Raw genomic sequence first — 111213 nt, forward strand, 5'->3', positions numbered from 1 at the left:
ATCCCTTTATTGATATCTGATATTTGCGATTGGGACCCAGAGGAAATCAGGCTCATGTAAATGAGCACATTAATCCTGGAAGTTCCACGATCAATCAGGTTCATTCACATGTGAGCACTGGAATATGACTTGATGAGTCTCCATCAGGGACAACAACAATGTCCACTCCCTTTGTACCGGTAGTCCCTTTACAATGTAGCAAGACTGCAAAAGTAAACAAACAAAGGGATATTTCAGACATGGGCAACCTTTGGGTTGTTTCTCCTCTCTATATGCTCTGAGTCATCATACGATGACATGTTTCAAACTTTTGTTCCAAGAGAGAGCAAACACTAACACCGATGTTTGGGTGTATTATTGTGTTTCATTAAGGACTGCAGTGAGATACGTTTACTTGAGAACCATCCTCTTGTCCGTAGAAGTTGTACTAGAAGTTCCTTTATTCAGTGGTCAACTATTGACCCACAGCATAAACTGTATAGCTTTTATGTGCTTCATGTTTTGGCTACTCGCAATGTTTTTTATCTTGTTGTTATTATCAGTGACCTATGCACTTTGTAAAGCTTTCTCTTGGAAGTCGCTTTGGATAAAAGCGTCTGCTAAATGAATAAATGTAAATGTAAATGTATAGAGCCCGAATAATTAATTACCTTATTAAAATATCAACCTAATTTTCTACCTAATATAACCCCACCACACAGCTAGAAATAGATCGCTGAGATTAACAGTGGAGTCGTCATTTGAGCATATCGATTATTTATCTGGTGGTCGATTGTTCATCTTGATCCATTCAAACCGCTTCCTACTCAGTTGCGTCATTAAAGGAAACGTAAATTTGTTTCAAATGCAACGTTTCAAAGTCTTCACTCTAGTAGAGTGACTACCAGTGTTAGTAATGGAGGACTCCTGTGGGGCTGGGAGAGTTGACTGGCTTCATGAGGAGGCTGAACGTCAGAATGGTCCAGCCCACCAAGGAGAGGCATTATAGGGCCCAGTCAAAATGGAAAATGGAAACCGAGAGAGAGTAGAGGGTAGAGGATGGCCCCAAGGGGTGAGAGGCTGTGGTCTCTCTACCCCACCCCTCTCTCTCTCGCTCTCTCTCTCTCTCTCTCTCTCAGGGGACAGTCATCTTTATCAGGGAGGGGTATTCACTAATTGCTGTCATATATTTCTCTCCATTCTGTGTATGTCTGCCTGGGAGCTGATCTCCAGTCCTCATTATCTGACAGTATTTAATCCCGGGTCTTTTCTCCCTTGGATCATTAGAAAATAATGGCCTTTCAGAGAGCCAAGCTCAGACTTCTGAGACGTTCTAGAATGACTTCATTCAAAAAAAAAATATTTTCAAGTAAAATATTGCCTTCCGCACTGGGTACTGGGTTTGGTGTCGTACAGTAAAGGGTTATAGTATGAATTAGTGGTGAACTTCTAAGTTGCACACCCCCTCAATACTGTTCCTATTTTACATGGTGTGTATTGTCACACTATGTGTGACAAGATCCTAATGTCCTCAAAGCCCTCCACCCTTCCTGAGCGTCATTCAGCTGTCCTAGCAGGCCAAGCCTCATCACACAGTCACCACTGCTGACCATGCACTATAGTGACTAGGGTGGCGACCTCTCCCCCTCTCCCCCTCAGTGCAAAAAAGCAATAATTCACAGGGAAAAAAACAATAACAGAACTGACAGAGGGGTGAAGATTGGACCTGAAATATTCATCCAGACAGGCGATCTTATATCCATACAGTATGTGCTGATGAAACCATGTCTGTAGTGATGGGGAGGGAACGACCGGACTCAGCAGGGTTATAAAAGAATAGAGCAGAAGAGAATATAACCTTTTTAAAGTATGCAAGAACACCACATTGAGACTTAATTCAAAGGCAAAATCAAATCAAATCAAATGTATTTGTATAGCCCTTTTTACACGCAAGCATGTCACAGAGGGCTTCACATACGCCCATAGAACTGCCCCTCAACCAACCTAAACCCTCAAGGAAGACAAGGAAAAACTCCCAGAAAAACTCTCAACAGGAGAAAAAATGGAAGAAACCTTGGGAGGAGCAATTCAGAGAGGGATCCCCTGCAAAAGGGACCATCTAAACAACAACAATGTACCCTCTCGCAAGTAGACCCACAGCCATGCTCATCAACCAGTCAAATCCCCATCAGACACAGTCCTGATGGAGAAAGGGCTGAGAGTGTCACAGCTAATTGGTTATGATTAGAAGCTTTGCTTTACCGTACCTCTCTGTAATTCAATGTAATTCAATTCAATGTTTGCCCTCTATTCCTCAACACGATTACTGTCTCTTAAGAACTAATCAAAGAGAAACCCCAACATTTATACAGAGAGGAAGGGAGGATGAGAGACAGAGAGAGAGAGGGAGAGAGAGAGAGACCGAGAGACCGAGAAAGAGAGAGACCGAGAAAGAGAGATCAAGAGACCGAGAGAGAATGAGAGAGAGCGAAAGAGCGAAAGAGCGAAAGAGCGAAAGAGAGAGAGACCACAGCCTCTCACCCCTGGGTCCACCCTCTACTCTCCACCCGCTCTAGGTTTCCATTTTCCATTATGACTGGCCCCTACAATGACTCTCCTTGGTGGACTTGACAACTCTGACATTCAGTTCCCCAGCATCACAAGAGAAATGATATACAACCTTCCAAAAGTTCCCTCCAATTATAAATGAAAGTCAGCAAGTACTGTAGATACGCAAAGAAACAAGTTTCAAATTGAAAAGCCAATTACACACAAGCTCCAAGAGAGGGGCACCGGAATGCATCCGTGTCCCACTATGTGCTTGAGTGTGTCATGTGGTAAAACAGATAGACACTTTTTAATGTGCAACGTAACATTCGCCCTGAATATGTGTCCAAAAATATTTCCCACTGTGAACCAATTTATTATGTCTGTGTATGCATCATTGCCCTCACTGTCTGTGCCTACACACAACTGGACAATAGCCGTAATGAGTGCTGATTCCACACACCTGTTGAAAGTGTTTAAGTGCCAGATAATTGGTTGGTGGCACAAATACAGTATGAAAATGTTATATTGATTTGCTTGTAAAACACACTGCTAATCTACAGCTTTCCTCCACTAAACTAGACCACACGCTATCATCAGAACTGGGTGCAATTACTTTTCAGAATCATTTAACATTATACACTTATCAGAGCATTGGCTCGTTTTCACATGGAAATCAACAACTAGCAGAGCTCTGTGTAAATATTTGTTTAAATAGAAAGGTTAGCCTGCTGAGACCAAAAACCAAACAAATCACAACTTTGTATCATGTAGATAACATGCAACAATGGTCTGAATAGAGCTGGAATAAAACTAGTTAAGTATTAAATAAGGTACTGTCTTCTCCACAGTGGCGAGAGTATTCCAGGCTATACTATATGCGTTGGGCTTAAGGCTTCTCCTTCAGCAAGGTTGTCCAATCCACAGGAGAGAGCCCATCGACTGAGGAGCTCCGTAAATGGACACTGTATATCTGCAGCAGGACTCTGAGGCACAAACTACATTTGCCTTGAGAAGTGCAAACACATTAATTCCCATGTTGGATTGATTCACTGAGGTTGATGCCTCGAGGTCGCTGCTTCCTGGGCTGTCAGGGGGACTCCGTCCTTCATCCTCACAGCTTCTACATATCCTGGTATAGTGAGGACAAGCACCTGGAAGAACGAATTGGCTTGGAATTCTTGTCACTGTATTATTTCTCACTGTACGCTCATGTCACTGTATAAGCTGTGTCGGGTACAATAGAAGTAGCCATATTGTTTGCAAAAAAGAGCTGACAATCAGCAGAAACAAAGAGAAGTCATTGGGTCACTGTGGAGATGTGTTTCTGTCTCTAGAATACATTAAAACCAGCCACATATTTCTAATGGGTTGATTTATGACACAGGTGGGAGGATGGGTAACCAGAACAATAGGAGCCAAATACAATGTGCATCGTGATGGCTTGAAGGACGATTACTCACAATGCCACTTAAATCCCTGGGGTAACCACTGGATTTGCAAATGTTTCATAAGAGGCAGTAACACAATGTCCTCGATCTGTTTGGAGGGGAGTCGTGGGTGGATGCGAAACGTACAGAGATGAAAAACGTGTAGACTGGACTGTGTCTGCACCAGTTGAACCAGTGTCAATTACAGCAATGTGCATTCGATATGTATGGTATAGGAGAGTGTCATATTTGGGAAATTGTGTTTCTAGGCTGTCTAGTTCCTTCAGTGGAAAAGTCTGTGGCCGAGAATACAGTCAGTTAAACAGACAGGTCTGTTGGTGGAGTCAGGAGGTGGGGGGATTCCTTGTGACAGGACAGTTAGGTAGATAGTCCAGTTATATAAAGCAGAGGGGAGAGATCCTCCCTCCATTCCATTATATATTGTTAGTACGGTAAGTACACCACAGGAACTTTACTTGTAAATCAGGACACTCATTAGTAATAATATCAGCAACACATTCAATTCAGATATAGAACCACTTATGAATATGACTTAACTTAGACTGCTAGGAAATAGTTAAGAGGTGCAAGACCAATTGCAATGTATCTCTACTTTTGTACTTGTTGCAAATAAACAAATACAAATAAACCAGAGGGCTTTGATGATGAAAAGGAGCTAACAAGACTATAGGATGAAGCTCTGTTCGTGTATGTGAGTGCATGTCTGTCCACTCGCCTGTGTGTGTGTGTGTGTGTGTGTGTGTGTGTGTGCACTGTGAGAAAACATCAGTGTTCCAACACAGCGGGGGACACAAGGCCTATCAAGCCATCACATGAAAAACGATAACTCTATCCTATACAATATCTCTTAATATGTCTCTCTCTCTATGTGTGTGTTGAAACCTCTAGAACCAGGCAGCAAATATAGAGGAAATAGCACACCACAATTTCCTGTGTTAAACTCCCTCTTAACAGACTTGAACATTTTCTTTCAAAAAAGGAGAGTTGCTAACATCAAGATTCATACCATCTTTGGTATAGAGGGAGATCTCCACTTTCCTCTCCTCGGCTCCCAGCAGAGCCTTAGCCATCTGGGCCACAGCCGGCCTCTTGGTGTGCAGCCCATACAGGAAGCTGCAGGTGCATGGCTTCTGCATAACCTCGGCACGCGTGTAGCCGCACATGCCACAGAAGGCGTCGTTGCAGAAAATAATGGCACAGTTTTCCACACGTGCATTGGCGATGATGAACTTACGGTCTGGGGAGAGAGTGAGGAAAGTAGAGGAGAGATGGTGAGGAAGGAAGAGAGAGAGGACAGGGTTAACTCAAATATTTGTTTTAAGGATGTTTAAGATCTAGCCTAGAGCCTGTGGGATTGCTCTCACTGGGTTGGGTGTAAGTGGATCCCGTAAATATAAATAACGTTTTAGAAAGCAATTGTAAACAGTTTAAACAAATTAATTGGATGAAAGTCGGTATTGTCTGACTCGATCCAGACTCCAGAACAGGGATATAGGTTTGACTTGAGTGGGGTGTAAGACCCAAGATCACATAGTGTGACTGTTAATTCAATCGAACACACAAGATTCTGAACATATATGAGGACTTTGACTGTAAATTGGCTTAGTCTATGCTATTACCCAAGGAAAAGAGAATCATGCTTGGCAGTAAAGGATAGGTTATTTTATATCTTCTTATCCGACTTAGATACAGCCAATGATTTGTGATCCTTCACAGGAATCTGTGAAATCTCATTCAAAACAACACAGTGGAACTACTACAAGCCAGTACAGTGCTATTCACTTCAAAAATTACTTTACTTGAATTCTATGGAATGTTTTTTTCAGACACATTGGCTTTCTTTATAGTGTAGGCCTATAGCAGAAAACTAGAACTCGATTAATAATATATTTTACTTAAAATAAATCCTAAAGTATAATATCAAGGACGACTAATAATAATATAGCGGATTATCTATTTATTGTGATTTGCTTATATCGTATCATATTTAGACAAGACAACTTGAAATTTGTCTGAGGAAACAGATAATGTTAATTTGATAAACGCCCAAGAGTTTACCAGGGATAAAAAGGAAAAGAAACTATCTTACTTACTTTGTCCTTCAAATTTCCGTATTATCGTATCCAAAAAGGTGTTCTGAGGAGCGACGTGTCCTCGTCTGACAGGCATGTTGGTAGACTCTTCCCTGCGCTTATGAAAGTTGGACTGACTGACCTGTCAGTCGCAGGTGTCTGCGCTCAGCGCCACTAACTGGTTTTCTCCAAATCAGTCCTGCGTGGGTAAAGGTGCTAATATTCTGTTATTTTCCTTTCGCAGAAGTTGACTAATGCTATTTATAAAGGATATGTAACCTATATTTAGATAGGCTATTTATATAAACATGTCCAATGATATTTAGGCTACTTGCGCTCATCCAAGTCGTTGCTTACCACGCTCCAAAGCACCGTCTCATGTTTTAAAGGGTGCTGCAATTCTCGGTTCTATTGGTTTACATAGTTGACATGCGTAGGGCTGGATAGGCTAGGGCTGGTGCTGATGCTGCTGTGGGGGTTGGAAGACCATAACAGAATAACAGACCAAGATCCAAACACAATACCAAACCCATATTGTATAATATCCAATGTATCAATATGATGTCCTGATATGGGCTACATGAAAACAGAACCCCAAATGATCTTGTTCAAGAGCCACAGAAGGGTGTCTTGTTCAAGAGATACCACAAGTTGTGTTCAAATTGTGATGTATATTACAACAGAATTTAGACTGGTTGTGATTAGAGGAGAGAGCACTTGAAGATTTTCACAAAACTCTTGTTTTCACACGATGATGAACAACCCAAAAATGTCCCGACCGCTCTAAGGTAGGCCTACATTCAGACCGATCTAAGGGACTAGATTGGCACATTCTTTACCCGTGATATATTTGATATAAGTTTACATGGAAGTAGTGAGACTGTCACTGTTTGCATTGCCATTATGGTTATGGATATTGCGTTAGATATCTGGATGCATCAATTAAATATCCTGTAAAGCAAATTCCATGATTTGCTTCTCAGTACATTATATAGCACGTGTGAAATGAGTTCCTGAAAGCATGTGCAAAGCGCGAAAACTTTTCGCACTGAAATATAGAGTTAGACTATGAGTTAGACCGTTGAACAGTTTCCCTTCCGTTTTCAGCTCAGGTTTTGTATAGGCGGAGCCAAAACCCGACCGATCTACGTCACAGCGACCTTTTTTTTTCATTCGAATTTGGATGGATAGTTAACACTCTTCTGTGGTGTGATGAACTTAAAACTCATTTTCAATTCCTCTTTACAGGATCTTTAAAAGGTCTCTCTCTCTCTGTAGTGTTAGCTTATTTTTTTCAATGTTTCATGGCATTGAAATGAAGAGCACAGGGACATCTGGTGGTTTGCAGAAACCATAGCATCCATTGTCATCGAGACTGTAGATAAAATGTATTTTATAGCCTACACAAAGTTGATGATGTAGCAGTTTAGACAATAATTTACTATTAAATGAAGCCTGAAAGACAACTTGCTCTAACCAAAGTAGCAACAGTAGTTAAAATATAGATGCAAACCATATAGCTTGGTGACTGGAATTGTGCCTTTTTGCTCGCCTTAGCTAATTTCGTACATCAACGTACTCTGCGATCACGTAGAATTGTAGTGCGGAAGCAGTCCTAATCAGGCTGTAAAAACATAACAGTGCTGTTGCTTCGTAGCCTCCAGTTTTTTGATATTAGGAACGCACTGTGTACCACTAAAACACAGCTGCTTCAGTTTGCTTTTATTTTCATACAAGGCGTATTGTTAAATTCAATCGGAGAGTCTCTGACCAAAAGCCTATAATGGCGAATTTTTTGCCTTTTCACACGCAGGTCACCTCGATTATGGGGGTCTTTGTAGACGCGGCCGTGGCACAGATTTGTGAACTTGTTGACGAAGGATATGCAGTTTTACGCTTGGAAATATCCAGAAGTCAAAAGGAAAACGAAGAGCTAAAGGAGAAATTGGTGAGAATGGAGATGGGTAATATGCTAGGACTTGGAAACGTCGCGCCTGCGGTGCACGAGCGCACCCCATTCTATGCGATATCAGGTATTCGACTTACAAATTTGGCTACACACTAGTTAGTTAGTTTTTTCATTCTATTCACTATTGTGAGTCAACAAATGCTCTTGTCTGTGTTTCATTAATTACATGTGCTATTCCCAAGAGGAGGATCGATGTTCTAACAGGAGATCTGCCTTGGAGCCAGAGTTTGATGGCTTGTGTGTCAGTGGAGAACAACCAAGCCTAGATGGGGATCAATTACTGACTAACACAAAGGTCACAAGAAATTAATACTGTTTTTCAGGGAAAGTCATGAAATAGATCAATAAGAAATTAGTTTCCTGTATAATGTTACACTTATTCTCTCAGTAATAATAATAATAATATCAACACAAAACATCCATCTAAGCCCCATGTTTTTGTTTTGTATTTGAAGTGTTACTAAAATGTGATTATTTTGCAGTCTGTGGAGAAATTCCCCATCCTAATCAAGGAAGAAGTACCCGAGGATGACTTTGATATGTCCTGGACGCAAAAAGAACTAGAAATCGATAGACAGAGTAAGTAACGGGGCAAGTCAGCCACAATTCCATGATATACATTGTATAATGTCTACACAGACCACATATTGTATCAATCGTTTCACTTGCAAGTGAGAAACTACACTTGTTGTAGTTGCTGTGACATATCATAACGGTAAGTTCTGATGATTTGATGTTTTAAAGTGTCAAATTTTTTAATGGTTTATTGTTCTGCACTTTTGATAGGCAGCTGTGCTGATGAAGAAGGGAATATTGACAAAATGGGGCTGAATCGGACAAACCATGTTTCTAAAGAGTGCACTCTGGTTATCAAAGCAGACCCGGAGGAACAAACACTTGAACAAATGGAGGACATGTCTGTTGAACAGAGAAACACAGGATTTGCTACACATTTGACTAAGAGTCTGTTTCCAAGTACTGAAACTGATTCTGAAGACCCAGCTTGTTCTAATGCTGCTGATATCATCCCCTCATACTTCTCAGGCAGCCCTGGGACACATATGTCATTAGATGAGACAAGTACTACTAGGGGACAGTTGTCAAATGTCAAATTTCACACGGTTAAACCGAAAGTTGTAATGCTGGATCCTGAAGCCCACAATGACCATTATAAATCTAATAGAAATACACTACAGTTTCAAATGCAGAAAGGTACGTCTGGTCCTGGTGGCTGTGGTAACTTAAGCGAGAGGCATTTCTTGAGTCGTCGAAAGAGCCAAAGAGACAACAGAGCTAGGTTTAAACTGCCTACTGCCCAACGAATCATACCAAACACAGAACATGACATACATGAAGAGGGCAGTCAAGAGAAGCAGTTCATATGTGGGTTTTGCGGGAAGAGTTTCACTGGTCAAAGATATCTCCAGGCTCACCAACGAGTTCACACAGGAGAGAAACCATATAGCTGTTCTCATTGTGGGAAAAGATTTGGCCAAGCAAGTTATCTTAGGAAACATCAGACAATTCACACAGGGGTAAAACCATATGGTTGTCCACTATGTGGAAAGCGGTTTGCAGATTCCAGTAATCTCATCAGACACAAAGGTGTTCATACAGGAGAAAGACCATTCATCTGCATCCACTGTGGCTTACGATTTGCTGTAAAACACAACCTTAGAATTCACTTGCAGAAGAACCATCCTCATTCTTCTGGAACTCGAATTGGAGATATACATTGAAAACCTTTTTATGACATCTTACATTCACTCTACTGTTTATTACATACTGTATACATACATGGAATAAAATTGAAGCCATATGTTAATGTTTGATTTAATTTACTTTCTCGAGCAATCCGAAAACACATAATTTACTTTATTTTGGCTTGCTCCTGCATTACGATATGCATTTTATAACTGAACAATATTTTCCATTACATGCAAATCACCAGAAGAGGACGGAAAAGAACGCTTGTTTTTCTTTCATGTGTAGTTTTGGATAGGCAGGTTCGCCATTACAAGTAGCCCACCCCACAGATCTCTATTGCCCAATCGAGTAATATTTAAGACGTAATTGCAACTGTAGTAGTATGCCACAATGAATATTCTGTTCAATACATTAATGATGTAGCAACATTAATAAATTAATGATATTGCATAATTAGTGTTCCATTGACAAAGATGCTGAGCCTGAACAATGAACATGTATGGGCACTGGGCAGAGGCCACATAGTTGGGATTTAAAGTACGCGTGCGCGGTAGGAAAAAAACGTGTCTTAAGTACTTCCTGGTCAGCATCAGCTCCCTATTTACATTGTGATGAGAAAAGAAAACAAGTCGTTATTGTTCGTTTAGCATCCACACACGGTCTCTTTTTTACAGATACTCTTTCTAAAGGCAACAGATCGACACATACGATGTCAAATTCAGTTACATTTCAAACGCAGCTAGCCTCCATTATGGAGGTACTGGCAAATGCGGCCGTGGCTGAAATATGCGAACTCGTTGACAATGGCTATGCCGTACTGCATTTAGAAATAACGCGAAGTCAGAAGGAGAATGAGGTATTAAAAAGAAAAATGCGTCTGATGGAGCTTAAAGTTGCCCGTGCGTCTGCACTAAGAACAGCGGGAATAGGAAGCTCAATTTTTGCAAGCAGTCGAGCTCGAGCAAATCTTGTGAATGATTCGAAAAGGACTCCAAGCTGTAAGTTTCTACTTCACGTTGACTAATTTAGACACGTTTTGTAAAGCAGTAGATTTTAGGCGTCTTCACGTTTACAGCATAATGTGTGTCTCGATTTGTTCTAGTAGAGGCACAATTTCGGAGAAACGCTGATTCCCATTTTGCCTCCCCTGGCACCAGTTGTATGGATGATGACCCTTCTGATGACGGGCAGACCGCCAAACAAAAAAAGGTGGATAACTTTCTTCAAATTTACATTTAACATTGTTTAAACACCCTTACATTGTGTGTAGGCTGTGCTTTTATTACTGCCTTTTGACGTCTGTATTATATCACCCTTGACTCTAGGGGGTCTCAATCACCCAATCTGCGGCACTAACTGGGGTGAAGCCCAAACCACTAGTCATAAAAGTGGAGAGGACTGATGATATCTGGGAGAACTCTGACCAACCGGAAAGAGAGAGTAAGTATATAGTATGGTAAGACAGTGCTGTGAAATGCACTTTGTCAAGACAGTATGCCAGATAAAGCAGTTTTAAGCAGTTACGAAAATTGATATGTGCATGATATTATTTCAAGTGTTTTATGCTGTTTCTTTTCATGGGGCTACAGGTCATGGCACTGTTGGAGGACCAATAGATTCCATAGTACACTCGGAAGCTGCTCAGGCAATCAGCAAACTGGAAATAATGGGGCAAAGTAGTGCAAGCTCTTGCGTTTGGTCGAGTGGTGACACGAAGAAAACGCTATTTTCTGAACCTAAAAACCTAAATGCCAACAAAAGGTCTCAAAGCGCAGACTTGGAAACTGGTGATGGTCTACCGATAATAGATCCAGTTCCTTTTGACTGTATGTTATATGAGCCCCACAGTCAACATGGGTCCCATAGTACACATACATTGACTGAGGATCCAGGGTGCTCGTATTCTTTAAAAATGAGTGTGAATTCCGGAACGGCTCACTCTGATTCGAGCAACGATTTCCATTTTGCTGTCGATGAGGTAAGTCGCTCTATAGCTGAGCACCAACAGCCTGCAAGTTACAGAGACAACAGACAGAGGGAGCCCTTGTCTGCAGAAGAAACCCAGATGACCGTCAGAGATGACATGGACACTGGACCCAGTGCCTTCATGGTCGACGATGACTGGGTTTCCCATAACAGTTCTAGCAGTGTCCCTAATTACAACAGTGACGGCTTGGAAAAGCTGTTCATTTGTAGTTTCTGCGGAAAGACTCTGGCTTGTCTCAAGAACCTGAAAACTCACATGCGGGTTCACACAGGAGAGAAGCCGTTCAGCTGCACGCAGTGCGGGAAACGCTTCTCGGACTCCAGCAACCTCAAGCGTCACCAGAGCGTTCATACGGGAGAGAGACGCTATGGTTGCATGCACTGTGGGAAACGTTTTGCACAGTCGGGTTCCCTCAAAGTACATATGAGCGTACATACAGGCTGTAAGCAGTTCAAGTGCCCGCACTGCGGCAAGACTTTCATTTCTGCCAATCATCTCAGGAGACATGTCACTGTCCATGAAGGGGAAAAACATTTGCCAACCACTTTTCAGTGACATTTACATTACATTTATGCATTTAGCAGACGCTTTTATCCAAAGCGACTTCCAAGAGAGAGTTTTACAAAAGTGCATAGGTCACTGATCATAACAACGAGATAGCCCCAAACATTTCATAACCTTGTCACCATTGAAACTCGTTAGGTCAACAATGCCCAAAGCACATCAACTTCTAACCACTTGCCAAACAAGTGGTTAGAAGTTGAAAATCCAGATGAAAATCATAACCATGTCAACCCAGCATCCACACAGACCCAATCTGCCTTAAAATCAAAATACCAATTTGGTTTTATGGTTCTTGGCAACCTCCAATGATCCCCAAGGTTTTAATTTTACATGATAAAGTTAGTGTGTATTGGGTTCAAGAGGTTTACTAAGTGAAAATAGTACTGTGGCATGGTTTCATTTGGCAGTTCCAATCTTAACCCTTGTGTTATCTTCGGGTCATTCTGACCCATCAGTCATTGTGACCCACCGTTGTATTGCGACAACTTTACCGCATTTAAAAACAAAGTGAAGCATTTTCTTTTAACCGGTGGGCTGTCTCAGACCCCCCACATTGCGAAGGTTAAAAGAAAATTATTTTAATTTGTTTTTGTATTGGGTAAAATTGAGTAAACACAACGATGGTTCGTTATGAACCTTTGGGTCATGTGACCCGAAGGCAGCACAAGGGTTAACTCTGAAGGTTGTTTGTGGTGTGTTTGTGTCAAAATATTCAACACATTTGAGGTGTTAGTTTGTAAAATAAAGCTCATTGTCTCAATCTGGTTTTTATTATCCAGTGATCTTATTTGTTTTCAGTGATTACTCAAATGATAATGTTGAACATTTTTCATTTCTTAACCCTCGTGCTGCCTTCGGGTCACATGACCCAAAGGTTCATAACGAACCATCGTTGTGTTTACCCAATTTTACCCAATACAAAAACAAATAAAAAATAATTTTCTTTTAACCTTCGCAATGTGGGGGGTCTGAGACAGCCCAACGGTTAAAAGAAAATGCTTCACTTTGTTTTTGTATGCGGTAAAGTTGTCGCAATACGACGGTGGGTCACAATGACTGATGGGTCAGAACGACCCGAAGATAACACAAGGGTTAAAGAAACATTAACTCATGTTACACAAATCAAGATAAGAAGTTGCATTTATATAACTCACTGATGAATATTTGGTATGTTGTGTCTGAGTTGAAATGTTGCAGATGTTGAAATGACAGAAAACACCTTTGGTCACAAGGTTTTTGCTAGTTAAAAACGTTTTTATTAAAAAGTCCACAATTACTGTATAGGCAACATGTTACTTATCACAAATGTATTTGTAAGCTTGCAGACATATGCTGCAATCGTTAAATATTATTGGCCCACTTTTATTGACTGCTGTGCTCTTAATTTTACAGGAAGGATATGTGCCATCCGATTGAACTCAATTTGCCAAGTATCTAAACATTTAAGGTTTAGTTGCATAGTGCTGGATAGCACTTACTAAGAGCAATCGTTGAGCTTAACAACAATTCTGAAGACATTGCTAACATTTACATCTACACAACCAAATGTGTGAACATCAATGTATAAGGTGTCATTTATAAGTGCAAAAACATGTATACTTAACATATTAAGTACAACATAAATCCATCTTTGGAAAACATGATTGATGACCCAAGTGGTCCTATTAACAGAAATATTGCTTTCTAACAGCTAGTGATAGCACTTCTATAAAGCAATTAGGGAACAGACGTAATACCACCTTGTATAGGTACATTCTGCCAAATGCTATATTTTGTCATTGTAATCAAAAGCATGGACATCAAAAGTCAATTTCCTGTCATGTAACATCTATGAACATATTTTACCATTGGTGTTTACAATAAACATCCAACATTCCAATTGGCAAAAATAAACAATCATATTTAATATTTTTGGTTCATCGATAGAGTATTGATTTACCATTCGTCATTAGATCAGATTTGTCACTTAATATGAGTAAATAAAACAATACTTCTCAAGACACTTATGTCCTTTGCAAGGACAATACCTAGAAATAGATGATGCAAACACTGACACAAACAACTGCTATACCTTAATATTACTCAGAAAAGGGTTGATTTCTGCCAATCAAGCACAATTCATCCCTTATAGTTTTATTTTGATTATCTAAAAAGCTTGGCATAGTTTGAGGCCCAAACATGACCATATCATACAAAACTTTATAAAGTCAAACTTTATAAAGGAGTACAGTACATACTGTACAGTACAGTGTGTACCTGTGCCACACTTCTTTTCCTGATTAAAAACATGAAATCCTTCTGACTGGACTAAGAACCAAATCATATTCATATATCAATTCAAGTATGATTTTCTTTACTGCTAAGCATTGTGCCAACTGTGAATGAAACAGAGAAGCTATTTAGTCATTTGATTTTGATTTGAAGAATAGTCACATAATCTCCAAATAAGGATAAGGGGTAAATAACAAGGCAGATCAAAGTTACAAATATCCCTTGCACCTGCGATTCTTACCAGCAAAATTGACCCTGAACCAAGCCCAGAGCATTCAAATGTAAGTATTCACATCGACATGCCCCTGTATTATAGCTGCTTATTGCGCTTTCAGATTCAAGTCCCACTCTGTTTACATTTAGTAATTTTTTAGAAGACGCTCTTATCCAGAGCGACTTACAGTAAGTTTATAGGCACGACATTGGCATCTAAGGGTTAGCAGTCCTCACGTGTTCTTAGGGTTAGCAGTCCCCACGTGTTCTTAGCTGAGACGAAGAAGGCACTTATCATGTATAATTTCCTCAGGAAAATTGGCACTTTGATCATTGGAATTCCAGGTAGATAAGGTTTAGCACATTTGGTTCAATTTAGATTTTGTCACAGCTCTCTTTACATTAACAAATGTAAGGTACTTAATTTTCCCTTGCATGTATATGCTACTTAATTTACAACCTGAAATTGTACTGGAAATACAGTACTGGAAGCTACAAAATCGGTCACGTTGGACAGCCCAAAAAAGCCAAGATCTATTAACAATATAAAGTACAACATCTGGAATACATTTAAAAATGTGATATACATAATGATAGCATAAATATACTTAAATAAGGTTATCTTCTAAACTCACTTTCAGTTCAGTTCCTTGTGTGCAACCTACATGCAATTTTATAATAAAATGTGAAATATTTACTCGAGGTTTCATCCCATCCCCTTCATCAGTCCATTTTTTTTCCTTTTGTCAACTTCCATACCTTTTCCTATCAGCGCAATTCACCTCTATGAATAAACATTTCATGAATAGGCTAACCGGTGTGTGAAAAAGAGAAAGAGAGGGACTTCTTCTTTTCTCTCTATTCATTTCTTGATGTAATATCCTACAAGGAAAAAGTTAAAAAAAAATATTTGACCATCTAAATAGTTTGACAGTTAACTATAATACAACATATTACAATGTTGAAGTAAAATGACTCACCTCCGTCTTAGCTTTTCTCCACTTGCCCATTGGTCCAGACTTTGTGAAGACTGTAAAGAATAGCACAGTTTTGTAAACTTTGACAACACTATTGAAAAACAATTGAAAACACAAATTCAGAAGCCATAGTGTACTTACACAGAGTTGTCATTATCAGCAGGAAGGTTATAAATGCCATTGTCAGCCCCCTCAACAGGCACCTGGGTAAAAGTGTTTTACATAGAGGTTAGGATTAGGAACATGGTTCTTTGCACAAACTAATGTCTATCATTTTTAGACCTATAGCCAGAAAGCTTTGAGAAATCCAGATTCTGTGCACAGACTTGTTCTGCATTTGAAATCACAGTGAATAACAATTGGAACTCTTGTTTCATTCAGATTTAGACTTTCTAACAACTTACCCTGAAAATATGGCAGTGAAGACAAATACAGTGAAGATGAGAAGGAAGAGGGCTTTCATTGTAGGACAGTCTGAAACACAGAGCTTTGATTAATTCTACAAGTCACATGTCTTGCCTTGTACAAAAAATTACCCATCCAAATTGAACCCACCAACAAATAGCTATAAGTGCTACATTTTAATGGAAGTAATTTCTCAAAACAATTACATCATTTTACTGCATCTCACCTGCTGGTTGGGACTCTGGAAGACAGCAACTATGGGAGTGGAATGTGGAGGGAGGCGGGACATCCAAGAGACCCCCCAGTGATTGGGTGAACTGCTCTTGTGAGTAGCAGGTCTCAGAGCAAATCTCCTCCTGGATCACAGGCTCCTGAGCCAACTTCTCTGGTGGGGCTGTGATGTCACTGTGGTCTATGGTTTGGCGGAGATGGCACAAGTGAAGTCAGGGAACATTAGCCTGTTAATATTCACATGGCCACCCAGCCTGTGCCATATACATGGGATATCAGAATCAGATCCTCTCTGCAAGCAAATCTTTAATCGTGTCATACTGAATAACAAATCCACTCTTGTGTATTTGTTAGCATTTGTAAATGCTCCAGTTCACTAAAGTTGCCACGACAACATAAATGAAAATGTAATGTTAATTAAACCATTGAAAGAATATTAGTACAATAAATCCATGCTCATTGTTATTGTGAGCTCCAGGTATGGAAGCCAAAAGACTTTTCCTCTACAAAGGTAGCCCCTAAAAAAGCATCCCAAGCAGTCCTCATGGGCCTCACCATATGTGAAGCTGCAGCTGGTGTCCAGTGTGGTGGTGCTGTCCTCTACCCAGGATGACTCTGCCAGTGGTGCAAAACGCTTCCCTCCAAACACCTTCTCATCCAGCCAAGACTGACACGTCTCAGTCATGTCACTCAACAGACTGGCCAGGGACCTTCGTGCTTTCCGTCTGCGCCGGAACACTCTTTACACGGTCAGACATATGCAGACTGAGCATGAGATTCATATTCCTAGTTGTTTTTCATTCTATTCACTATTATTCAAATATTCTTGTGAATGAGAAGCTTGACATGACAGTGATTATGTATGTATGTTCTTGCCAAGCGAGGTACAAAATGTAATTAGCTCTCTTTCAACCAAGCCTTTCCTTCCAGGCAATCTTTTTTTCAGAGCACAAAAGAGCCCTTTATGTTGATTAGGAACTGCTTGACACCATAAGAAATATCGTAGCAACAGAACAAGATGACATAATTTAACAGGCCTCAACCCAGCCAGATGTAAGGCACAAAGAATTTATAGGACTCTGGAACTCGACTAACACGTTCTGTGTAGCTCTCTCCTATAGACTACAGCACATTACCTCATTCCTACAAACATGGCTAGTGTTTGAACACTCGTGTTTGACGTGCATGGTTACCCAGTCACCTATCTGGCGACACTCTTGAGAGTTGCATATCGACTCTGAGGATATTTGTAGTTTGAAACACAAAAGCAACAACCTTTGCTTGTTGCTGAGGTCATCTCATGCTAAATATCTAACATCTTACCTCACTAGATTCTCCTTGTAGGAAACGTTGATTTTTGAGGGAGTGAGGGACACGTTGCCTTCATCGTCCCAGGCGTAGCTGTCCTCCGTGAGGACGTAGTAACCGTTGGAGAGGAGGCGGGGGCTGCGTCGGCAGCAGCAGGGGGAGCCTGTCACAGGGTTGACGGAATAACATTCGTAAGACGAGTCTGGTGACAGGAGGGACAGTCCAAGGCTACAGGGAAATATAGACACACAGATATTAAGAAATACATTTGAATATTTACATTGTACAATTGATAATTGTATGTTGTACAATTTATATATATATGGTAATTTACATAAAAATACTTGATACTGTATTGGAAGAGAGAGAAGCAGTGCATCACCTCTGACATGACTGATCAGCCACTGGTTGTCTCTTTCTTAAAGGTGAACCTGACACAAGGGGAACAATGCATTGTTGATATGCACTGTTGTTGATTACTCACTTTGTTTTCCTATTTCTATTCAAATCATCTCACTGAAAGACTGTAATACGAAATAACTTTGTTAATTAATTTTTACTTTTTAACTTTCCTCTCCAAAACTGAAATGTATAAAGCAATAACTAGTCACTCTAGTTGAAAGAAGCTACAAGGCTAGGTTTTTGAAACTAGCTGAATGTGATTAAACAACATTGTAGTAAACACACTGCAGACATGCAGGTTGGCTAACGATATCCTCATTTATACAAGAATGTACATTTCTTAAAGGAGATATTTTGGTGTGTAGGGTTTCCTGGTAGATGTATGCCCCAACAAATAATTTTAGTTTCGAAGTGATCAAAAAATCTGTAGAAACAGCTGTAGGAAATATATAACATACTTGTAACAGCCCTACTGAAGAGCAGAGCCATGGCTGGCTGCACACACCACACTGTCTGAGGGAACGGAGCACGTGTGATGACAGCTTGGTCTCAATCTGGAAAACACATTAAAAAGGTCTGTTAGAGAATACAAAACCAAAAGGGAGAGCAAGTTCTGCGACTGTTGACGCTCAGCAGGATTGGAATTTCTGGGAAAACAACTGAGGATTCCTTCGTCAGAGATATAAAATACCTCACCAGAAACTATACATTTTTACATTAGAGAATATCTTGGAACCAGTAAAACCGGTAAATGTACACAAGAAGCAAAGCAAACATATGAGCAGATTACAGAGGAAAGACATGCAAGTACCCCTCGTGTTAAAAGAACATAAGCCTTGCTTTATCTCCTTCCATTACTTCTTCCCCCTTAAGTCAGCAAATTACTACCATGGTAGCGTTATCTGCCTCTTGAGGTCTAAGACTGACCCTTCTTTAGATTATCTGTGTGCTGTCAGGGATTTTTTAAATCCTCCATTAGGTATCTATAGCTCATTTTGTTCTAATGGAAATTTGCAAAACTGACATTCCAAACTCATACTGGAGACTTTTATTTATGACACGCAATCTTACCCATATAATTGTTCTTTAGTTCCGATTATTTTTAAACTTTAAACAGTTTATTTGCCATTAAGTTATCTTAAATACAGCACTACACATCTCTACTCTGTTGGGAAGCATCTTTTCTCCCGTTGTCCGACATATTTACTATGTGAAGCCCTGAGAAAAACAGCCTGAAAAATCTGTGGGAAGAAAAGGAAAACAAAGTTCCCTTACAGTGAGGTCGCTTTTCCTGTTAACTCTATCATGACTGCAAGCTCCTCACTAAGGCTTACTGCATGTGTCTAGTTATCGTTTCTGTCTGAGTACTGTAGACAACATACAACAATGTCCCAAAATCCAATCCAATGACCACAATGGTAAGAGAGTAAGATTTCCCTCGGCTCAGAAAGATATTTTATTCCAAAAACCTGAATTTACCTTGTTTATTGGCAACCCCAATAAATTAATAATCTGTGTTCGCTTGTGTAGTGAGGAGCCAAACATCTTATGAAAAGAATTATGGACAAGCTCTATGACTCCTGGCTCATTATATTATGTGGGTCAGACCTCAGTTTCTAACGGTCTTTTGGTCTGGTGACACAGGAAACAAGAGATACTGACTGAATGAACAGAGGCCTTCAGTGTCCTATCACAGTGGTGTCCTAAGGGGAAGTTACTTTCCACAACGGTGTGTATGAAGTGGGCTTAGAGACCATCTTTTCTAGGCAAGTTTTCGGGGAGACTTTTAAGATGTTCCTTTTGTATTATTAACCATACTTTTGCCAAAATTTGACTTGAATTTCAATAAAAAATATATTTGAATCCCTGATTCGGCAACTCCACTGCCATTGTTAGGTATGTGACGCCAGCAGACCAGCATGTGTCGTGCCCCACCCTGTATCAGTTAAGCCACTGCTCCACTGGTCTTCAAACATTGAGTCAAACCTGTCCTAAGTTACCCAAGTATGGACCTCATGCTAAGAGTTCCATATCTCCCTGTACTAAAATAGGCAGTGCGTTCAGATAGCCGACAAGCAGTCTAGTAATGTGAACCCAGAGGACTGGGCTGTTGAGTTTAATATAATGTACGTTAACAACTAAAGCTTGCAGTCTTGTTGCCCAGGGTGTATTTGTTTGTAAGATTATCTAAAGCTTATGTACCGTAAACCATCTAAATATATAACCCAGGAAGTGTCAGAGGCAACTAACTTCCTGTGTCTTGGAAGTGTGAGAAGAGGCGATAAAATACTGCTGCTTGCATATCATCTGTCAAAGTTCTTAATAAGAATTAACATAATATGTAATAATATAAGCTAACACATAATGCTAAACACAGTAGACAATCTATTACAAACAATCCGACTTAATCTACCAACAAAGGCCCATCATATAATATAACCATTACTATCATGGCCATAATAGATTGATACAGCGCTTAGATCTTAGATCTGTACTTGTATGTCCATTATTGTCAAAGAAAGCAATAGAAGGTGATATTTGTGTGGAATTATTAAACAAATTAGCTATATCTTCTAGGCGATGATGGTAAACATGTAGAATTGATTTAAATCTAAATATTTTATCATAAATTATAACGAGGAAATAATTAAGTAGCATTACATTTACAAACTGTCAACATGTTCCTCAATAGCAGTCAAGGGGATAGATCCTAAACTACTAGGCCGCAACCCGGCATCACTGGTGATGATGCTGGAAGAAACACCGTCACAGACTACTGTAAGGCTCGATGATGCCATTGGTGAAGAAAATGGGGTACTGCAGTGATAGTCGTCCTACAGTAGTAACAGTCATCGTAGGCTAATCATATTGTTCTTTAAAAAATTATATAGGTTAGTCAACCCTCAGTTCTTCTGTGTATGAATCATGCTGAGCATCTCCGTGATGTTTTTGTTTTAAACTCTTATGTGTGAGAACTTAGGTGTAATGCACAGAAAGAACATATTCGAACAGTTTATACATTGCAGTGTAGCCAAGTCACATTCGCCTATTTTTATAAAATAATATATATGAATATATTGAAATACATTTACCAAACGTTATTTAAAGTCGAGGAAATAGGACAGCAAGAACAAAGGGGGATCCCCATAAAGCGATATAGATCGGTCTACTTACCAGCTCTCGTTTTTCAAATCCGTTATTCGACCTCATACATTAGTAAATGTGCGTTAAGTTTAACAGTTATTTTGGATTTGAGATATTGCCGCAAAGAAACATGAACTTGAACTGAATTGTCTTCCTGCTTGACAGCACACCCGCAGCCCGCAAAGCCTCGCTTACAGTGGTGAAATACCACAAGTTGTAGTGTGGAGGCGGGTGATCTTAGCTTGCCCAACTCAAAATACAGAAATTAATTCTGCAAATAATCCAAAATACCTGGATATTCTCAAACACATTTCGATTTGGTTTGCATTTATAGCTACTTCAACTCAAGAATAAATATAACGTGCTCAGTGAAAGTTCACTTTTTATATTAATTCTCATTTCCTCCCTCAAATATTGCAAAACAAATCTCAGCAGATCTTATGATGACAATGAATACCAGACATGGACAAGGATGAGCACTGTACTTTACGATTAGCCACTTCAGTCATGATCTGCTATTGAAAACAAGATGCAGACAAATTGCTTTTATTATGCTGCATGTCAATAGTGTGACACTAATTTGTTTTGACAACATTTACTTATTTTGCATAATATACTGTATAGTTCATATTTGTAAAATGCATGGATGGGTTTGTCATCCTCACGTGACATATGACCTGGCTATGCAGCAGTGTCATCTAGTGGTTATGAGTTACTGAACGTTCATTGAATAAAAAATGAATTGGATTAATCATTTAAAATTATTTAACCAAAACTCTGTCATATTCATGCACCACACATATCAAGTTAATATAATGTATTTTATTTTTTTCTATAAATATGTACAGATAACCAAAATCATGTTTACAGTAACCAATTATACTTAAAATAGAACAGAGCTTCAGAACATCCTCAGCTACCATATATAAACACCCATCTTCTCAACACTGCTTGTGTCATCTTAATCACATTGATGGTAACTAGTAAACTGCAAAACAAAAACTGGTTATAAATGGCTATTTCAGATGTCTGATAATAGACAGGTAAATGCATTTGAGCGACCTGGTTTGTTTGAGTGGTATCATCAGTATGCACCAATGGCAGGCTCTGGAATGTTGGTGGCATGCATGTCCCTGGTCATGTTTGACTTCTCCTTAAGCTTGGCTTGAAGCAGTGTGTGCTCAACCACTCCAATGCGAATGTCCATCTGAACGATCTCTTGCTTCAGCTTTGTCAGACTCTGTTTGATCTTGACCACAGGGGCTGCAAAAGAAAATGTAAAAGATGGAAGATGCAAAGGTTGATGAAGCTGTGTATATATAATAATAGTATATAAGAAACAATCTTAACTTATGTCTTAATTCGTTCTATGTCGTTATAAGTTTACAAATGTAACAAACATATTTTTCTAATGTTTTTCAATTACTCAATGACCCCCCCCCCCCCCAAAAAAAAAAAAAAAAAACAGGATAGGTTATTACTTCATATTACTTGCATCCTGGACAGGTTAAGGATACTTTGAACAAATAACTCGTCATAACTTTCCACTAGAAGTCATTCCAACTAGACATAGTGGTGGACAGTCCAGGAGTCTCACCTCCATCTGACATACTGCTGCCCTTCTCCTCCATCTCCTGTTTCACTTTATCCAGCTCCTCTGTAATCTGGAAAACAGGCATCACAACCATCGATTTAGAATTCTAATGTGGGAAAGGATACTACCTCCAAGTGGTTAATCTTGAAATGTATACTGTTAGGGGTGAATATACTGGTGTTTTGTCTATAGTGAGACACATAAAACTAGAGAGGGTACAATTTCTGGGGAAATTGTAGGTTGTGCTTGCTTGCGTCGGTTGCAGATGGGTCCGTCCCCTTAAGTTTTTCCCTTTTAGTGATATTTTCAAGCATTTAGCCTACTCATATTGCATAATTCATTAAGAACCCCCTTTGAAACAAGCTGAACCCCCTTTGAAACAAGCTATTGTAACAACGTTGAAAGTATGCCCACAAAAACGTAAATAAGCTTGACATTTATTTAGGGGGAAATGGCCAAAGCGCCGGAAATGAGAATGTTTCTTTTGACATAAAGTTTAGGCTGTGGCATTGAAGACAGCGACGCACCACAAAAGCTTGAGTTTAAATACATTATTTAATGTGACATTACTTACTGTACATGCAAGTCTTGATTTGCTTAATTTCAGCCTAAACCGTGCAACGGAACGTAAATCCCAATAGAAGCAACGCAATCGTGACCAAGACGAACATTTTGACCCCAAATTTGTCTATGTAGTCTAAATATTGAGGGATCCTTAGGGCTGGGAAAATAAATAAAAATAAGAAATAATATACATGTGACAGAACAAAGGTTGTGCTCGCCGAAGGTTTGAGCACACCCAACTAGTATGACAGACGCTGGGTTTCGTCCCTGGTGATGCTCTGCCAGGCCTCTACTGCAACTGTCTTCAGTTCCTGCTTGTTCTTGGGGCATTTTCCCTTCAGTTTTGTTTTTAGCAAGTGAAATGCATGCTCAATTGGATTTAGGTCAGGTGATTGACTTGGCCATTGCAGAACATTCCACTTCTTTGCCTTAAAAAACTCTTTGGTTGCTTTCGCAGTATGCTTCGGTCCATTGTCCATCTGCACTGTGAAGCGCCGTCCTATGAGTTCTGAAGCATTTGGCTGAATCTGAGCAGATAATATTGCCCGAAACACTTCAGAATTCATCCTACTGCTTTTGTCAGCAGTCACATCATCGATAAATACAAGGGAACCAGTTCCATTGGCAGCCATACATGCCCACGCCATAACACTACCTCCACCATGCTTCATTGATGAGGTGGTATGCTTTGGATCATGAGCAGTTCCTTCCCTTATCCATACTCTTCTCTTCCCATCATTCTGGTACAAGTTGATCTTGGTCTCATCTGTCCATAGGATGTTGTTCCAGAACTGTACAGGCTCTTGTGGTGGCTGGCTTTCTAGCCGAACAGGTGCGAAAGGCCGACACAGGGAGTCGGCCTTTCGTGTTCAGTGCTACTTGCCCTTGTGGTCAAGGATATGTGTTTTCAAGCTATAATAAAATGCTACCCGTATAACTGCTTCTTTACTCCTTATTTCCCCCACAGACCAATACACAGTCTAATATTCCTTAATGCCTTTATGAGGCTAGTACATAAAATCCAGTATCTTAAACTTCTTTGCTAAAACCAGTTCCAAAAACTGACTGACCCTCCACTACCCTCACAAGGTCCAAATAACCTTGTGTATGAGCACAGAGGATTCCGTCCATTGTTCACAACCTTCCAACAGTCGTAGGTCGAGATTCTGGATTAAAACTCCCCCAGGCCCCAGGCCCTTTTTTGGAGGAGAAACCATGAATCAAAACATATAATTAATACACACAAGCAATGCTTTGAAAGGGCAATCCTTCCAAAATTTACAACAATTTGTATGTTCCAAAGAAAATCTCTTAAAATTTAAACAAAATAAATCAACACTGAAAAATCTAAACAAAATAAATCAAAAACTCTTTAAAAATTTCTTAGCCAACAAATTAACAAGTTATTCTTATCGTAGTGACTTTCCTCCGAGACCGGGTATAGCATGGCCTAGAGTCAAGCTTATTCGTGGTGGTCCTCTCCCGCGTCCCATTCAGGTATTGGATACAAGTCCGGACCGGGGAGTCCTTCTGCAAGCAAAAGAGAGGTTGGCATGTTTCTCTTTGCGCGTACAACCGCCATAGGGGAGGCAAGGCTAGAAACACCTAGAGACCGGAGAATTGGCACGCGACAGCTTATGACACTAGCTAAGATTATGATAGTCAGGAGGATAGTTATTCCCATTTTTGCAAAACCAAAACCCCAGTTTCCCATTTGTAATTTCAAAAATCCAAACCAATCGGTCCCCTGTCCCGCATGTGTTTGCACCTCCTCCCTCAGGGACTTTAGGTCAGCCATGGCCTGGGAAAACCTTCCTGCTGGGGCAGTGTTATTTGGGATGAACGTACAACATACATCACCAATTTTAGCACAAACCCCTCCATCCTCAGCCAGGAGCCAATCCAGCACCTGTCGGTTCTGCCAGGTGATGGCTGAGGTGGAAGACAGTTGCTCTCCCAGAGCCGCGAGTGCAGTCTCAGTGTAATTGATAAACCTTTGCTGATTATAATAAATATAATTGATCCACTCAGTGTTTTTGTTAGTAGTTATCCATGGTGAAATAGATTCAAACCCTGACGCTACCTCATGTCTGGCTTTGAATTCATTGGGCACCCCCCTTGGCTGACCGATGGCGTCGATGGTAACATTGGAAGAGTAGGCCCGTTTAGAGCGGACCCGGTTCTCCCCTTTGTCTGCCTCTGAGGGCATCGAAAGTAGACCACGTGAGTGACCCCGTGGACTCTAGCGCATCTCCCGTTCCAATCGATGGGCAGTGTCGACCTTAGACATTTTGCATAATCACAGAGCCAAAACACATCAGCCACAATTTGAGTTTGAAAATGATAAGGGCAGGCCGGGGGAATTGGACGCCTTGGCTGAGCTCCCTTAATCTGTCTTGCTTGCCCATCGATCAGTTTGGTGCATTGCCCACTTACTTCCCAGATGTAACTACAGTCCTGAGCTGGTACGGTCCCTACATCTATATTGCCCGTTTTCTGATAACACTCGAAAGATTTCTCTAGCGTTAGAGTTACCCCTTTCGGAATGGCCACCTCCTCCTCCAAACGTGGCAACATTCCTTCTAGGTATTGGCAGTTAAGCTTAATGTCTCTTTGGACCGGTTCTTCCGGGTCCCCTTGGACACTAAGAGTATACTCACGAGATCCTAGATATGCGAGGCATGCTGCTTCGCACGTGGGGACATTCTGTTTTATCATGTTCTCAGGTACGGTCAGCCACCGGTTGGTTTTCTCCTCGCACTCTTCCCAACCTAGGTGTGTTAGAAGTGACATACAACTCCTCGGTCCTGGCCTTAGAGCATACATAAGTCTGACAACTCGTTAGCCTGTGCTGTGAAATCAGTCCACAGATACCTTGAAGAGGGCTGGAGCAATATTTATTTCAACCTCGAATCTTTCCATAGTTCTAACTGCTGGCATTGCCTGAGCCAGTACTTGGGCTACACATTTTACGTTAAAGTCATTGCTGTACATGCCTTCCCCTAAAACATCTCTAGAGTTCAGCCTTACCTTACCCCCCTTCACTGAGCAACTTGCTCAGTGAAAGGTTTTGCGGTGCCAGTGTGGGATCTGCCTGGGGCGCCTTGTCCTCGCTTGGCCTCCTGGTTTGGAGGCTGCTTGCGTAGTGACGCTGTCAGGTTGTTTGGCGGGTTTGGCTTTGGTTCGGGAACCTCGGTTTCCGGCCTCCCTTGGGATCCTTACCCTGGCACGTCCCTTGGATCTGGTTCACTTTCTCCCTCCTGGAATTGGATACACGCCAGGAACAGGATAGCTTTGGTGACCAGAAAAACGCCAATTAGTTAGATGATCTTGGTGCATTCGTTTGCACTCTGTCATCATAGTGGAGGTGAGTTTATAGAAACCGGGACAGGGAGATAGGTATGCAGCACTAGTAACTTAGCCCTCCAATCCAGAGTTTTCAGTTTAGTGATAGCTTTTGTGAAACTTTATCAGGAACAATAGTGGGTGTTGGTCCTGCTTGTTCTGCCAACCGGCAGTCGGTTCTCCGTGCCACGACAGTAGTAGCTGGGAGTTTGTTAACTCAGAGCCAACAGAACATTGTTATAGTCATCAACAAACCCCTGGTTCTATCACCTTAACCACCAAGGCATATTTGTTAATAATTACTTTGGTTTCACATTTCGAATGTCAAAATTGCTGTGCATCCTTCTCTCCCCCGTGTCTCCCTGCGTTTCACTCACCCCCCTTCTTCCCAGTTGGAACACAACCAGGGAAGGGATTGTTTGTTGTCCTGGCGGTTGAGTTTCATTTTCTGATCCCTTTCTTGGGAGCAGGTTTGAGTGACTGTTCGCCGTTGTCCAGGGTGGCTTGGTAAGACTTTCAAGCCCTGGATATGGTCCTTGGTCTTAAGCAACGACCACGCCCAGTCCTAGGACTGAGATTAAACAACGTTATTTGTGTGCTTTGCTTTAGGACAGCACAGTCCTGTACTGTCACAGGGAGATCAGAGTCAATAGGTGTTATCAAGTCTGATCCGAGGTTTTTAACAGTGATTCTAGATGAAATCACACGGTTGACCTTTGACACTGTACTGTTAGTCACAGTCGCTTGTGTCCCTGTGCACAGTTTCTACGCGGAGTGTTCCACTTTCTCCGGTAGATTTTAAGAAGGACCCGGTCACCAGGCTGGATAGTGACTGGCTTTGGAGGTTTCTCCTCTCTCTCCCTCTCCCTCTCCCTCTCCCTTGGGATACGCCCTGGATGGATCCTGGACACTCCTACACAACATCTTCAACAAAAGCTTCGGCATTGTTAAATCAGTATCCAGTATATTGGGATACAGTTCTGCTAGACTTTGTACAGTTCATTTGTTTAGTGTCCGCAAAGAAATTGTAAATGCTTTTGTTAAGGTCTGTCCCTTAAACTAGCCGAATTCAAACAACAAGTCTATAATTTAGCCGTATTTAGATTTGGCAAATTAGCCTAAATACGCACGCATTTTCATGAATAACATTCAAATCCTATGCGGTTTACTGTTACTCCGTTTCTTATATTATTGCTCCACTCGGTAACAAAAGTTTATTTGAAATAATCCTCCCTGCGTCTATTTCAACTAAGATTTTACGTTTTAGGGATTTTTAGGGACAAAATGTGCGTCCAACGTAATCCCCCACGTCACAACGCTGCTTCGACAAGACACTTGTCTCCGCGATAGTAGAAAGCTTAGCACATATTTACTCATCATTCATTCGGGTTTTTGACGTACATGGGGTTTTGACAAGACAAATTCTGCTTGATGCAACATTGCTTACGTTTTTGCATCTGAAAACATGAGACTTTGCGCCTTCTGTCCACACACGCCACTAACTACATTTTTTATAAGTGATTCTCTTACCTTATCGAAGATGTAGGTTTGTGGATCACGTCGGGGTCACCAATTGTGGTGGCTGGCTTTCTAGCCGAACTGGTGCGAAAGGACGACACAGGGAGTCAATCCAAGTTTTCAGATGCAAACTCACGTTTATTGATCAAGTCAGAAAGGCAACATACACTAGGTCTCTCCGAACACAAGATTGAGAGCCTACTTAATAATTGAATACAGACAGTTTATATAGTGCACAGAACGCCCCTGATCTCCATGGCAGTTATCCTGCCATGGTGTGATTATCTTCTAAACCCCAAAATGTCAGTTTGCCCTGCCCTCTGTTCTTCGTACAAGGTCTGAGCTCTCGTTATCTCTTGTAAGCGTTTGGTAAATATGTGATGTTCTCTCAGTCTTCTGCTGAGAGACAGAAATGTCAAGACAACCCTACATCATGGTGTTTCCCCTTAGTTTTAACCTGAGGTGTCTTATATCCAGTTTTCGGCCCACAACACTCTTTTAGATGTTTTTTGGCAAACTCTAATCTGGTCTTCCTGTTTTTGAGACTCACCAATGGTTTACATATTGTGGTGAACCCTCTGTATTTACTCTGGTGAAGTCTTCTCTTAATTGTTGACTTTGACACAGATACGCCTACCTCCTGGAGAGTGTTCTTGATCTGGCCAACTGTTGTGAAGGGGTTTTTCTTCACCAGGGAAATAATTCTTCTGTCATCCACCACAGTTGTTTTCCGTGGTCTTCCGGGTCTTTTGGTGTTGCTGAGCTCACCAGTGCGTTCTATCTTTTTAAGAATGTACCCAACAGTTGATTTGGCCACACCTAATGTTTTTGCTATCTCTCTGATAGGTTTGTTTTGATTTTTCAGCCCAACGATGGCTTGCTTCACTGATGGTGACAGCTCTTTGGACTTCATACTTGTAACAGCCCTACTGAAGAGCAGAGCCATGGCTGGCTGCACACACCACACTGTCTGAGGGAACGGAGCACGTGTGATGACAGCTTGGTCTCAATCTGGAAAACACATTAAAAAGGTCTGTTAGAGAATACAAAACCAAAAGGGAGAGCAAGTTCTGCGACTGTTGACGCTCAGCAGGATTGGAATTTCTGGGAAAACAACTGAGGATTCCTTCGTCAGAGATATAAAATACCTCACCAGAAACTATACATTTTTACATTAGAGAATATCTTGGAACCAGTAAAACCGGTAAATGTACACAAGAAGCAAAGCAAACATATGAGCAGATTACAGAGGAAAGACATGCAAGTACCCCTCGTGTTAAAAGAACATAAGCCTTGCTTTATCTCCTTCCATTACTTCTTCCCCCTTAAGTCAGCAAATTACTACCATGGTAGCGTTATCTGCCTCTTGAGGTCTAAGACTGACCCTTCTTTAGATTATCTGTGTGCTGTCAGGGATTTTTTTAATCCTCCATTAGGTATCTATAACTCATTTTGTTCTAATGGAAATTTGCAAAACTGACATTCCAAACTCATACTGGAGACTTTTATTTATGACACGCAATCTTACCCATATAATTGTTCTTTAGTTCCGATTATTTTTAAACTTTAAACAGTTTATTTGCCATTAAGTTATCTTAAATACAGCACTACACAACTATACTCTGTTGGGCAGCATATTTTCTCCCGTTGTCCGACATATTTACTATGTGAAGCCTTGAGAAAAACAGCCTGAAAAATCTGTGGGAAGAAAAGGAAAACAAAGTTCCCTTATAGTGAGTTTCCTGTTAACTCTATCATGACTGTAAGCTCCTCACTAAGGCTTACTGCATGTGTCTGGTTATCGTTTCTCTTTTGTATTATTAACCATACTTTTGCCAAAATTTGACTTGAATTTCAGTAAAAAATATATTTGAATCCCTGATTCGGCAACTCCACTGCCATTGTTAGGTATGTGACGCCAGCAGACCAGCATGTGTCGTGCCCCACCCTGTATCAGTTAAGCCACTGCTCCACTGGTCTTCAAACATTGAGTCAAACCTGTCCTAAGTTACCCAAGCATGCTAAGAGTTCCATATCTCCCTGTACTAAAATAGGCAGTGCGTTCAGATAGCCGACAAGCAGTCTAGTAATGTGAACCCAGAGGACTGGGCTGTTGAGTTTAATATAATGTACGTTAACAACTAAAGCTTGCAGTCTTGTTGCCCAGGGTGTATTTGTTTGTAAGATTATCTAAAGCTTATGTACCGTAAACCATCTAAATATATAACCCAGGAAGTGTCAGAGGCAACTAACTTCCTGTGTCTTGGAAGTGTGAGAAGAGGCGATAAAATACTGCTGCTTGCATATCATCTGTCAAAGTTCTTAATAAGAATTAACATAATATGTAATAATATAAGCTAACACATAATGCTAAACACAGTAGACAATCTATTACAAACAATCCGACTTAATCTACCAACAAAGGCCCATCATATAATATAACCATTACTATCATGGCCATAATAGATTGATACAGCGCTTAGATCTTAGATCTGTACTTGTATGTCCATTATTGTCAAAGAAAGCAATAGAAGGTGATATTTGTGTGGAATTATTAAACAAATTAGCTATATCTTCTAGGCGATGATGGTAAACATGTAGAATTGATTTAAATCTAAATATTTTATCATAAATTATAACGAGGAAATAATTAAGTAGCATTACATTTACAAACTGTCAACATGTTCCTCAATAGCAGTCAAGGGGATAGATCCTAAACTACTAGGCCGCAACCCGGCATCACTGGTGATGCTGGAAGAAACACCGTCACAGACTACTGTAAGGCTCGATGATGCCATTGGTGAAGAAAATGGGGTACTGCAGTGATAGTCGTCCTACAGTAGTAACAGTCATCGTAGGCTAATCATATTGTTCTTTAAAAAATTATATAGGTTAGTCAACCCTCAGTTCTTCTGTGTATGAATCATGCTGAGCATCTCCGTGATGTTTTTGTTTTAAACTCTTATGTGTGAGAACTTAGGTGTAATGCACAGAAAGAACATATTCGAACAGTTTATACATTGCAGTGTAGCCAAGTCACATTCGCCTATTTTTATAAAATAATATATATGAATATATTGAAATACATTTACCAAACGTTATTTAAAGTCGAGGAAATAGGACAGCAAGAACAAAGGGGGATCCCCATAAAGCGATATAGATCGGTCTACTTACCAGCTCTCGTTTTTCAAATCCGTTATTCGACCTCATACATTAGTAAATGTGCGTTAAGTTTAACAGTTATTTTGGATTTGAGATATTGCCGCAAAGAAACATGAACTTGAACTGAATTGTCTTCCTGCTTGACAGCACACCCGCAGCCCGCAAAGCCTCGCTTACAGTGGTGAAATACCACAAGTTGTAGTGTGGAGGCGGGTGATCTTAGCTTGCCCAACTCAAAATACAGAAATTAATTCTGCAAATAATCCAAAATACCTGGATATTCTCAAACACATTTCGATTTGGTTTGCATTTATAGCTACTTCAACTCAAGAATAAATATAACGTGCTCAGTGAAAGTTCACTTTTTATATTAATTCTCATTTCCTCCCTCAAATATTGCAAAACAAATCTCAGCAGATCTTATGATGACAATGAATACCAGACATGGACAAGGATGAGCACTGTACTTTACGATTAGCCACTTCAGTCATGATCTGCTATTGAAAACAAGATGCAGACAAATTGCTTTTATTATGCTGCATGTCAATAGTGTGACACTAATTTGTTTTGACAACATTTACTTATTTTGCATAATATACTGTATAGTTCATATTTGTAAAATGCATGGATGGGTTTGTCATCCTCACGTGACATATGACCTGGCTATGCAGCAGTGTCATCTAGTGGTTATGAGTTACTGAACGTTCATTGAATAAAAAATGAATTGGATTAATCATTTAAAATTATTTAACCAAAACTCTGTCATATTCATGCACCACACATATCAAGTTAATATAATGTATTTTATTTTTTTCTATAAATATGTACAGATAACCAAAATCATGTTTACAGTAACCAATTATACTTAAAATAGAACAGAGCTTCAGAACATCCTCAGCTACCATATATAAACACCCATCTTCTCAACACTGCTTGTGTCATCTTAATCACATTGATGGTAACTAGTAAACTGCAAAACAAAAACTGGTTATAAATGGCTATTTCAGATGTCTGATAATAGACAGGTAAATGCATTTGAGCGACCTGGTTTGTTTGAGTGGTATCATCAGTATGCACCAATGGCAGGCTCTGGAATGTTGGTGGCATGCATGTCCCTGGTCATGTTGGACTTCTCCTTAAGCTTGGCTTGAAGCAGTGTGTGCTCAACCACTCCAATGCGAATGTCCATCTGAACGATCTCTTGCTTCAGCTTTGTCAGACTCTGTTTGATCTTGACCACAGGGGCTGCAAAAGAAAATGTAAAAAATGGAAGATGCAAAGGTTGATGAAGCTGTGTATATATAATAATAGTATATAAGAAACAATCTTACCTTATGTCTTAATTCGTTCTATGTCGTTATAAGTTTACAAATGTAACAAACATATTTTTCTAATGTTTTTCAATTACTCAATGACCCCCCCCCCCCAAAAAAAATAAATAACCAGGATAGGTTATTACTTCATATTACTTGCATCCTGGACAGGTTAAGGATACTTTTAACAAATAACTCGTCATAACTTTCCACTAGAAGTCATTCCAACTAGACATAGTGGTGGACAGTCCAGGAGTCTCACCTCCATCTGACATACTGCTGCCCTTCTCCTCCATCTCCTGTTTCACTTTATCCAGCTCCTCTGTAATCTGGAAAACAGGCATCACAACCATCGATTTAGAATTCTAATGTGGGAAAGGATACTACCTCCAAGTGGTTAATCTTGAAATGTATACTGTTAGGGGTGAATATACTGGTGTTTTGTCTATAGTGAGACACATAAAACTAGAGAGGGTACAATTTCTGGGGAAATTGTAGGGTGTGCTTGCTTGCGTCGGTTGCAGATGGGTCCGTCCCCTTAAGTTTTTCCCTTTTAGTGATATTTTCAAGCATTTAGCCTACTCATATTGCATAATTCATTAAGAACCCCCTTTGAAACAAGCTGAACCCCCTTTGAAACAAGCTATTGTAACAACGTTGAAAGTATGCCCCCAAAAACGTAAATAAGCTTAACATTTATTTAGGGGGAAATGGCCAAAGCGCCGGAAATGAGAATGTTTCTTTTGACATAAAGTTTAGGCTGTGGCATTGAAGACAGCGACGCACCACAAAAGCTTGAGTTTAAATACATTATTTAATGTGACATTACTTACTGTACATGCAAGTCTTGATTTGCTTAATTTCAGCCTAAACCATGCAACGGAACGTAAATCCCAATAGAAGCAACGCAATCGTGACCAAGACGAACATTTTGACCCCAAATGTGTCTATGTAGTCTAAATATTGAGGGATCCTTAGGGCTGGGAAAATAAATAAAAATAAGAAATAATATACATGTGAGAGAACAAAGGTTGTGCTCGCCGAAGGCTTGAGCACACCCAACTAGTATGACAGGTTTCAATTGAAAATTTAAGAGAGTGAGCAAGCCACTGTACTTTATGTAAAATGATGTAATACTAGCATTAACAGAAACTGCCAACGTATATTAACATGTTCTCCAACCTCTGCCAGCACTCTGGTTCTCGCAGTTACTCCACCACTTCCCTGCTGATAGCGCTCCTTAGCCTGGGAAGAAAAACACATCTTAGACACAATGCCTGTCTGAACCTATATGTAAGATCAGAGAGTAGATATTACCCCTGTCTATTTCTAGGTTAGCCATCACTAACAGGAAGAGATCCTGGGTGTTTACCTCACTAAGTTTAGACTGAGCACTGCGGTACTCCTGAATGAGGTGCTCCAGCTGGTTGTTGATGTATTTCTCTCTGCTGCCCACCTTCTCCAATGTCTTCCCTATCTCCTCCTGCAGCTTGTCCAGGTAGCCCTGGGAAACATTAAAGGGTCAGTTGTGGTAGGCATGACAGACGTTGTGCCACCTCACTGAAAAAAAGGATTACTGGCTTGTCCAATTATCATTAGTCCATCTTTGAAATTATATAAAGACGAGTTGCTCAACTAAAAGCAATGGAACAATCTAACTTCAGGCCACCTGGGTCTCCTTCAGTGAGGATTTAATTCCATCTCTGTGTTGATGCATTTGGTCCACATGGATCCTCCAGTCCTGGTAAAAAAAGAATGAATGAAAAATGAATACAAAAAAATACTGAAATACTGTTATATATATATATATTGTTGTTGTTGCCAATTCATCCTACTTTGACTTTTACCCAAAATATGTTTGGAAGCAGTAACAGTCCTAACCTTGTTGTCTGTTCTGATGGTAACTTTCAGCTGTGGTAGGACCCTTTCCACCTCCAAGTTCCACTCTGCAGCATCTGTGTTGGACTCTAATATGTCATCAGGCTTTGAAGACAGGCTAGCTACCTGTAACAATACAAATGAAAAGATAATAGGTGAAAAAATAATTCATTTTAATTAATTTACTAGATAGCGGCATTGTATTTTAATCCATTCACTGACACAACTTAATACAACCGGTTCTGAAAAGCACTCACACTCGGATTGGTCCTTGATTTCAGCGCCTCGAGGTCCATAACGTTATCTTCTTCAAAGTCATCTGGTTCATCCTGAGTAGAGAATTTGTTTTAATTGAGCATGACGGATTAAAAATATATATTTTAAACCGGACTGCATTCATTTAGAAAAAGTGCCAAGGAAAAGAAGCTGTGGAACCGAGAAAGTAAGAAGGGGATACCTACTGTCATCTCCTCTTCCACCTTGCTGAGCGTTAGTTCAGCATCATCCTCCATCACTGACTCTTCCTCCATCTCCTCTGTGGGGTAGTTTGGTCTGAGGAAATGATACAACCTCAGAGTAAAGAAAAGTTTCAAGTCTGACTGAACAATTGAGATAAGGATGGCAGACACAGGGATGGCAGTACATAAATCTGATCAATTATTCTTCAACATACCTTTTCCAGACAAAGCCCCTCTTCTTCAAAACCTCCTCTATTAACCGGTCCAGTACATAACAGACATGTTCCCCTGAACCTGCTTTGAGTTTTGATGGAGGGAAGTCCACCAGACCACCCTGCGATAGCAAGAGGAACATTATGAATGCAAATCTGACATGTCCAGAAACCTCAGCCATGCCTAAAACCATGACGTGAAAAAAGGTGGTAAATACAAATGTGGGAGTTGTAGACTACTTACAAATGCTCTCAACTCTGATAGAATATTGGACACTGTGGCGTTGGGGTCATCGTATTCTTGCGGCTGTTCGAATGGTCTTCCAGCTTCATTGATGAGCCAAGAGGCGATGATGGTAAACATGTAGAATTGCTCGCCTGGATTGGAGGGCGTGTAGGCATATGATGCAAAGTAATGTCTGCGGTAGGGAACACATACAGTAACAATAAACGTTAATGCTTAACAATAAACGCTAAATGCTTTAGCTTAATGTAAAGCTGAAGTTGGACCGTACAGTACGAGTGAACGGGAAAAGTGACTACTGTTTTGGTCACTTGTTCCACAACGCACGAAACACAAGTGCGTGGCTCTACTAACCTCGAGAGCGCTTTCATGTTGTGCTTTGAAAGTACTTCCTCCTCGTAATCCAATAGTTTTAATTTGTCCAGCAAGTCCTCCATGACCATGAACATCTGATAAACTGCTCCAGGACCCCTTTCATCGTCATCTCCTCGTCTACTGTCGTCTGCCATCTGTCCGCTTAGCGTTGTAGCTTGCTAACAAGCAAATCAGTGACAATTAACCCAAGTCCAAATATTCTTTAGGATTTAGTAAAGTAGCGTTAAATGTTGATACTGATCAGCAAAGCTGTCACCAAACCAAACAACCTAACGTTAGCTAGCCAGCTAGCTGCTAGTGCTAGCTGGTCTTGTGTATGTTTACCTTCCGTCGTTGTCAAGCAAACCAGTTGGAAGTAGATAATGTTAGCTAGCTAGCTAGCATTAATGTTTTAAGATAAGTTGAATTGTTGGTAGAAGCAGTTAGTAACTAGCTCCCTCGGTAGGTAGAAACAAAGTAATTTTGAAGCAGGGGTACTTAACATTACGTATTAAGACGATAGCTACCTACTCTGCCACTACTAGTGGCACTAGTTAGCTAAATCCGATGGAAGAACTGTGTTCCTCACCTCAGCATCCCTTTGACAGCGACCAACTATTTGTTTATCTCTTTCTGCACCATGTAGCTATTCGTGGATTGCATTCAAATTATCGCCACCTACAGTACTGGAGAGGAGTCAGATACGTTTTTAATTTAAGATACCTTGACCAGCTTGAAATTATATTTTGCTTTATATAAAATGTTTTTGGCAGGTGAGAGAGTTATCAGCTTGAAGCCAATTCATATCAATTTGTACCAAGAGGTGCTCTGTTTAGTTGAAAGAAATATGGCACGAACCCCATGCTCTAATGCATGTTTACAGTTTCTCAGTGTAGGCTAATTGGCCAATGCTTTTACATAAATCATTTGGAGATGCATCAAGTGCAAGATTTCCCACATCCCACATACTCAAAGTGATGTAAATTGTCTGTAATTCTGGAATGAATAATTGCAGTGCTACCCACATAGAATACCGTTTTTTTCTACAAAATGAGAGGTAATACAGTTTTTAATAAAGTCCTTCAGGGAAACAGCTGCTTGTCCTCCCCCTTTCTGCCTCAAATTATGTCACCTCGAAAGCAGTGTCTCTGCTTATTTCTTCTCCTCTCTTTGGTTGTCCTGTCCTGTTGTTTATCCAGTTTTTCCTTGTGATCAATATTCCCTTTTTAAAACTCAGATGTCACTGTCTTTGTAGTATTTTTTTTTTGTTAATAGGCATAGCATGCTGTTGGAAATGACGATCAACGTAAATTAACCTTGCTTACTTTCTTGCTTATCCTCTGAGTATTCAGCTGGAAGCACCTGTTCACACGTACGACTAGAGTAGTTGAGTTGATGAATGAATTTGAACAGTTTGATGGTGATGGCCATATATTTTTGTAGGAGAAAATTAATTCAATGTTTCTTTAAATCAAATTAAAAACAAGCATTCTTTGGTTGAGGTTACCATGATTATTTGCTGTCCCAATAAAAGTGTCTCACAAGAGATTTTGAATGTTGGTTCTCTCTCTGGATTCTCTCTTGCTCTTTTGCTGTCTTGGTCTCAAATTATTTCTCCTGTTTCTCTCTCTTTATTTATCTGTCTTTCTCTCTCTCTCGCAGTCTCTTTCTCTCTCTCAGATGGACATATCCAGTGGAGCACAGCTGCACGCATGACTGCACATGGCATTATAGAGGCATGCAATTTCACCGGTACCTTAGTACACTAGACCTTGTGCACTTTTCCATCCATCGAATAACCCAAACAAACACACACACACAAGCATGCACACTCTCAACCTATATGATATGTCAAAGCCAGACTCTGAAGGGCTAGGATGTGTTTCTGCCGGTTAATAATTCATGTTGGAGCACACTCCTGCTGTTAAGCAGGGCTTGCCGGATGAGGAGATGGGAGGAGGGACGGGTGTGTGTGCTTGATCTGCATGCTGGTCCATGTCGGTATACACACACAGGTGCTCCCCTGGTGACTGATGTTTGAGGACTTGCGTGCATGGTTGGCAGACAGCTTGCTGTGTGCAGACTTGTGGGCTGACTGCGTCTATATACGTGGACGAGCAAAATAAAAGCTTTGTTAGAGATGCAATTGAATTGTTATGCCGGCTCAGCAAATAGGTATATAAAGATTTTCATTTCCAGCCATATGGGTCAGTGAGAAACCGTTTATTTTTTATTTTTATACAAGATAATTACTATTGCACACGTGCAACAACTCTGCGTCATTGTAGACAATATCAGTATGTGAATAACATATTAAAATCAGTCCAGTAATTGTGCCATGAATACTGAATGAAGGATGAATCAGACGTGTTGTAGAACCACTGTTGCATTTAGAAGCATTAACTAGGATCAGGATGGAGAGGGACACACATCTCACACACATCTCACACAACATCCATCTCTAAAGCCGGTAGCTACTCACGTATTTCCGCTAAATGAAGCATCAGATTATCAGGTCCATACTGGAGTCAACTCACTACATTGTGTCTGTGCAAACACAGTGGGTGGAAGTCTCTAAACACACTAGTGTCTACCACATACGAGCATCTCTTTTTCAGCAGCATTAAACACACTGAAGATATTGGAAACCTGGCCACTTTCTCTCAGCACTCTGATTACAGGCTCTTGCCTGCCAGAAAACATGTCAATTTCAAGACTATTCCCTCTAGAGTCTGACAGTATTGTGTGGGGCGTTCGATACAGAGGTAATTGGAAGGACAGACAGGTGGATGCACAGCTCAACCTGACTGACACTGTAATGAGCGCCCTGTTCTAAGCTGCCTTCCCGCAGGGGCGTGAGGGAGGATGTGGAGGGATGAATAACAAACAGGAACAGCTTTCATTTGCTGCTTGAACCCTTGTTCTGAAGATAATGGACCTTTTTGTTCAAGTAGGATTTCCTGATCCTTCTCAACACAGACTTGTGTGTCGCCTCTTATTTTAAACATTCCCTTTCCTTGCTTTAATCACCACCGAATGGCCTTCATTTGTTGAGTTATTTTTGAGCACCCGGTATTTCACTGTATACCTCTTGGATATGTTGAGTTCAAATTGAGGGGGTCTCGGTCCTCTGTAAAGAGTTCACTGTCTGGAGGCATGAACCACATCTGGCAGTAGAAACTCCATTTTAATTGAAATTGTGATTGGAACCCTGAGCTGAAACTCCTACACATGAAAACAACAACTGACACTGGGGTTACTTATAGCCTCAAATGCCTCAATCAATGAGCTGCTAAAAGCAGAATGAAAGTTCTCCTTATTCCCAGTTGACCCCACTGTATTCCAGTGGCTCTAATCCTCCTTGCAAAAATTGTTTCATAGCTTGCCTCAAATCCTGCCACTGGTGCAGTAGAGAATGTTTGTTTGGTAGGTTTAATACAAATATTTTACCAAGACAGTTTAGAAATCATAATTGTACTGTATGTCGGATGGAACACAGCTAAGGTGGTTAGACACTGACACACAAATTATCAGTCCATCAGTAAATCTAGTAAAGACCTATAGAATATAAAATATTATGGTGTTTGACATTAATCTGATATATCACATATTGGGGAGGAACAAAGACAGGGATTGCAAGTAACATAATTAATTATTTAGTTTATGCAGAGAAGATCTAGTGTTCACAATGCCACATGAATCGAGAGGCCCACTCATTTTGACAGGACACTTGAATTAGCCAGGAGCTAATTTCCTTTCCACAGATTGCTGGAGGGCCTGAAATCTGGGACTGTAGGTTAATGCAAACTAAATAGATTAAGATAAATGCAATCACTCTGAAAGTAGTTGCTCTTCCCCATCATAAGTATTGTATTCAGGTGATTTATAGCTTCTGTTTTGAAGGTGCCATACAGTAGCATATACAACTAGGTGTGGTTGAAAATGTCACTCCCACAAAGAAGTTCAGAGGATTGTTGCATTTTATAACTGTCCTTATCTTTGATTTTTTTTGATGATATTGGTTGCTTGACAACCTGGAACCTGTGAAGCACAAGTGTACATATTTATGCAATCGTTTGTACAGTAGGAGTGAAGAGGTACAGGCGGCGGTGGTTTCACCTTTCCAAGATTGCAGGAGCTATAAAAAGAGTCCCTGAAATTAGACCCAACAGCTGACAACCCACACAGAGCTTGAATTAATGTCCTTAAACCTCTTCCAGGCTCCACTGAACATGCAGGATATGTGGCATGTCTGATCCAGCAAACCAATTGTGTTGAAGCTATTGTTGAGAGCCTTAAGGAACAGAAGCACAGAAAGTGACTTTCTGATAGAATTGCATGGCTGTTAGTTTTTAACATTAATGCCAATAATGATGATTAAGCTTGAATGCACTGGATTCCATATAAATCTTTTTAATGCTTAAATTGCAGATTCTATAATGATTCGAATGGATTGAAGATTTTTGTGGAATTCATTAGCACAGACGCTGTGACAGGAAATAGGAGAGTATTTGCTTCAGGGCAATATTTATACTGACAAACTGCCACTTTGACCTCTCTGCTTAATATGGACTTGCACAGTAAATTCCCCTCCAAGTCGCAGAATGACTGGCATTTCATTTCCATCTTAATACAAAAGCGAATCTTGAGGACACTGCTGACTCAGTTGACGGTTCTTGCTTTGCTCCAATCTACATCAAGTTTGTGATTTTAATTTAAACCATAGATGAGACTGGCAGGCTGTTATGAAAATGCACAAGCAAGTCATCTGGGACCTCGGTTCAGTCTGTCACTAGACATTTGCAAAGATTATTATTTAATAGGCTTGCAGTTGATTAGTTACATTTGCAAAGATTGTGAAGAGAAGCTTTTATAATAATTCCCATGAGAGTTGACTACTGCATTTTACGTTTATTTATACAAAAACAAAGCCATAATGAACCGTCAGATCTGCTTGTACAGTGCACATCAATGGCAGTTCTTGCTTGTTGTCATTAAAGCATACACAAAATCACAAACATACAATACCATTGATCCATCATATAGTATGCCCTATAGAATCAAAACTAGCAAGCAGGACATTTCATTCCACATCATCTTGAAGGAAAAACTAATGTTATGTTACAGTACACCTCAAACCAGCCCAAGATTTTACATCAAATTTGCACATTTACAGTTCATACATATAAATGTGCATTTTATTATAAAAGTCTGTATATTCTTGCGTAGCCATGAAAGAAAAGATCTTCCCAATGGACATAAAACATGTGACAATAGAAAGTATTGTAATAATAGAACAGTTCCTACAGTGTTTTCATGTTGATTTAAATAAAAATTTAACAATAGTTGGAGAAGGTTATTAGGGCTTGCTAAAACTAAAACTAAAAGTTATAATAAGAGAAAGGAAGTATTTTGTCAAATTAAATGCTTATCTAGTGGTACAGACCAATGACTCTTTGCATCTCCCTGACAATGTTTATGGACCGAATAAATCCAAACTACATGGCAAGATCTAAACATTTGGGTAAGAACATTCTTTTCTGTGGTCGCCAATGCACATCACAGTTCCCAAGTACAGTAGATGTTTACAGAATAAGACACATTTGCTTGGGAGAAGTAGTTTGTTAACATCTATCTGGTATAGTACTGCATAATATTTTGTAGATCAACAGTCGAGGCCCTTTTGAATAACACTTTATGATTAATTATTTCAATTGTTGATTACATTGTATTCACTGTGGAGTTGCGTTGCCATAGTAACTTTAGTAATGAAGGGGATGATGTAAACACACTGTAAACGCTGTCAAATGAGAACCGTCTGTAAAATCAGTAAATATTAGTATATTCATTCAACAACATTGATTAAAATGGCCAATAATTTATTGAACAAGTCTTAGTGCCAGAAACAGAACAATAACCATTAATCATTCCCTTTGTACTTTCCTAAAATAACGCAATAACACTATCGATAAAACATGCATTTCAGGATTATCTGCACATATTACGTGAATCTATACTCTTAAACTGTGCATACTTTCTTGGACAACTTCAATAACTTGTTCTCAACTCAAACTTAACCAGCTCTCCATGGGATTTCAGACCTACAGTTACAATACATGCAATTCTAACACTTTCTTAATCCAAGTGTTTGCTATTGTAGAAAGTTTTTAGATATTTTAAATCAACCTAATGTTATACTGTTTTGTGGCTTCCATTTAACCACATATCAACCACAGCAATTTATTATACTAATTCACTAATCTACCACTGATACCTGGTGAATCAATGAATTTTAAACATACAGAGCCCAGTCTGTTGTTTATTTAACTTAATATAGCCTTACTTTTCCAGACTCTTCAGAGACCAGCTGAGATCTGTCTTGATGATTACATGATTATGGTTTTGCTATGTACAACATTTTACATTCTGATTTAAGATTGATATCATACAAAACTTTCCTTGACATTCAGAATCCTCAATAAAATCGCAAGCTGTGTAGCTTTTTTCCCCTTTAGTTAATAATTTTCTTTCTCTTTCCAGCCAACTTGTTTAAAATACATTCCAACTTGCCGATGCTTGTTTGAACATTCATCACAAAGAAACCTCTTTACACCAGTCACACATCTTGGTATTTGGCTTCCTGACTTAAATTCATCTTAAATGAATTCTTAATTAAGTAGCGTCTCTCTATTTCTAATGAACACTTGCTAGGTACTGCAGGTAATTTATTCCATGAAAAAAACTGTTTTTGAAAGTCTTCATGTGACCCATAATGTAAATAATAAGATACATGTAAAAGCTCACTAATAATACTATCTTTAACTACTGTACCAGTTATATTCACTGACCAAGTTACAAAAAGGATAGCCCCTTCAAAGGATGCTCAAAATCTATATCCAAGCACCTTTTTGTTTCAAATAGTTATGAAGTGAAATGTCTGTCTTTGATCGCAGACCCTCTGACTTGCAATTCACTGCAAGCTCAACTTTTATTTCCACCTTTATGTTGAGTGACTTGAGTGTGTTGGAGCCACATCCCAGGCAGACTTCTACTTCCTCTCATACTCATCCTCCTTCCCCTCATCAACTGCCTCCACACTGAAATTTCCTTCCTCTCCTATCCGGATAGCGGCAGGCTCCTCCACAGGGCCTTCCCTCTTGGTTTCTGTCACCACCTCGGTGTAGGTGACTCCTGGGCTTTTCCTTCCCTTGGTTGGCGTCACCGCCTCTGCCTCCTCAGCACCCTCGGCTCCCTCCTGGCCCTCCGCCACAGTCCTTTCCTTCTTTAGCTTGATCCGGAAGGACTCCTTGGTAGGGGCCTTCTTGGCGATGTTCTCCTTCAGCCTCTCCCCGGACTGTTTGAGGCGTTCGCCAGCCTGGTGCATTTTCTCCCTCTTTTCGGGTGGCACCACCTTCTCGCCCAGGTTATGAAATTTGGTGCCCAGGTTGTCCTTGGTCTTGGTCATGCCCTCCTTGGAGAAGGCAGCCTTGATGCTCTCAATGCCCTTCATACCGGACTTTTTCAGGCGTGTAGCCCTTGTCGAGTCGGCCTCCTCCACCACCATGTACTCCTCATCCGAGGAGATGTCGGCGGGGATGTCGTAGGTGTCCGGTTCAATCTCCAGGGCCTCCATCCCAATGGCTCCCTTGGGAGTCTTTGTCACTGCTACCGAGGGGATCTCATGCTGCCCCTAGAGAAAGGCAAATACATTTGGTAAAGCAACCGTTACCTGCTGTTTTGAGTGTTTTATTTTATGTTGTTTTATTTAATTTTACAGAAACATTCAGAACTGGCGCCTCACTGAATTAACAGTGGATATCTCAGGTTGTAAAATGTGTTTTTTAGCCTGGAATAAGGGTGGCATTGGGAGTCACAGCCAATGTGAACAATATGAAGGGGTCAGAGGTCAGAACCGTCTTTCTCTACTGATCCGTTGCAGTGGTTAAATGATTGACCTATAAAGTCTCAAATGTGATGGAAAAACAGGAGACGCTGGGGTTGTGTAAGTGATATCTTCAAAGATGGGAGCCCCATTGTTATTGCATTCTGTATGTTGCCAGGTTTTATCATTTTCTCATGAGAGTGCCATGAAATCTTTAATGTTACGCTCTTTACAAGCCTGTGTTAGTTTTTTGTTTTTTGTCCTTTCCACTGATCGTTTTCTGTTCTTTTGAATGCCTAAAATGTCTTCGAGTTTGTCCTTGCAGCGTAGAAAGTTTGCAACAGTATAGGTTCTGCTGTGCTATATATGTCATGCCATTAACCAGGCCATACCATGAGTGGTATCAAGCATCCACTCTCTGTGGGGATATCTGTTTCTCAACACAGACCACAAGATATCATGACTGTCAGCAGCCACATCAAATCTATGAATGGATGTTCTCTGTGACTTACTCGACATGGATGGCAAAGAGAGAAACTTGTAAAGAAAATGTAATTGATTCTTCTAATTATAACAAGCCAAAATGACTTCCTTTGCATTATGAAATGTCACCTGCAAACATACAGTACAGAACTGTACTGTATGTTTGCATTCACAGTGTCAGATGATAAGACAGTCTCAGGATATGTTTTTTATGGCAAATTGAATTCTTGATTAAGTAGCGTCTATTTCTAATGAACACTTGCTAGGTACTGCAGGTGACTTTGAATCTGAGACCCAATTAATCCTAATTAAGACCCAGACACCAGCCAGGATCACGGTCATTAATCAAGAGGAGTACTCGTCGGTCCATGCCCAGACTCTGTGGATGACACAATAATTACACCACCAGGGAACATGGACCAGGATGTGTATTCATTTCATTACTTGATTATCACTAATGTTTTATAATAGTAAAGCCCTATTTATGTTGATCGATCAGTGCAACAGTCCTTCTGATGAAAGAACCTTCAACAGAAGGCTCAAGGAGGTTGACTTTGTTGTTTCCTCCGTTGGCATGGTTACATGAACTCAAGTATAGGCACATTCAATTATTCCTCTATATTCGGCTGAAGGATTTTTGTGTCTTAAAGTTCTTTTGATAGTGTGCATCATTTCTTTTCATGCATGGCTTTTCAGTTTTTTTTAATGGTGGGTAAAAAGAGCTGTCTTTAAGGGTTTATTCATGTAACCCCACATTTCTGTTGTTCACGTTCAACAACACGCTCAACGCGATTTATAATTAAACATGATTTATCACATTATTAGACTTTTTTGTTTATCTTGCCGCAACATTTGTTCTGGTCGTAAGTGTGTCAGTCTCATTATAAATCACTATAAAACAAGTCATTTATCTCTTTCCTATTACTTCCTGGTTCATGCAGGGTGAATGTTGATTGCTGTATCCTCTTATTCATCCTTAACCATGCTTTTCCAATGCTTCTGACCATGGATCAGTGAACAGTCATTGCTTCTTAACTAACGGAACCAATAGAGCCATTGCTGTGTCATAGGCTAAAGCACTATATTAGGAGATGTATGCCCAGCAAGACGGGCCCTCGGAATAACTGACAGCAAATTAGTCATGTTGAAATCCTACACTAAGTCTGTCTCTCTTTCAGGCAAGATGAGATTCGCTGTACTGTTCAACTCTCTAAATGATCACTAGGCTTGTAATTCCAACTGTATGTAGACTATTTGTGGTAATATAGGGCTACTATTGTAATTAGCTCCAAAAAATTATCCCTTACAAAAGCTAACCTACAGCCTTAAACTTTAGTCAAGCTTCATGGTTTTCCATCAAACTAATGGTGTTACTAAATGACTAGACCTATCTCTAACATAAAAGGCCCAGAGGCACATTAAGAAGATCAAATGACATCAAATGTTACAGACCACATTTTGTAATAGAGACCAATTGTGCCCCATTCATTTCCATGGTATGGGATCATACCGTGGAATTAGCTATTTGCCAGCCCACATTATTCATTATTTCACAATGAATTAATATTACTTTTGGGAACTGTTCCTTAATGGTGGAATAGCCCTCTCCATTGCCTACTGAGAGACTGACCCATTGGCGGGTCACAGATGTTGGCTGGTGTCATCTCTTCACATCAGAAGGGCACGGCAGAACCTTATTTTCGATGCCAGTTTATCGTGTCCCCACTGGTAGTGAGTAGCATGCCATGTCTCCCAGAATAGGCCACTCTGTCAGGGACACACAGCAGCTGCTTCCAGGGGAAAGCACAGAGTGCTCTCATTACTATTATAAAGTCAGGAAGTCTTTTAAATAAGAGCTCGATCTCTTATTTTTACTTCAGACCAGAGGGTTTGTCTATGGCACCTTTCTATTCAACGACTGTAACGAAACCAATGCTTTAGGAGTGTCGTGTCTGGTGTTTTAGATGTATTCTATATGTGCAGAGGTTAATGTTTTGTAGTCAGTCAGTTGACTTGATGGCACTCTGCAATCTGGGTAACCATCAGTCCGAACTTTCAGACTCTCAGACCAGAAACCAGAAGTGAAACCAGTCATTTGAAGAGACAGGCTCTCAAGTGGTGTCCAGTTCTCAAACAAAAGAAGTCAGCTCTGACTAATGGAAGTCCCCCACAATGAATAACTCTGATAAAGATAGCTTGAGTCCTATGGGCATGAGGTGAATCTCCTGCTTCTGACCCCCTAGAACCAAGTCACTACACCTTCCCTAAATTGCGTTACTCAACAAAGAAGGGGTTGCTACTTGGGGTCACATATGAACTCCATGAGAATACGATTTTTACAACTTGAGAATTTGTGTTTATTCTCGAAATGTCGTTGCAAGTTTTTGACAACTGTTAGCTTGCCTGTCATTTTTGTTGTTGTTGCATGAGTGCCATATTATTCAAACCCACTGGCAGAAAAGTTACCTGATAGATGACGACGCGGAACTTGTTGCGAGTCAGGAGTTCCTCCTGTGTGACCTCTACCTTCTTGACGCGGGAATTCTGCTTCTCCACGCGTGTGCGCACCTCCTTAACGTTGGCGCTGACCTTGCGTGTCTTCTGCAGCAGCTTCTCCACCGTGCCGCTGGTGGAGCCGTGCTCCTTGGCCAGCTTCAGCACGTCGCCCTGGATGGCCTTGATGTTGGTCTCCAGGTCCAACTGGCGTTCCTCCATGCGCTGCTGGCCAGACTGGACGTTGTCGATGATGCCCGCCACCCGCTCCAGCAGGGACAGGATGGTGAGGGCACTGATGGGGTTTCCGGCCTCGTCCTCCACCCCCAGAACCTCCAGCTTGTGATCCATTGAAGCGTCTCGGAAGAAAAGCAAAACGTCTCGGAAGAAATGTTAAAGGGTCTCTCGAAAGGTTGGGAGCGGTTCAGTCGGTGTGTCGCAGAAAGTACAACTTCTCACAGGGGCTGTGCCAAGAAGTTGATGGTCTTGGATTTTATTATAATGAGCACGGAGGGCTGCTGCACCATGGGGGTTGCTGGTTCAGACACCAGAGAGAGGCGACTCCTTTCCACAGTAACCCAACTCAGGTCTAGAGCACAGGATCAAGAGTGGACCTGTTCCCAGCAATCAGACCTGGGGGCGGGGGGCTGGAGAGAGAAAGGGGTGCAGCAATGCCAGTACACACCATGCAGATATAAATACTCATTTGGTAAGTTGACACTTACGACATTTTGGGAAGATGCAAAGAAGGGGGATGATAGAAACTCCCTTCCTGCCCACTCGGTGAGACTCAGAATAATTCATAATTTTCTATTCAACAAGTGGTGCTATCGCCTTTAGATATATGTGTATGCAGCTGCGTGTTATGTATGTCAGCAGCAACTTTAGTGTCCATCTGAAGTGTGCTAATGACAGACGGAAGGACAGTGCTGTGGTTGCCAGCCATGGTTACACACATTGCTGAAATGATAGCAGGATTAAACGTTGTAGTGTCGGCCTTTTTACATTCCCCAGGGCAGCAGAGTCCACACATGGGATGAGAGTGAGATCAGAGCCCCTTTCTGTTGTCCACTCACTACCTTCTACTACAGTGGTATCAAAGTATTAAAGTGGCGCCATTTCATTGACATCACTAAACAGCTGTTTGTTCAAAGTGCTCATTGTGGGCAGATTTACAATAAGTCACTTCTAACACTTTCAATTGAAACTTAAATTCCCATTGTGCTCAAACCATTTCTAATATTACAAGCACACAACTTCAATAAAAAATGCACTCAACCTTTTTACTTAAATATGTATCAGTCATCTGATAATTCCTTGAACTGTAAATTCACTACTTGTGTTCCAGACAGGAACAGTTTCAGTCAAATAAATCAGAACAATAATGAATTGTTTCAAGTCCTGTTCTGCCTCCAAACCATCTCATCGTTCTACTGTTCCTTTACCTTCCACTTGTTATAGGCTCACATCCCCCTGCCTTTACCTTCCACTTGTTATAGGCTCACATCCCCCTGCCTTTACCTTCCACTTGTTATAGGCTCACATCCCCCTGCCTTTACCTTCCACTTGTTATAGGCTCACATCCCCCTGCCTTGCCCAGAGGTCCTATCTCCATTGATTTCCTCACAGTCAAAAGGTCAGAAAGCGAGGGCCCCACCACCTCCCCCTGAAACTAGTGGCTTGAGACTGCCTTGAGGACGAACCTCCGCCCCCCAACCTCACCTTACAGCCCCCCTTCCTCATGCATTATAGCACCCTCCCCCAATCAGAGAGCAAGTTCCTGTTCCTCACCCATCCCTCAAGAGGGGAATAGCCTCAACTGAAGCCAGCAGCTGCCTCAGCGCCTAACCCCCCCCCCCCTCCCCTCCTCCTTCATGCCACACCCGTCTATAATTACACTGGAGCTGTGTCTGAGCCTACACACCCCCCCCCACTCACCAGACCCCAATAAAAAACATATCTTTATAGTCCTCCCACCTCACACACCTTTCCAGTCACCACAACACAGCCTCACTTTGGTCTATTTTCATAATGAGTGCTCAGACATTTTGACCCCATTCATACTTCCAGCATCCAGTAGTTTTAATTATATATGAGTGCCAATTAATGATCAAACTCCTCTCTTCCTGTGGTTTGAACCGGGAAGGGGGGAGTGAGGGAATTTGTGGGGGGTTCCGATTATATTGCTATATAGGCCATGTTTATCCTTGGGTGTCACAATTTGATACAGACACAATTATTGTGTAGTAATGTTTCTGAATGGGGAAGGGGATGGGGTGGGATTGAGATGAACTAGGATGATATACTTGTATGGGACCAGACAGATGAACTAGGATGATGTACCTGTGTGGGACCAGACAGATGAACTAGGATGATGTACCTGTGTGGGACCAGACAGATGAACTAGGATGCTGTACCTGTGTGGGACCAGACAGATGCCGCAGTGTTTAGAACGTATCTCTCTTTACTGGAAAAACAGCAGATAAGCCATTTTCCATTTTTTGCAGAGTGGAAGGAAGCGTCTCTGGTGGCCAGTCCCATTGGTGGAGAGAAGGTCATCTCATTCATCTCTGTCACTGCGGACATACGACAAACACGCTCCAGTCATACACACAAACGCACACCGAATACACACCATATTGGCTATACACGTTGGTTAGATATGAAGACAAAAAACATCCTGTGTGGTTTAACTTTGAAGGTAAAATGCAGCATGTAGTAGAAATGACCAGTAAATAATATGTACTTGTTGGTTAAGAAATCATGGTTGAATGCAACAGCATATATGAGACATATACATGACATGAAAAAAACACTTCTGTTTTATTTTTTTGGGGGACAAAAATGGCAGATAAAGTCCTACATGCAGAATAACAACAACATGTCAAACACATTCTAGTCACATTTATAGTCACAGCTGGGATGGTCAACAACAAGTACAAACACTTTGCTCAAAGACTTAAGACCAGAAGAACGCAGACTAAGACAGTTACATGAAGGCCCCAAAATGGAATTACAGAACACAAACACACTCAACTTGATGGTTAAGCATGACACATTTCAACCTCGGAAGTCTTCAATTCCCTTTTTTTTATTTATTCTGCCATAAAAAATTCATTGGTGTTGTGAATGTTACATTTGATCTGTTTCGGAATACATTTTGAGAGGGGGAATTAAGAACTGTGACAATAGAACTCACGTGTCCTCACATTCAGAAAAAAGCCTTGCTTGCATCCATTATCCAGCAACCTACAAGGTCTTTTACAACATAAAATCTACCATAAAGGGATGATGTACCTCAATGTGCAGTCCTTCAATTCCTTTACATGAACTAACATTGCTCCATCCAAGCCAACATATCCTCCATTACAATTCTGTGATAAGAAGATTAAATACCAAGACAGGTAAAATGCTGCCTTGTCACTTTACAATCCATTTTCATGTCTCACCAGTAAAACTTGAGCAGTAAGGTACTTTGAAGTTAACGAGAGATGATGTCTACAACTGTGGTTTGAAGAGACAGGAGACTCATTTTAAGCATTACACATTCCATTTTTCTCACTGGCAAATTGTCCAATACTCTTCGCATCTCTGCTACCGACAAACCGAAATAGACCCATATCTACATGGGAAGACAACTATAATGTGCTGGAATAATCGGATCGGTAGCTTCAGGATGGAGGCTTTAGGACTGTCAGCTTTTCTTTAAGTTAAATCTACATCACAGAAAACAGTTTCACAAGTCATGCGATTTACAGTAACTAGAATTTGAAAAAGAATCTTCTAAATATTAATAATAAAAAAAGAACATAAGCATTAAGTAAAAAACAAAATTATATATTATTAGCTTGTTAAACACAGTGTATTCTTTAAAATTTAATTACATATCATAGAATACTTGTAAACATCCATCTGGCTGGCTGACCCCTCACTCATGAAATAAAAACTGCATTTGGTGATCAGCTGCACATCATTTGTAAAAAGAGATAAAAAGAGAACAATGGGGAGTGGGAGGGGCTCAGAAAGAATTGTTTTCAATAAATATCACATTCCAAAGAGGCATACGTTTCCATGTAATCATATGTGTATTTGTCAATGGAACCATAATCTGAAGAAAAAAAATCATTCAAAGTAATTAAAAAAGAGTAATAAAAAGAAGGGAAATGTTGAAGGTAAAGAACCAAGCAGTCTTGTCACCAGTTTCCTCGTACCGGTAGGCTGCTGTACTGGCCTGTCACAACAGTGCAACAAGATAAGCTACAGTGCACATCCATCAGAGAAAATGAAAAGTAAGGCCCCTGAAAAAAATATCCTCTTTCTTCTTTTTTGTTATCCAGAAAAAAAATAATAATAAAATGACACATCTTACATAAAAATGGTATTCCACACTGTAAGAAAAAAACTGTCAAAAACATGAGCTATACCATCCTGGAATTAGTGTCTGATGAGAAATGTCCAATGTTTTGTTTTTGTCGACGGCCCCTGTTGTTTTTTGGGCATTTCCTGCAAAACAAAGCAACAGTCAAATTACATAGACTGCTCTGTAAAAAATGGACATTGCAGGGACGCTTGGTTTAAATGTGTGTTTGGATGGATGATTTTCACCATGGATGTCAGTGTTTTACTCAATGTTCTATTGTATTCTTAGACCACATTAAAGCGCATGGCAACACTTTACCTTAAGGTTACATGAACTAACATGAAACTACAATTCAATAGCTATAGTAACAACATTGTAGTTACATAGGAACTTCTATGTAGTTACACTTCATCATGATTAAGTGGTACAAGTTATTTCACAATTGAAACTGTGTAGGGTAGGTTTGTCTGTAGAATACACATGTTACCCAAACATGTATTTGTCACAGTTTAACGCATCACGCCTTTGGCCTCATACTAGTAACATTATTTAGCTTCCATTTTATCCCACAAGAATGTGAAAGATTAAAATATGAGGCCTCAAAGGGAGACATAAGCTGCCATGCCACCTACCTCGTAATGCACATCACCACGGCAACAATGATGGCGATCTGCACGGCTCCGATGATGGCGGCGATGAGGACGTAGTGGAGCTTCTGTCCGCTAGGCACAACGTACAGGATGTTGAAGTCCTGGGGCTCTTCACATTGGACGCCCTTGTATCCGGAGTCACATCTATGCCACATTCACAAGAAAAACAGTGGATTTAACATGAGAGCTTGAGATGAGGGTACTGACACATGTTATTGCATTGCAGAAACAAGTGTCATTTTTTTCATTTATTGCAGGTTATAGTACAGTATACATCAATGACAATTGGAAACTCCTGATCATAAAAAAAGTGAAATGCACTTGTTATTTGTTTATTTAGTAATTAATAAAAAAAAAGGTTATATCTGAAAATAAGGCCTGGGTCTGTATCAATTGAAGTGGATTGAATTAAAAGTCCATCCACGTCTTTATTGATGCTTAGCAAAGTGCCTTTGCAGCAGTCAGTCAGTGAGATGAGATGAGGGAGAAGGAGGTGACCACACAGGACAGACCTGCAGGTGGCTGTGTTGTACTGGATCTCACAGGTCCCATGCACACAGAAGCCAGCGAAGCTCTCAGTACAGGGGATGGGCATCCCAGCGTAGAAGCCGTCCCCTGGGTCGGACTTGTCTGTGGAGTCAGAGGTCACGTGAGATTTATGAGACAACGCTGAATGAACGCTGACCGGGCTTTTAAAGACCAAATAGGGATCTTAATGTTGTGTAGGTAGTATTGTTAATACTAGCCTAATTGTGTCACAGTAAAATGGTTTCATATATTGTCTGGAAGCTACACAGATAAATACTCCTCTGAATATACAGCCACATTTATATATGTACAACATAACCCTGGAACCTTTCAATGAGTAACTATGAGCATTTAGATTGCAGCATTTAGAATCACTGGATGTGATAATTACAGGGCCATTTTCCTCATTAATTTCCATAACCGATTAATATAATATGTCTAGCACTGTTACTGGCCTTTATTAGCGCCATAAGACTGTGCAGCATTATTTAGTCTATTGATTCAAGGACTCAGGCTTTATTGAAATTCACTCCCAGGAGAGATTTAGCACAGAAAGAATACATGAAAATGAAGTCCTGTGTTCTATTAAATTATGTTTAATCTCGGCATTGATCATCAGAATAACAGGCTTCAGGGTATACTTATGGTCCATGTACAGTACTAGTGTCATTGGCCGGGTTTCCCAGATTCGTTAAGAAGCTCTTAACGCTAAGCGCTTCTTAGGAGCGTTCTAAGAGCGTTCTAGAGCGTTCTTAGAACGCTCTTAAGAAGCTCTTAGCGTTAAGAGCTTCTTAACGAATCTGGGAAACCCGGCCATTGTATGTTTCATTTGAGTTCTGTCTTCATATGGTTATACCTTCACAAGCCCACGATCATTTTCTTACCTGTATGATCCGGCTTGAATGAACGATCAATCTTCGGGACTCCATCATCACTCTTCCCTATTTTCTCTTTATCTGTTGTGCAGAAATAATATACATAGGATATCAGTAAATACTGTCTGTACACACATTTTGTATGTATAGACAGTGTACATACGTATTGTATGTTTATATACATAAACGTATGTATATATACACTCCTGTATGTATATATACACAGACAAGACTGCCACACTAAAGTTGATTTAACAGTAGGCAACACCAATGTTTGGGTACTGTCAATGTTAACTGAATGTTGACATTTTGTGGTCCATGGGTTACAGGAAGCATGTCAAAATTAAACAAGGACTGAGGAATTCTAACACATATTCACCACATCCTGGCATAGCTGCTGTTCTGTGAGAGTTGGTTCCTTCACGTTCATCATATTCAGCCCACACTTGATAACAGTTTGTGTCAACTCTACATATACATGGTACTGAAAACTAATGCTGTAGTAGTTGATACTGTATAATACAGCATATTTTGTGAGTCGTGATTTCATGTTCGGGCATCTCTTTAGATTTAGGATGTACAGTTAGGTCCATAAATATTTGGACATTGACACAATTTTCATCATTTTGGCTCTGTATACCACCACAATGGATTTGAAATGAAACAATCAATATGTGCTTTAAGTGCAGACTTTCAGCTTTAATTTCAGGGTATTTACATCCAAATCAGGTGAACGGTGTAGGAATTACAACACATTTTATATGTGGCCCCCCCCCTTTTTAAGGGACCAAAAATAATTTGACAAACTAACATAATCATAAATCTAATTGTCACTTTTAATACTTGGTTGCAAATCCTTTGCAGTCAATGACAGCCTGAAGTCTGGAACCCATAGACATCACCAGACGCTGGGTTTCGTCCCTGGTGATGCTCTGCCAGGCCTCTACTGCAACTGTCTTCAGTTCCTGCTTGTTCTTGGGGCATTTTCCCTTCAGTTTTGTCTTTAGCAAGTGAAATGCATGCTCAATTGGATTTAGGTCAGGTGATTGACTTGGCCATTGCAGAACATTCCACTTCTTTGCCTTAAAAAACTCTTTGGTTGCTTTCGCAGTATGCTTCGGGTCATTGTCCATCTGCACTGTGAAGCGCCGTCCTATGAGTTCTGAAGCATTTGGCTGAATCTGAGCAGATAATATTGCCCGAAACACTTCAGAATTCATCCTACTGCTTTTGTCAGCAGTCACATCATCGATAAATACAAGGGAACCAGTTCCATTGGCAGCCATACATGCCCACGCCATAACACTACCTCCACCATGCTTCACTGATGAGGTGGTATGCTTTGGATCATGAGCAGTTCCTTCCCTTCTCCATACTCTTCTCTTCCCATCTTTCTGGTACAAGTTGATCTTGGTCTCATCTGTCCATAGGATGTTGTTCCAGAACTGTACAGGCTCTTTTAGATGTTTTTTGGCAAACTCTAATCTGGTCTTCCTGTTTTTGAGACTCACCAATGGTTTACATCTTGTGGTGAACCCTCTGTATTTACTCTGGTGAAGTCTTCTCTTAATTGTTGACTTTGACACAGATACGCCTACCTCCTGGAGAGTGTTCTTGATCTGGCCAACTGTTGTGAAGGGGTTTTTCTTCACCAGGGAAATAATTCTTCTGTCATCCACCACAGTTGTTTTCCGTGGTCTTCCGGGTCTTTTGGTGTTGCTGAGCTCACCAGTGCGTTCTTTCTTTTTAAGAATGTACCAAACAGTTGATTTGGCCACACCTAATGTTTTTGCTATCTCTCTGATAGGTTTGTTTTGATTTTACAGCCTAACGATGGCTTGCTTCACTGATGGTGACAGCTCTTTGGACTTCATATTGAGAGTTGACAGCAACAGATTCCAAACACAAATACCATACTTGAAATGAACTCTAGACCTTTTATCTGCTCCTTGTCAATGAAATAACGAACTCCCATGAAGGAATAACATACACCTGGCTATGGAACAGCTGAGCAGCCAATTGTCCAATTACTTTTGGTCCCTTAAAAAGGGGGGGGCCACATATCAAATGTGTTGTAATTCCTACACCGTTCACCTGATTTGGATGTAAATACCCTGAAATTAAAGCTGAAAGTCTGCACTTAAAGCATATCTTGATTGTTTCATTTCAAATCCATTGTGGTGGTATACAGAGCCAAAATGATGAAAATTGTGTCAATGTCCAAATATTTATGGACCTAACTGTATTTGTAGATGCATGTCAGTCTGTCTACAAGGGGAACAGCTGGATTCAGCCTGTCTGAGATGAGATCGTTTTTCAACTGTTTTTCTGTGTTTGGAGGAGCTGATGGTTTGCTTTTCGGGGATTTCTAAGGACGAGGGGGATGTTTACTCTTTGTCTTAGAGCAGAACTATCCGTCAAGTAGCGAGGTCATTCTAACCGAGAGGGTGTTTGTGTCTCTGCATGTGGTGCATGAGCGTGTGTACGCATGCACATCCAGTCAGTGACAGGTAGTTCAGGGAGGTTAGACCTGTTATGACAGCATTTTGAAACCTCCTATATTAAAGAACGGTCAACCGTCGGTTGCATCTGTGACACAACGCCACTCTTGTGTAGTTGGCTGGCCCTGCAGGGATGAAGGGGTGAGGGAGTGCATGCTAAGCAGGAAGGATGAGTGGTGAAGAAAAAGGTGTGGAGGCAGTGAATACGTAAACACAGCCTGATGAGACACTAGTCCATCATTCTCCAGAATATTTGCTTTGGTTCGAAAGTGTATGTACGTTAATATGGTTGGCTGTAAAATATGTTCATTTTTGCTTTTTAGATGTTAGTTTGTAAGTAAAAATGCTAAAAGAAGGATTATTAAGCTAATTTAGTATGTTTTATCTTCACAAGGTAACTATGTGGCTTGTTCAAAGAATGACAATGACAATAAATGATTGTCCAAATTACTTTCTCGGATCCTGTTTAGCCAAGTAATCCTTAATTTACACGTTTCAAAATGTACAACTGTGGATAAATCATTGTTGAACAATGTCACGAAACAAAAGGCTGTGCCCTGGAGGATGGACTAGGTCCAATTAATGCTAAAAAGCATTTTATCAAGTAAAAGTATCAAGATTCTGACATAAAGTTTACAGTTGCTCTCACTGAGCAGGCGGCTCCCTCCAGGTCCTACTGGTGTCAGAATTTCCCCCTTCTACCGAGCCAATCACTGGCTTTGTCACGCCACACCTGACATTTGACTGCCCTCAACGGCCGACAAGAAATCCATAAAACCTGTCCGGATCCTGTCCACTGCCAAGACCTATAGAGCAACACTGATTTAAAGCTTTATCTAGCTCGTCCTCGTGTCAAAAAAAGGAGAGGCGGTTGTAATTCCGGGGAGTGTATAAACTGAAATCACGTCTGAAAGCAAGTACTTTGAGGATGTACTTGGACAGGTTTTAAAAATTGCTCAGGGAGTTGGCACAGAGAATCTTGACACATCTGACAACAAACTGAGACTGCAAATGAGCTTCTCGTCCACATGCCCCCCTTGAAAAAGTCATCCAGTACAAAACTTCTCATATCACGCCACGGCTAATGTGAGCCATTTTAGCCTCCTCCCTTTTTTCTCTCTAAGAAAGATGTCCATGAGACACACAAGACTATGGCAACTTCTTTGGGGCTGTGGTAAATCGAATTTAGACACTTGTGTGTGACAGGCGTTTGGAATGAAAGGGGAGAATAAATGTAATTTCTTTTGAGGATTGGTGTGTTTGTTTACTGCTTCACAGGCTTTGGTGCGCTCGGCTGGTACACATTGATTTGCATGACTGATCGGCCGTCTCAGTGGCTAGGACAGGTGGCTGCCTGGTGAGGGCTTATCTGGCAGTGAGCAGCTTCTGTCAAGCCAGCCTTCCAGTCCGCATGACGTGAGCAGGACTATCACGGGGCTTTTTGTCAACTGATAGGCTAGCTAACCCATGTAATTATGAGCTCAGCATACAGGATACCGACACTGGGCTGACACTACAGCCTGTGAGGATATATATTTTGAATAACATAGTTCATGTAAAAGCACCTGTATCTTTTGAACACATTTAGTTTGACAAGAGCCTTGCAAGTAATGTTCCTTGAGCTACAATTTTGCCACTGAGAAGTTTTTCTTGACTGAGCCGTTTTGACGCAAGCATTGTACAAATGAAAACAGCTAATCAGTGTGAGACTAGCTTTTTTTATCCACCAACATAAATACACACTCTGAAACCACATTTCAGACATAGTTCAGACATTCAAAGCATCTCATGTCTCTCAGGCCTTGAGACAATATTTTTTAACTCATTTAACTCATAAAATACAGCGAGCCTGTGACAAGCTTTGACACCAGTCTTTGGAGAGACGGGCTGCATAGGATGGGGTTATCTCAGTGGTGATGATGGGTTCAAATCACCCCTCTGTACCGTACGTTGCTTTGGCTAAAAGCATCTGCCATATAATGAGGTCAGTTTACAACTAAAGCTAGGTAGCTAGTATAGTGGGTTAGGGTTGCTGTTCAGTCAACACTGCTGCTGTTCAGTCCTACCTGGACATCTCCCCAGGTGTTTGACATCAATCTGCTCCTGCTTCATACACGAGGCCTCACGCACCAGACAGGGGTTGATGTAGGAGTTCCCGTCTGTGGCACAGACTGGATTCTCGTTGTGTCCGCTGCAGTCAATGTTACATATGCACCTAAAGAGAAGAAGCCACTCTTAACAGCTGATTATGTTGACTCCAAATAAAACCTTGTTGTTTCAATCGATGAGTGTTGGTCACAGTAGATAGATTAAGGTTTAAGGGATGGGAGTGAATGTCAGGTTTTTTGCCAATGTTTTAAAGCCGGTTGATTTGGCAACTTTTTTGGAAGTGGAATGCCTTTATCTAGCTCTATCCTCTAGTTAGTGGTCAACAACCTAACATTCTCTGTATACAATGTCTGACATTAAAATAAAGTTCAGAACTCACCAGACATCCTCAGAGTCCTCGTCACACTCGGCTCCATATTTGCACGTGGCGCACTTGGTGAACTTTTTCCCAACATCAGTGCCTGAGCCCTCATATTCTGGAGACAGAGATTCCAAATGGTTTATTAACTAAGGCTAATTTACATGCAGGTTTTGTTCCTGTCCATCCTCATCCTAAATGCTCTGCCAGGCTCACTTTTGTCCTATTTTGTTCTATGTGCCCTCTCCTAGAGATTATCTTTACATACATTTTCAGTTTCACATTCATTGTGTTAACTGCCAGTAACAAGGTTTATGGCTTCACAGAGATACATTCTGTTTTTTTTTGTGCCGGGTGCGGGATCGTTTCACTGAACACAATCATGCAATTTAATCAGATACAACACCAAACTGTTCCGCCTACAATAAAGTACCATCCACAGGAGAGCAGTCAAAAACCAGTGGTGGCTCACTCATTCTATTAGACAAGCCTGAACGAGTACAAAAATTTTCCAGACACAGTAAAAAGACAACAACCAAAGCATATACAGTATATAACCTGGCATATAATATGTCAGGGTAGTGGCGATTTGGCAATCGAGTGTACTCACGCTGAGAGTCAATAACAAGCTTCCATCAAATATCAGAGAAATGCGCGGGGGGGGGGATTATCTGAGCCCAGATGACTGGCCAGCAGTGATCGAAGGCCATTTCATTATTCATCAAGTGTAATTTCATTATGTAAAAAATGCCGCCCACCTTAATTGTAATCCTCAAAGAGGATTACAATTAACCCATATTTTATGAAATGTGATAATCTCCTCAGAGTATGGAGACCACAGTATATATAGGTTTGTTCCCTGTGACATATTGGAGGGCTGTTTTTATGGATGTATTGGACATGGTGTACACTGGTCAATAGATTGAAATCTGCTGCTAAGGCTTTGTTGTGGTTTAGGCTAGTTGAGTGTAACCTGTGTCAGAAGATTGTGTTATTGTGTTGCAAACTAAGTGGCATTTCAAATAATAAAACGCTAATGTATTATTGTACATTTCTGTCAAATGGTTTTAAATAATGTACAACCCCTTCTGTTAATCAGCAGAGTAATCCCTCTTCTTGCAAAGAGAAGTCAATGGATAAATTATTTTTCTATCATGCTACCATAGAACAGGATCAGACTGACGTCTGACACATACAGAGATATGAAAGAAATACAACGAGAACATAACATGTTGCTTTCAAACTCAATGGCTTAAACTGATCTGTCATATGACTCAAAAACTGCATCTGAATCCTTTGGAATAGTTATTGTGGAGCTTGTCAGCTAGAACTGTCATTTCAAATGCTATGTTTCAAATGCAAATGTTCTGCTTGCCAAGGTGAAACATGCTTCTGTAAAGAAAAGAACACACAATACACCTCCCACGTTTCTTACAGTACACCCTGTACGTCCAAGCCCTTCCGTCCTCTACATACCCACAATCAACACCAGCATTCACTCTTGTTCTGCACATTTTATCTGCATAATCACAATACACTTTCCCCCGGACTTCCTACATCGCTATTGTCCAAGAATGTGTCTTCAGCAGATAGCTAAAGCAACGTTCAGCAGCACAACATGATGAGAGACTTTAATTCAAGTGTTCAACCCCCATACACATATCCTGCTACTCTCAAAACAGGCATACTATGAAAAGAATATATTACCTAGCTTTTTCCCCTGCAGCCAAAATCAAAGTCACAAACATCCATCATTGGTTATTATAATCTGTCAAAGGTTTTCAAATGTGGCGGCTTTTTATTCAAACAACAAATAGAATATTAGGTAGGATGTGCACGTAGTCAGTAGTGTTGTCTCTGGGGGCGTGATGGCTGGGCATCAGCGTAAATCTATCAGGAAAACACACTCTCTCCCTGAGATGGGTTACTGATGCCTTCCCCTCCCCCAGCTCTGCCACTCAATCCTGGGAGTCAAACAAGGGCAGCCGCTTGATCATGTCACAGCACAAACACCAACCAACAGAGAGGTGCACAAACATAGGCAGCGGTCATCTCAACGCGTGGAGGACTGGGAGGGCAAACAGACACACACACACATACAAACCTACTGTGATAGCTGTCAAACACAGACAGGCCAGACACACCCTTACTGGATCTTGATCATAACAACAAGACCAAACCCGAGCAGGCCAAGAATTACAGCGGACATACACAGAGGTAAACGGAAGTTGAATCGTTCAGATCAACATCCGAGCCGATAACTGTTAAGGGATTAGTCTACCCAATCGCCTACACTATTCAACATGCAGATGGTGGAGGTCTTAGGTCTCCCGTGAAACCCTCGAATTCCAGCACAGACAGTCATGTTGAACAACAAACGCTGTGGCAACAAATGCAATTTACAGTCTATCTACAGTGTGGAAGAGTGCAGAGCTTAGAGACCTAGGGGATGAGTAGGGATTTAAAAGTTAAAATTTCTAAACAGCCACTTGGCAGACATGGTTACGTTTAAGGGACTATATAAGCATTTAGCTTAAGTAATTGGGGATCATAGCCTGCAATATTAGTGTACTTCTTATGCCTTTGAAATAGCCCTTGATAAACTGTAGAAAAAAGAAAAATTCAGTCTTCTAAATCTCATGCATCTTTCCACTCACTGTCAGGGGGCGTTTGTTTTCTTGATCTGTACCAGACGTTTTGTGACTGTACATACTGGTAATCGATGATGACCGTCTTTTATTATGGCAATTAGGTCATCATTTGACTTTGTAATAAGAATATAACATACCTCCATCGCCAGAGCCAGAGCCTGTGTCTGTAAAAAGGAAAAAGTTGATTGTGAATGATCAATTAATTCAGTTGAAGGTTTAGTTTTCCATTACATAGAAAGTCTACCATGCAGAGTCTTCTTAAAAGAGTAGCCTACTGAAAAAGGACAAGCCATCATACTTTTGGCATGAAACAGTTGCATTAAGAAAATGATCCTGAGAAGATAGAACTTGGCATTGCATTCTAGACCTAAGAAATGGACACTAGCTTCCAAAGACTCTGGCATAGAATCTACAAATTAAGGAATGGATGCTGGCTACTCTGTTGAATTCAATTTCACTTTAGTGTTGTAGCACTTCTTCACAATGTCATGGTCTAAAAGCTGTACACAAAACAACCAAACCCTCACAAAAGAACCATTCAGCTTATAGGCTTCTATCAACTGCTGTCACCAATAATACCTGGATTTTAATCCAACCTGTATTGCACCATTATTCTATGGAACGTATTATGCCAGATGACAAAAATGCTAAGATTAGTCAAGCTAAGGTTGCCTTAACCTTACCATTGTCTTCCTTTTCTACATTTTCTTTTTCCACATCCTTGGTTTCTTTGGAAACATTTTTCCCTCCTCTGGCAGATCCTTGAATCCCCATAGAAAATCTAGAGGGATACACTACAATGTGGACCTCTCAAACTATCCCTTAACTCCTGCTGGGGGGAATTGAATGGACCTGGTCCTAGGTATTCACGGCGTCCCCTCGGCTCGTAGCTGACAAACGCTTCAATTACAGGAAGAATAAATCTGGGAGAGAGGAAATTGCTCGGATTGAGTGGTGTGGGAAAGGAAGCAGAGGGCATATCGTTGATATGTACCCTTCCTAAAGCGTAACAACACCATTGCACTGAGGTGCACCACTTGGGAAATCAGGCCGCTGGCCCTACAGATTGGGTTCACCGTGCTGCCGTAGCATCGCTACAAGTTTCCCCCACACGTTTGGCCATGTCTGATCACTACTTAACCTATGGCTAGTTTTGCGGGGGGAGGCGGGGGTAGTGTCTCCAGGTCACCGTAAAGTTAAGACTGTTGATGAGCAAAGCATTTTAGTGCCGGGACACCAGTCTAAGAGCACTGTTTGAAATGTTTGGTTCCAGACCATAACATCTAGTGTGATTCTCCTGAGCTGCAGCCTGGTCAGTCTCATCCTCTGTCTCCTAATTAGTAATTGATCTAGAACTGATAAACAAGGCCTTTTCTGACCGATCAATGCGACCAATTATGCATCAGGGATAGAGTAGATTTGGCAGGCAGTCTCCCTCGAGGACTGAAGACGCCTTGGTTCAGAACTACTACTGTATTTTGTTGTACTCGGATGTTCTAGTAGGACTGTTTAGCAGAGGTACTGGTAGTTCACTGGTACCAATACTGTACCAATAATGCACCAGTACTGATACTGTACAGTTGCTGGCTGTATCATGATAACACTCACCAGCAGAGCAGGGTCCATCAGACACTCGCGAGATGAGCCTCTGCTGTTTGCAAGCAGCCTGTCTCCTGTAACATTCATTCTGGTAGGTGTCTCCATTGGAGCCACACACAGGGATGTAACTTTTGTGACACTGAAATGAAACACCCAGAACAATGTTAAAGCAGAAACTCACGGTGAACTCATGTTTTTTTTGAGCATAGTTGTGATGAGACTGCTAACTGTGTATAATGCCATTCCATCTCATTTATCAATCAATGACTGTGAGGAACTAATAGTTCCTGAAAGCCTGTGATAACTACGGCAGACTAACAAACATGGACTAAATTAAGGCATTCAGTTCTGCCCCGGTATCTTCCCGTTACACCTCTCTCTCTCTCTCTCTCTCTCTCTCTCTCTCTCTCTCTAAGGTATCTCCCTCTGGACTCATCACACACACACCTGTTCTCCTTCTGTTGTAATTACAGTCACATTAAGGAGAAATATGGTTTCCTTCTCATCCAGCATTCAGACAGTGGAAAAACAACTCAGCCTAAACAAATAACCCCCCCCAACACCCACCCCAGAGGCAACCAAGCACATAATGAATTAGTTTTCAATTGGAAAATATAGATATTTTAATACTTTCTTTGTGGCCCTGCCAGTTTTAAGTGGGAAAAACACTTCAGAGTAAATTACAAAATAAAATAAAAACATCTGTTACTGTACTGTGGCTAGGGGCCTACTCTACTTCAAATCATCATGTGCCGCAACACGTTCCTAATACTAAGAACGTCGAAAGCTACAAATGGAGGAACATTGGGCAGGGCTTTGTTGAGAAAGCCGCTTATAGGGAATGTGCTGTTTTCAATTTTTATCAGAATTCCTGATAAAGACTTATGTTAATTGGACTCAATATTATTATGATAAATCCTTTGCCTCCGAGTAGACACACACACACAAACTAGCACGGGTGAGCGCACTCAGACATTCAAATGACCTCAGTCTGTAAAACTGACAAAGACAGACCCACCGCACATAAACAGACACAGTTTTGCCACAGACATCATGTGTCCTAAATCACATACCTGGAACTGGCACACACACTTCAGTTGGGCACCATCGTCCCTACAGACACCCCCAAATCGGCAGGTCGAGTCATCACACAGTCGCAGGTCACTCTTCTTCTCTGACAGGTCTGAAAAAGAGCAAAATGGACGACACTTATTCAACAATTCATTCTAGTTTGTTTCTTTTATCTGTTTAAATTAGATGAGTAAACATCATGTATTCCCCACATGTCTTAGCATGTATCGCTCATAGTTGATGTCATTGATGCTCATAGTTCTAGGCACAAAATATAAAATAATCATGACTATTTAACGACAAACTGTATACCTCTAAAGGCAGTACTTCATACAACTTATAAGAACATTCAAGTTTTCTTTCCTCCTACAGCTGTGCCCCCCTGCAGTCACTTCAAAGCTAACAGTGACAGATGAAGAAATGGCTTTTGTTTCTGGCAAGTAGCCCTGACCGCTGTACTGGGGAGTCGTCCCTTCCATATACTAATGACAGGGCTTGGTGTCTCAGAAATGTGGGGAACTTAAATTAGCGTTGTACTCTGCCGAGATAAAAGCCAGGGAATCCTGCCCACCCATGGTAAAAGGGGAGCAAAATAATGTAGCTTTAGCATGTATTACTCAGCCATGCCTCTGTAAGTGTCACACACCATGGATGAGCGACCTTTGAAGAGCCTGTAATGGTCTGTAATTACTGCTTTCCAACCAACTCAAAATGCCTACAGCGCTAACAACTAACCACACTAACCAAACAAGGCTTTAAGCTTTGCCAAATTCTAGAATTAAGGATCAAAAACATGCAATAGAATACTAACAGGTATGACTAAAATAGTCTTTGCAGAACCCAAACTGTCTGTCAATCTCAGGTGTATGTGGATTCTGGTATGATGTAGGTCAGATGTTTTTGACAATGTATACTGTACTGTAAAACCTTTACTAACAGAGAAACACAAAAATGCAAGAGAATGCTAAGTAAAAAGTACATGGTAGTCGAGCAAAAGTTTTTATTTTGTGTATTGACAGTATTGCTCTGTGTGCTTATCCTATAATTTATATTCATAATTTGGAATAATATTCCAAATCCATCACAACAAGCTTGCTGGGAAAATCTAGGCAATCCATACAGGCTCATTTTAGGCTCACAGTGGCTTACTTAAAATAGATTTTACATGTACATTCATGCTTATCTTTCTATCCTCAGCCCAAACCAGACCATTTCTATACCCTCAAAGCAGTACAAGTCACCAAAGCGGACTTATCTCTCCTGCTGCACAAATTGGCCGATTACGATCTTTTCCGTCTGACCATCGCCTCGGTAACGCTACTACGTCTCGTCTGCATGGTCTGTGCAAGTGCCGGCAGTCGCTGAGCAAAGCATGTTGGGGTGGCGGGCCCTGAACCGTCTGTGTTCTGTCATTTGTTCTGGGAGAGGCCTGTCAACAACAGCCGTTTACAGCAGCTGTCCACTGCTGGCTGGCCTCAATCTCTCATTGTTTCCTTCCTTCCGCAGGCTAGTGTGCCTTTCATGGCTAATTAAGTCAAGCCATTGCCCCATCCATCAGGGAAGATTGTGCCTGGCAGGGTGTGGTTGAGGAGGAAAACGTGTTTGTGTGTGTATGTTTGGCACAACGCACAGGACTAAGATGACTTGAATGTATTTGGATGTTTTTATAACTGAATATAGACCCTGAATACAATATAGGCTAACTGGCATGCATGCACGCTCGAGTGTTGGTTTGTATGGTTATTATTGACCAGACATTTTCAATATTTCAAACATTTTCTCATACATATTCCAGGGGCTACACTTAATAGAAATGCACATAATTCCTTATCCTGATCCAGCCAGAACTAAAGAACCCACTGGCCCGTGGCAGTCAGGACCTGGGGCACATCGACCTCCCAAATCCCCCAGCTCGCCTGAGTCGTCATGCCCACCTAGCTGTCTGTCTCTTGGGTCGTTATCTACCCCAAACCCCCTGACTCCAGGCTACCAGACATCAATACCTCATCTCCTGTCTGAGAGACTGGGGCCTACACTCCACTGGTTTCCCTAACCCCACCAGAACAGGTCTTTAATGCTCCCTTTCATTCTTTCAACTGGAAAACCAACCATACGTTTCCAATACCCATGCTGCCCAGGATTGGTATATTTGAATTTCTGCTACGACATGGTAGTTTAATATTCAGTCTATTACACATTCAATGCTTGAAGTGGAATTTTGACCATCTTTGTGGTTTGGAACATCTCATCTCTGTACCATGTAATTATAGAAAAAGCCTTCTTTTAACATCATTCTTCCTGTTAAAGTGTATTTTTAAAGAAAACATTTCTTGTTGGACACGTGTGGAGCATTCCATTTCTTGCAAGAAAGAAAAGCCATTTCCTAAAACATGTAACAAAAAAAGCATGAACATGCATGCACACACACACACACAATACAGAAGTATTTCATGGCAGCAGTTTTCATTTCAAAGTAAAGTACAACCTTTTCAAGGGCGTCTGTAACATATTGATTTTGTCTAAAGGCAGAGACTGGGGAATGCCTGCAATGCATTCTCTCTGAAGAGAGGAGAAACATGAGAGAGGGAGATGGCAAACGATCCATGTTCATTAATACCAGGAATCAGAAATACATGATGGGACTTAATTCCAACACGGTGTTAAAGAACAAGAAACAGCAAAAGAGTATTTCACTTAATCAGTTAAACCTGTCTTAACTTCTTAAAAGTTCCATTTAGTGTTTTCACATTCTGTAATCCAGATCCAGTCCATCACTTTAACATGTGAGAGCAGAGTTCCTGCTGTGCTTTCTAATGGCTTCATTTGAATAACAGGCTCTGCCTTAAAAGGACAGTCTCCACCTGCCAACCAAGAGCTGAGTGATAGCCTAGGCCTTTTCACCCTGAGATTTACAGTGGGACAGATCTAACCCTCCATCCCCCAGAAGCACACACACACATACTGCTGTCCACTGCTTTGGTGTCTGTCTGGATGACTTCCTAATTGACATCCTTGAGGGCTTTACCCTCCTATCCCCCACCCACACACACACACATTAGACTGTTAGCTCATAAGAAATGTTATGTTGCATGTTTTCCCAACTATTCAGGTTTGGAGAGAAAGTGTTCACTAAGTCCTGTTAATCATACAACTATGATTACGAAAAATATAGGATGTAGGCTCTGTTGTCTTTATAATAGATTCTGTTGTCACTACATAGAAAGTGAATGACAGCCAAACCATTCTACAATACAATGTCTAAGACCTACAATCCACCTTACCACAAAATATTCCTGAGGAAAGCAAATGTTTCAACAAATTGTAAAGAATTCCACCAAAGTCAAGTTTTTTCGCAAGGCAGATCTGTTAGAATTTCTTGGAAGTTTGCTGTTTCCTTCACACCATGAGAAAACCAGCTGCTTTGTTTTTTTTTTAATTAAATATAGCATTTTAAATTTTCATCCCCACTCCTTTTGGTGCCTTGTTGCTATGGGCCACTCAGAAAAGCTTAAACCGTTACTGAGAAAATGGATTTGGGATAGTTTTATTTGGTACAAAAGACTTACGTCCATCTGTTTTTGTCTGCTTGTTGTCTGCTTATCATCGCTACAGTGAAGTATGACTACATAAGCCAGCCATTTTGTTAACATTGAAATTAAGAACTGGTCAATGGCCACACCATGTGATTCCATTCCTAATTACAGCACTGGACATCCTGAGGGCTACTAATTAGAACTGTGCCATTCTCCCTCCTCTGTAATTGTGACAAATTTGTCCGGTTTGCGATTTATTTCAAGGAGGGTGTAATGACCATTGCAAACACATGTAGCCTGGGGCTGAAGACACGGTTCATTTGCCTTGATCAGTTGTTGCTGAGATCATCTTTACCTGGGAAAGAGATAAATGCTTTGATGTTTTATTCATGCACGGAGCAGCCGGATTGGATTGGAATGACATTAGCCTTTTTGATATACAGTGCTGGGAACCATAGCAGATGAAAATGACTCTTGTCAACACTGTCATACACCCAGTCTAGGCCTCCGGAAGCCTGGCTTGCATTAATCTTTTGTCTCCGACACAGTGATAGAAGAGTAAGTAATAGATCTCTACAGTAACCAAAGAGAGCTGATGCTTTAGAGGTTTATAAGCGATGTAGCCCAAAGCCTCTTCAGCTCGCCATCTCTCAACTGCCTCAGGCGATAATCTAGCTAAGTCTTTAAAACAATCAAAAAAGGGTATTTTTCATGACTGCTGAACCAAGTGTAATATTTGGAAATAAAAAGAGAAACAAATTAGGTTGCAAGTCTATAAAGTTTTGTTTTTATATCAATGACAACAAATGTTGGTATGGTATCAAATAAATACCCTCATCCCAGAACTGCATGGCTACTAATGCCACCATTACTATGCAATGCAAACTACGCTCTAATCGTTCTACTCTCTTACAAATAAGAGTCGGAAAATACAAAGAATTGGAGCGTCCTCAGGAAGCCCTCCCTCTCTGCAGACAGAAGGCTGCGCTTATTACAGCCCAGTCCTGTGGGCCAAGCCTGCCCAGTCATCCTCGGCTCCTGTGGAGGTGTCTAAATGAGTGTGCCTCTTTCTCTATCAAGTAAACAGACAGCACAGGTGCAGGGGAACGGCTCTGGCTCCGAACTAGCAGAACCGTGGGGTGCTTGACGTGCCCTCAACCTCGGTAAAATCAAGATGCTTTTGTCGAAAAGGCACAAATGTACACCTCTGAAGTCAATTAAATTCAGATGAGAAACATGAAGCAGAAATTCTGTACTAAAGCTTTTTAATAGTTCGAACCATTGGCAGAAAGCCCTTGTTAATTAGAATACTGCCACAGATACAAGTGTATCTTTTCTCTGAAGCAGACTTCTTACGATTGACACTTTCAAAGACAGTTAAGTCTACCAAACACCAGTAAAAAAAAATAAAAAAACAGTGTGAGCTTTTAACCTTACTAGGAAGGCACCCTTTTGTGGCAGTGTCCTCTTGCTTCAAAAAGGCATGAATCTCTTACAGCACATGTTCAACAAAGAACTTGGGGAACAAAAGTAGGGGACGGAAATCTTACAGGGGGGGAGGGCTGAAATAATGACAGTTTCTAACTAAAACCACAGAGAAGAAGCAGGGGCTTCCCAGCAGGAGGCAAAGAACTGGGGGAGAGGAGCTTGACGTGATGAAAGATTTAAGTGCTGGGGGAATTCAAAGGCTGAGTGACCCTGTGCCTTTCAGCCTGTAAGCTGCATACAGGCGCTGTGTGTGTATGTGTGTGTGTGTGTGTGCTTCACAGGAGCAAGAGAGAAAAGGGGGTGGTAGAGCAATAAGGGGAGGGGAGGGAGCGTGATTTGGCTTTTGACGTCTATTACCTCGACTGTAAAACAAACCACATATGAAACAAAGAGATATAAAATGGTACAGTTTTCATCTTGATTACATTTGGTAACCGCAACCCGTTCCCCCTACCCATTCCCAAAACCTGAAATGGATAAAGGAGTTGGAGAGAGAAAAAGTGCATTGCCCTCAGTGGCTCTTCGTTCCGGAGGTTTTCATCTGTCTGTGTTAACAGGACAAAAGGCCTTGACACCGTTTCAACCTGTTGGGGGCTTGCCTGCAGGAACCCCTTTATCAGAACCCCTTTATGTAACCCCAGCCACAGCACGCTTCCCTCCCTTTTCAACACCTAACCCAACAGGTCCTGTGTTTCTGGACAAAGCTACACCTCTGACATGAGGAAAAATGATGTGCTGGTAACCTTCATAATGCAAGTGATGCTAGCTCTTCACAGCAAGCTAAACTGTGTAAGATGTCACCTTGGTTTGCCTTGACCTTATCTTTCTTTTTTAAATGTATTACATTTTCATCCAAGTTTCCTTGCCATTGAGTAACATTCATATTCCATATACCGTGTGACATGTTCTGCCTCTCCCATACCAACATCCAAGGGATTGACTAATTTACTGAATACAGAAATAGCCATTCACACCTTGGAATAGCTGTCCACTTGGCAGCTGTCCACCTGCCATAGACTACAGATCTGAGTGTGGGGACTGGCTGCTCTGACAACTACTTTGATATCCCATGTCCTAAGTTTTATATTGATCTGCTGGATTTGAGTCGCTCCCTCCCTGTATCCGTCTGTCTTGGCCTCGCTCCTGATGAAATGAGACCTACTGGCAGAGACTCTCCAGTGCCCTCCCAGTGGACCCTCTGACATCCTGTAATGCAACCTGGCTGCCCTACCTCCCTTTCCCCACCATTCTGTCTCTGCTGGACACACAAACAAGGACACACCCATCAGAGAAGCCCCACAAATTAATAACGGAGATCAACCAACATACAGCATATGCTGTATGTTGGTGACACATGAATACTCTCTCGAACAAAAGGGGTCAGTTTGAGTCAGTTTGTAAGGAACCAGGGCATAAGATAACATTTCAGGAACTGGCAAAACAAAGACAGTGTCAAGAAGTAGGCCTATTCCCAAATATGTTACCAAGGTGTCTCCCACCCTAAAGGCAGGGTGACAATCCTAAAACCTCCTGCCTCCCAGTGTAGCCCACACTACATCTGAGGGTCATATAACCAGCAAATGGCATCGTCACAAATTGGACGGCAACCAGTCTGCCTTCTCCAGCCCCATGTCAACCTCTTTAATCCCTTCGTCCCAGCAAATGGTATTACAATTTACATAATTGCCGCTCTAACAATTTCACATTGTATAATGTTTCAAAATGATGATTGCTAGTGGGAAAAATACACAGTGCACTTTAGCTGTTGCTGCTTTCCTCTCTGCTTTCAATGAAATGTAGGCAAACCGGCCCCTCACCGAGAGCTCTCTGGAAGATGCTTTTGTCTTAACTGGGGTAAGCTCTCAGAGATTCAAAAAGGGTCTGTTGTGAAAGTTGATACGGAGGGCTTTTGTCTTTCCGGTGGCAGTTCTCACAGTCCCCTTAAAGAGTGTTTACAGCTTCTCTGCATGTTCTTATTGTTTCTGAGCTCCTTATGGGACACATTGAAAGAGGGCATGGCAACCACAAACACGCAGCAAAAAAAACGGTAAAAATGACAAGTAGAGCAGATCCAACATTTCACGTTTTCTTTGGTCCACACAACAAAATCCCTTGTAGATTGTCCTGGCATTTCCATTTTTATCTGCCCATGCCTTTCTTGCAACCTCAAAGTGAACTAGCTGTCAAAGTGTGTTTATCCCTCTGCCAAAGCTTCAGTGCATGGTCCTGAAGAGGGTCTTCTCCCAATCCATGCAATCGCATAAATATCACGATGAGCATGTTACAAAGCTGAAACAATTCTCACTCCAATATTGATTTTGAAGCACAGAGACAACCGCTGTTCGATTTGATTTTACTGCTTCATATGACAAGAGACATTGCCCCCATCTGTAAGACTAAAGAGATTTAGCGGTACGTGTCTCTGCTCCTCAGGAGTATAAGACTGCTCAAATTGCTGCAGTGGTCTGACGTGGAACAGCTAAACAGCTTCTGGTGAATGAGTTACAGTGATCAACAACGATAAAGCAGACAATAGAATCCAGAAGAAGAGGGAGCTTATTTCCTGTTCCTGCAGTACAAATATCAGAAGAGGTATCCATAAGATAACATTACTGTTAATAGAGACAATATAAATCCAAATACAATTATCTCTGAAAACATTTCATGATAATGATAATTTATCAAGTATTTGAGCATAGCGGGATAATATGCCTCCTGTGTCCACTCCATACTAGACTCGTAAAGCACGCTTTGAGGCTAAACCATTTCTTCTGTACATGTATAAAATGGCACAGTAAATCCACCCAAGAATTCACTGATGCGGGACTAATCAGGTCCCATTCCAATTCTGGGCACACACAGGAGGATGCCAGACCCGGGCTCTAAGCTCAAACAGCAAACCGGCAGGTGATTTGAACTCGATGCATTTTAATTGGCACATGAAGCGATTCAAAGCGCTGGTCTGCAGTGTTGTGCGCCGGCCTATGAAACCAAACTCTGTCTCTCCAGTTAGGTTTCCTGTGGTCCTGTAAGTGGAGATCACAGATCCTGCTACCATTCAAGGCACACAGACCTAACCCCATCCTTCTTAGACTCTTTTGTCTTGCCACAATCAATGGGGAAGGGAAGCTACCTCCAGCCTGGCTATGGCTAATGACTACACAGCAGACCCTTCAGCGATTATGAGCTTGGAAGGTTCAATAATACAAAGGACAGAAACAAAGGCCTGCCCTAGATAGGCACACTCAGCCAAGCGAATAAATACATACCAATAAGCCTACTATAAGTAATATAGTATAAAATGTGTATGGTATGAAATAAAACACAGTGAATGGACATCTGAAATTCTTCTTATGGAAAGTACCTGTCTGTAAGGTATGAGGCAAAATGTAGCCTGAATAAACTAAGTTGGCATCAAAATTAAATAACCATGGCAGGACAGTATACCCTTGGGGTAACGGGTCAGATGAAAAGACAGAAAAGCTAGATGCATCATAAATGAATCCTGCCTTCTCTCACGTTTTTGTGCTGTCCCCATGTAATCCATTTTCTTTCCTCAACACTGAAAGCTCTTTCCACATGATTTGGTGGAAAAGCTTTCTGAAAAGGAAATGTGTTCAATTGCAGGCTTGCTGCAGTGGTTAATATGAATAGAATGAAAGTATCCTGACAAGCATTCACAGTTTTTGTGTTACTAAATGGAAGAAAAACAAAGAGATGGGTTTCTCAATACAGACAGCATTTGGTAAATAGGGGCCAGTCTGGCCCAAAATGCCTTTTGTTGCCATGGATGTTGCCACAGAGCTGTGCTTCCATCACAAGTAGGATGTGTGCACTACAGTTATAGCCTTTGTCTACATGGATTCTGCCCAAGGACACAACATCATTTGGCAGAGCCGGGGATCGAACCAGCAACCTTCTGATTACTAGCCCGATTCCTTAACCGCTCAGCCACCTGACTCCTTATAATAGACAGTGGCTTCCAGGTTACGCCTCAATGTCTTCTAGATCATACACTCTCGGGCTAGTACAGTGTCAAGAAACCTGCCCAATCCCAATAGACCCATTTATCAGAGGTCCAAATTTCACATCACTTGTGAAAAGTCCTAATTAATGGTGCAAAAATTGTCATCCTATCAATCTAAAAAAAAACAACAGACAATTTCAGTTGCACTCATCCAACTGACACTTTAATCAGAGCAACTGAAGTTGCAACTATTGTGGTACAAAGATTCCCTGAAGACAACTTGTTTTGGTCAAAACGACACTGCTGTGGCTGTCCTTTTAGCATGGATTAAAAGGCAGTAATCAGTGGATCTCATCCTGCCCTGCTCCAAGGACATGAGCAACAGAGACATACCAGATGTATTAGTCATCTCCATTTCCTCCAGCTGTTGTTGTCCAATGAAACCATTAAAAAAAACACAAAAACAAACAAACAGTGCAGTGCAGACACCATATAGAATTTAGGTACAACAAGTGGATCTTAACCACATATACTGCATGAAGGAGCCCTTTCTCCTTGTAGCCTATATTGGGAGACGTAAAAGCAGAAACCAGCACAAATAGCAGTTCCCTCAGTGACAAAATAGCAGGTTAGCCTATGACAGGAAACTTAAATGTAGTTTAGGAAAAAAATCTTGCAGCATAATCTTAATAAAACAATCAGATTTATTGCTAATTCTGTTGAATTTCTACCCTACGCATTCCTCAATCCCATGCACACAGCACACTACTTACTGCAGGGCTATTGAGGCCACATTTTCTGCCCCTCTGCAACCCTATAATCAACCCATACTTTCATACTTTTACGATTTCAGATCATACAATGGCAAAGAATATCCAACCAGACTGATAAATGACACTTCCCATATTTCCCTGGCAGTGTTGTTTTCATAAACCTGTCATTCATAGTTTATCTAAAAAGCCATTGACGCATACAGTCTTACAACGCATAATTGACAGCCCACACATTAATCTGATGTTATAAAAATCGTTTTAATTTTCTCAGCCTGTGGTTTCAACACCACATCTTAATTGCTTCCGATTTTTCAGGGGAGAAAGACCCCCGTAGGATGCTGTAGTGGGTGAAAAAGTCTAGCAAGATTAAGGGACGCTATTAGACATATACAATAACTCCTTGTGTAAATATAAGACAGCTCAGTTGATATAGTGTATCGGGGAACAGAATTAGCATGCTGAAACATTGCCTTATCTACTGTCTGCGGTGCTTACATGTCAGTGTCTTTGCTTAGACTGATGCAGTGTGTACTGACTGCGAGGCTACTGAAGATTACAGTTTGTTTGGCTGTGAACAAGAACACTCTCCTCAGACATGAGTACATAAAGGGCTGAGCAGCCTTTACCCCAAATGAAGTCTTGGTCCTTTGAAGGCTAAAACTGCTTTGAATCTGAGTGTCTAAGACTTAGCCTCCTGGCTAAATCCACACCTAGACGTGAAGGAGTTGTGTATCCCATCTAAAGCACTGACAATACCATTACAGGTTTATTTCGCTCCCTGAAATGAGAAGTGTTCAAGGCCAGAATAGATTGTATTGAGGTGCCTTCCGAAGAATCTAACAGCATGTTTCAAGATGAAAGCTTGAAATGATGCATAAATCACAACTGAACTGGTTGATCCAAGCCTCCTTAAAAGGAGATGACATCTAGGCAGTTTTATGGCTAAACCTGATCTTTTGGGAAAGTTACACCTTTTGATGTGAAATCATAACTTTTTATGTTGTTGTAAGCCATAGGAGTGCTACGTGGTAAATTAGGAAACCACAGAGTATTGTCTTTCTACACCTGAGAGGCTGGAGGGCATACAATAGTGTATAGGACCAGTGATGCATCGGTTTCTTCTGAACCATAGTGAGACATGATACTATACCATGGGAGAGTCAGGGAACACTGAGGGGGTGAGGAAATAGGGTCATCTAATACTGAAAGGTTGTCTTAAAACACAGTGTTTGGGGTTGGATTAAGGATTACTTACTTTAGAAAAGCCCTTAATAGGTTCACTTTAATACCATGATGGTGTGATATTCCCTTTGGTGGACCGATCTCTAAGCATTATTGCAGAGACCACTGGCCACTTCAACAACACAAATACTCAAGATAAAATGGACTTACTGCCAAATACCACAAAAGAGAAACTGCTGTTTTCCCAGTAAAACAAATTCTGTCAATCAGAGCTTATGGTAATTGAAAATCCAATATATATCTGCTTGACAAATACAATTCACTGCCTGCTTTTGTGAAAAAAATAACCTTCAAAATGTCACCCCATTGTGCTGAAGTTAATTGGTTCCCTTAAAACCAGGTGTTAAGCTAATTCCCTCTCAGTAGGAGAGAAATCCACCTCACAGAAACCCACAGACAAAAACACTTAAGATTGAACCTAAAGGAATTCAATCTCTACACACTGCAGATACCTCGATCCCCTTAGACCCATCATCTTCTACACCGGTTGTATAGGGCCATAAACAGGCACTGTACTGTGAGTGTTTGGTTCCAACGTCTGGGACCTGTCAGTCTAGCAAGAAATAGAATGCCTCAGTTGGGTGATCATACTGTTAGAACAGCGAGGATGTCTTGACACCTTGAGCCCCATGGGACATTGAATGGGTAGCTGTATTGCCCTTGACTGACATAAAAGTCAACAGTCACCGTAGGGGGAGCTGGCTTCTTATGTTGTTTTTGCCGTTTATGAAACACAAACCAAACTTTAAAGGGGAGCTGAGTCTCTCAAAACCCATGGAAAAGATCAGTGTTAAAAATAGAGCTGGTGAGCAGTGTTAAGAATCCCATATGACTATAAACCAATTCCTATTTGAATAATGTGTAACATCAAATGACAGCAATACCAATGATTTTGCCCTCTGTCTTTCTCCACATAGAGTACGGGTTTCATGACGATAATAAAACACACCATCTTGTGTTTCGCTGTTAAAGCACAGAACGTGTAATTAGCTGGAAAGCTAAGCTGAGAGAGAGAGAGAGAGAGAGAGAGAGAGAGAGAGAGAGAGAGAGAGAGAGAGAGAGAGAGAGAGAGAGAGAGAGAGAGAGAGAGAGAGAGTTTTTGAGGAAGGGAAAAACAACATTCCCTTATTTATCACATCACTGTATGTTTATGCTCGATTACCAAGAATATCATGCTTGTTAAACCATGTAAAATAGAAAGTGGTGGTGAGTAACAATGTTTTATTGTAAAATTAAATATTTTGAAAATATGGTAGAGATGTTTATCTACACATTAGAAAAAATATTTATTAATATAAGGTTTGGACACTTCTCCCTGAGCTCTCCTGTTCATGAATTTTCTAAATGTCACACTGAAGCAATTCAGGCTAAGTGTGTTGCCCAAGGACACAACAACAGTGGGCCAATGCCCCATTTAAAATCTGAACCCTCTGTACCCCATTATATAAAATAGTGAATTACATGACTCTAATTAGTCTGGAGGGCAAGCTTGAAATACTAGAGATATGTAAACATTGCAGATGATTCCAGACAGACTGATGATGGTTCCAACGCCATCATCTTTCAGAACCGTAAATTATGAAGAACATCAATATTCATCCACTGCAGAGCTTGTCGAGATTCTTGTTACATTTTTTATTAAATCTATTAGACACTGAAACGTGATACACTGTTTCCAGTTATATCATACCGACACCGGCATGTGAGATTCACTCAATCAGGTATCACATTGGGAGGTAATGAAGCTGATGAATATTGCATGAGCTGCTGAATGCTCTATTAATGCAGGCAGAATTTGGGTTTTGAACTTAACTACTCTGAGAGAACTCTCCCTGGGGTAAATAGGCTATAACCTCAAAAAGAAAAGTTTCTGTCTCTACTTATCTTAGTGCATACAGCAAAGATGCCTTATGTGTCATCAAAGGCTTTGAAGACCATTAAGAAATGCCTTCACATCCCACACCAGATTATATCCAAAACCTCAGACTTTCAGAGTTTTAGGATACGGCAGAATGAAGGACATGTGATCAAAACTGGTTTCTTCTTAGAGGGGAACATATGTCACTAATTATGTCACTCTTGCTCTGTAAACCACACGATTACAAAGCTCAGCTCTGAACTGGTTTCAGACCATTCAAAATATGGGGGTGCAGACAGACCTGGTGCACATATGTACTGACACACATGCGCACACACATGCGTACTGACACACACAGAGACACATGTACATGCACACTCCATAATAAGAGGCATGACAGGAAGTCTGGGTTATACAGAATAGGCATCGCTCTTGTATAACCCTTTTTGAGTGTTAGCTATAGAACCTCATTTGAACACCAATAGAAACATCACTGATGTGTTTACAAGGTAAACTGACTGCTTCTTCAAAACTAAACTTGGTCCTTTAGACCAAAAAGTAAATCATGCATTCAATAATTTAAAAAAGGAGACGCTTTAAATTCCAAATGGTTTGAAAACATGTCAGCCAGTGATCTGGATGTTTCACAATGAAGCCTACTCATCTGTCCATGATGAGACAACACATTCCTGTTACTTATGCTCCCGGTGACCCTGCAAATCAACACATGCACACACACAAATACACACACAGGCTGTAGCTAGAAACTACAATACATGATGCTTATCCTCCAATAGCAGTTTTGCTCTAGTTCATTATGAGGTTCAATTCGTCTACTAAGCATAGATTACTAGCCACTATGTTGATTACATGGAACTGGGCTAAATCATCTATCTCAATTACTTTATTACACCAAACATTCAAAGGATAAACAAAACCAATTCAAATCCCATTTAATGTATGTAGTAATCAGGCCTTGTCCAGGGCATTGCTTAAAGTATGTTAGGCTACTGCATGGACTGCATTGAAATTCGTATGTGTAACAATCACATTAATTAGGCTAGATTGGTTAGTGGAATAGACCATGTCCTTTGGCTTGCGCTAATACTCGTCTCATAATATACGTCTCAAATTTGGAAAGAGTATATGATTTAGTTCCGTCGAGGCATGATGAAAATGCTTAATTTTTTATGTAAACAAATGGAAGAAAAAACGATTCTGAGGTTCCTTAATACAATACAGTGGAGAGTACGGATTATATTTTGCTTTTATTGTTAAAGGACAAACCTTCTAAGGTAGCCTATGTTACCAGGTAGGGGGTCAAGAGAAACATAGACGGCACACAATTTTTAAGTCTGGGTGGGGTTCCACTACAGCTATCCTCAATGTATAATAAACCTGTGAGTTATACAACAAACGAGACTATGAATGATGTGCTGTGTGACCATCCCAAAATGAGCTAATTGCGCATCTGACACTGCAATCCCGTATTGCTTCACAAAACCAACTTGCAGTTGATGAGACGCCCAAAAAGTCATTCAGACGATTGAGATGTGACAGTTTACTACTAAAGCACAACATACAGTACTATTTCGAGCACACTTACCTGTGCAGTCTTTGCCTTTGCCTTTGCATTCGCCACTTTGAGGGTAAGATGCTAGTGTTCCAGGCAGGGTAGCGATAGCCACGAAGCAGAGGAAAGCTAGGTAAAAGCCAGCCAAAGGTCCATGCAACCTTCTATGGCACAAGCCTTCGACCATGATGAAAAGGATGGAGACGATGCCCAATTAAGGTTACCGTCGCAAAATGTTTCAGAATGTTAATTCAGTTTGAAACCTTTCACTCAATGTTACAGAGAAAAAACTGCTGAATGAATGAGCACGGTATAGCCAGGGGCGCATGTATGTTGGAGAACGCACTATGACAACGACTTGAAAACGCACTGAGATTATTTGTAAAATCAGTGCAAGAAATCTTCTGAAACCTCTTTACTCCAAATGCGTATATCTTCTAGAAGCCAGGTGGCTGTCTATATTCGCCAAGATGACAACCAAGGCAGCAGCCAGCATCCTCGCAGTCCATACAACGCACTCCGGGTCTTTTTATGACTTAGGCTATCTGACGCCCCAGATCGAAGACCCTGGCGACCCCTTATTTCAAAACAACTTAGTACTTGAATCTCTCACTCTCACACACTCTCTCAATTATCAACTGCACTCTCGAGATGTGTTCTTTTTTGTAAACTGAAGGTAATGTCAAGTGCTGTGAAATAAAGAAAATACGACCGATGTACAACAGCTGCAGAGGCAACAGCTACAACAAAGGGATTTTGAGGGGAGAAATGTCACGTGAGAGTAGGCTTTACCCTCCTTCCAAATCCTATCCCTTTTCTCAGCCTTCCTTGACCCGGACCCTTAAAAAACACGGGCGCGAGCGCACATACACTTTAAGAATGAGTCTAAACACACATGTCAGTTTGTTAAAACCAATCTCTATATTTGTTGAAATCTAATTAACTAGGCTGCACCTTTGAACAGAGTGTGTGCAAACAAAATATGTTTTACATCAAATATAGGCTAGCTATAAATTCCAAACAAAAACAAGCACGTGGAGGTTAATCGTCGGATTTCGTTTGGATGTTTGTCACTCTGGGCATTCACTAGTTAGTTTTTCAAATAGACTGCATTGCTTCAACATGTTGGAACATGTGAACATTGTGCTAATATTTACATTGTCCAGATGGAGCCCCAGATTCTTTTTTGGACTCTGTAAACACCACTGGAAAACACCCAAGAAGAAGGCAGGTGCCAAATTGGACCATAATTCTCAAAGGTTCTTCATTTTAACTTTCCAACTATTTGTGGTAGTCTATTATTGAATTATGCAACCATTCATAGTAGCAGTTCCACAGATCTCTTGGAGAACCATCACTTACTATCAGAGGTCACAGCCTCTATCTAGGCTGTTCTAAACAACTCATATAAGCATCTATGGGTGTTTAGGCTATGCTGAGACTTCTAGAAGTATTTACAGTGAAGCTGACAGAATTGGTATAGCGACTGGAAGAGAATGCCTTGAGAAGTGAAGTATGTATATCACACAATCTTTGGCCACTATGCCACAGCAGAGAGCTCTTCAAGAAAGTAGCTGCCATTTCCTGGCAACAGTGAACAATCCGACATCCCCAACCGTGATAAGTATTTTTTGGCATTTCATACTGAGCATTTGCAGTGATCAATTCCAAGCTATGAGGGGTGATTTTTTTTTTCTTCTATATTTGGTAGTCCCTCAGTCTGGGCACCTGTCTTTTTTTCCTGTCAATCTTTCACAACCTACAGCTTTAATATCTTCTGTTCTTACTGTTGAATGGCTTTCCAGTTAGTGTACACCATTCTTCAAGCACCAGACCAATACTTGACTCACAAATAATACTTGTTATCATATGTTGGGTCTGCCATCCAAATAGGCCTATTTCCTGCATAGATAGCTTTTGTTCACTTCCTCCAAAACTGACAGTACAACTCAGCTTTGTCTGGTACTGTGTATTTCACTGATTCTCTTCATTTCACCTTTAACAGCACAATTGTACAGTAGCCCCAACTCTAAGGTATCTTTGACGACAGCCACTGATGAATGGAGTGTAGATGATTTGCTGGTCCCTCTGCCTCAGTTAGCAGTTCTAATACAGCATGCAGTGAGGACTGCAGATTCTAAATGGATACAGCTTTGGCAAATCAGCAATGCTAATTTGATTAACCTCCATGATAGTTATCGTAATTGGCTTACGAGGGTTTTGTAGGAGTGGCAGACACTGGGTGTCTGTCCACAATGTTGTTGGACGTTCCTGGGAAATTGTCTCAAGCCATTATTCAGCCATGTTGCGGCAATGATACAATGTGAATTGAGAAATAAATGCTGAAAACACAATTGTGACATCTTATGATTATCATATCAAGCCTTTGCGGAATGTAATAGCTAGATTACTGTGTCATTAGTCAATGGAATCTTCTTATTTAGCCCATATATGCAGGCCAAATTGATATTGATGTTTTTTGGAGCAGGAATACAATGATAGATGTACTTCTCAATGCTGGAATGTCTCAAGCAGCATTACCCACAGTGTATTATGAAAGGACACAAGTCTACAGGCCCTACAGGGAAGGACATACATGGCGGCCTTAACCATCATAGCGTGCATGGTCTAATTTACTCCACCATCTGCACTGGACTCTCCTCTGCCAATCCTGGCAGCAGACCCCCAGTGAAGGGGATAATCCAGAGCATCATGGATAACCAGGGGGTAGAGTTTAACCCCTCGTTAATCACCCAACATCTCCGACAAACTCTTACATGGTGCCCCGCCGGTTGGAGCAATGTAGCTTAGGAATCACAAACTAAAGCTTCAAGTGCCTAGACAATTTCAGACATGCTTGTAGAGATAAAGTAAATGAAAAAGCCACCCAATGTTGGTTGGAAGTTGGTACAACCCTTCTCAATACTCTGTGTTGCTCATCTCCTGGTGATCACTTGATGATGAGCAACTGATGATGTTGCGTTTTGGTACAGAATGACTTTCTGTAATATGAAAATTACATTATTGTTATTTATTGTAACAGGTTGGAAAGTGTAATTAATGCTGAACCAGTCAAATGCAGTTAAGAATCAGATTTATACTGAAGCAATTATAAAATCCATCAATTTCCTGCATTACTGCACATAATTGATGACTATTATAATATTTTAACAAGTCGTTCGAAGACACAGTAATAAAATATAAGATCATGACCTGTAAAATGTCATGGATGTTCATAAAGTCTACAAACGGAAACTACATAAATAAATCAATTTTATGTAACCATCACAATCTAAATGAGTTGTTAGGAAAAACAATGAGGATATTACAGTGGGACAAGACCATGTTGTACAATAGGAACTAATAACCTAGATTTTCCTTTTGATGAGCTCACAAGAGTACCTCTTCAAGTTCCACCTAGTTGAACAACTTTTTTCTTGACCTACGTCCACAGAAAGCAGCACTTAGCAGTATATTACTTCTTGTGATACCTGTGAATTTGCTTCCTCTCTGAATGTTGTATTTGAGATCCTGTTTTACCACTGTCTCGTGAAAAACTACGCCCACAAAATTGTCTGATATTGTACTTAAGACGTTGGCTATGTAGCCTACTATTGCAGTTAAATGTTATTGTTCCACTGCAATTGAGATTAAATTGTTGTCGCATCGTACCTGGTAGCTGATTGAGATGTGAGATGTTTGCACTGTGCCTTGTAAATACAAACCATTCCTAAATTGAGCACAGCTGCACAACTGCACAACTTCTAGAACTATATGCAATTCTGATCATTGACTTTGTGCTGTACTTTCTATATACATTATTTATATGTTGCTGTAGATAAAAGCATCTGCTAAATGAATACAATTTCTAACTTTTTTCACCAGCTAAAGAATGAATAACTCCTTCAGTAAAAGTAGGATATGTCACCCGGTGCAAAGTGATCATTTTGTTACATAAAATATAAAAATGAAATGATGGAAGATTTTCATCTCCACTGAGAGGACAGTCTCAATGAGAGTTAGAGAAAGCGAATGCAATCTTTGTAGTAAGCTTTGTAGTAAAAGACAATGTCACCAGTGTATACCTTTGAAATGTAATAAAGTAAGTAATTTCCCCTGAGTTCTTGAATGAAAATAAATTCATTCTTCTCTAGCTGTCACTACACTTAAGTCAAATTGCAAAACCATGTTGCATTATCAAAGCAACTTTATTTGACATTACAGGATGTTTGAACATAACTAGAGTGTTGCTCCTTACCAATGTTACACATAATTGCAGCCTTGCTGCACATGGAGGCACCCCATCCTGTGGAGTAAGAATAACCAGGGAATTCTCTCCCGGTTTTCCCAATCCATAAACAAGGTTAAATAGGCATTATGTCTTTGGTGGCTCTAACTGGCAAAGGTGCCCGCTGCTCTTTCCTAGCAGAGATTATGGGTAAAACCCAGTGTCACTAAGCCCCAGTCTGCATGTTTGCCTTGTATTTTCCCTAATCCCCCCTACGGACAGATTTGTCCAGCATGAGCAGTCATTCAATACATCTCATCACATCTCAGAGCAAACAATGGAAAATGAAATTGATGACCCTGTTGTGTACACAGGTAAACAAGAAAATCAGGAAATGGTGTGTATGAGAAACCTGACAATGCTATTTCCCATGCCAGCGCTGATGCATAAGCAATACGCAATAACTTGTATCTTTTTCATCATTGTCAATAGACACACCATTGTGCATTTTGTATCTTTTGACGTTTGAAATGTTCAAAATCTCTTTTCTCTTTTTGTGTAATCTGTGATAAGATGGTGGATATTATCAATATCTGTCGATACCACAAGACTCTCCATTGTTGCTTACAGATCTAGAATAACATTCTTGTAATTTGACCACTCTCTCAAGCAATCCATATATCAACAAAGTAGACTAATGACAAACCTGTGGAGTCAATTATTTTAAAGACATTGTTCCGTCATCCTACCAATATCTAGTTTCTACCACCAAGTCCATCCACCCTCCTTTGACCCCTACCTCCCTTTCCTCCCCCACCTCTCACTATGACAATTGATTCACCCATATAAAAAGATCACATATTACAGGAGCTGCTTCAATTGATCTTATACAGGTGATAGAGTCAAGTCAGAGTTGACCTATAAGAAACAAGTCGCTCAAATAGCAATCATGGATCTAATAGATGTATTGCTCTGACTACTATGGTTCAGTGGCTGTATCATGGTTCTAATACCCCTTCCCCCATAGTAAAATACCTTTCCCTGAAATGCAACCTACACAAAGTTTGGCTTCCAACTGAAATACTGAGTGGATTTCTTCTGCATTCTAACTGCAGGGCTATGGCTGTACGCTGGAATTTTTAGCTGTAGGGGTTAACCTCTCTGTATAGCGAATTCAATTGCACTGATTTAAATTACTGTAGAAGTGCGTTCAGTTCTGCGAGAGTTCCCAGTGTGCATGTGGCTATGGATGAAATTACACTTTTTAAAAATCCTTTAGTAATTAGAACAATCCACTAACCTAGAACAAATCACAGATTTTTTCATTTGAGAGCTACTTTGCGTTTTGGTCATGTGGTCATGCTTTGTCCATTCCATGAAAAGTCACATACAAGCAAATCACATTTTATAACTAGTTCATTACATTGAACAACAATTTTTGTCATTTATGGTCTTTTCTACAGCCTCTATATCTTTGTATAGATGGACATTCCAGCAGGCTGTCTGTCGTACAGTATGTACGAGTTCCTTGTATTATGACCTCCATCTATGAATGTGTTTGCAGACAATCCATTCATCTTGGGCCTCTATAATAAGATGCTTCGTGATATTGACAGTTCATCAGTGTGTTATTGCATCACCATGTGTTAGAGAGCTGTCAGTAGATCAAGGACTTTACTCTGTGGCAGAGGAGTGACTTTGAACTCACAAATGAAGATGAGGGTCCAGTGCCACAGCCTGAAGAGACATGAAGATGTGCTATGAACAGACTATATTAGCTGCACACTTGTGGAATTCTACTTACTGTTTGATTTGTACTATTCTAGCAATGCAGGTAATAATAATGAGGAGTTTTTCTGTACCATTGTGACACACAATTATAAAAACGATTTGACGTTTAGTCCCCCTTAGATAGAGGTAGAACATCGACTTTCATATGTGCTGGTCACCTTGTAGTCACACTGTCCCTGAAAACAGAGTTGAAGTTAATGATTGGTAAAGTTGTTAGACACTGCACCTAGGTTGAGGGAGCATTCTGAAAATCATGTGAGCAGAGAATTTCAACAAAACCCCATTCTGCTGTCTCTCACAGGGATAATAATTGCTTTTCTGCTCTCCACTGTCCAAATACTGCAAAGCAAAGCAAATATTGCTGGCCAAGAAAACAAAGCTTGAATAATTGAATAACAACAAGACTCTGATACAGCAAAATTCTTTGTGCAAAGACCATCACTATGTGAATTCAATTTCTCTACTGGCCAAAACCACACAGAACTGTCCTGAAGACACTTGTTATAATGGCATCTGTTCATCAACAAATACATGTGTTCATTAGAATGATTAATAGGAGTGTCTGTCACCGTCACAATACATTCTGTGTCACATTTCAATTATGATTCAGTTCATAATGAGTGAACACATGTAAACAAATCAAACCATGTTCATATGCATGTGATCACTTACTGTATGTTGTTAACAAAAGGGAAATGCAGTTATTTCTTATTGAACTAAGTGCTCATTGTCCTACAAAAACCCTGGTGTTCTTCTTATTCTTTTTTTGTCTGCTTTAAAATTCTGGTTTGTACTTTCTTATGCCCAGTTCCTAAGGGGTAAACTTCATGTATTTTCTGTCTGGTTTTTAAGGTTTTCTGTAATGTTTCCCCCATCGTCTTAATGTGTATATAGCCACCATTTCAGAAAGCAGAGCAGTAAAAAACTTAACAGAAGGAGGATTTTCTCCAAAGCCACTTAAACAAATCCCACGCCATAAGCTTTAATTTTCACTTCATGCTCTTGTGGTCACTAATTAAAAGGTTTCCAGCATCTTTTGAGGGGGAATTGTGTTTTTCTTAAGTGTGTAATAATTACCAGAATGTAATATTAAAATTGAATAATCGAACCACATTTGAGAAAAGCAGGCATGATATTCGTGGTAAACAACAATCTTCCCTTACAATCTCCCCTGAACTTTTATGAATCCCATAAAGGGTTGCTTGCTAGGCAGGCACATGTGTACCTTCTCTTTTGCATAAAGTGAACACATAGCAAAAATGACCTTTAACAATTGGACCTCTCTCCAACACCTGGTTCACCCTTCACCTTTGGTCTCATGCTCTCATTACCCCAAGCTGCACTTCCTATGACCCACCTCTCTTTCTGTCTTTCTTCCTTTTCTTTTCTCCGCTCTTCTGTATCTCTCTATCTCTCTCCCGCCCATTCTATCCCTTTGTTTTTCTCTCTCTAAATAGAACGCTGCTGCTCATTAAGGTGACTGATGCACTTGTTGACCGATGAGGTTACACAGGGTGGATGTTGGGGCCAGTCTGGTGTCTGGGGGTCACCCCCCCCAACCATAATCAGGAGCAGGTTAGCACCCCTGTACCCCAGTGGCCACTGTGGATGCTCCTCATGGGAGAGGGTCAGTTTGCAGGACGTTCAAAGAGGATATGATTCCCTTGGGAGGGGGGGGGGAGGGGGGCAGGGTGGATTGAAGTACCCCACAAGTCTAACGCTGGGATCTGGGTGTGATTAACTCCACTGAGGGTCTGTATGTGTGCTTGTTGAGCACAGAGTTCAAAGAGTAAGGGTCAGTAGACTGGGGATTGAAGCAAAGTGTGGAAGAGGTGATTGATAGACTGTTGGGAGTGTGGTCGGGAAAGGTACATTTGCTTAATGAAAATGCAGATATTTTTGTTTTTCATTTGAAGAATGAGGTTTGGTGTGTAGAGTGTAGATAGACTGTGAAATGATCTTCAATTACAAACTCTTCTTCAAAAAACTGCATGCTGTTTTTTTAATCCAAACCTTTCGAAATGGGTTAAACGAATGGTTAATTATCTCAAATATACAGTACATTGCATTTTCAGATTTTCAAATTATAACATTGTATGTATTCAGCTACACGATGCCCACAAGTAACACTCATTTCCTTTTGCAAAAGTTACAGAGAACAGCACAAACATGAAGCTATAATGCCCTCTTTTATCACATAGCGACTTTGCTGGGAGGACATGGTAAAGCGAGTGCATTACATTGAGATGGAGTGCCCTCTGGTGGTTTCATATAGTATTACAGGACGATTTAATACATCACCTTTTTCTTTAATCATGTGTTTTTGTTTAGAGTCTGTAGTGCACATTCTGCTCAAATACATCATTTAAGCTTTAGAAAGATTCTTACTAAAGGCCAAAGAGAAAGTGCCGACTTAATTCCTAGCAATATTTAAACTCAAAGACAAACACACTGGATTCAGTTTAGTATTGGTGTAAAACACAATTTTTAGATTTTGAGAAAAATACTATTTTTGTCAAACGTATAATAATCCGAATTAATCAATAATATATTAAATTAAATATTAACTAAATTTGTATTTGAGAAAAAGACAAGCAAAACTGTCTCTATGTATGAACCATTTTAAGTATGGGAAACATGGCACTGTCAGCGACGGCAGTTGATATGGTATGAGAAATGGGTCAACCCAAAACCATTAAAAAATGTTCATCAACAGTGGTTGCAAACAAATCAATACTGTAGAACACTGAAGGAGGATCTTTGCCCACTGTCTAGTTTTCCTGCATTCAACAATGCCACAATGTTCCCTTGTGTGTCTTGGCAAGACTTGCAACTTGGCTGAAGGGACATAGACTGGCAACCACATCAGAGAATCCAGTGAACAGAAACTAACAGAAAAGGAATCTCCATGTAACCAAACCGAAACATAATTTAGATGTTTGATTGATGTGGAAAGAAAGACTAATATTGCACTATTGTTAGGTAAACATAGAGAGCGATTCTCTTTTTTTGTGTGGTTATTATTCAAAGTAAAATATTTCTAGAAATGTGAGTATATACGCCCTCGCTGAGTGATCTTTTTACCTGTATTATAACCCTCAAACCAAGCACGAATAGTTAATGAATGCCTGTCTGTGACCTCCTCCCAACTGGAAGACTACAGCAGGTCAGCACACACACACACGCACACACACATGCACACGCTCCCTTATTTGTGAGGGCTAATATGTAGAGAAAGTGACAAAGTGTATGTTGAATGGCTGAATATCCAACATTAGACATGTTTACAACGTAGAACATATGATTGACGTATTTTAGCTAACAGTAAACTACAGTTTTTATATATACATCTTGTAACTAACAATCAATAATGGTGTTATGGGTAAACAGTCCCAAAAGCATAAGCATGAGTAAAACTTTTTTTTGGGGGGGGGGGACGTTTGAGCATGAATAATCGTCCTTCATCACATGTCTCTTCTGTTGCCCAATCACACGTATCCTCAGCCTCCTCCAGACACTACCTCAAGTGGGCCGCGAGGAAAAGGAGCATTTTAATCCAAACAGTTCTGTACATCTGTCTCCGTAATAGACCCACAAAGAAACCACGGATCAACGAAACCAATCATTTGTGTAAGTTCTTGCTGCGATACAAAATTGTATCAATGAATGTCCTTTGTGTTTACGGCGAGAGGGCGTACCGCGTGCATTCCACTTTGTTCAATGGATTTGAGTAATTTCCGGTAAATACAGTTTGACGTTCGAGTCTGCACACGGCCCTGGTACAAGTGCAGAGTGCATACATTCAGTTTGTGGCGCTCACTTTTGATGTTGAATGTTAACCAACGACGACGTGATATGTTGTCTTTTTCAGCAGACATCCTGTCAATAGTACAGGATTCTCGCATGGTCTGCTTTTTATCTTCAAAGACTCACTTGCCAGGCCGTAGCATATGGCAAGGCCAAGGTGGGGCCCAGATTTGCGCATTATTGTTGCTTTAGATTAATACATTTCAAATGCATGAGTAGAACTAAAACGTACAATGGCAACAACTTGTATAGGAGCTAGCTATCAAACTTCAAAGTCAGTCGAGTCTCAGCGACGTGTTATTTATGGTATGAAAGCTTGCTTCCTACTCAGTCTTCGTACTGTATCGGCAATGTTGTACAGTAGTTTTCAGCTAACTGCTAACTAGGCTACAGTCGGTAGGTGGGTATGGTCGCGTCATGAGCATTTGCAGATGGTATTTTACTCTCTCAATCTGTTGGCACCTAATGTAGAGAAACTCAACGTGTTGTCAGGTTATGAATAGCCAACAAGGTTAAGCTAGATATATAGCGAGTCAGTTCCCAGGTGAACAACTCAAGCCTGTCAACTAGCTAGCAACATCTATCGTTTCACCACTGCAACTGTAGTTATACTATACTAAACTAAAATATATTTGCTAGCTATCACCGGCACTCACACAACGGTTAAAATGGCATTCTCTATACAACATATTTTTCCTTTTAAAGGGGATGGTAGCGCAGAGGTGGACAGTGGCAGTGTTGTGTATCCTTACACTGTTCTGGCCATACTGTAATGGGACCACTGGTCCAGAATGCAGCACAGTCTCAGGGGAGAGGACTGGAGTCCACCCTCTGCCCACAGTTGACAGTCAGATGGCAGAGCAGACTCAACGCCAGCACCTGGAGGCTCTGTTCAACAGGTATGCAATAGTAATGGACTCCAATTATTCCATGCTTATTGTTACGCAGGCTGTTTGATATGCACTATTGCACATCCATGTAACTAACTGTAGTAATGAAGATCTATTTGACCTAAACAGGTACGGGGAAAATGGAACCATCTCTATATCCGGTCTGAAGCGTCTGCTGCAAAGTGTGGGCCTTGACCGTATTCGTAAAGTGATGGTTCAACACCACGAGCAAGCAGAAGATGATGATGCTGAGGCACATGGGCACACACACCACCACCACCACCATCACCACCATCAACATCATGATCACAACAGCAACCAACGGCAAAAACACAGTCATTCGGAAACCAACGAGCCCAAAAAAGCCCCCAAGGACCCGAAGGTCCCCAAAGAAGAGGAGCCCACCCCGGGGAAGAAGGTGGAGAACTCGGACGCCCACCACAATCTGTACGTGAAGAAGACCACCACCTCCGGTCAGGAGATGAGCACCACTCCCACGTACACCACCAACGTGGTGGTGAAGTCCGCAGAGCGACGCAGACGCAGGGGGGCAGGCGATGACCTGTCCCAGGACAGTGGTCCTGTTGTCAATCAAACACACCTGGATATCACAGAGGGAGAAATGACTGAACATGTGAGCAATGTGCTGATCTCAGAGGACCAAACCCAGCCACCCGTGATGAGCCAGGAAGGTTCTGATGACCAGCACTTGCATGATCATGATCATGATGAGCACCTTGATCAAAGTCTTGACCATGTAGAGGACAAGGGAGAGGTAAGAATAATATTGAATATTTGTTATTGCATAATTGTCTAACTGTTTCATTCAGTTCTTTGTCTCGGGGTTAGGGTTAGCTCTGTCATAATATTTATATTTGCTTTTCCACAATGTTTTATGAAGGCCCATGCTTTAAAATGTGTCTTTTTAAATCAAAATCATATGCAGCCTTCTTTTTTGTGTGATGCATGCCTTATTTACAATGTAACTCTTCATATTCCAGTGTCATAATGCCTCCAGCCTCTTGACCTCCCATGGGATGACCAAAGAGGGGGTCCTCACTATGAAAGACTTCAGCTACCTCTGCCCTGCCCTCCTCAACCAGATTGACAGAAAGTCCTGCATACGGCATGGCGACAACCACACGCAGGAAGAGACAGGTGTGAGCGGCTTTATGCAACACAGGACAGGGGGAGGTGACCAGTCCCTTCTGACTGACCTTGAGGTTCCTGGTAGCTTTGGAACATTTAGATAATGTATGAACGACAGCACACAGAGTTACATAAACGTATGGGAAGACCGTTTGACTCGCTCAAAAAGAAGATTGCTTTCTTAACGATTGAATTTTACTGACAAATGTTTTGCACACGAAGAGAACACTTTTGGAAGTGAGCTCTCCGATGTGAGGTTTTGTCAGAAGGACACATTTTGATTATGGCTAGAGCACTAGCATGGGAATGACAGCTTCTAAATGCACTCAAGACTTGCTCATCCAAGGAATGCTTTCTTCTGTCGCAGACCATAAGCTGCACAACCACCACAGTCATCATCACCCTCACAACCCCAACGAGACTGACTATAAGGAAAACCACAAACACTCCATTGCTGCCGGTAAGACGATGCTAATCTCAGACCTCTAAATACATAAGTGGTGAACATTGTCAAACTGGTAGCTCCTGCACCACAGGTTTACAAAGCCAGAGTTCAGTACTAATATCTACAACACCCTAGTCTTAAGAGTTAGGCTCCTTCTCCACGTGAACTCTTAAGTTAACTCCTGCCGAAACTTGAACTGAAGTTGCAAACATGAACAAGGTGTGTGTGTGTGTACATGCGTGTTTGTTCCAGCATGGGTCGGAGGCATCGTCTCCATCACAGTCATCAGCCTGCTGTCCCTGGCGGGCGTGGTGCTCATTCCCCTGATGAACCGAGTGTTCTTCAAGTTCCTGCTCAGCTTCCTGGTGGCCCTGGCTGTGGGCACGCTCAGTGGAGACGCCTTCCTGCACCTCATCCCCCACGTGAGTGACGCCGGTCAACTGATGCCTGAGTCGGTGGATAAGAAGTCATAAGTGACTTGAGTGCTAAGTGTCTCATAGATCCACTGCTAAGTGTCTCATAGATCCTGATCCAGCACACCTGATTCTGTCCCTACACTGTCCCTCTAGCATGTTTTGTGGGTGTGTAGGACCATTGCTTTTAGCTCTTAAGATCTTAAGTTAAGCCGTACTTTTAGTTCAACTTACCTTTAAGTGAAGACGTACTTTAAGAAAAATTGACGTTCTTGTTCAGTGTCTCAAATCTTCAAATCATGCTGCTTATAGAATCGTTGTTGTAGTCTCTGTGATATTGCTGGAGTATCATATACATCAGGGGTGTCAAATCCTGGTCCTCAGGGGCCGCTGTCCTGGACATTTTAGATGTTTCAGATGTTTAGATCACACCTGATTCAAATGAATGGATCAAGTTCAGCAGAAGCCTGATAACGATCATTCATTTGAATCAGGTGTGCTGGATCAGGGAAACGTCTAAAACGTACAGGACAGCGGACCCTGAGGACCAGGATTTGACACCCCTGATGTACATGATACAGAGAGCTTAACATGAACATCACAATCTCACCCAAACAGTCCCAGGGAGGCCACCAGCATCATCATGATCTGAATGAGACATCTGGACACGGTTCCCATGGGGAGGAGGACGAGCTGTATGACCTGGATCCGGTGTGGAAGGGGCTGACGGCTCTCAGCGGAGTCTACATCATGTTCCTGATCGAACATTTCCTCACGTTGGGCAAGATGTACAAGGACAGGAAGAAGAAGGTCAGAGATCAACGTGGCGTTGTTTTACATCCATTATTAAAGGTTTCGATCCCGACTGATTACACCAGTTTTATTTGTACCCGTTCAAGCTTAGTGGCGGGGTGTCGTCAGTAATGGTTTTGAGCAGCCACATTTCTTTTAAGGCTAGGAAGTGTTTCGTTTCAATGTTACTTTAATCCATGTTGATCCAACAGGTTCCGAAAAAATGGGCTCCTGAAGACAAGGTGGAGGCTGAGAAACGACCTGCACTGGAGGAGAACGACCTGAAGCCAGCTGAGGGTACGTTAGTTAGACAATGTTGTCCGTGTCAACCTGGAAAGCCAGACTAGCATAGCATGTTTGTTACGCGATACCAATAATTCCATCTGTTGTCACAATCTATAGATTTCGTAGAAGTGTTGGGTACAAACGGCTTCAAAACGTCCACAGATTTGGAAACCAACGGCGCGAGCACATTCGGCGACCACAGCGACAGTGTCCACGGGGGCAGTCTGGCGGAGGAGGAGGAGGTGATGTTAGCGCCCCCTGCCGTTGTCGCCACCCCGGAGGGCTACGCCTTGGCCTCGGGCCCCTACACGGCCGAGGAATGCGAGAACAAGTGCCACTCGCACTTCCACGACACAGTGGGCCAGCCCGACAACATGCACCACCATCACCACGACTACCACCACATCCTGCACCACCACCACTCCCAGAACCACCACCCGCACAGCCACTCCCACTCGTACTCGGAGCAGCACTTCCAGCAGGCGGGCGTGGCTGCCCTGGCCTGGATGGTCATCATGGGGGACGGCTTGCACAACTTCAGCGACGGCCTGGCCATAGGTACGCTCATGTTATGTTTCCACTCTCAGAAGATGGGGGTAAGAATGCCGAGATGTCTCTGCTAGGGACTGAGAGGCTTAGAGAAACTTGTGGATGGCTGATTGAGGAGCTGTGCAAACTTTCAAGAACATGGAACCATCTAAACTGTCAGATGTTACCACCTTTAGCAAACCCAGGATAGTATTTTAGTGCAGGACTTGATGAAAGAGTGGGGTGATGAGCACAAATAGTTCCGGACATGATGAAAGAGTGAGGGGATGAGAACAAATATTGCATGACATGATGAAAGAGTAAGGTGATGAGCACAAATACAGCATATGTTTTGTGTAGGCTAATGTAGTATTGACTTTGAATAAGTTATGTTTAACAGTTCCATCCTGGAAATCATCAGTTTACCGGATATGGTTACAGTTATGGTAACTACCATTTACCTACAGCGCAAATAGGAAACATTTATAGGTACATACAAAACATTGTAAGTAAATATGCATGCTAAATGATGACATGGTGTTGATCCCCCCTGCATGTCCCTTGGGATAAAAGCATCTGCTGTGTGAATACATTATTATCTGATGCATACAGGTGCAGCATTCACTGAAGGGCTATCCAGCGGTCTAAGTACATCTGTAGCTGTGTTCTGTCATGAACTACCTCACGAGTTAGGTAAGTCTCAAAATAAATTCAAAACCTTTTGACCCTTTTACCCTCAATTTCAAGAATACTGTATTGAGTACTACCGTAATTTTTGGAAAATAAGCTGCGGCTTGTACTCTGATTTTACAGTTTTGTGCTTGTGCGGCTTATATTTTGAAGCGGCTTATAGTCCGGTTTTAGAACAAAAAAGTGGCTTTGTCTCAAGATCTATACAGACCGTGCAGCTAATTTAATGCTCAACACTTGAACGGGGGCTTATTACTTGAAAGAGGAATTATTTACTGTGTCGTCTCAGTAATCAATCGTGAGCATTGGTCCGCTCAGCGTTAGCCGGCGCAACGGTAACGTTGTTTGCTTTCAAAGTGCGTCTTATATTCCAGTGCGGTTTATACTCCGATTTACAGACACAAAGTGCTCATTCTGGGGGGGTGCGGCTTATACACGATGCGGCTTATTTTCCAAAAAATACGGTAATCAAAGTACTGTTTGGAGGTCTTGGTCCTTGTGGCTGATGTGTGTGTTTTGCAGGTGACTTTGCTGTGCTGCTAAAAGCTGGGATGACCGTGCGTCAGGCCATTCTCTACAACGTGCTGTCTGCTATGATGGCTTACCTTGGGATGATTCCAGGCATCCTCATCGGGCACTATGCTGAGAATGTGTCCATGTGGATCTTCGCCCTCACTGCAGGGCTCTTCATGTATGTGGCGTTGGTGGACATGGTAAGGCACTTGAACATGTGGCATTGGGCTGTTTTACTTTCTTCATGAACCAGGCAAGACATGGATGTGGAAAAATAAGACTGGTGGGTCGTAGCGAATCATACGAGGGCCTTTTTAGCTGGCATTTTCAGTTATGCACAGGTCTGAATATGACAAATCGATCTTTTCTCTCACGTGTTTTGGCCACGACTCAACACCACCTGTTCTGCAGATGCAGCATGTCTAGTTAAAAAAAGAATTGCTCGAAGTGAACAAGGTGTCAAGTTGTGCTTAGCTTTGCGAGGAGTTGGCCTTCAAAACCAAATGGCCTCTTCACACACTCGTGTCTTAGAATAAACAGTCACACACACATGTACACACACATGTACACTCACTGTCTGACAGTAGAAACCTGAGAATAGGGCTGTCATTAACATGTGTCCCACAGCCCAGGATAGGTGTGTTTATGTTCAACAACGGCTGACGCCTAGTGGCCATTGGCAGACATGGCCATTGACAACCCTAAGGTCTAGCAATTTCTGATAAAGAACAAACGGTTTCATATCAACAACAACAAAATTACTAGATCAATCCCCTGTCTCAGTTTCCAGCAAGTGATTTCAGTGGTCAAGTGGAGGATGAACAACCACCAACTTCATATTAAGAAAGGTTGTGCTGCTGCTTACAGGTTCCTGAGATGCTCCACAACGACGCAGGGGACCATGGCTTCAGCCACTGTGGCTTCTTCCTGCTCCAGAACGCAGGCATCCTGCTGGGCTTTGCCATAATGCTCCTCATTGCCATCTTCGAACACAAAATCCACCTGGACATCAATATATGACGTGGTTTTCAGATCTAGGAACCAGAAGCCCCTCCTGTGTAGAGGCTTTCATGTATTCTGACATTGGGCCATGACCAAGTGCATGATGTTTAAAGGGCCATGTTGAAAAGAAAAGGGGGTTCTTTGGGAACCAGACATTTTGCGCAAAAATCCTGATACTAACTGACCAAACATTGGGGGCCTGTTAGACTACTCTAAAAGTACACCGTAAAATACTCGGGCTATAGTTTATGATCTAACATGATTGTATGGGTGAAAGCCATTGCTTTTCTTCGAAGATGGTGATTAGTGCAATCACATTGGATTAAGGATATATTCTGACCCAGTATAGAGACTGGTTTCGTTAAGTGTGTTCTCACCTCACTAGAGAGGTGTTTGGTCACACAATTTGATACCATTCCAAGCAATATGATTTTCCTAAATTGTGTCTTGTAGACTTCATCTAATCAGGTTACTTTTTTAAATGTAGTATACAAGCTCTTGTAGGTTGTCATTGTTTGTTAGTCGTTACTACTGATCAAGACAAACAACCAAATGTATTACTATGTCTAAAATGGATATGTTGGGGTAAGCTTTATTTGTGGGAATCAGGATATTAGGCTAAATTATTTTTATGTTGGGGTATTGTTACACCAATGAGACAATTCAAATATAAGGCAAAATGTTTCGCCTTAATACAATTTTCAAAATCCATGCTGTTATTGGTAGCTATCAGAACATTTGTACTTTGTGTCCAGAACTTTTGCTTTTGTAAAGCAATGTGGAGTAATTTGGTACGTTATTATTCTGTACCCTCATCACTTACTTTGACCACAGTACATCTCAGCAACTGTACAGTTACCACAGATTCAAGTGCATTGCTTACCTCTGTTCTGGAAAAGGGTCCTCAGTCCAAAACACTGTGATCAGAGTTTAAAGTCTGTTACATTGTCCTTGTAGAGGACAGGCAAACTTGTAAATGTTGTAAGTCTTTGCTTTGCAAATTGTTGTATAACTTGACTTAAAAAAAAAAAAAAAGGATGAAATTTGAATGTTTCAATTACTATTATTATTATTTTTAAGCTATGCTATTGGTAACAAAGTGTAGAAAATGCAAGGAGCATGTCATTAACCAGCTGTTAAGTTATTGTGCCAATGTTTTCACACTGTGTTTAAAGAGTCTGGATTTGATTGTCTAGTTGCTTGTTTTTTTATGTTTCACATTTCTGAGAGACATACATCATGAAGGGAAATTTGTATGCTATTGACTGTAATGTACACTTAAGGTTTTTGTGTTTTACATTCCAGAGCATAATAAAACAGTTGCTTACAATTCCTTTCTCACTAGTACCCTGAGTTTTTGGTGAATCAAAGCAGTAGTAGTTTGGGAAAGAGAGAACTATTTAAATTAACAATGGTTTAGGGACTTCAAGCAAGTTCTAAATCGTATGTTGTGAAATATAAAGATTCTGAAGGGGATAATAGTGATGAGTCAAAAGTTAAGATATTTGATGTTAATGACCTTTCCCAACATGAAATGAACGGACTGCACCAACACTGTAGAAGCCTTTAAATAGTGTTTAAACCTGGTGCACAGCACAATAATGTCAACCAAATATTGCTGCACAGGCAAGAGAACACAACCAATGTTCTTTGTAAATGACCTTCAATTCAACATTATGCAGGGCTGATTTAGGGGAAAGTCTTCACATCATGTGACCTCCAGCCTCTGGTCACATGATGTGGGTGGTCATAGTAGATGGAGAGGGAGAGCAACAGATGAAGAATCTTAATTCTGCTTTAAAAGTAGCAGTTGATTAGTGGGCCTAAACATGCTTAGATTGAGACGGGTGCCCTAAGAACCCAAATGGTGCAATCTTTCCACATCCCCTGTTCTATGTTCTCTGGAAGCAATGAAACTAAAAGATACAGTGAATTAGACTGGCTTAAGGATTCACATTCTTGTATGAAACAATCTCTTGTATTGCAGTTCAGATGGATACAGGAGAAACATGAATATAAATTGGAGGACATTATCCTCCAAAACATAAAACATGCATGAAATACTACACCAAATACACCTTTATTTGTGGTATTGAGCAGACTTGTATTATTTTAGTCAAATCTCCCGCCCCCCCAAGATGTATGCAATCAATTACAATGCAATGTCTACAGTTGAAGTTGTTGGCATACACCTTGGCCAAATACATTCAACTAAGTTTTACACTATTCCTGACATTCAATCCTAGTAAAAAAAATAATCTTATTTGCATATATTTAATGTGTCATTTGTCATCACATTCTCCTAACATTCTGTGGTTGTAACGAAACTGTAGATTCCACCAAGTTCTTCAGTACTGTAACAATGAAACCGCATTTACCAGTGTCCTCTCTTCTGGTTTGTAAGTGTCATTCTTCCTCACTAATTTTCTTTCCACCTTTTCAGTTGGTTAAGTATGTCGGTCAATCGGCAGAAATGAATGGATCGACTCACTAAGCTCTTCCTTTGGTAGTTGGAGCTTTGATATTGTGATTGATAGATCCATCCTCTGTAAAAAAAAAAAAAAAATATATATATATATATATATAAAAATAGACAGTTTTCAAGTGTACATTTTTTTTGTTTGTGAACTGCCACTAGATTCAGTAAAGAGTGTGTTAATAATAATAAGCATAAACATAATAACCACCAGTGAGGCAGGCATGGGTTCTTTGTGGAAATAGGCTTGACAGTCCTCTGGATTGCAATGGACCACTGACCCAAACAGAGCAAATAACAGGCATACCAATATCACTGCAGCAATAGCAGTAGTAGGCTTCAGCCAAGGTGCAGTATGACCTGAGAAAACAATGTTGATATTACTATAACACTTGACCTGTTGTACATTAACCCATAGCACAGCATCCTGGAGTTTCATACATGTAGATCTGTTGTAAATAACTTGCTCTATGTTGTTCCTTCAACTATGTTATTTTAATGAGCACATTCTAACAGTAGAGTGGTTAGTATATAAAAAGTCATTTGTTTTGTTTTTACCAGATAACAATAATACCATCATCTTAACCGCAACATTACATAAATCTAGGACTGTGCAACAAATGTAGCAACATCTCAAGTGAAGCATGCATCTCAAATAAGTTTTCCTCAAGGGCACACTTTAGTTGTTGATCACCATCATGACATGAAAAGACTATGAAAGGCTGCTGCGATGTTGCATGCTCCCACACATCAGTGTGGTGCATTCATTAAAAAAAGCAATGGTTACTTATTGCAAGGTTTTCAGCAACCATTTGAAGTTCAATTCCATGGTCAGTGTTTGTGTGTGTGATGTTTACAACTGTAGAACCCCCACCTGTGATGGTGGCACACTGTGTGTCAGTGCTGCTGCTGCTCCTGCTGTGGGAGTCCAGGTGTGTGTGGGCCTTGACACAGTATTCCGCCCCCTCCTGTAGGGAGGTGATGTGGAGGTAGTTCTGGTCCACCGGAATGACATGTGTTTTAGTCTAGGAGAGAGAGAGTGAGGTGAATTTAATGTAGTTTCATATTAGCCTTAATATCAAGATCATTTACCATTGATAGAATCCTGGACCCAACAGTTGACCAAGAAAAGGTATATGGAATAAAGACAAACAATGGAGACAACATTTACTCAAGCAGGACATACATAACAAATTCACATATCAGTAACCACTGCTACGCTGGGCACCAACTGTAGACACGTTTTGTTAATGCAATAGTTCTTATGTAGTCTTGCGAGGCATATTTTCCACGCTGCACACCCACCACACCATCACCAAATGACGCTTGTGTTTAAGCAGGTCAGACTCACCCTGAGTTCCTCTCCTGTCTTCCACTCTGTCACTATGACTCCCCCAGTAAGTGACAGGTTTTGGAATGTCACCATTAGGGAATGTCCCATTGCTGTCACAGTCATATCAGGAACAGTCAGGACTGCTGTTGTGGGGGGCAAGATATTCTCAGTTATACTCAGTAAATCAAGCATGCTCTATAAGGTCATCAAAGTGATTGATTCAAATGACATGTTTTACATTGTGAACTGAATTGAAGTTATTGACCTCAAATGTCGGATATGAATGTTACAAGTTAAATGTGTCAAAAGCTGTAATAATTCTTAAATGATTCTTAAGTCAATAGAAAAGATAACAAGATACACTGGTTTCTGCTTTAAACAGTTGGTGTCAGTAGCTTCAAAGGGACTCATGTTCCATAATTCCTTACTGTCTCTCCGGTTAAATGGTTTGTGGAGCTCTGACCATGGTGAGACTCTGTTATTGCACTCCGCCCGTACACGGACGTTGTAGTCAGAGTCTGAGCTGAGGTCAAAGGTCAGATCACATTCATTTTGGGTTATTTTCTGGCATTCAGGCACATCTTCCCAGCTTCCATTCAAGAAACTCAGCTCAAACTCTCTAGGGGGGACAAAGCATCAACGCAAAAGTCACACTGGCCTATTTCAATTATCCCTAAAATCATGAAAACAAATCCTAAAGCCTTTTTAAAAAACCAGTGAAGCAAGTCAAGAGATAACCCGGGAGATAATAAGGGAGTTTTCTCATGAACATGCTAGAACACATTCCTGTAATGTTTAGGAAGCGACAGACTCACCCTTGAAATTGTACATTGTACATAGTTGTGCTACAGATGGACTGTGGGGGGCGCCATTTAAGCACATGCCGCATGTTTATTGACTTGATTGTGACATCCCTTGGGGAAGGCAACAGCCAGACACCTACATATGAAGAAACAGACAAACTGACTTTGAAAGATGAACAAGTAAAATATAATCAGATGGTCTGCATTTGTCTTTGGAATATGAATTATTTAAATATGTGAAAAAACACACCGTATGGTCAAATGTAGGCGGACTACCTCACTAATTATTGAATTCAGGTGTTTCAATCACACCAATCAGCTCACTGATGCATGGAATCCAACACATGGCCATGGAATTTGCACAGACGGACATTGGCAGGACAATGGTTGTACTGAAGAGCTCAGTGACATTAAACGTGAGACTGTCATAGGATGCCACGTTTGCCACAAGTCTGTTTGTGAGGTCTCTGCCTTACTAGATATGTCATAGTCAATACTATTGCATCTAGGAACAGCCTAGCCGCAAAGTGTAGACCAAACAAACTCACAGAGAAGGGCCGGCGAAGGCTGGAGCATGTAATCGCCTATCATCAGTTGCATTACTCACCACAGAGTTTGGTGGTTAGGTATCCAGTTATTTGGGGCCATAAAGTGTTTATTTATTGATCATGTAGTATCTCTAGTATCTTTAATTGTTTTCCATGAAGGGTATAGAAAGCACTTACATTTAATAAAAACGTATATGTCTGTCATAAGAACAGAAAACCTTTAAAGTGCAAATATGTTGATACCCCATGTAGTCAAAGTCAAAGTGAACTTTATTGTCAATCAGACCATGCAACAAGTAATGACACAGACACAAAATTGCATTTCCCAATACTCCAACTATATGTATATATATATATGTATATTCAAATACCTCAATAGACTTGTCATGTTTTTTTCCAAACAGTACTTACATTTTGTGAGGATGTTGAGGACCAGTAGAAGCACACTTTTTAAAAAACTTCTCCTTACCATAGCTCTACTCTATGAACCAGAAGTGCTCCTTTAACCTTCTCCTGCGCTTACTCTGTCCACGACTATCCACTAGACCATAATCCTAAACTCATCCATCAAACTCTACTTAGCTTTGTAGCATGTTCATCCCATCAACCATGATCAAATGTGTCATCTGTACCTAAACATGATCATGGTTAATTGTTAGTAGTACCGGTACTTCAAACAGCTCTTGGACCAGAAGAATACTTTATGGCTAAATGTTTAAGCTTGGCTGCGGTGCTTGAAGTGTGGCTGTTTGTCTTATGCATATTTAAAAATGTGCATATCCTATGACAAACTGGAATGACTGGATACTTCTGTCGAAATCATAGTTGAAAAGCCTGTTTGACATTCTCTACCCTCCAACACATGCACAAGCACCATACAAAATATATAGGCCAAGACTTGTCGAGCTGAAGCATGATGTTTCAGTCAGGCTTCAGCAGGGGGCAGTGAAATCTCAGATAAGCGTGCGCTTGTGCCAGGATTCCATTCTGAAAACATGAACCCCTTATTTCTCGCCATGGAAAGAAATGAGAAAAGAGAGTACATGCTTTGCTGTGAGAGTCAGGCTGCGCAAATCAGGCATGGATGAAACAAGAGAAAACTGTCATCTAGTTAAACATTGTTATAATATGTGCACTGTAAACTCATATTCTAATTTCTAAATGCTCTTATATGGGTAACATTTGTAACATTTCATCTATCTATTTCTCTTTCACAGTTGGCCCATGAAGCTGTTTCTGAGGTTACAAATGTGTACCTGAGAGAGAGGAGAAAAAGCAGACTTTGGACTCTAATGTTGATGATCAACCATTAACTAGAGCCATAAAAGCATAAAGACTCAAGCTTCATTCCCTGTCTCTCTATGGTTAATTTTTTCTTTTTACCCTGAAACCCAATGAGGAGGTGGGTGGTAGAATGGGGGATGGTCTGCAGGATCATAAATGATGAGATACTTTCTCAAAACAACTTCTCTACAATCTATATTCATGTTTCCTCTTTACCATATTGATTTAGACAGCCTTCGAATAGGATTGGTCACCCAGTCCCTGCTACTTGTCACCAACTTCCTGATAACTCACATGACTGAAGGTGGCTATGATGTAGTCATTGTTTGGTCTGTTAAACGACTCATCCAGCATCTGTCACTGCATTCAATAAATATAGCACTGTACATATTGAGAGGTACTTTTCATGCATAGTTCTCTTTATGAAGTACAAGTTCATGCTCTGTAATCTAAAGACTAAAATGAATGATACGAAATCAATATTTATACATGCATTTATACACAGATGAACTCCAAGCTCTGGAAATATTTAAAACATGCTATATCTATGACTCTGGGCCCTTACCCTGACTTGAAGGAAAAGTAATTATAGGGTTAAACCAAAACTATTGTTGAGCATTTTGAAATGTAGCATATTCTATTGTATTCAAATGTTTATGTGGACATTAGTTAATTGTCAACTACAGACAAGGTGACAGACAGACAAGATGAATATATAATTTCCTGTTCACTTTTTGTAAGAATGTACACTATCACTATACAGTAGCTATGATTTATTTACTTTCCTGTACCTTGTACGGGAAGTTGTGTGTGAATTAAACTTCCCTTTTGTTGTCTTGTGCGATACATTTCGGGGGGGAATAAATTGCAACAAACAGGAAGTGGAGGATTCAGCTGCCCTTTTCAAAACATCAGCAGAGCCACTACATAAGTTTGGGTTCTTGTTATATTTACAATGTATGATATCTAAAAATAAAAATATTTATATGGTTATTGGTTGAATTAGCTTCCATAAAATTAAATACAATACGTTATTGAACAGTGACGACAATAAAACATTCTTTGGCAGTAATATTTTCAATGCCAAATAACTAATGTGTGCAGAAACTACATCCCTGTGAAAGAACTACATATCACACCCAGCACACACACTCACCAACGCCAGAGCATGGAGCATAGATACTCTCCACTGCTACGGGAGATTCATCCTGTATGTCATAAAACCTTATCTATCTTTATGGCAATCATTACCCAATATATTTCAGTTTCAACTGTGTCTTTACCAGCGTTCTCAGTAACCTAGTTTCATGTTCTGTAATGGCTTTTGTGCTCATAGCAGAACTCAGCAATCTTTTTGTAAGTCACAAGGAAAGTGTGAAACCATTGATAAGTGGCTCAGCTAAGTTGATCTCAGATCGTTCTTACAACTCCATGGCACAATATAAGTATAGATTGGGGCAACCCCCGACCAAACAATACAATACTATTCCAAATGTTAATGGCACTTCAACTGTATAACTGTACCAATCTCATCAATAAGTGTTTATCTAACAACAATCAAGGCCTGGTTGGTTGTGACACTTGGAGACTAGTTTCATCAAACCACTAAAATGGTTTAAGGAAAATATTATTTAAAAACAATTGGTGATATAAAGGTTCTATGGTCTGTGATTTTCATGGCCAGAGCATATTAGTGACCTTTGACCTCCTCCTTTCTATTAGCATCGTCATCATCATCATCATCATCAAAACCTGGGGTAGGTTGGACACAAATGAGCAAACACAGACACTGGTATCGAGTTTGGTTTAGGTGTGGCTGGAAAGGTCTGCTGTCAATAGCATCGTCATCATAAGGGATGGAGAGGGATGGAAGAGGAGTGAAGGTGGGGAAGGGCCTACAGGGTGCGGTTTATGACCTCCCGTCGGGTGTAAAGTCCTCAAGTAACAGCCAAGGCACTGAGATATAGAAAACCCAACCATTGGGTAAACACAACTGCTCACAACGACCCCTCACAGCTGTAGGTTCAGTTCTCCAGGCTCATTTCTTCGGAGCGCTGTATTTTGGAGTGCTATATTTTGGCTCGTGTTTTCTAAATCCAAGTGATACTTTCAGCAATATTTTGGGTTAGGGTTAGAGTTAGTATACTTTTCAAATTTTGAGTGTCCTCTGCGAGTCATTTGGTCTTTTTTGTTTCTCAATTGTGTTTGGTCGTGAAACACTTGCACCATGTCGACCGCTATAGAAGCAACCGGTTTCTTGATGTGTGTAACAAGCTGGCTGATCAATGGTGCTGCGCTCGCTAATGATTACTGGAAGGTGTCCACCGTCTCTGGGAGCGTCATCATCTCTAACCGGCAATTTGAGAACCTGTGGCACGCCTGTGCTGAAAGCAGCTCTGGCATCGCTAATTGTCGTGACTTTGAATCTCTGCTAGCCTTGCCTGGTAAGAATTGGAACTTTAACCATCAAGTGGAGTTCAGATCAAGTTGTGGCTTACTGATATTTTGGGTCGGGGTGTATGGATTAAACACCTGTCGTAAGGGTCAATCAAATTGAAGCCTCACTCTGAGGCCTTAACATTTTCCATTGAATTGCTTGATAGAGTAATAGAATAGGTTCTCCAGATAATCTAATTCGTATGTTTTTTAAGATTCAATATTTTGAACTGTAAAATAGTTACTTTTATTCATATAATGGTCAGTATCTAAACTCCAAGTCAATATTGTGTCCATACATGATGATCATCAATATCTATCCATCCACAGCTACCTATGATCATAATTGTGAAAGACTTCATGTGCTTTCTTTTTAAATGTCTTTCTGTCGTCCAGGAGACCTCAGAGGTGTGGGGTTATAATCTTATCTTTAGTCATGGTCGCCATTTTGTTCCTTCTTTACGCCTTGAAAAGAAAATGGAGGGAAAATGTACATTAAGTCATTTAGCAGACGCTCTTATCCAGAGCGATTTACAGTAAGTACAGGGACATTCGCCCCGAGGCAAGTAGTGTGAAGTGCCTTGCCCAAAGACACAACGTCATTTGACATGGCTCGGAATCAAACCTAACTTTTTCTATAAATCTTTATATGAGTCTATATATGGTTTTCATTTAATAATTACATGTAGAAATTTCAAATGAGGTTACAATAGACTGTCACCATGGCCACTAACAATCTCTCTCTCTGTTTCTCTTTCTCTCTCTCTGTCTCTCTACAGGACACATTCAGGCGTGCCGTGCGCTGATGATCCTCTCCTTACTCTTGGGTCTGGGCTGCATGATCGTGTCACTTCTGGGGTTAAAGTGCATTAAGATTGGCTCGACTACTGAGCCAACCAAGGGCAAGATTGCCTTTGGCGGCGGCCTTCTGGCCATTCTTTCTGGTGAGTTCAGTCAGATTTGTTTATTGTCCACCACGTTTGTACAACGTCCCCTGCCGGAGTCTCTCAGCCACTTCATCAGTGATCTTGAGGTCGCTATACCAGCCATCTTACTGAGTTCAATTTTGACAAATAGACTCTTGCTATAGCTATACTATACATATTCATCTATCATATAATTGAATGCATATCATTGTAAAGTTATAATATTTAATACTATTCACGGTGTGTTAAATATTTTGTTGGACAAAAACAGTAGCCTTCTTGATTCCAATTAAGAATCCTGTCAAATAGAACATTTTCTTTAAAGTCTGTCTTTCTTACAGGTCTCTGTACTATGATAGCAGTTTCTTGGTACGCCGAAAGAGTGGTGGAAGATTTCAAAAATCCATTTTTCGGGGGCGTCAAGTAAGTGGATGTGGACTGAGGACCACATTTGTTTAGTGTCCACAAGTAGTGACACAAACAATATGACAGAATGCATGTACATTTCCCGTACTGTTTTTCTTGTTTGCCCAGGTTTGAGCTTGGCACTGGCCTCTTCATGGGCTGGGGAGCATCCTCTCTGGCCATTCTAGGTGGAAGCCTTCTCTGCTGTGCCTGTAAAAGGGCCTCTGCTGGAAAACCAAAAGCGTAAGAAACTTTAGTCATCTAGTACCTACCCCATAACAAATCCTACATGCCACTCTAACTAGTTTATAAAATCCTTTCTAACAATATGGTATTTGGTCCTCATACCAGTTTTTAGCATAAATTGCCTCTGTCTACCTGCTATTCTGTCTGTATCTGTCTCTCTCGCTGACTGTGGTTTTGTCTTTGTGTCGTTCAGGGGTTACTACTCACAGACCCAGAATCAGAGGATCTTTACTTCCAATACCAAATCTGAACCTGACTCATCCAAAGCTTACGTCTAAGAACACACCGCTCCTTTTTACCATGCTTTGCTACATTTACTACACATGAAGGATCATCTGCCTTGTTTTTGGTACCCCATCTTGTCTCTATAACACATTGAATTTGAGCTTTTTAGGGTTTTGAGGTTGATGAAAATGTAGGATTTTCAATCATTTTGAATAAATTTTGAAATGTGATCAGTTTGTGTGAAATTTGTGATCTTCTTAATAAACTTTTTATTGTACATACATTTTTACCTTCATCATCATTTTATGCATTTCATGATTACTGGTTTGTACTGTGTATTGTACTCTGTAGACTTAATAAATAAGGACATTTACATTGAAAATCTTGCCAAAACAAAATACAAATAAATTTGTAACTAATATACTAATGAAAATCCATATGGTAATGAATTTTTTATCAAGTGCTATTGTTACATTTAAGTTTGAGTAGATTTCTTTTGCGCTAATAGGAATTATACTGAGACAATCCTGCTGTATTTTAAGTCCCCGCAAGAATGGCCACACAGACTTGTGTGTGTGTCCATGTGTTTGGGATTGTGTGTAGGTATAATCCCCAATGTAATATATGTAATCCACCTTTGTCTCCTTGGAGACCTCATCATGCTGACAGAAAGAACAAAGGATTATGGCTTACCTACAACATCTACAGAACATCTCCCTGTCTCTATATCTATATCTATATCTCTCTCTCTCTCTCTCTCTGTCTGTCTGTCTGTCTGTCTGTCTGTCTGTTTCAGTCAACATCTATAGTACCTATGAATGATAAAAATCACTTTTTATCTGTCTGTCCATTTTACAGTAGTCATCTTGGTATTGAAGGAATTTGAGAGTGTTTTCTAGAATTAAAAAAAGAAAGAATATGTGTGTGGTCTCTATTCGTCCCCTCTTTTCCCTCTTACCTCTCTTTATCCCCGTCCCCTCTTTCTCTCTCTCACTATGTCTCTCACCCCTCTCTTTCTCCATTTAATCTGACTCTTTGCTGAGCAAGGGGAACCAACCTAAATCCTCTCAGCCAGGTATATCCAGGAAAGCTGCATGTGTTCCTGGATGTGTTTGTACACCCATCCAATTGGTGTCTACGTCTAGTGCTTTGCTTTGGGGAGGTTGAAAGTGTACATCCGGCTCACCTTTTTGGTCACTAGACATCTTGACGGACAACAGGTACAAATAGAGGCACCACCCATAACTGCTTCTCCCCGATTCTCTGATCTTCCTGCAACAGGTAGTTTGTGTGTGTCTATGTTTGATTGTTTGGTAGTTTGGTGTGTGTGTGTGTGTGTGTGTGTGCGTGTGTGTGTGTGTGTGTGTGTGTGTGTGTGTGTGTGTGTAGCTGAGTACATTGGTGTGTTTGTAGTCTGTCTTCTTTATCTGGCTTTCCACTTGCAGGCGATGGAGATGCAAATTCTTAGATTAAATATTAAAAACATTTAATGATGTATCTCTTACATGTTCCCAATTTAACAGTGAAAGATATACAGACATAACCATTTAGGTATTAAGTTGTTGAGGTACTGTTGAAAAGAGAATCTTATTCATCTCTTTGTTTGCCTCTTCATCCACTAGTTCTCAGATTCCAGTCTCTCAAGTTTGCAACCATGAGTTCAAAGAACGTAATCTTCAAGAAGATGTCCAAGGACAAATCGGTAAATTCTGGTTTTGCATATGTGTGCATGTGTGTGTGTTTATTGAAGCACCAGTAGAAAACAGACTCATTGGCATGTTAGGAATTTTGATTTCCTGGGATGTCTAATACTTGCACTTGGATACACTGCCAAGGAGACACTGAGTTAAGGGATAGATACAATCAAATTAGAAGTGTATTACGACAATGAAGTGCGTGTGTGTGAGAGAGAGAGAGAGAGAGAGAGAGAGAGAGAGAGAGAGAGAGAGAGAGAGAGAGAGAGAGAGAGAGAGAGAGAGAGAGAGAGAGAGAGAGAGAGAGAGAGAGAGAGAGAGAGAGAGAGAGAGAGAGAGTGGTTGTGTGCTTATACAGTATGTGTATACTTCATGGGTGATTATGTGTTTTCTGGACCTATCCAGGTTGGAGTTTACATGGGGAAAAGGGACTTTGTTGATCGAGTGGACTCTATAGACCCAGTGGGTGAGTCCATGATCAATTAACTAGTCATCAATTGATCTAATATATGAATGAAGTGACAAATAGTTGTATACAAATGTAATAGGTGTTGGGCAATGAAGCCAAATACAGATGTTTTCGTCAAACAGTTTTAACCTTGGAGAATGGAATGCATCAGTCCAGTGCATCTGTTGATCCTACATGTGATGTTACTTTACTACAAAGGCCTGCTGACTATCAGTTTTATTTCTAAACTCTAGATGGCGTCATTCTGGTCGACCCCGAAATCCTCCAAGGCAGAAAAGGTGAATGTCCATGCGTCATGAACTATTATGCCTCGACGTTGGCTTATTGTTTCTCTTTATGTCGACTAACCACATATCATCATAACTCCAGTAGCTTCATCTTACTAACAAACTAAACATCAATTTCAGTAAAACCTCATCATTCAGAAAGTATCGCACAAACTATGATGTGCCGTTTGACATGGACTGAACGTGTCTTTTGCATCCCCCTAGCTTTTGTCACCCTGTCCTGCATATTCCGTTACGGGCGGGACGATGCGGATGTGATGGGGATAGCCTTCCGTAGAGAGATCTACATGTCCACCCGTCAGGTTTATCCACCCTTGCAGGACAGAGAGCAAGGGGTGCACACCAAGACCCAGGGAAAACTGCTGCGTAAACTGGGAGAAAATGCTTTCCCTTTCTTCTTTGAGGTAATACCATGTATACACACACAGACTATTTGTTGGAAGATATCATGTTTCTCAAGAGAATCTGCACAGCCAACCTAACATTTCTAGTTCAAAGCAATGCACATGCACATACAGGTTTGAGTCAGTGTTCTAAGTGTTCTGGCTGTTGTATTTGTTTGTTTCAGTTTCCGGATAACCTGCCTTGCTCTGTGGGTCTCCAGCCAGGTCCTAATGATGCTGGGAAGGTATAATCTCTCACTCACTCTCTGTATATATCTCTTTTTTCTTTCTCTCTTTGTTTCTTTCTACCTATCTCTTTCTTCCCATATCTTTGTTTTCTATACAGCTGTAGTCTGTGTGCCATGTATGTACTGAACAGGAATGTACACCATTCTCTGTTGTGATTTTGGTAGTACTGTGCGGTGGAGTTTGAGGTGAGAAGTTTCAGCGCTGAGAGCCAGGTTGCCAAGGTGCGCAAAAGGTCAGCGGAGTTGTTCTTCTTTTTCCCTCTGGCTCAGCACGTCAGGATATGTAGTTGCTAAAACATAAACACAAAGATACAAACTACAATATATCATACCAATTGTATTTGTGTTAAATAAAAAAGGATAACAGACTGTTAATGCTCCTATATCCAAATCATCTGTCAAATCACTTTCTTTTTTCACTCCCCACCTGCCTCCTTCCTCCTCTTCATCTTTGTCTCCCTATTTACATTTACATTTACATTTAGTCATTTAGCAGACGCTCTTATCCAGAGCGACTTACAGTAAGTACAGGGACATTCCCCCCGAGGCAAGTAGGGTGAAGTGCCTTGCCCAAGGACACAATGTCAGTTGGCATGACCGGGAATCGAACTGGCAATCTTCGGATTACTAGCCCGCTTCCCTCACCGCTCAGCCACCTGACTCCCACTATTTCTCTCCCTCACTTTTTTCTCTCCATTTTTAAAACACCATTAATTACTCATTTGTGCCCTACTCTTCTATTCTTTCTTCTCTCTGTCAATGACATTCTCCCCCCATCTCTCCCTGCTCTGGGACCTTCCGCAGGAGCACGGTGAGTCTGGTCATCCGGAAGGTTCAGTATGCATCGGAGACGGGCGGAGACGCCCCCTTGGCCAAGACCACGCGTGACTTTGTCATGTCAGACAAGCCCCTGCACCTTGAGGCCAGTTTGGACAAGGGAGTAAGTATTCAACTCAAGTGTCCTTCAGTCAGACAAATGATTCATTGTCATTGTCTCCCAATCCGAATTGCTGCTATCCACAGAATCTCTGTGACTTCCCTGTCATCACTAACATCCCTGCTTTCCCTTGCAGACATACTATCATGGAGAGCCCATCTCTGTTAACGTCAATGTCACAAACAGCTCAAACAAGACTGTGAAGAACATTATTGTGTCAGGTTAGTTCAAAAACATATATGACATGGTGCACATACAAATCACCACACTAGCTCAGTTCCATCATTAGGGTTATGAAATGAATGCCAGTGTATAAAAGACAGAATGATGGGGAGTCACCTGAGATTAAAATTTAAAAAATGATTTGCTGTATAATGTTGACAAAAAGTTAATCAGACTGTGATGCAGAAAGCCAATCTATAGAATTATTTCTGTATTACATTTCTTTCTTGATTTTTCACCATCTCTTTCTTGGACGTTGTAGTGGATCAGGTGGCCAATGTGGTCCTATATTCCAATGACAGCTATGTTAAGGCGGTGGCCTTAGAGGAGTCTGGGTAAGCATCAGCTGAGCATTCGAGGACATGACAGAATGTTCCAGGGAAGCAACAGCTACACAAAATCTTTGGTTAAGTTCATTTAGCATTTCAGTCAGTGACATGAACCTTTGATATATAGATTAGTTGATATAGGCAAGTCAAAGGAGCCAGGTTTCAAAACAAGCAGACTCATTTACTAAGAATTGTTTTATTGCATGCAGCAACATTTTATCAGATAAAAAGTCTGAGACAGCAGGATGGTGCTGATATTATCAAGTAGAATCCCCCAAGAAAACATCTGTTTGTAAAGAAATATGTGTTCGGATTGTGAGTCATTTTACAAATGAATGCAGTCTAGTATTTTCTCATCCGTATTCTTCTATTGGGCCAGTGATTCTGTGTCTGCTGGTGCAAGCCTGCAGAAGAAGTACACTCTGGTTCCCCTGTTAAGCCACAACCGGCAGAGGAACGGCGTCGCTCTTGATGGGAAGCTGAAGCATGAAGACACAAATCTGGCTTCAACAACCATGTGAGTTTTGACGAAGGCGTCTTTGTAACAGCATAGTATCGTTTCATTGAGCTAGTTGCACATCATAGAGTTTTGTCATCTGTGAAGTCCCTTTCACTGATAGCGATTGAAGTCATTTTTCCTACCTGTCTGCCAATTGTATGTCAATCATCCACTTATCTGTGAGTGTAATCATCCATTTATCCATCCATCCATCCCATGCATAATGACATATTTTTTCCATCTTCTTTACTCTCAAAGGATTAAAGAAGGTGTACTGAAAGAGGTTATGGGGATCTTGGTGTCGTACCGAGTCATGGTCAAGCTCATCATTGGCGGGTCAGTATTTTGTGCTTGTGTGTTATTTTGTATGAGTGCGTGTTTTTTCATGCTTCTGACAGAAGACAAGTTCAGGTTCAGGTTACCTTATTTGTACCCATAGGTAGATTTGGTCATTTGGTTTGCAATACGAGTCATACTGACACAATAAAACAGACAGACACAGAACCAGTAAAAGTCCTCAAGGTACTAATCATCACTAAAGCACAACAAATAAAAAAGTTAAATAAACAAAATACAACTTTGCTTCTGTATAATCTGTGCAATGTTACAACATCTTGAGTGATGGCTCCAGGAGCATTTTTATACGTTTTTTCTGTACTTGACTTGACGACTAAAGAGATTTCTTGTCTGTTTAACTCCAAACTGTATTTTTACTTTTACGAAGGATGATGGGCTCAAGGTAAGAAAACTACAGTGTGCATCATCATGATTATAAATGCGCTGCAAACTGAATTTTGTTTAATTTTCATGTTTTGTTTACATAACTTTACGTTTGATTTCAGTGAGGTGGGGGTTGAGATACCCTTCCAACTAATGCATCCTAAGCCTGATCTAGGTGTGTTTTGTTCTAAATCTATATGTGTGTGTGTGTTTGTGGGTGTGTTATTAGAAAATATAATCATAAAAATAACACAATACATAAAAATTATATTTCCCTTTATTCCTGTGTTTTTGCATTTGCCTCATGAAGTGACAGAAAGGTAAGACCACTTTGGATCCACTACTTT

At 40.8% G+C, this 111213-nt stretch overlaps 11 protein-coding genes across 18 annotated transcripts; 5 read left to right on the top strand and 6 right to left on the bottom strand.

Annotated features, from left to right (window-relative positions):
* Nucleotides 1-7645: 7645 nt before the first annotated feature.
* Nucleotides 7646-9856, top strand: LOC134037011 (zinc finger protein 180-like). Its single transcript, XM_062482284.1, has 4 exons — nt 7646-8082; nt 8201-8313; nt 8501-8597; nt 8805-9856. Exons 1-4 carry the CDS (start codon nt 7833-7835, stop codon nt 9755-9757), a joined length of 1413 nt encoding a protein of 470 aa, XP_062338268.1. The 5' UTR covers nt 7646-7832; the 3' UTR covers nt 9758-9856.
* A 443-nt stretch (nt 9857-10299) lies between these two features.
* LOC134037017 (zinc finger protein 665-like) lies at nt 10300-12693 on the top strand. The gene is made up of 4 exons (XM_062482294.1): nt 10300-10723; nt 10831-10934; nt 11051-11165; nt 11315-12693. Exons 2-4 carry the CDS (start codon nt 10887-10889, stop codon nt 12265-12267), a joined length of 1116 nt encoding a protein of 371 aa, XP_062338278.1. The 5' UTR covers nt 10300-10723; nt 10831-10886; the 3' UTR covers nt 12268-12693.
* Nucleotides 12694-15474: 2781 nt separating this feature from the next.
* Nucleotides 15475-21434, bottom strand: tmem71 (transmembrane protein 71). Of its 2 annotated transcripts, none has more exons than XM_062480728.1 (10): nt 21258-21434; nt 18542-18637; nt 18064-18112; nt 17697-17909; nt 16929-17113; nt 16369-16554; nt 16142-16211; nt 15879-15940; nt 15741-15790; nt 15475-15642 (listed from the first exon to the last, which is right to left on the bottom strand). In XM_062480728.1, exons 2-10 carry the CDS (start codon nt 18570-18572, stop codon nt 15619-15621), a joined length of 870 nt encoding a protein of 289 aa, XP_062336712.1. In that variant the 5' UTR covers nt 18573-18637; nt 21258-21434; the 3' UTR covers nt 15475-15618. The 2 variants fall into 2 exon arrangements, with proteins under 2 accessions (XP_062336712.1, XP_062336714.1); XM_062480730.1 differs by lacking the exon at nt 21258-21434 and adding an exon at nt 19155-19313.
* A 595-nt stretch (nt 21435-22029) lies between these two features.
* LOC134036030 (intraflagellar transport protein 57 homolog) lies at nt 22030-31607 on the bottom strand. 2 transcript variants are annotated; one of them, XM_062480731.1, is made up of 4 exons: nt 31423-31607; nt 28886-29259; nt 22825-22891; nt 22030-22490 (listed from the first exon to the last, which is right to left on the bottom strand). In XM_062480731.1, the coding sequence occupies exons 2-4, from the start codon at nt 29192-29194 to the stop codon at nt 22312-22314; spliced, it is 555 nt and encodes a 184-aa protein (XP_062336715.1). In that variant the 5' UTR covers nt 29195-29259; nt 31423-31607; the 3' UTR covers nt 22030-22311. The 2 variants fall into 2 exon arrangements, with proteins under 2 accessions (XP_062336715.1, XP_062336716.1); XM_062480732.1 differs by lacking the exon at nt 31423-31607 and adding an exon at nt 29777-29935.
* A 587-nt stretch (nt 31608-32194) lies between these two features.
* Nucleotides 32195-36555, bottom strand: LOC134036028 (intraflagellar transport protein 57 homolog). Of its 3 annotated transcripts, none has more exons than XM_062480727.1 (12): nt 36459-36555; nt 35870-36044; nt 35516-35690; nt 35275-35393; nt 35063-35153; nt 34859-34930; nt 34605-34727; nt 34393-34464; nt 34096-34227; nt 33906-33968; nt 32986-33052; nt 32195-32655 (listed from the first exon to the last, which is right to left on the bottom strand). In XM_062480727.1, the coding sequence occupies exons 2-12, from the start codon at nt 36022-36024 to the stop codon at nt 32477-32479; spliced, it is 1248 nt and encodes a 415-aa protein (XP_062336711.1). In that variant the 5' UTR covers nt 36025-36044; nt 36459-36555; the 3' UTR covers nt 32195-32476. The 3 variants fall into 3 exon arrangements, with proteins under 3 accessions (XP_062336711.1, XP_062336709.1, XP_062336710.1); XM_062480725.1 differs by having other exon boundaries at nt 36215-36492; XM_062480726.1 differs by having other exon boundaries at nt 35870-36048; nt 36215-36492.
* A 6035-nt stretch (nt 36556-42590) lies between these two features.
* On the bottom strand, nt 42591-47347 carry cavin4a (caveolae associated protein 4a). The gene is made up of 2 exons (XM_062482033.1): nt 46701-47347; nt 42591-43559 (listed from the first exon to the last, which is right to left on the bottom strand). Exons 1-2 carry the CDS (start codon nt 47076-47078, stop codon nt 42918-42920), a joined length of 1020 nt encoding a protein of 339 aa, XP_062338017.1. The 5' UTR covers nt 47079-47347; the 3' UTR covers nt 42591-42917.
* Nucleotides 47348-49531: 2184 nt separating this feature from the next.
* tmeff1a (transmembrane protein with EGF-like and two follistatin-like domains 1a) lies at nt 49532-78591 on the bottom strand. The gene is made up of 10 exons (XM_062481762.1): nt 77897-78591; nt 63432-63541; nt 62368-62497; nt 60897-60923; nt 58130-58226; nt 57708-57856; nt 53150-53221; nt 52250-52367; nt 51720-51881; nt 49532-51230 (listed from the first exon to the last, which is right to left on the bottom strand). The coding sequence occupies exons 1-10, from the start codon at nt 78048-78050 to the stop codon at nt 51146-51148; spliced, it is 1104 nt and encodes a 367-aa protein (XP_062337746.1). The 5' UTR covers nt 78051-78591; the 3' UTR covers nt 49532-51145.
* Nucleotides 78592-87355: 8764 nt separating this feature from the next.
* Nucleotides 87356-95715, top strand: slc39a6 (solute carrier family 39 member 6). Of its 4 annotated transcripts, none has more exons than XM_062481275.1 (12): nt 87356-87512; nt 88395-88588; nt 88709-89354; nt 89581-89737; nt 90096-90188; nt 90426-90595; nt 91205-91438; nt 91591-91675; nt 91781-92221; nt 92804-92884; nt 93404-93594; nt 94262-95715. In XM_062481275.1, exons 2-12 carry the CDS (start codon nt 88398-88400, stop codon nt 94412-94414), a joined length of 2442 nt encoding a protein of 813 aa, XP_062337259.1. In that variant the 5' UTR covers nt 87356-87512; nt 88395-88397; the 3' UTR covers nt 94415-95715. The 4 variants fall into 4 exon arrangements, with proteins under 4 accessions (XP_062337259.1, XP_062337261.1, XP_062337260.1 ...); XM_062481277.1 differs by having other exon boundaries at nt 91826-92221; XM_062481276.1 differs by having other exon boundaries at nt 91205-91396.
* Nucleotides 95716-96048: 333 nt separating this feature from the next.
* Nucleotides 96049-100305, bottom strand: crfb16 (cytokine receptor family member B16). Its single transcript, XM_062481250.1, has 7 exons — nt 99968-100305; nt 99021-99144; nt 98634-98824; nt 98224-98348; nt 97747-97897; nt 97084-97232; nt 96049-96942 (listed from the first exon to the last, which is right to left on the bottom strand). The coding sequence occupies exons 1-7, from the start codon at nt 100026-100028 to the stop codon at nt 96844-96846; spliced, it is 900 nt and encodes a 299-aa protein (XP_062337234.1). The 5' UTR covers nt 100029-100305; the 3' UTR covers nt 96049-96843.
* A 2386-nt stretch (nt 100306-102691) lies between these two features.
* Nucleotides 102692-105361, top strand: cldn15la (claudin 15-like a). The gene is made up of 5 exons (XM_062482194.1): nt 102692-103284; nt 104056-104220; nt 104544-104625; nt 104737-104850; nt 105047-105361. Exons 1-5 carry the CDS (start codon nt 103068-103070, stop codon nt 105129-105131), a joined length of 663 nt encoding a protein of 220 aa, XP_062338178.1. The 5' UTR covers nt 102692-103067; the 3' UTR covers nt 105132-105361.
* An 803-nt stretch (nt 105362-106164) lies between these two features.
* saga (S-antigen; retina and pineal gland (arrestin) a) lies at nt 106165-111192 on the top strand. The gene is made up of 14 exons (XM_062482034.1): nt 106165-106359; nt 106701-106780; nt 107178-107238; nt 107475-107519; nt 107733-107932; nt 108097-108156; nt 108325-108392; nt 108964-109099; nt 109233-109317; nt 109581-109653; nt 110027-110164; nt 110405-110482; nt 110871-110885; nt 110989-111192. Exons 2-14 carry the CDS (start codon nt 106733-106735, stop codon nt 111188-111190), a joined length of 1209 nt encoding a protein of 402 aa, XP_062338018.1. The 5' UTR covers nt 106165-106359; nt 106701-106732; the 3' UTR covers nt 111191-111192.
* Nucleotides 111193-111213: the final 21 nt, after the last annotated feature.

Source organism: Osmerus eperlanus, chromosome 16 (assembly GCF_963692335.1).
Source record: "Osmerus eperlanus chromosome 16, fOsmEpe2.1, whole genome shotgun sequence".
Lineage (NCBI taxonomy): Eukaryota > Metazoa > Chordata > Actinopteri > Osmeriformes > Osmeridae > Osmerus > Osmerus eperlanus.

Bases quoted from the DNA above. Each gene is read 5' to 3' on its own strand.
- tmem71 (XM_062480728.1), bottom strand. From the start codon at position 18,572: ATGGCTCTGCTCTTCAGTAGGGCTGTTACAA. The intron at 17,910-18,063 runs GTGATGCACTGC...ATTTCCCTGTAG, and splicing joins GCTGATCAGTCATGTCAGAG to CCTTGGACTGTCCCTCCTGT. The intron at 16,555-16,928 runs GTGAGGCCCATG...GCCAAACCATAG, and splicing joins CAGCTGCAGCTTCACATATG to ACCACAGTGACATCACAGCC.
- cavin4a (XM_062482033.1), bottom strand. From the start codon at position 47,078: ATGGATCACAAGCTGGAGGTTCTGGGGGTGGAGGACGAGGCCGGAAAC. The intron at 43,560-46,700 runs GTAACTTTTCTG...GCCTTTCTCTAG, and splicing joins TCCGCGTCGTCATCTATCAG to GGGCAGCATGAGATCCCCTC.
- slc39a6 (XM_062481275.1), top strand. From the start codon at position 88,398: ATGGTAGCGCAGAGGTGGACAGTGGCAGTGTTGTGTATCCTTACACTG. The intron at 89,355-89,580 runs GTAAGAATAATA...TTCATATTCCAG, and splicing joins ATGTAGAGGACAAGGGAGAG to TGTCATAATGCCTCCAGCCT. The intron at 93,595-94,261 runs GTAAGGCACTTG...TGCTGCTTACAG, and splicing joins ATGTGGCGTTGGTGGACATG to GTTCCTGAGATGCTCCACAA.
- LOC134036030 (XM_062480731.1), bottom strand. From the start codon at position 29,194: ATGGCTCTGCTCTTCAGTAGGGCTGTTACAAGTATGAAGTCCAAAGAG. The intron at 22,892-28,885 runs GTAGGCGTATCT...CCTGTTTTCCAG, and splicing joins TCAAGAACACTCTCCAGGAG to ATTACAGAGGAGCTGGATAA. The intron at 22,491-22,824 runs GTGAGACTCCTG...TTTCTTTTGCAG, and splicing joins CAGCAGTATGTCAGATGGAG to CCCCTGTGGTCAAGATCAAA.
- LOC134037011 (XM_062482284.1), top strand. From the start codon at position 7,833: ATGGCGAATTTTTTGCCTTTTCACACGCAGGTCACCTCGATTATGGGG. The intron at 8,083-8,200 runs GTATTCGACTTA...GCTATTCCCAAG, and splicing joins CCCATTCTATGCGATATCAG to AGGAGGATCGATGTTCTAAC. The intron at 8,598-8,804 runs GTAAGTAACGGG...CACTTTTGATAG, and splicing joins ACTAGAAATCGATAGACAGA to GCAGCTGTGCTGATGAAGAA.
- tmeff1a (XM_062481762.1), bottom strand. From the start codon at position 78,050: ATGGTCGAAGGCTTGTGCCATAGAAGGTTGCATGGACCTTTGGCTGGC. The intron at 62,498-63,431 runs GTATGTGATTTA...GTTTCATTTCAG, and splicing joins AGTGTGTGTGCCAGTTCCAG to TGTCACAAAAGTTACATCCC. The intron at 53,222-57,707 runs GTAGGACTGAAC...TCTGCACAACAG, and splicing joins ACACCTGGGGAGATGTCCAG to ATAAAGAGAAAATAGGGAAG.
- LOC134037017 (XM_062482294.1), top strand. From the start codon at position 10,887: ATGGATGATGACCCTTCTGATGACGGGCAGACCGCCAAACAAAAAAAG. The intron at 10,935-11,050 runs GTGGATAACTTT...CCTTGACTCTAG, and splicing joins AGACCGCCAAACAAAAAAAG to GGGGTCTCAATCACCCAATC. The intron at 11,166-11,314 runs GTAAGTATATAG...ATGGGGCTACAG, and splicing joins TGACCAACCGGAAAGAGAGA to GTCATGGCACTGTTGGAGGA.
- LOC134036028 (XM_062480727.1), bottom strand. From the start codon at position 36,024: ATGGCAGACGACAGTAGACGAGGAGATGACGATGAAAGGGGTCCTGGA. The intron at 34,728-34,858 runs GTGAGTGCTTTT...GTATTGTTACAG, and splicing joins AATCAAGGACCAATCCGAGT to GTAGCTAGCCTGTCTTCAAA. The intron at 34,228-34,392 runs GTGGCCTGAAGT...AATGTTTCCCAG, and splicing joins CCTCACTGAAGGAGACCCAG to GGCTACCTGGACAAGCTGCA.
- saga (XM_062482034.1), top strand. From the start codon at position 106,733: ATGAGTTCAAAGAACGTAATCTTCAAGAAGATGTCCAAGGACAAATCG. The intron at 108,393-108,963 runs GTCAGCGGAGTT...GACCTTCCGCAG, and splicing joins GTTGCCAAGGTGCGCAAAAG to GAGCACGGTGAGTCTGGTCA. The intron at 109,100-109,232 runs GTAAGTATTCAA...TTTCCCTTGCAG, and splicing joins AGGCCAGTTTGGACAAGGGA to ACATACTATCATGGAGAGCC.
- cldn15la (XM_062482194.1), top strand. From the start codon at position 103,068: ATGTCGACCGCTATAGAAGCAACCGGTTTCTTGATGTGTGTAACAAGC. The intron at 103,285-104,055 runs GTAAGAATTGGA...GTCTCTCTACAG, and splicing joins ATCTCTGCTAGCCTTGCCTG to GACACATTCAGGCGTGCCGT. The intron at 104,851-105,046 runs GTAAGAAACTTT...TGTGTCGTTCAG, and splicing joins TCTGCTGGAAAACCAAAAGC to GGGTTACTACTCACAGACCC.
- crfb16 (XM_062481250.1), bottom strand. From the start codon at position 100,028: ATGGTAAGGAGAAGTTTTTTAAAAAGTGTGCTTCTACTGGTCCTCAAC. The intron at 98,825-99,020 runs GTGAGTCTGTCG...TGTCCCCCCTAG, and splicing joins TACAATGTACAATTTCAAGG to AGAGTTTGAGCTGAGTTTCT. The intron at 98,349-98,633 runs GTAAGGAATTAT...CCCCCACAACAG, and splicing joins ACCATTTAACCGGAGAGACA to CAGTCCTGACTGTTCCTGAT.